General features: G+C 36.5%; 3 protein-coding genes across 3 annotated transcripts; all 3 read right to left on the bottom strand.

Annotated features, from left to right (window-relative positions):
- Positions 1–21,699: 21,699 nt before the first annotated feature.
- CABS1 (calcium binding protein, spermatid associated 1) lies at positions 21,700–22,869 on the bottom strand (the record flags this gene model as incomplete). Its single annotated transcript, XM_081148786.1, has 1 exon — positions 21,700–22,869. One exon carries the CDS (start codon positions 22,867–22,869, stop codon positions 21,700–21,702), a length of 1,170 nt encoding a protein of 389 aa, XP_081004912.1.
- Positions 22,870–64,737: 41,868 nt separating this feature from the next.
- CSN3 (casein kappa) lies at positions 64,738–92,233 on the bottom strand (the record flags this gene model as incomplete). The annotated part of the gene is made up of 3 exons (XM_081151199.1): positions 64,738–65,196; positions 69,344–69,405; positions 92,104–92,233. 3 exons carry the CDS (start codon positions 92,231–92,233, stop codon positions 64,738–64,740), a joined length of 651 nt encoding a protein of 216 aa, XP_081007325.1.
- Positions 92,234–103,003: 10,770 nt separating this feature from the next.
- ODAM (odontogenic, ameloblast associated) lies at positions 103,004–109,515 on the bottom strand (the record flags this gene model as incomplete). The annotated part of the gene is made up of 10 exons (XM_081149726.1): positions 103,004–103,033; positions 103,265–103,423; positions 103,836–103,907; positions 104,685–104,732; positions 105,545–105,649; positions 107,515–107,559; positions 107,976–108,206; positions 108,760–108,807; positions 109,334–109,375; positions 109,465–109,515. 10 exons carry the CDS (start codon positions 109,513–109,515, stop codon positions 103,004–103,006), a joined length of 831 nt encoding a protein of 276 aa, XP_081005852.1.
- Between the last annotated feature and the right edge of the window lie 34,664 nt (positions 109,516–144,179).

The following is a 144,179-nucleotide window of genomic DNA, read 5'->3' as shown; positions in this document are numbered from 1 at the left end:
TGTGTTGGCAGCCAGGGGCAGTCTGTTTCTGCAGTTTTTGCAGTTTGTTGTGTGTGTTTCTCATTCCAGGCCCTGGCTGAAGAAACAGGCTCTCTGGGACCTGCAGCTCTTGTAGTACTGAGGGCAGGAGTGACGGGGTTCCCGCCTGGAGTTGCCTATGGTGACTTCAGCTCACATTTGAAGGCCAAAGCAAGTCAGGCTCCACACTGTCAACAAGACAGGGCGGGATAATCTAGAGAGGGCGGGGTGCCCTGCAGGCTATGGCAACAAGTGAAAACCTAAAATCCTCTTTTTATAGGGGCCATAGAGGTGAACAAATGGGAGCATGAGCACCATCTACCACAGGTGGGAAGCGGCAGCCAAGAGGGTGACAAATCCGCCTCATTCTCTGAAAGTGCTGAGAAAGAATCAACAGCTTCCACCTCAGAGGGTCCATTTATTTCTTGTAAAGAAGCGATCTTCTTCTTTGAAAGTCTAATTCCCTCTGCTTTCTCTGGGGTGCCCTTTTATTAATCAACCGCTTTTAAAAACTAAATATTCAATTCTCATTTTCAACTGAATGTGATTCCTAAGTCACGTTTCCTGAAACAAAGTCGTGCTCGGTTGCACCACCTTGCGAGCCAGCAGCCTGTCTGGTTTGGTCTCTGGCCTAGACCCCTTCTGTTGCTCTCTCACTTTCCACCCTTAGCTTTTTATAATGTGGACAATTATTGAGCTGCTTGTTTCAGAACATTGTGTCATTCATGTGCTCCTTGTTTTTCTTATTTTCTTCTTTTCTCTCTTTTTAAAAGTGTTGAAACATTTTAAAATCTTTTTCTATTCTTGAATTTTGGGGAAAGTTTCTTGGCTCTCTCACCTCTGCTTGTTCCTTTTCTACCTGCTTTTCTGTTCTTCTGGCCTAAGAATGGGCACAGCTCTGTTTGGGGGGCCTTGGGGGCTGGATTGAGAAAAAGATAAAAGAGGAAACTCACAGCGCTGGACAGCAGAGAGGTGGCTGCAGGGGGAAGGGGGCGGGTGGGGGTGGAAGGGAGCCCAGAGCCAGTGGGGATGGAAGAAAGGAGAGGGTTCCCCTCATGACCCCACCTTTCTCACTCTCCTCCCCCTGCGCCTCCCTCCAGTTCTGCTCCGAGCCCCAGTTCTCTCCCCCCTTTCCCCCTTTTCTCTCTTCACTCTACACAGTAAACATACAGGAGAACTTGTGTTTCTAGGAGAAATGTGCTCCTGACGGCACCTAATGATAAAGACCATGTGAATTCCATTAACGTGCAGTTCGTGGTGTCCTAGCTGAGCCAAAGCTTTCCCTAGGACACTCCGGGGCAAGCAGAACACAGGCTGACGGGGCCAGCACAATTCCCAGTTTGTCCTTAGAGGCTAGATGTCCTAGGCACTTTTGGAGGGAAAAGTCAGTGAGTAAGTAGCATGGGCTACACCAGCCAGGCTAAATGCCTGCTCTTCCTTTATCTCCTTGGGTAGCTGATTAAGCTCACGGGCCTCAGGTTTCCTGTGATCTCGAGAGTGTGAATAATGATGGGAATTACCTTACAGGGGATGGTGAGTGCTGAATAGTTATATGTGAAGCTCTTAGAACAGAGTTTGGCACATGTAAGAAATCAAATGTTTTTATTATTTTGAAGGTATAGTTTCTATAATAACCTCGTGTGGTAAGACCTTTATTGATTTTCCCTTCCTATAGAAGTGATCCAAACTCTTAATCCTGGTCCTTGTTAATATGATTCGAACCTCCTGTTCTCATATCCAGTTTTCTAGGTATGTCTGATATTCATGGACAACTTCTGTTTCATGGGATTAAGAGCAACTTGAAAGTGAGGTGTGTAGTTTATGCACTTTATATTCCCAGAATTGCAGTCCTGGCCTGTTGTGTACTCTTCATGCAACATAGGGGGTGTGGGTATGAGTGCCAAGTGCTCTCCTCGCTCCGTGCATTTGCTGTGCTTTTATCCGGTAGTGGGCTTCCTACCAATTTGCTGCCTGTTGACATCACTCCCTTCTTTGTTTTTTTATCTCCTCTTTGAAGTTGCATAGTGAAAGTCACATACTGGGGATCATTTTTTTATGGCCCTCATCATGGTTATGTGCATCCTTGACCTTTAATTCTTATTTTTTCTGGACTAGGTTGTGTCTCTTTAGGTAGTGAGTTCACTGTCAACCCACCTGCACCAAGATGTGATGATCTCTGTCTCCTACACTAGTTTATCCCTTACAGTTTTCTGTGTTTGCTCCCCCTAAAGTGGAATAAATATCTTTCTCCCTTGTTTGCTTATTATTGTTTGTGCCTTGCATGTGATATTTACTATGTGTTCCTTAGTTGTTTAGTTAATTGTCTTGTTTTTATCTTTGCTACTTGAATCTTTGAGGAATAGCATTTGAGTTTCTTATATTTGTATTGTTCTGTTCCCTGTTCTAGATCTAGGTAATTTTTTTTTCTGAATCACTTGGATGAATTTATCAACTAGAAATTGATCTAATATATATTTGGATACAGTGATTCATGAAAATGGTACAAAGTTTCAGTGGAATAATTTCTAGAGAATGTACTTCTTCATTTAAAAGCATAGCGTTTGAGGTTCAGGAAGTAAATATATGTAGATGTGTAGAAACTAAACTTTTTAATTCTTTCTATGTTTTTTGAAAATGTGTCCTACTTGACTATGATCTCTTTGAAGATAGGAGTGTATTGGTACCTCTTCTTTGTAACTTTTATCATGTTGGCAATTTTATTTATACATATATGTATATATAGATTTACACTTTATAAAAATCATATATATGTAATTATTTGGTTATGACTAAATGTACTTTATATTAAAACAAAAAATTCATTTCCAATATTTGTAATATTTTAATATCATGTTATATGGGGTGACTTCAAACAATTTTGGTGTTTTTGCTTTGGAAGCACTTACTCCCCCCCCAAGTACTTTGTGTGTTACAGAGTCATCTGAAAGAGTAAAGGTGCTGGTAATATTGCCATCAGTCTACAGAGAAATCAAGAGACCAGTATACATGTGATCAAATGCATAAATTATCTTTTAAATTCTTTACAGTATAGCAAAGCTAAAGAAGAATCAGCAAGAACCCGCATCCCTTTATTTTTGTATCTTTTTAAATATTTTTGTTAAAACTAAAATGCTGAGGGAAGGTGATCACAAACACATCAATATTGTTTTTCATGAACAAAACAAAACACCACAAAGCATTAATTAAGAATACATGGTCTCTTCCTTCTCAATTGTTTAAAAATGGCAAAATGCTGGGTAGGACATGAGGAGCTGGAACCTTGAAGTTAATAGATGTGAGTATGAAGACTGGCCTGCCGTTTATACTTTGTGGTCTTTTGGAATGCCAAACAAATTCTCATAACCTCAGTTTCCTCATCTTTAGAAAGGAGGCAATGATATCTGCTTTACAGGGTTGCTGTGGATATTAAGTGAGATTCAGTACAGGATGAGATTTAGCACAATATCAGCATCAGAACCTTCCTAAGGATTCCACTGTGATCTTTATATTATATATAATTAGAGTAACTGTTCTCATTTAGTCATAATTAGGAATAACTGAAAAGGTGAGAGAATATTCAGAAATAGGAACAAATATTTGATATTCTTCTGTTTCTTCAATATTGTTTCTTAAGGATCATGTGATAATCATGATGTGTGTGCTTCAGTTAGTGTTTACAGCAAGAGAGCTCCTCTATGGGTTGCGATTTAGCTTATATCTCTATTCTCAAGTCTCATTGTAACATTTGCAAAAAAATTTTCCTTTTCTGCCTTTTTAGAGGTGATAAGTCCTGAAAGAGTGAGGGGAGCATTTTTCTATTTCAAATGCACACTTTCTGGGATTTAATAAACTTTTAAGTATAAACTAACTTTTATTTACTAAGACCTTAATTAAGAGTGATTATTTCAGGAAAATAAAACACATTTCAGCATTGGGAACTTAAGGTCAAAATACACACACATTTGGTGAACCTTTCAACTGTTTCTTTCTTTTGTAAGAATCTGTCAACATTGGCTTTATAGGTAGAACCTGTCCACTCAAGGAGACCAAATTTAGTTCTTGAAATAAAAGAGAAGTGAGGCCTATCATTCCTTTGGCAGAGTTAGAAACTATTAGCTTATCTTTCTCTTTGGTGAGGCAAAAAACCACCACCTGGCCTTGCAGTGCTTAGACACTTCTCCTAGTCACTCACTCAGTCAGAAAGTGTTTTGGAAAATATTGTTTACCTTGCTTTGCCTTTGTCCCTTGTGGCTGGGACACGTGCAGCCACAGAGCCGTGGGTTTACTGCAGCGCTGGCTGCGGTCAGCAGCAGTCGGTGCCCCCGGGGGCGGTGCCGGGCGCGCAGGCTGGGGGTGCCGGGGCCGGGGTGCTGGGAATGACCGCTGGAGAAGCACTGCAGGCGGCTGGGGTGCCCAGAGCTGAGGGCTACCGCAGCGAGCGGGGCCGGCGGCTGTCAGGCCCCTGTGGGATTCGGGACAGCCACGGTGACCGGCTGGAGTCCCAGGAGATGGTCCAAATTTTTCAAAGTAGCTTCGTAATTTCTTAGAAAGTTTTTCTTTAAATAAATTAAAATGCTCTTTGAAACTTTCACTAAGCTTAAGAGAGAGAAAATAAAACAATTGTTTGTATACAGATGAGAGGCATAAACTAGCCTGCAGTCAGTCTTTAAATATATGTCTATATTATCACTTAAATTTGTGCAAATATTCCAACTTCATCCGTAAGTAATTTAAAGGCTGTACCCACCAAGTAGAGGGTTTTGAATTATGACATTTAGGGAAATATGAAGTAAGCTTTATCTCTGCTATTCTCAAAGCCTAATTATTTTATTATAGATTTTCCCAAAATGTGTTCTATAAATAAATGCACAATATTGAAAAAAATTTGGTACTCAAACAACTATGGAAAATATTTGGATAAAATAAACATTTTTTTTACTCCAGCACTTACTAGAGTTGTTAATATGCCAGTGAATATTTTAGCATATCCAAAGGATATGTAATATTTCCCAAACTTCACCAAGGAAATGTTGTGTGTGTGTGAGTGTGTGCATGCGTGTGTGTTTGTGTAGCATTTCTTCATACTAGTGTTTCACTGTATCACGAAGAACTTTTTGGGACATACTGTCCTAATTTCCATCCTGGAAAAGAGCATAATGCACTTTACTTCTCTCAATAAAGAGAATTAACGGAGAGTATAGAAGTTTTGCATTGCTCTCTTTCATAGACCCCCTAAATATGAGATTGGCAGCGCATTCCATAAATCCACGTGGCTGACTCTTTTGCACAAAATCTTAGCGCTAAAAGCTAGAAATACCCCGTATCAGTCATTGCATATCTGCCCCTTGAAAGACATTTCAGCAACGCCACGGGCAACTTTAATTTGCTTTAGTTACTTAGATTTTCAACATGACATCCCATTAGAATTTCCATTTGGGCCCTGACCTCTCATTTTATCTTTCCTGGCAGAAGTTAATCCTGGGATTTTAAATAGGATACTCTTCCCACCTTTTTATGAAACATTAGTTCTCAAAGTGAAAAAGTCTAGAAACAGTCAGATACCTGACTTTAAAATGAAGCAGAAATAAGTTGCTGAAATTTTCATAAACTTTCAAGGTACGTTTGGAATTATTCTTTTTCCCCCTAAATATCAGCACAATTTGGGTCACTACACCTACACAATGTCTATTCCCCTGTATTAGAAGCAGGATAATGGTAGAACAACAACAACAACAAGAAGCAGGGTACGTTTTTTTTTGTTCTTCAGGATTCATTTTTAGTACGTGGATGGGGAAAAGAGAGAGCAGGGGATATAACAGGATGGTACGCAAGCATTTCAGGCAGCACCTCCTACTGTGCGCCCCGCCTCCACTGTGACATGGCGATTGGAAATGGCAGAGTGGAAATAGAGATTTGTAATTTTGAAAAGTCCAGATGATTCTGAAATTTTCCTTTTCTATTAAAAGGCATTCATTTTGAGAAAAGAAACTAATTTTTACATCTTGTGAGATCATAGGAAACAATCCTTATTAAAAAGCCATTAACATTTATAAAACAAAAGACATTTACATTGAACAAATGTAGATAGTTTTGAAGACTGGGCAAACTTTGCTTTTCATGTGCTAAGCTCTCCTATTCCCATTGTGGATTAATACATATCTAAGAGGCAGGCAACGGAAGGCAAGGTTTTGGTGCTAACAGAGCTATTCCCATTGGGTGACCCTGGCTCCCTCAACATTTTCTTAGGTTGGGAATAAAAACAAATAAAATACAGATATTGTACCTTATCAACTCTTCAGAAATAAATAACTTTTGATTATGAATGAAAATGTAAAAAGATCACCAGAAATATAGATAAAACTTACTTCTCCGAGGAATTTTCTCTTACATGGAACAGCTGACTAAAATGAGATGAAGAATACATATATGTTAAAAAATTAGACTCAGAGCATATTTGGCATTTTAAGGACACTGTTTATAAATTACTTATGAGAATAAAATGTGGTTGGGTTGGGATGAGTGGAATTGAACACAGTTTTAGAATTGTGAGTGTCACCATTAAATGGGAGTGAACTTCTGTCAGTTTACAGTGTACATAGTGCAAGGGGTGATGGTGATCAGTTTTTACTGGAGATCTTTCAGCAGAAGGGTTTCTCTCCCTCATCCTCATGGGTATGCTGAGCTAGTCTCCAGTTTCCAGGTAGTGCTAGATTTGGCTTCTTGTATCATAATAACTACTGTTCCCTCAGGTGCCAAGCCTGGAGACCACTTGGAACCAACATCTTTATAAATTGGTGTAAGGAGAAACCAGACTGCCTTTTGTGGGAGAGAAAAATCGGCGATCCAAAGAGCTCTAGAACAGGGATTTTCAATGGATAAAAACCCTCCTTGCTATATTTTAGCATGGGAGAACAGGGGAAGAGGCAATTTCCATAGTTAGCAGAGCCTGTAAGACATTGCCAGTTCACAAAATGATACCGGATTATGTTTGTAGCAATAAACCTTAGTCAACGTAATTTACCCCTTAGATAATGTAATTTAGGTGCAAGTGTTAGGTAAACAAGTAAAAAAATGTTAGAGGATGCCAAGCACATGCTCTTGACTGGAAGTTATAGATCAGATTCATAATTTCTTAATTAATTTTATCTATGTTAAATCCTTTATATGGTTTCAAATGTATTTTATAGTGTTCCTTATAATCTATTTTCTTCACATATCTTTCTTTAGGGAGAGCCTAATAAAGACTAAATACTAAACAGAAATACTACTGCACAGGTAGAATCAGAACATACAATTTAAAATCATGACATTACAGTGTCCCATTTACAAATGTTGCGAATTCTAGAGACTTTCAATATGTGGGGGGGAAATTATTGCTTGAATCCCAAGGTCAAAACAAGATCTCGGAGAAAGTTAAATTAAGGTCTTTGGCAAAAATCAAATTAAAATAACACGTGTGCAGTATAAACCTTTGTTTACATAAAACAATGAAATAGTTGTACATTTTATGATTAAGAACTAAATGCGAAAATAAATATTTGTAAGATATATGATATTTACCAAGAAGCAGGTAGTGAAAGTCAAAATGATCGCAAGTACAATCAGAGCCTTCATCTTGTCTTAGGGTCTTACCTTAGAAGTAGGCAACAGGAGGTGCTTCACTGGTGTGGGAAAATAAAAGAAATACCATTTTGTATTTGCTGAATTTTAACCAAAGGAAAAACATTTAAAATGAAAAATGTGGATACTGATAATTTGAAAAATGCTTGTGTTATAATAAGAAAGTTTAATACCACACTGTATCTAAATGACCCAAATAGATAAGAACAGAAAAACATAAGCAAAAGTTAAAACGTGTGGTACGATGTTTTAATTTACGTGTGGATTTTCTGTTACTAAAATTTCTGTGGCTTTTCCTGTGGGAACCACCGGGCTGAGAGGAGCGTGCCTTTCTCTCCAAGCCGTGGCTGCGCTCATCCACTGACATAGTGTACTCCAGAAGGGGGATCACCTGGCAAAAATGTCACTTTGTCTGCTGTGTTCAATGCTCCCATGTGAGCAGATACTGTGAACTTTGTTCACACCAACGTGCTCAAAAACAGTAAATAATCCTACCCTGTCAATGAACCGGCAGGTCATCCAACCCGCGCTGGGTGCTTGCAGAGCTGCGGCCCCGACGGCCAGAGTCTGAGGCCGTGGGGCTCACGGTTCCGGCCCAGGCGCCTTTGGGAACATGCTGTGGGGGCCGCGTGTTCGCACCAGCCGAAACCTGGTCCCATGGGCGCCGCAGACTGAGCATAACACAGAGGTGACGCGCCATCGGCGCTGCCCTGGCTGCACCGTCACGTCTAAGGTCATCGTGCTGAGGAAGTCCCTGAGCTCCCCTTAGAGGCTGAAGCTAAAGCTGAAGGGTATGAGAAAGCCAAGGAGGCTCTTCTGCTCCTCAAGAAACGTGAGGCCTGGAATGGCCTCGGTATGGTCATGCCTCTCAGCGGATGAGAGCTGGCAGGGGCAAAATGAGAGACCGTCCTGTATCCAGCGCAGGGACCTGGCATCACTACAATGAGGACACTGGTATCATCAAAGCCTTCGAGCCATCCCCGGAGTTACTCTGCTTAATGCGAGCAAACTGGACGTTTCGGAGCTAGCTCCCGGTGGGCACGGGGGCCGCGCCGCATTTGGACTGAAGGTTTTCTGCAAGTTGGAGGAGCTGTGTGGCACTTGGCCTGAAGCTGCCTCCCTCAAGAGTAACCACAACCTCCCCATGCACAAGATGCTCAGTACAGACCTTCGCAGAATCTTGAAAGGCCCAGAGATCCAGAGACTTCCAAGCACCACACGAGACAGTTCATCGCAGAGTCCTGAAGAAGGGTCCACTGGAGAACCTGAGAACCATGGTGAAGCTAAACCGGAGGCCGAGACCAAGAACTGGAGCGCTGTTCCCAGCCGAGGGCCACCGGCTCCGGGCTGGAGCAGCAGCAGGCCAGAGGCCACATCAGATGAGGGGGGCTCGGGGCTGAAGCAGCAGCGGGCCAGAAGCCACATCAGATGGGGGGGGCTCCGGGCTGGAGCAGCAGCGGGCCAGAGGCCACATCAGATGGGGGGGGCTCCGGGCTGGAGCAGCAGCGGGCCAGAAGCCACATCAGATGGGGGGGGCTCCGGGCTGGAGCAGCAGCGGGCCAGAGGCCACATCAGATGGGGGGGGCTCCGGGCTGGAGCAGCAGCGGGCCAGAGGCCACATCAGATGGGGGGGGCTCCGGGCTGGAGCAGCAGCGGGCCAGAGGCCACATCAGATGGGGGGGGGCTCGGGGCTGAAGCAGCAGCGGGCCAGAGGCCACATCAGATGGGGGGGGGGCTCGGGGCTGAAGCAGCAGCGGGCCAGAGGCCACATCAGATGGGGGGGGCTCCGGGCTGAAGCAGCAGCGGGCCAGAGGCCACATCAGATGGGGGGGGCTCCGGGCTGAAGCAGCAGCGGGCCAGAAGCCACATCAGATGGGGGGGCTCGGGGCTGAAGCAGCAGCGGGCCAGAAGCCACATCAGATGGGGGGGCCTCCGGGCTGAAGCAGCAGCGGGCCAGAAGCCACATCAGATGGGGGGGGCTCGGGGCTGAAGCAGCAGCGGGCCAGAGGCCACATCAGATGGGGGGGCCTCCGGGCTGAAGCAGCAGCGGGCCAGAAGCCACATCAGATGGGGGGGGCTCGGGGCTGAAGCAGCAGCGGGCCAGAGGCCACATCAGATGGGGGGGCCTCCGGGCTGAAGCAGCAGCGGGCCAGAAGCCACATCAGATGGGGGGGGCTCCGGGCCGGGAGCCCGGGGCAGGGAAAGAGGCTGCTACTTTGTGAGGCAGGCGCCCCTGGGGGACAAAGGGCTGCAGCTGCCAGGAAGCCGGCAGCTGAGGAGCCCGAGGAAAAGAAGCCACAGAGGAAAAGAAGCCTGTGGCATGAACTTAAATTCGTTTATTCGTAAGGGCCAAATCACTTTGGACTTTAATTTTGAATAAAAACCTGATCAAAGGCAGTGAGAAACATGAAAAAAAGCATACCTTTTAATGATGTTTTGTTGATTTTATAATTTCAACACATAAAGGAAATACGCTAGACAGGAAATTTAAATATTAACATAACTTAAAATGAGTATAGTTAGAAAGACGAAATATTAATCTTGTCATCAGTATTATTTTTATTATTTATGAGTAACTTTTAGAAATTTGAAATTGCTGCTAAACATTTTTGATATGATCATTATTGCTGAATTCTCTTACCCAAAGGAAATGAGAAAAAACCCAACCAAACCAAACCTAAATCTCTTCAATTGCAGTTATTATACAATTATTTTTTATTCATAATTTTGCATTTATATATCACACTTCAGTAATGAATCCATATTTTTGGCCACTATTCACTTAACTAATTTCTCTCTCTAACAAGAAAACTAGCTAAGTAGAGGAATTAATAGCTAGTTATTTATACTTATAAAATATCAACTTCAAATGTGTCCGCTTTTCCAATCGTTGTGTTACAATATTAAAAACGTGATAACCACATCATAATTGATGGGGAATTACTATGTTTTAACAATTCCTTTATTGAATAGGACACCTTTTGATTTTAAGAGAAAAAAAGACTGTATCAATAGTCATAAAGTTGACCCTCATTCAGTTGTCAAACTCTGATCACATTACTTAACCTATCTGAGGTCCATTTTTCTAATTTTAAAATTAAGTGATTAATTTATTTGATGAAATTGTCACACCCCAATGCTTGAAGAATATTTCTTTCATCATGTGAAACAGTCATAATCTCAAGGAAAATATAAGACACAGTTATATATTTATATGCCTTTCCCTTTGTAATAAAAGAGATACATTAAATGGAAACATTGATTAATTAAAATATTAGGCCCTATTTCTTGTATAATTTAGTACAACAGATGTTTCTACTGCTGAAAAATTTTCATTTTTATAATCACAAAACTAAAATACTGATTTATATTTAAAAGGTTCACTTTAAAGCTATTTGGTATTCCAGAGTACAAGCTATTTTTATTATTATTATGATTACTGAAATTATTAACATTTTACTAACAAAAGTGGATAAAGCTCAAAGACTGATGACTTTGTTAAAGCATTTCCATTTTTTTAAGTGTATATTTCCTTTCAAATGCATTGTCTGAGAACTCTGTGGAAAACAGAGATTGAGATGTCATAGTAATTACACTGATTAGAAACTGGATTTAATCAAAGTCTAAAGAAAATTGGTTTAAGTCTTTGAAATTTAAAAAATGATACCATAACTGGGATCCTCTCTCTGCTTGTCCAGGAATGTCTGCTTTGCCTCAGCTTCTGAAACCTGGACGAGTACAGGTGATTCACGCCTTATAAAAGGATTTCCCCCCTCTCCTTTATCCTAGGTTGTTCCTGTTGTTAAACAAAATATTATTATTATTTTAGCATTTGCGTCTGAGCTAATTCATCTCTTTCCTGAAACAAACAAGGTGTGGTATAATCTTCAAGAATTGACATTTGTTCATTCATTTTTCTCAGAAACATCAAGGCTAATTATCTGTGCATCAGAAAAAGAGAAGGCTTATTACTTAACATTTGGCTAACTTGACATTTTACTAACAAAGTAATAATTAGTGAAACTTGACTACAAACTCTAGGTCTATTGAACATTTTCATAATTAAGACTGCTGTTTATATTTGCCTTGCTGGTATGTATGAACGTTGTAGACTATGCTGGCAGAAACTATTTGAAGATGGTAGCTTCTTTTGTGTTCACTTTTAGCTTTTTAAGGTGAAGTACTTTACTTCATTCCTGAATATTAGATTTTAGAGATTATAAAATCAGCTCAACTTAAACATTAGTAGTTGGAAGGCAGCTGCAAAAGTTGCATTCTTTCTTGACTTTTCGAGACAAAAACGGGAAAAAGATGACTAATGAACCATTTTGACCCCTTTCATATGCTTGTTACCATTAGACCAATAATAACTCTTTAAATAAATTGTAAGAGAAGGTATGTTATGCACCACAGTAATTATCTTGCTCAGGAGAAGTGTTTTAGTTATTGAACAATACAAAATGTGAGCATTGTAGTAGTTTGACACTTACTTTGATGTTAATTAAGTTTTACTTTTCATGAAAATGTTGTTATCACCAGCAAGATGGGAAAGCATTGTGTATTTACATATGGAAGGTCTACAGGTGGGTAATCGGGATTTGTGATGCTTTTCTTTCAGTTAGCTGTTAACTGTGATGTATGTTGGCATTAATTTACTTGGTGATGAATTGAAGATCAGATGAGGATCTCTAGATTTTTTATCCTGAAGGTGAATTTGAGGGCACTGGACACAGTGTCTCCTTGGTTATTGTTTTTCAATTTGTTCATATTCTTTTTAAAACATTTTTTAAGAGAACAACCTAAAATCTAGATTAAGTTGCAGACCTAGATCTGTGTGCTTTCACATACAAAGAAATTTTGTACATGAAGAGAATGAGACTTGAGAAAATAAGTAATTAGCTCACAGTTTCAAGAGCCAGCATTTTAACCAAAATTTATCTCCAGTTTTTCCTTTCCATTGGACCAAGATATTTTAAAGGATGTTTAACTTATGTTAAGAGAATTTTTTATTATTATAGTGAAGAAGACAGACTCTGTCTTAGGTAGTTTTGTGTCCCTATCAACTAGATTTCCTGGCATAAATTTAGGCGAAAAATAATGCTTTTGACCAAGTGAATATATATGAGCTTCCTTTCCTTTTCTGACTTTGTTGTAAATTAAATCTAATCCAAAATTCTATAGAATGAGAGAAAATGTGAGAATTCCTAATCACAAGATGCTCCCTCTCATTAAAGAAAGGCAGCCAACTTGGCTAGGAACAATGACGAATTGGGTTGATATGTGAACTTTCAAATTTCTACATAAATTTTCCTGTTAAGGAGGCTATGTAGCTGAGCTTGTGCCTATTTTATTTTCATTCTAGTTAATAGTATAAATATAATACACTGATAAGTATTGGAATCTATTGATAATTATTCTTATTGGTTCCTACTAGTTTCTTGTTTCTCTGCCCCTTACTTTCTCTACCTTCCCAATTCAACTTTTACTTTTTTTAATCAAAATAATCTTTCTAAGCCACAATTAATATATTTACCCCTTGCCTAAAACTTTTGTTACCCAGAGCATTAGTACCTAGAGTTCCCGGAACTCCATGAACACTTTATATGTATATTGTCATTCGAAGATTCCAGAAAATTTATCCCAACATTTTATCAAAGCATTTTTCCCTCACATTCTTTTTAGTTTCTGCAAACAACTACAACAACAAATAACAACAAACCAACCAAACAAACAAAAAAGTGTGAAACTAGCTGAGGAAATATGAGCTGTTAGGCAAAATTTTAACCCAAATTACTACACATGGATGATGGCTAATTTTTTGCGTTAACTTGGCCAGGTTATGGTACCTAGCTGTTTGGTCAGACACTAGTTTAGATATTGCTGTAGATGTGATTAACATTATTTTTATTTTTTTTAAAAAAAGGTTTTTATAGATTTTTATTGAGAGGAAGGGAGAGGGACAGAGAAACATTGATGTCACATCAATGGGCTGCCTCCTGCACACCCCTGACTGGGGATTGCGCCTGCAGCCTGGGCATGTGCCCTCAGGGAATTGAACCAGTGACTCTTGGTGCATGGGACGATGCTCAGTCCACTGAGCCATACCATCCGGGCAAAGGAATAACTATTTTTGTTTTGTTTTTGTTTTTAATTTATCTTTATTGTTGAAAGCACTACAGGTGTCCTATTCCCCCCCCCCCTCAAGTTGACCCCCTCCACTTTGCTCCCACCTCTTCCCCAGACTTTCACCCCATCATTGTCCATGTCCATGGGTTATGCACATATGCATATAACTTCTTTGGTCAATCTCCTCCCACCCTCTACCCCCTTCTCTCTTCCTTCTGAAATATGACCATCTGGACCAGCCGGGCGTGGCTCAACAGTTGAGCATCAACCTAGGATCCAGGCGATTGGGATTCGATTCCCGGTCAGGGCACATGCCTGGGTTGTGGGCTCAATCAATGACTCTCTCATCATTGATGTTTCTATCTCTCTCTCTCCCTCTCCTTTCCTCTCTCTGAAATCAATAAAGATATATTAAAAAAAAAAAAAAATGACCGTCTGTTGCATGCATCAATGTCTCTGGATCCACTTAAGTTTGTCAGATTCTTTTGTTCATTAGCTTCTTCTTAAAGAAGACCCTTCAACATTTCACATAGTACTGGTCTGGTGGTGATGAACTCCTTTAGCTTTTCCTTGTCTGAGAAGCTCTTTATTTGACCTTCAGTTCTAAATGATAGCTTTGTGGGGTAGAGTAATCTTGGTTGTACGTTCTTGTTTTTCATCACTTTGAATATTCCTTGCCACTCCCTTCTGGCCTGCAAAGTTTCTGTTGAGAAATCAGCTGACAGTCGTATGGGTGCTCCCTTGCAGGTGACTAATTACTTTTCTCTTGCTGCTTTTAAGATTCTCTCTTTGTCTTTAACCTTTGGCATTTTAATTATGATGTGTCTTGCTGTGGGCCTCTTTGGGTTCCTCTTGGTTGGGACTCTCTGTGCTTCCTGGACTTGTAAGTCTATTTCTTCCCCCAGGTAGGGGAAGTTTTCTGTCATTATTTTTTCTTGCTTTCTTGCCCTTCTGGTACCCCAATAATACAAATGTTGGGCCGCTTGAGGTTGTCCCAGAGACTCCTTATACTATCTTCATATTTCTGGATTCTTTTTTTTTTATTTTGCTCTTCTGGTTGGGTGTTTTTTGTTTCCTCATGTTCAAATTGATTTGATTCTCAGCATCCTCTCCTCTACTGTTGATTCCCTGTAAATTATTCTTCATTTCAGTTCGTGTAGCCTTCGTTTCTGATAGGTATCTTATTAGGTCATCCACGGTCTCACTTGTTTTCATAATAGTCTTATTAAGATCCTTGAGCATCCTTATAAACAAAATTCTGAACTCTGTATCAGTTAGCTTGCTTGGTTCTATTTCATTTAGTTCCTCTTCTAGAGATTTCTTCTGTTCTTTCCTTTGTGACATCTTTCTTTACCTCCACATTTTGGCTGCTTCCAGGTGTTTGTTTCTATGTATTAGGTAGAGCTGCTATGTCTCCTGGAATTTGTAGAGTGGCTTTGTGTAGTAGGTGTCCTGTAGGGTACAGTGGCTCAGCCTCCCCAGTCCCCTGAGCTGGGCCTTCCAGGTGCTCCCCTGTGTGGGCTGTGGGCACTGTCCTGTTGTAGTTGAGCCTTGGTTGCTGTTGGCATCACTGGGAGGAATTGACCCCCAGGCCAATGACCTACGAGGACCAGCTGCAGCTACAGCCAGAGAGCTACTGTGCTGGAGACACCCCTATGGAGCAGGATTTACTTCAGTGGGGCTTTGGTGTTCACCAAGTGCGCCCCTTGAGTGTGTCCCTCGTGGATGTGGTAGGGTTGTGACCCAGCGTTGTCGAGTCTGACCACCAGGTGCACTGTCTCTGGGGCCTCCCGGGAGGTGCAAAGTCAGCCTGTGCCAGTGCCTTGCCCAGGGCCCCCCAGCATGAGCTACTCAGCAAACCGTAGTTGGCTGCTACTTGTGCTGGGCTTAGAGGTGCCCAGGAGAGGCCCAGCTATGAGCCAATGCAGCTGCCGCTAGTGCCAGGCCTGGGCCCCTTATCAAGCCGTATGGGGCCTGCTGCTGCTTGTTTGAGAGATTTTAGGAAAGTCCTAAGCTTGAGGCTCGAGAGGCCACTTGCACAGAAAAGCCCCTGGAAATGGCCTGGATGAGCTGCAGGTGGGGGGGGCGGGGCCTCCGGGAGTCACGGGGCGGGGCCAAAGGTGCGAGTCAGGTGCTGGCGACTCAAACATGGCGCCTGCCTGCGGGCTGTGTGCGGGGAGGACTCGCCAAGGGAGCCATGGCCTCCGCCAGCCCTTCTGCCTGGGAGGAAGCCGCCCTCCGCCTCTCGCCCGGATCTCAGGCAGGTTAGTTCCCCCCGAGTGTCCCGGGTCCTTTCAGGCTGCTGCTCGGCGCTGGGCTCAGAGGGAGCGTCCGAGTGAGTCCGCGCCGGGCCCTTTAGAGGAGCTGCTGGGGCTCCCGCGGCCTCCGTGACCCTCAGGGACAGTGCCTGTTGGTTTCACAGCCCGAAGGTGTGGGGACTTCTCTTCTCGGCCCTGGAGCCCTGGGATGGGGGCCGATGTGGGGCTGGGACCCCCCCCTCCGGGAAACCCCCACCGCTGCCGAGATTCCCTCCGGGGTTTAACCCGTGGCACTGGGTGTGGGCCCCAGGCCACATCTCCGGGATTCAGCCCTGAACTGCCCGCTTCCCACTGGTCTCGGTGCTTCCTCAGCTCCCTGGCTGTGGGGCTTCTGTACAGCCAGATCTCAGGAGGCTCTGAGTGACGGTGGTTCTGTATTTAGTTGTGATTTGGATGTGGTTGCGGGAGGTGGTGGGTGCAGCTGCTACCTACGGCCGCCAGCTTATTCCTCCCCGTGATTACATTTACAATCAGTTGATTTTACATAAAGCAGATTACTTTTCATTATGTGGATGATGGCCAGTTGAAGGCCTTAAGAACAAAGACTGAAGTTTTCTATAAAAGAGGATAGAAACCCTGTCTAAGTTTCAAGCCTACTGATTTTCCCTGTGGATTTTGGATTTAAGGCTGCAATATTGACTCTTACCTGAATTTCTAGCCTAACCAACCTGGAATATGGATTTTGAGCTTGCCAGTCTGTCCAAGTACATGAGCCCATTTCTTAAGAAAACCTCTCTATATCTATATCTATCTATCTATCTATCTATCTATCTATCTATCTATCTATCATCTATCTATCTATCTATCTATCATCTATCTATCATCTATCTATCTATCATCTATCATCTATCTATCTAATCTATATCTATATCTATTTTTCTATCTATCATCTATCTATATCATCTATGTATCATCTATCTATATCATCTATCTATCTATATCTATCTATCTATCTATCATCTATCTATCTATCTATCTATCTATCATCTATCTATCTATCTATCTATCTATCTATCATCATCTATCATCTATCTATCTATCATCTATCTATCTATCATCTATCTATCTATCTATCTATCTATCTATCTATCTATCTATCTATCATCTATCTATCTATCTATCTATTATCTATCTATCTATCTATCTATCTATCATCTATCTATCTATCATCTATCATCTATCTAATCTATATCTATTTTTCTACCTATCATCTATCTATATCATCTATGTATCATCTATCTATCTATATCATCTATCATCTATCTATCTATCTATCTATCTATCTATCATCATCTATCTATCTATCATCTATCTATCTATCTATCATCTATCTATCATCTATCTATCTATCATCTATCTATCATCTATCATCTATCTATCTATCTATCTATCTATCTATCTATCTATCTATCTATCATCTATCTATCATCTATCTATCTATCTATCTATCTATCTATCTATCTATCTATCATCTATCTATCTATCTATCTATCTATCTATCTATCTATCTATCTATCTATCTATCTATCTAATCTATCTATCATCTATCTATCTAATCTATCTATCTATCTATCTATCTATCTATCTATCTATCTATCTATCATCTATCATCTATCTATCTATCTATCATCATCTATCTATCTATCAATCATCTATCTATCTATATCTATATCATCTATCTATATCTATCTATCATCTATCTATCATCCATCTATCTATGTATCATCTATATCATTGACCCCCCTTTCTCCCCTCCCCCCAGAGAATCCTGACTAATACACATGGTCGGACACAATTGGGTTTTTGCTTTTGTAAGGTTATAGTGTCAGTCACAATTTGATATATCTGTTGCTACTGTCTCTCAGACCCATTGTACTCCAACCTTATGGCAATACTGAGCACACCAAGTACTTTTATGTTCTGGGTCTTTGCCCCTTCTCTTCCCTCTGCTTGAAACCAGTTATCCCCTTCTTGTCCTGGTAAACTCATATTTATCTTTACGTATCCAGTTTATACAATCCTTCCTCTGAGAGCATTTGTAGCCTAATAAATAAAATCATTATTCAGTTTCATTTATTCATTCATTTAACATGCTTATTGAATATCTGCTGTGTTCAAAGCTCTCAGGGTTGAGCAGTGGACAAGGGGGATATGATCCCTTCCCTTGGAATGGAATGATTAGCTATGTTTACTCAGGCCATCCTATTTTATTCCTGTTGTTTTAGAGTTGTTATTAATAGTGCCTCTTTTTAGTCTGAAAAGTGTTCTGCTTTTGATGATAAATTATGGGATCTTCTTAACTATCCAAACATAAAATATAGTAGGGAAGATAAGTATTCAACAGATGTTATGGGTTGAGTTATATCTTTTCCATCACCCCCAAAACATATTAGAGTCCCAACTCCCAGAACCTGTGAATGTGACCTTATTCAGATATGGGTCTTTGCCAATATACCCAAGTTAAAAAGAAATCATACTGGATTAAGAGGCCATGTACCATAACTGGTGTCCTTATAAATTGAGAGCAATTTGCACACAGAGACACACAAAGAGAACATCATGTGATGAGGGAGGCAGAGATTATGGTGATGAGTCTATAAACCAAAGAATGTCAAGGATTGTCAGCAACCACTAGAAGGTAGAGCGAAGCCAGGAAAGACTTCTCCTCAAAACTTCAAAGAGCACAAGGCCCTACTGACACTGTAATTTCAGACTTACATCTTTCAGAACTATAAAGAGAATCAATTTATATTGTTTTAAGCCATCTAGTTTGTAGTAATTGTTAACTTAGTCCTAGGAAATTAATATAAGAGACAAATTAAAAAAAAATTTAATTTAATTTAATTTTTTCCATCACCTTTTATCCCCTCTATGCCCTCTACTGCCTCCACCCGCACCCCTGCAATCACCACACTGTTGTCCATGTGTATGAGTTCACTCTCTTTTTTGCTCAATCCCTCCATACCCCCCACAACAGACAATTTTGAAAAAAAACACAAGATATTGTGTTCCCCGGGGCATTGTGATGGGACAGACAATACAGGGGACTACATGGTTGGAGGAAGTGACATTTAGGGGGATGACTCAGGGAGAGTATAGCACGTTTAATGATCCTGAGAGAAGACAGCTTGATACTTTAAAAACACACACACAAAGATCTATATAGTTGGGATTTAAGAGTGAAAAATGACCAGAAGCAGCATATCCTAAGACTTTATAGGTAAGCAGTGTCCCCACTGTGGAGAATCTGACAAATATGAAGATTTTGTACTTTATCCTAAAGTTGGTACAGTCACTGAGAATTTTGAGTATGGAGATGGGAGTGGCATGGTTAGTTTTTGCTATAAAATGTGACTCTTGCTTGATAAAAGTTGGGATAAAGAAGGGGCAGTGGGAATGGAGGCAAGTGGATTCCTGAGGGCCCATAGGTGAAAACTTTGTTTTCATTGGGTGTAGGGAATGAGAGAAAAGTGTAAAGGAAGAATCCCAGTTTCTGCTTGAACAACTGTGCAGATGGTATCTTTTGCTAAGATGGAAAATACTAGAAAAGAAGAAAGTTTAGTGAAGGGGGTGCCAATTTCATTTAAGACTTCTGTTATCTTTGGGGTATATGTGAGAAATCCAAAAGAACATACCAGTAGTGTTGTGGAAATGGACTGCAGACTCAAATTTTAATTCATGTATCATTTATTTCAATGTGCAATAGGTAGAAGAATTAAGCAATGCCCATATACCACACACTGTCTTTGTGTTCTTGAGTCCTTTTGTCTTGAAACTTCACTCAGTCTCTCTCCTCTCTCCTCTCTCCTCTCTCTCTCGCTCTCTTGCTCCCTTTCCCTCTCCCTCTCTTTCATATTGACATCAGGTATTCCTTAAGTTAGGAAGAGAGTTTTATGTGTCAACATAGGAGTAGTTGTGGGTAAGGGATACAGTGTGGGCTGAGAGCATTACACTAGGTTACATTAGGACAGAGGGGAACTTTGGACAGAGGTATCTTGTATTAGAGGGAACTATGGGTAGAGTTATCTTGTGACTCAGGAGCCATTTTTAACCTTGGGGCTTTGGATATGTTGTGTTCCCAGCTCTGCATTTTCCAATCTTGAGCTCAAATCTCACTTTCTCAGAGACAACTTCCCTGCCCTGTATAATGAAATTATTTCCCCGTAGTTATCATTTAATTTTTAATTTTATATAAATTTTCTTTTGTATAGAATTTTAACTGTGATGTCAAATCTATTAATATTTTTGGTCATTTCTTATGTGCTTAGATTTCTCAACTCCACTTGGATAAGTATACACATAGGTTTCCTTCTAACTTTTTGTATGCTTTATTTTTAAGCTTTTGATTCATATAAAATTTATTTTAGAGTATGGTTTTAAATAGCACTCTAGCTTGATGCCCCCCCTCCCCAATACTCAATTGTCAAAGCAAGATTAATTAACTACATTATCCCATGAAGTCCACTTTACCATATAACTAAATTTTTGTTAAAATGTTTCTGCATTGTAACATACTATTATAATTATTCTAGTTTATAGTCTTCCTAATGGTGTAAATCCTTGCCTCTCCCAACTACCCCATATGTACCATTTACTATTTACCAAGCATTTTTTATTTTGCTTTTTTAATATATAATAAAATTATGAATCTGTATAGAATAATTCTATTCTTGGTGTCCCAAGCTAGGATATTTTTTCAACAAACAGGAGATTTTCATTTTACTTACATCCCTCCTAACTTGAGAATCCTGTATTAGAATATCAAACACACCTACACACAGTAAATCAGTTGCTGTCAAGATTTATTGAAGAATTAGCAAAGTGAAAACAGACTTTCAGAAGTCTATGTCAGAAAAGGGTGAAGATATGTGTCCTTGAATTGCTAACCAAAGCATGAGAAGAATGTGCTATCAGTGCGTAAGACCTGAAAAAAATTGACAAAATTCAGGGAAGACATTTTAAAGAAAGAAAATTAAATTGATTCCTACATTTATATACAATAGTATTTTTGACAAGTGTACGTATTTGCAAAATATCATTTTTCTGTAATTTGCATACAGCAAGACTCTAGAAACCTTCAATAGTTATGTTTCTTACACGTGGGTACAAAACAGTTACTGAAGAGCCTCAGTTCTTAGATGAGTGAGGATTTTTGTTATTATTTTTAATAAACAGCAATCATTGGTTGCATACTAATGAAAAAATCTGTTTAGAATAGGCATTTTTGATCTTTTAATACTACTCTCTTCATCTCTAAGTCACAGTAAATTATGCAATTGAGGAGTAACTAAAATGACATAAATCATTAAATGAAGCAGAAAGTGAGCTTTCTTCATTGCTCTTTCTTCATACCCCTGAAGGCCAGGATTAAAGATTTTATATTAAAATAATTAATTATTGGATAACTCAATTAAATTTTGTGATACTAGGGGAACTCTTGTACTGCCGAGTTTTGCAAGTTTCCAAAAACATATTTTGCTGCATCACCTCTATTCCTAAGCATCTGCACTTTCTAAGTCCAATACTTGCCTTAAATGCCCACATTCTTGTTTTCATTAAGATTTTAGCTTGCTGGACAAACTTCTTAAATTTAAACTGGCTGTCTAGGCTATTGCTTTCAAATCAGGAACTCATCTGGTTCTTCTTTCAGTAGTTTAAAGACACCCATATCAGTTGTAAAAGTGTTTTCTTTTTGGCTTGGGTCATCTGGATCAGGGGTGGTTTTGGAAGATTCCTCAGTAGCCTTAGTTACAGATTCCATTCTATTATTTTCAGTCAAATCTTCTTTTGCTGTAGGAGATGAATCTTCCATGAGGTTCATAGCTACTGGTTTAGAAACAACGAAGTCATATCTGGATTCAATAGCAGTAAGCAAAACAGGAGGGTTCTCTACCTCATTGGTAAAACCTCTCTCCACCCAAATATCAACTCCACCCACAGACTCTTCATCAGTTAGCAGAATATCTTCTGGATTATCTTTGCCTCTTTTGGCAGTGGTAGTAAGTTCAAACACAGTGATGAACTTTTCCTCATCAGAGTCAGTCAGTTTAGACACAGCACTGGGGTCATTTTCTGGAAGAACTAAGTCAATTTTAGCTATTTGCTCTTCTGTAAGGGCAGTTATGTCTGGAACAGTGGTGAAGGTTTTTTCAGCAGGGGGAGAGATTTCAGTCTCAGGAATAGAGGAGTCAGTGATCTGGAAAGCCTCATCAGGACTGATGTTGGATTTAACTGCGGAGCTATAATTGTTATCAGGTTCTTCCTTCTTATCTGGAAGGGCTGGAGTGCCAGTAACACTGGCAGTGCTTTTCTTTAGTGAGCCAGAGACATCTTTATCTCCTGGGTCGATGGTATCCAAGAGAATATCTTCTTTTGCCAAATCAGTGGAAAAATCTATTAAAGAAACAGAAGTGACTGGTGATGAGAGATTACTAATTTTCACTGGAAGGAAATCTTCAGTAATAGAGTCATAAACCATGGAGTTTGTAGCATCGGTCAGAGTGGTAATTTCTTTTTCCAGTTGGTCTGATGACTTAATAATATGGGGCTTTGTATCATCTTCTGAATTTAGTCTTTCCTTTGGAGATGGAAGGTTGTTGTCTATCGTTGAAAAATCACATTCAAGCAGATAGTCACTTACTGAAGTAATGTGGTCTCCTTCTGAAGTAATAGTTGTTTCTGATTTAGATATAGTGTTGTCAGTCCCAAAGAGAATGGTTGCTTCAGCTGTTTTACTGCTTTCTGTTGGAGGGTGAGAATAAATTTTTGGCAAACCATCTTCAGCCATGGGACAAAGTGACATGCACACTCACAGGTCTTTCTCTGGGCCCAGAGGTATCCCTAGGCAGGATAGTGGTATTCACTATAGTGACTGAAGCATTGGTCATCACAGGGATTGTTGCATCAACCACAGGGCCAATGGCACTGGCTTCCCTTGGAGGTTGTTTTTGTGCTCTGATTGGGCACCTAGTATTGATATTAGATAAAAAGACAGAGTCCTCTCTGATTATGGAATCCTCGTTCACAGCCCAGTATTTCAATAGCAAGGAACTCACAGTTCCCCTTAGAAAGGGTGTGCCTTCCAATGCGGAGTTAATGTCACTTGAAACAGACATCGCAGTGTCTGCCAGGTATTTTGTGGGTTTAGCATCAAATGGGGGCAACTCTGGGAGTCCCAAGATTGTCAGCATGAGCTTCAAGTTGCCTTTCTTTCAAGTAAGTAAAAGGGTCTTTTGAGGTGAAGCATCTTCTCTTGCGATTTATGTATTTAAATGTCTAAAAAATTAATGGCAGTTTAGCAGTGAGTGAAGTGCAGAGGTAATTAGGTAGTGAAATTTCAGTTCTCTTCTTCAGAGAGGGAATTCTCACTTTTACAGTAGGGATAATAAAAAATAAGATTTTTCTTCATTGTAATTCTTACTTTTTCTTGAATAACAGAGAGAATGTCAGGGTTTGTAGTTTTAATTTCTTTAGGAATGTTTCTCTTTAGAGTGTTATTTCAACCCCAAAAGAATTTTCTGGCAGAGAGTTGGCATTGTATGTAAAAAATCACCCAGAAACAGATCAGTATTTGGAATGAGTGTATTGGCCTTGGGAGTTATATCCTCAATTTCAGAGGGAGGGTTTTCTCTAATGATGTTAGTTATATCAGTCATTATCATTTTGTTTCACTATCATCCTTACTGTTTAGCTAATTAGATGAAAGGAGATTGTAGTCTAGTGTTATTTTCCCCCCAGTGTCATTAGAATAGAGAGTTTTTAGACTTGGACACAACTAAATCTGAAAAAGGACAGCAACATCAGCTGAGAGTAGTGGATTTTGCATCTCAAAGGCAAATGCTTTTTCTTCTTAGATATGAACTCAGCCTCAAAATGTACAGTGTCTTCTCTTAGTTATTGGTCACCTATAGCTATATTACCAGTCTCTGTAGTAATATCAGATAGATTTTAATATAGATATTTTTCATTTTAAAGATATGGGCAACTTCTCCAGAAATATTTTTGCTTCAAGGGGATGTCACTATTGAGGGCTCCAATATCTTTATTGATATAGGAAATGATGTCAGCATCAGGATAGGGAGGTCTCCAGTTAATGATAGGCACAGATTCTTTATTGCTAAATAGAAATACTGTTAGTTCTGGCTGTAGTAAAGAAAATCTCAAAATAAAGGCATTATCTGGGTCGACTAACTTAATGGCAGGTTCTTTAACTTCTATTTTTTTTTCTCATCTCATGTTTATAAATCTTACTTCAGGATAAGGCATGATGTGAAAAGAAGACTTGTTGTCCTATAGAGGGAATATTTTTCTCTGTACAAAAGAGAAAAAGATGGAGGTGTTAGCTGTATGTATAGCTGCCAGAAGTTACCTTGGAATACTTGATATTTATGTTGAATAGAACTAGAATAAGGAATGAAACATTCATCTTTTGAGCACTTAATCCCAGCTTACAAGTGTCAGTTGAAATGATAATATCATCTTCTCCTATGGACACTGGAATTCTTATTTTAGAAAGAGTCTATATAGCTTTGGATTTTGCAAATTTATTGAAGAAAAACAGTTATTAACATTCATTGAAGTGATTGTGATTGCTAGTGGAATGCAGTTGCTGAGGAAGTTTCAGGTTTGGTATCTTCATTCACAAAAGAATTCCCACCTTCAGAAACAGCCAAGGAAGTAAGAGGAGCAATTGCAGTTTGAGAAATGGTTCTACCAACATCCCCATTTTTGTCTTCTTCCCCTTCGGTGATTGGGATACTGGGTACATGAGTAAGGAGATTGTCATTGAAGAATGTGTTGGCCTTTGGGGTCAGGACTTCTTTGTTTTCAGGGAAGATGGCATTTATGGCCAGGTCTGTCATGACCTTCATGCCTGCTTTGTGGTTGGTAAGCTCCTCAGGGATATCCTTTGGTGTAACTGTTTCTATCTGTGACTGAGGAATACCGGCCTAAAGAATGGGCTGACTTCAGCCTCCTTGCTAGCTTATGGTACGAAAGAAATTTATTGAAACCTTCGTAATTTTTTTTTTATCTGAACAATGGACTCATGTGGAGCATTTGTGCTTTCTGAAGTTTGAAATTCGGTATCTATTGCTCTGAGATTGGCTACATTAAATTTCAAAGAATTTCCTTCTACTACAGAAATGAGCTCCATGTAAGATAAAGTCTTTTTCATCAGTAGGAATAATGGTGATTACTTCTTTAAGCAAGTTTGAGTTTCCAGCCATAAAGTGGCTGAACAGATCCATCTGGGAGGGAATCCTTGTGTATGTGAAAGGTTGAATAAACTGTTACAAGACACTGTTATAATTTTTATTGATTGATTTATTATCAGCAATGACATTTCTCTTTACAAGATATGGCTTTAGGACAACATCTTTTGGAGAGTTTGTTTCTACCTGGATAACATTATTATTACATTTACATCTGTAAGGTGATTCATTTCGAATTCAGTAGCTATGTTTTTGACTGTAGAGGCTTTGGTCATTTCCTTTGTGTAATACAAATTTGGTTTACTATATTCATTAGGAAAAAGTGTAGAGAACTTCATGGTTCTTTCCTTGGGTTCTAAATTTTGATTACCAGAGGCATCAATATAAAAAAAAATTGTTCTTGGTGACAACAGTAGCCGATGTTTTAAGTTTGACATTGGCCACATTGTCTGAAGAACAAATGGAATCAGCTTGGGAAACAGTATAGACTAAGGCAGAGAGCCTTTGACCCTTTTGACTTTTAGTACTTTGCCCTTCTGAGACAATTCCTTCACTGAAGTAAGGTGAGTCTGTAGGCACAGGCTTTGATGCTGCTAATATTAATACTGTTGGGTAATATAGGTTTGTACCTTTTACAAGTCTGGGGCTGCAGTTTCTTTACTAGGGGCACTAGAAGTTAGGACAAGAGTTTGAAGTAGTTCCATAGATATGTCTTAGAGGCATGGCACTCTCTAATGATGGAAGACTATAATGGCCAACGTTATTTTTGTTCTTAGTGGAGATGACAGGAGCATTTGACATATTGGCAGACATCTTTTTCAAAGGATAAAAGAAAGAGTTGTGTTGATTGCACTTTCTGTGTTTTCACTCACATTGAGATGTCATCACTGGAAAGCTGAGCTAAACAAAAATTTACTGCAGCTATACATGTTTTATCTTTAGTAAAATCAGATATACTAGATATGGTAGTGTTTACTCTCCTGGGTATAAATGTCTTATAAATGGTATGTGATATATTTTTCCTGGGGATATTATCACTGTTTTTTAAAAGTATAATTAATATCCTGCTATCAACTATGGGTTTTGTGTCTTCAAAAAGGGAATACTCAATTACTTTATTTCCTAAGTCAAGGACTTCAGAGAGAATTGTGTTGTCATCATCACCATTTATGGTGCTTTTCCCCCCACAGATATTTTGTCAGAAAAACTAGAAGGAAAATCATTACTGGCATCAACTAGGAAGTGAGTTGGGATCTGTGTTCGGGCATTGGCATTAGCATCAAAAAAATTGAGAGCAATAGCATTGGTGTCAGAATTCTTGTTTTCCTGCCTAGGAATCACAGCTTGGCAATTTTCTTTAACTTTAAAGTTTGGGGGTGCCTTTTTAGATAGATTGTCTGAAGCAGAAACTGTGGCATATTGTGCATGAGACACACATGTTCTTAGAGGCATATAAAAATACATTCATTTTAAAAAGGAATGATTTGATCTGTTCTCTAATTCAAAGGCTTGCTTATCTGAGATCTATTCAGAACCACTGTTGTCAGACATAATAATTATATAGTCTGCATATACTGGGGTGATTTCACCTGCAGAATAATTGTCATCTACCCTTTCTGAAATGTCTTCTGTAAAATAAATGATTTCCTATTCAGCAACTGTCTTTCTTTCTCTTAGATATTTGTGGTCACATATACTCCTTTTAAAAGTACTTGGCATGTCTTTTTCAGAGAAAATGATAATAGCTGAAAGGATAACTTTATCAGATAGAATAATTATTTTCTCAAGTGGAATATTATAATCAATCTTTTTTGTGGTATCTTTTCCCATAATAGAAACAGGAAAAAGTACAGAATGTTTTGAAGTTCCCATGGATGTATTGAAATCAGAAGGAATAAAAATTAACCTCCCTTGTAGGCCATTAAAACCAGTTGGAGTGTTTGTGATGGACCCTCCTGTATTAGTGACTTCATCGTGAGAGGCAGGCTTAGATGTTTTTGGAAGAGTTAATGTGGAATCAGCTAAAAAGATCCTTTTTAAATTGGAAGGTATTTGAGGTCTGAAGGAACTAGTATCAAATTTAACAGTGAAATAATTGTTCATATTGTTGTCACCCTCGGAGAGAGGATTAGACTCAGATGTTGATGAAAGGATTTTCCCTGTAGGTGGGATGAAAACTAATGTATTTGTAAAATGACTTAGTTCCAGTTTAGTAACTGGATCTTCTTGATTGAAAACAGCTATTTTTCTTCTCTTGTAGACACTATTTTGAGAATCTTCTCTAGGGGAAAAGGCTTTCATCATCGCTTTTTCAGATTTGGAATACATTTTGTCAGTCTTAGCCTTATAATTGTCAGGAGTATCTCTACTCATAGAGAAAAATGAATCAACTTCACCATCTTTGGTACTACCTGAAAAAGTTGATCCAGTTGGAGGAACATTCCAGGCCAATGGATAGGAATTAATGTCAGCTTGGTTCATTATGATTTGTCCCTCTAGGACATCACCCACATTAATGGCATCAGCATATTCAGTTGCCCTCTCTAACACTTCTGACCTGGTTATGAAAGATTCAGACATAGAGTTATCTGTAATTAGGCCAGAGGTTTCAGGATTTTCAGTTAAGGAGTTAGGAATAAGCATGGCAGATGTTAGTAGAGATGGGAATCTTCTAGATTTAACATTATCTTCTCCAGGTAACACAGAATCACCACCTTCATAACTACCTTCAGTGGAAAGGATGATGGGATCACTCATAGTGCTGGCTGCCTTATTCATAGATGAAAAGATTGAAGCTATGTTGTTTTCTTCTTTAGTATTTTTACCAATGAAGGGAAGATCATCAGTAATAACATTGAACTCAGCCAAAGGAATACTGTTCTGTGAATGGGGCATATCTGCCAAGTTTGGTTTATGTTTCATTGCATCAAATCTGGCTGATACAGTGATTTTTGCTTCATCTGGGACAGCATTATTATAAAAAGCAAATGAGACATCTTTCCTGTTGAATTGGTCTTCAAATTTGATAGGACTGCTGATCACAGCAGGATCAATGGGATCAGTTATGAATATCCTACTCTTTCCCATTCCTGTTATTAATTCTGGGTCTGGAATATATGAGTACTTAATTCTTTTGTCTTTAGGGAGAATAGTGACTGTGTTGTCTCCAATTGGAGAACTATGTTCCATAATTTTTTCATCTAGAAACTCAGGTAAAAAAATCCAACTTGAATCAGTTAGAGAATAAATCATGGATCTGGGAGCCTCAGTATTAAAATTGATAGCAGAACCTTTTAGAAGAGTAGCATCAGTGTCAGAATTAGGATTTTCTTCTTTGGGGACTAAGCTTTGGTGTTTTTTGGTAGTTTTGATATCAATTGGTGACCCTTGTGATGAATGTCCTAAGATTGCAGCACTGGCATAGGGTGCATGAGACTCAAATACATTAGAGTCATTAGTGAATGTGATCTTTTCTATAAGGGAACCATTTTCTTCCTTCACTACTTCAAAAACATAGTTATTTTCAACATATTCAAGTGCATTGTCAATGGGCATAATAGTTATTATATCCTCATTGTTTGGAATACTTTCACCTGCTAAAAAGATGTTATGTACATCTTCTGAAATAGTTTTTATAAAAGGAATTTCTTCAGGGGATATATCTTTCTTTATGAAAGTCTTATCTCCAAATTTATTGTTATTAATCATATTAATAATGTTTTTCATATTTTTTGTTGAAATAATGATAGTAGGTAAAATAATGGCTTTGTCAGATGGAATATTTCTTTCTCCAGATGGAATAATATTATTAGTCTTTGTTGTGGTGTCTTTTTCCATTTTGATAACTGGATCAAGTTCAGAAGACTCAGATGAACTGAATGTTGTGAAATCAGAAGAAAGAAGAGTTGATTTCCATGGTGGCAGGCCATAAGTCCCAGTGGGAGCACTTGCAATGGTCCCTTCTCCAGTAGTGACTTCAAGAGAAGAGCTTTGATCATTTGACCTAGCTGCTTCTGGAAGACTTAATGTGAAATCAATTGAAAATATTCCTTTTAAATTGAGGGGTGCTTGAGATTTAGTAAAAGTAGTACCAAATTTAAGAGTCAAAGAATTATCTTTCAATGAGCTTGCATCTTTTGGAAAAAAATTGCCTGCTTCAGAAATATGAACTTCTTCCACACTGTTGTCACTTTGGGACAAAGTATTAGGTTTGGTTACTGAGGGAAATATTTTCTCCATAGCTGGACTAAGAACAGTTGCATTTATTTTGTGCCTTAAGTCAAATTTAGTAGCTAGATCTTGATCAGAAAAATTAGCTATTTTTCTTTCTTCATAAACCCTATGTTGAGAGACTTTTGTAGGAGAAAAAATTTTCATGATTGTTCTCTGAGGTTCAGAATATGTTTGATCTGTATCAATTTTAGAAAGATCAGTAGTTTCTCTGTTTACGAAGGACAATGAATGAAACTCACTGTTTGTGGAACTGTCTGAAAAAGTAGTGGAACCAATGGGAAGTTCAGTTGAGGTCAAGGAATAAGGCTTGAGGTCAGTCTTATTTTTGATGGGACTATCATCATCATGAATAGAATTAGGGTCTTCAATTGTTGATTCAAACTTGTTTGACCATACAATTGAAGAATTAGCCAGGAAGTTACTTGTTACTGGGTCAGAGATTTCAAGATCTTTAGTTAAGGCATAAGGAATGAATATGGGCTTTTCTGGGATTTGTAGAGCTAGAAATCCTCTCAATTTACTATTTTCATCTAACAGCATAGAATCACCCCCTTCATAGCTACTATCAGTGGAGAGAGTAGTGATATCATATACAGTGTGGACTGTATTCATTGGTGAGAAAGAAATTGAAGCCCTGTTGTTTAAAATTTTAGTATCTTCATTGATAAAAGGAAATTTACCATCAGGGATGACACTGAAGCCAACCAAAGGAATAATGCTATTCCATGTGTGTTGTGTCTCTGCCATATTAGTTTTACCTTTAACATTCTCTACTCTTGATGATGAGATGTTTTCTGCTTTACCTTGGGCATCAGTGTTATAAATAGAAGATGAAATGTCTTTCCTGTAAAATTGATTCTTATTTTTCAATGGAGAGGTAATTACAATAGGATCAATGGGTTCATCTGGGAACATCCTTCCCTCTACCATGGTTACTGTTATTTCTGAGTCTGTCTTTCTGTCTTCAGGGAGAATGATGATGGTGTCATTTTCTCCTAGAATGTCAGTTTTCAGAGTTGTTTTACCTAAAAATTTGTGAAAATTCTCACTTGTATGAGTTAAAGGGTAACTCATGGATTTGGGATCTCTAGAATTCAAATTGTCAGTGGAACTTTTGGAAACAACAGCATCAAGTTCAGAACTGGTGAGGTCCTCTCTAGTTATTAAATTTTGCAGTCTTTCTTTAGTTTTTATCTCAGTTGGGGTACCTTGGGATACATATTCAGAAGAATCAACACTGGAGTAGAATGGATGTGACCCAACTTTTTGGGGGCCATAATTGGCAGTAGTTCTTTTAATAACAGGATTATTTTTTCCCTTCTGTGGTTCAAGGACATATTCATTTGCAACATACTCAGGAACTCTGTCATCAAGAACAGTGCTTATTACATATTCATTATTTGGAATATTTTCACCATCTAAAGTAATGTCTGAAATGTTTTCTGTAATAGAAATCACTTCATATTCAGAGATTATATCTTTCCCTACAAAATATCTGTGCACAAATCTTTTATTAAGAATAGTGTTCAACATGTCTTTTGTTAAAGTATTGGTACTTGGTGAAATAATGGCTCTCTGAGATGGAGTCTGTCTTTCCTTATTAGTCTTTGTTGTAGTATATTTTTTCATTTGGACAACTGGATCAAGTTCAGAATATTTAGATGAACTCACAGAAGTTGTGAAATCAGGAGAAAGAGTTGATTTCCATTTTAGTTCATATGTTCCAGTGGGAACATTATGAAGCAAGCCTGCTGTGCCTGCATCTTCATCAGAAGAAGCAGAGTTTTTACCCTTAAACTTTACAGTCTTTTCCAGAATCATGGTGGAATCAGCTGAATATATTCTTTTTATATTGGGAGGAGCTTGAAGTCTAGCAGAAATATTAAATTTATCAATTAAAAAATTATTTTTCAATGTCCTTGAATCTCCTAAAACAAAATTGCCTGCTCCAGAAATACTGAGGTCCTCTTCCTGGTTGTTATTACTCTTGTAGAGAGCAGTAGGATCAGGGTCTGAGAGAAGTGTTTTTTCCAAAGTTGGAATGAGTACTGTTGCATTTGTAATGGGATCTGAATTGAGTTTAGCAGCTGTATCTTCCTCAGCAGAGAGTTTAACCACTTTCCTTATTTCAGAAGGGAAAGGGCTTCTTTGACTATGTGAAAGGACTCTCATTATTGTGCTCAGAGGTTGAGCATCTGCCTTAAATTTAAAATTAACAGTGTCTCTCTCCACAGTAGATGCTGAATCAGCCTCATCATCTGTGGAACTACTGGTAAAAGTTACTGAATCAATAGGAGAAATAATGTAGTCCACGGAGTGGGGCTGAAGGTTTGTTTGAATTTCAATGTCCTGATTTTCTGAAATATCAGCTCCATGAATAAGATCAAGGTATTCAGTCACTGTCTCTGATACTCCTGATACTGACTTTGAGGAGTCAGTTAAGGAGTTATCACTCATTAGTACAGAATCATTTAAGACGTTAGGCATGAGAATGACACTTTCAGCTGGTGGTAGAAATGTGAATTCTCTAGACCTAGCATTATTTTCACGAGGTTGCATAGAATCATCCCCTTCATAACTGTTCTGAAGGGAAGGGACAGGGATATCAGCCATAGTATGAGCTGTCTTCGCAATAGCAGAAGAAATTGAAGGCCTGTTTTTTGTATTCTCAGAATCTTCAAAAACAAAGGGAAGTTCATTATCAAGGTTGACATTGAATGTAACTAAAGGGGCAGTGGCATCTTGTGAATGGTAATTTTCTGCCTTGAAAGTTTTGTCTTGATTATATTCTGACTTGGGTGAAATAGTGGATTTCCTTTGGTCATAAAAAGCAGTATATGGGACATATATCCTATAGAGCTGGCCTTTCCATATTACTGGAGTTGTACTTATGGTGAGATCAGTGATTTCATTTGAGAATGACCTGCTTTCTCCTACAGTTTCCACTGATTCTATCTCTGGAGCATTGATTTTCTCAATCCATTTGCCTTTTGAAAGAATGTTGGCAATGTCATTTCCATGTACAGTACTACTTCCCAGAGTTAAATCATTTGGAAACTTGGGAAAGATTTTTTTATTTGCATCTGTTGGGGAGTGAGTCATGGTTCTAGGTGACTTACTTTTGAACTTGGCAGTATAATCTTTGAGAAAGTGGCCGTCTTTGTCAGAATCAGAGTTTTCTTTTCTGGAGATAAGAGTTCGGTATTTTTGTTTAGTTTTGAGTTCAGCAGGATTTCCATTCGATAGACTCTCAGTGACATGTGCAGTGGGGAAGGGAACATGAGATTCAAATATATGAAGCTCTTGAATAAAAGTAGGTGTTGTGGGGCTTTTTCCTTCTTCTTCAGCATAAAAGGTATTTTCCTCTGACACATACTTAAAAATACTGTCATCAAGGCCAACAGTCAATGGATTCATATTATTTGGATTCTTTCCCCCTGCTAGAAAAACCACATCTGACTCTGCTGAAGAGCCTTCGTATTGAGTTACATTATCTTTTTCTGTAGATTCTACATATGTTTTTTCATTTATAATATTTCTTATGTCATCCATAAAGATAATATTGTCAGGTGAAATGATTTCTTTATCAGGTAGGACAATTACATCATTAGATATAATAGACTCGTCAGTCATTTTTATGTTGCTCTCTCTCATATTGAGTGCTGGATTAAGTTCAGAATGATTGATTTTAATAAAATCAGCAACAAAATCAGTAGGAGGAAGAGTTGACTTCAAAGGTATGTGATATAAGTTATTGTAAGAGTTTGTAATAGACATCTCTAAGTTATCATTATCAAGAGAAGATGAACTCCTAGCCCTGGCCTTTCTCAGCTTTGTTGTGCTCATTGTGGAATCAGGGAAAAATATTTCTTTTAAAGTTCCAGGTGCTTTCTGTTCTGCAGCAGCAACATCAGGCTTAAGAATGAAAGGATTGATGTTCACTGAATTTATGTTTTCCAAGTTCACAGGAATTTTGGCTTCAGAAATATGAGATTCATTCTCTAAAATATCTGTATCATTCCTGAGGAACACATTGACTTCAGTTTCTGAGGTAGTGATTTCTTCTGCAGATGGATTGATAACTGCTTTTTCTAGATGGTGACTTACAACATGGTCAGAAATTTTATTTATCTGCCCTTTTTTGTGGATTATAGGTTGAAGGGCTATATTAGGTGCAAAGTCCATAGTCTCAGTTTTATCATTAATGCCCACATTTTCATTGGTAGGTATGCCAGTCACTTCATTTGTAGGATTCTCTGAAAAAGTAGTAGGATCTTCCAGAGGAACAAAGGAGACCATAGAGAAGGGCTGAGTGTCACTTTGCCACCTGGTAACTTCCCTATCTTGGTCAATAATAGTAGAGTCTTCACCCAATGGCTGTGATACCTTGAGTGCCACTAATTTATCAGATAAAAAATCATCATTTTCACTAAAAGCAATTGCAATTCTAGGTCTTTTCTGATTGGGAATTAATAAAGATTTTAATTTTATGGACAGGATACCATCTACTTCAGGCATTATGAATTCACCATTTTTATTGGTCTCCTTTGAGTCAGAGGCAGAAGAACTATGTGAAATAGTGGTGGCATTTGTTGTCATTTTATTAGCATTAACAGGATTTAGAGAAAGTATTGAAGCTGTTTTTATCATACCTTTAGTATCTTCACCAACATAGAAGATATTCTCAGCTTGGGAGTCAATGTCCTGAGCCAAGGGATTAATGTAATCCTCAGAAGGCATTACTTCAGAGAAGTCCATTTTATTTTCATTGACTTTTGATTTTTCTGATGTGATGGAGCCTGCCAATTCTGGGCCAGCTGTGTTATGAATATCAGATGAAATGCCTTTCCTGTAGAAATGGCCTTGCCTTTTTATGGGAATGGAGATCACAGCATGGTCAAGGGGAACACCGTTAAATGTTCTGCTCTTTCGCATGGTACTTGTTTCTGTGTGTGGTACAAAGAAATACTTCATTTTTTTATTTTCCAAATCAGAAACTTCAGGGAGAATGATGACATCATTTTCACTTAGCATGCCCTTTTCTGCAGATGATTTATCTTGAAGCTCAGGGGAAAATGTCTCATCTGCATCAGTTAGAGAAAGCGCCATAATTTTCAGATGCTGAGTGTTGATGTTTTTGGTGTAATCTTTGAAATAATTTGCAAGGATATCAAAGTCAGAATTTTCTTCTTGGAGAATAGTTTGATATTTTTCTTCACTTTTAAACTCAGGGTGAGTTATTCTATACAAAAAACTCTTTGAGGTCTCACCTTTAGAAAAGGGTATATGAGATACAAATCTATTGGGTTCATTGGTAAATTGAATAGATTTTTTAATAGAATCATTTTCTTTCCTCTCTGGGTCAGTGGTGTGCTTATTTAAAATATATTCAGAATCACTTTTATCAGGTTCAATGGTGATCAAATCCATAGCATCTCCCTTGTTTTCCTTTGCCAGAGTGGTGACTGGCCTATGAATAAAGAAATCATCCCTCAGTGTATTTGCATATCTCAGTGATAGAGGAGTACCTGTTTCAGATATCTGGTAATAACTTTCCATATTTATGTCTTTAGAGGAGACAGGTGTGGAGAAGGTATGAAAATTTGTTATGCTACCTGTAGCAATTTGGTCTTTTTCTGCTCCTGGATCAGTTTGCTCATCAGTATAGAATGCATAATTTTTGCTAAAAGTTCCTTTACCTAATAACAGAGTGTTCTCCAGAGTAGGGTTTATATTATCTTTCATAGGAATCTTAAAATCTGATGTTGTAAAGGTAGATCTTCTTTTAGGGGAAAAGCTATATCCTTTTGGGACATTTTCTTTCATCACTGGATCAAGAATATCAACACCAAAGAATGCATCATGTTCAGCACCACTATCACTGTTTCTTATAACCACATTTTCCTGAAATTTAGGAGTAAATTTCCCAAGTAGAGGTTTTAAGGTTTCAGCCATATAAGATGATGCAGGATTCTCAAATTTGAGTTTGTCAGCTGTGGTTTTGGTTGTTCTTTTGAATCTGATAGAGTTATATACATCAGAGTTAAGAGAATAATCTTTAGCTGCCAAGTTGTTGCCTTTAGGGACATTACCACCTGCAATAGGTATAACATAAATATGATCCCTCACATTTTCTTCTTTAAGTATATCTTCTTCCTCTGCCCTAATATCTATGTCATTTGGAAGATCTGCTTCATAGTTCAATGTCATATCTTCCTTGAAAGAATTTTCAGGTTCATATATTGGGATATAAAACATGGTGTTAACATCTCCTTGAGAAGCAGTGGTGTCAGCTACACTCAAAGCTGCTTGGGTAGACGTACTATCAAAAGTTTTTGGTATTGTAATATCTGCCAAAGAGGTCTTTTTTACAGGGTTTGTTGCTTGAGGAGGGGCCACAGATGTGATAAAGGTAGAGGAATAAGCTGTTAATAGAGTGCCATCATCTCTAGGCACATTGAAATCTTCTCTGGAAATGGTAAATTCATCTCTTAGTTTATTAGGTTTATTGTTAAATGTATTAACTTTATTCATGGTCAGAATGCTTTTCTTTATTGGTGAGATGGCAGCTATTGAAGCCACATCTGTTATAGCTTCAGTGTTTTTATCTACATAGGGAATATCATCAGGTACAATGGCAATGCCAAGAGGGCTATTTGTAATTTCAGTCTGAGACATTTTGTCTTTGTTGGCCAGTTTCTTACCATTGCTTGAAGTGATAGCAGCAGGGCTTTGATAGCCATCCCTGTAATCAATAAGGTGGGCATTGTCCATTGTGGAGACTGATAGTTTATGATTCATGATGCTCTGAGCAAGATTTCGGTTCTCTTTGGTGATAGTAAGTGGATTACCCATGATTACATTGTAGTATAAATTAGGGAGTACATGGCGATCCTTTCTCCCAGTTTGGAGGACAGAATTACTGGGTGCAAGGAATTCAGTGCCCTCTGCTGCTTTCACATTCTGTCTTGCAGTTGTACTTTCACCCCAACCATTAACTATTGTTTTGGTAGCCATTGTCTTAAAACGTATTTTGTCATTTGCAGGTTTAGTTACATCATAAAGAACATCAACATTTTCTTCCCCAGAAGTGGTAAAGTCTCTCTCACGTGTTACTTCAGCAATAGGTATAATGCTATTTAATTGGGAAAGAGAGTTTATGGTATCAACAGCCACAGATCCACTCCTTTCAAAGCCACTGTCTCCTGATTCAAAGTACTTGAAATTATGTGCAGGTGGAAGGTCTTCTTTTACCTGAAAAACAGCATCATCTTCCACTACTGGTTTTACTTCCACATAGGGAATTGACTCTTCTTCATCAGCCATTTCTCTGTCTATCAGATATCCAAATCTTTCTCTTGGTGTAAGAATACCAGCTGTCCTTGCAGACAGAGAGGTAGTGGTTGCAGTGGGCCTTCCTTCTGGCATGGTGGCCTTATTAATCATCACATTAGAGCTGTCAATTGTATTTGTGGTTTGCTTACTTGCCCTGGAAATGACATTGTATAAATCGCTGGGAGAAGTGAAATCAGCTGTAATGAAAGTAGACTCCAATGGAAGGTTCAAAGGATTTACTGATAATTTATTGATTTTCCATTTTTGTATAATGGCATCATTAATGAGATGGAGATTTTTAGTCACAGGATCCGAAATCCAAGCACCAGTCAAGGAATCATCTTTAATTAGCATGGAATTTTGAGCTAGATCATTTCTAGCATTAGGCATTAGGACAGGTGATTCTGCTAGTGACAGAAGAGTGTGTCCTTTGTGCATAGGAAAGTCTGTTTTAGGGTTAGGACCAGGACTACCATCAGCGTGGTTGTTATTAGTAGAGAGACTAATGGTTTCATCCACAGAGTCAGTAGATTTATTTGAAGGGGTGATACTGAACTTTGAAGCTGAGACCATGTCAGCTACATTGTCTTCTCGAAAGTCAACAGAGTCAGCAGTTCCAGGGTGATTGATGGAAACCATAGGGATGATATTGCTCTGGGAATTGGCTGTTTTAAACACAGTAGTTCCTTCAACATCCATTTCGGCTTTGGCTTCATTGGTAATAATTGTGGTAGATGTTCTGCGGTCATCTCTGTTGTCCATGAGGTTTGTACTACTCATTGCAAAGGGCTTTACTTCATATTTGAATAAGGGATTGGACATACCAAGGATGTCAGAAAGGATGAACATTTTGTTTCCTGCTATTTGGGTATAATCTGCATCAGGGTTAGGAGAGTAAACTTTTCTTTGAATTTCTGTTGTGGAAGTTTCTGGGTGAATGAAGATGACTTCCTCTATAACTTCATCAGCTTGGTCTGTATTTGCAATTTTTTGGGCCACAGGAATAACAATCTCAGTTTCATCAGTGTTCATAGACTTAAAATTGTTCCTATTAGTTTTGAGATATGCATTGGCAGGAATATTAGAATGGTACTTAGTTATTGAATCATCTAGTTTAAATCCAGTTGCTTCAGCAATATTGTTATTGTTTGGTGTTGTGATGTTTTCTATCTGAACAGTGTCTCTGCCCTCTATTATTGTACCATTCTTTGAAGGCCAAGTTATTTTGAAGTTAATATTGGTGTTTGCCAATGGCTTTGTGGGGTCGGAGTTAGCATGATGCTTTGTAGAAGTGATGTCATTTCTTTTGAAAATAATTAAGTCCCCCACATGCATCATATTTTTAGCTATATCTAACATTGTTTTGGTATCATCAGGATTACTAATAAAATTATTGCTTTTCTTATACATTCTATAATTAAGAACTGGATTTATGCGATTGATATTAGAAATAGTATTAATAAGGTTGATACTGGAAATATCTTCATCAATGTCAGTGGCAATCATGATAGATTTGGTATCAGCCTTGTTGTAAGTACTCAGAATAGGAATAGATTCAAAGTCATTACTAATTTTTGCAGAGGAAATGCTAGGTGTTTCAGTACCTGTAGTTCTTTCATCATTCTTCATGTCTGTAGCATCAACTACAGTAGAATTGCCTTTCTGTGGAAGATCAGGAATATTGCTTTCAGTTCTTCCATATCTTTCCAGATAAGTAGTATAAATTTTAACTATGCCCTTGTCCTTCATGTCGGGAACATCAAGCAGAGTTGTGTCATTTTCTAGAATATCTGTGGCATCAGTTTTTTCTGTATTGCCTTCTTTTGTAAGGGTTATGGTACCCATAAAGGATAGCTCTTCTGGCTCTGCTTCTTCCTCATGGGTAGTAGTGTAAGTTTCAAGGACATTGTTTGCATTTGACATGGCAATGGTACTGTCATCTGCAGAAGCAGGGATGTATGCAGCAGGATTAGAGGCAAAAAATGGTTTAGATCTTCCAGAGGATAGAAAGAATGGTTCAAGGCTCTGAGCTGCTTTGGAGTCTCTCTGTAAAGGGGGAATTGCAGTGGAATCAGACTTACACTGGTGGGTGGTCGTGGATACAGGAGCTGAGATGCTATTGTCTCCAGAAACAGTTATTCTGCTCTGTGTTATTCTGGAGTTGGGTGCAAATATGGAAATTGGGGTACTGACAGCAGAAGTATCCTGTGTGGGAGCAGATGAAGGGAAGCATTGCTCTTTGGAGCCTTTTATACCCTCAGCAGAAGCAACGCTGGCTGAAATATGGTTAGCTGTAAGGTTACTTGGTGCATAATCCCAAACTGGGGAAAGTTATATATGCTAGCTTGAAGAGTCTCTGAGCAGATTGTCTTTGAAAAAGATCCAGAGAACCTCAGTACTCTATCAGTAGACTCAGAGTAGCTATTTAAATCATCTATGAGTGTAGAGATTTCTTCCAACACTGATTTGTCTGTGTATTTCCTGACTCCCATTATACTAAAGGGAAAGAAGTACAACATTTTTGTGATGTTCCCCTTGCAAATTATATTTCATTAAAAATGTAAAATTAATAGTTACTGTATTAAATTGATCCAATAAAGCATTCGGAAGGTCTCTGCTTTCTTCTTTATCCATTGGTTGTTAAGTTAGCCAAGTTGGAAATACCCAATACCAATGTAAAAAGGAACAGCTAGTATGTTAGGGTTTAGTGCTCTCTTTAAATATAAATCCAGGCATCCCATGGCAAACATTCAGTAAGAAATTTCTTACAGTATAAAAAATATAGAGAAGGCCCCACTCAAATCCTATACTATAGTGCATTATCTTTACTTCTCTCCTATACTATGGTGCATTTATCTTCTGTTATCTTTACTTCATTATGTATGTGATTAATCTTAAAGAAGGAAATTTATAAATAGAAAATAGAATTTTAAATATATAATTAACATTTTGTTTAGCAAAATATTCTTTCTTGCATTCTTTCCCTCCATCTGATTTTTAGTTCCACAAGGATACTGTTATCCAAAATACTGAAACTTACCGGGAAGCAAGCCACAAAATTCACGGTGGTCACAGTCAGAATTAGGATCTTCATCTTGTCTTGCTACTCCCTGCAACTAAGGTGCAAGATTGCCCTATGTTACATTAACACATTGACATAAATGACAATTTTAAAAACATCAAAATTAATCTCTGTTTTATTTTAATATTACTGACATTAACTAAAATGCTGGCTTACTTAATAAGATAAACACAGTGCCCAAGTAATTCTAATGCTTTATTACAAATGATAACATGTGGGATAGAATATTCTAATTGCGAAGGCCAATACTATTGAAACCAATCAGTGTGAATTAGAAGAATTTTGGCTATTTTCTATAACTTATAGAGAATCAAGGAGTAAACAAGCTAACTAGTAAATTTAGTTAGAGTACTTCAGGGAGGACTTCATCATATAAATTCACCCTTGTTCTCATGTTAGTAATTATCTATTTGTTGCATTTTTAGGACCATTTAGACAAAAGTTAATTTATTGAATCTATACTCAGCCAGAGTTTTAAATCCATCTAAGTACATACATTCCTTAAACAAAAGGTTATAAGGAAGAATAGGAGTTTGAGGAAAGAATGGCTCCAAACCTGATTTATTAAAACATTTACCTTGCACACGAGTCCTTTCAGCTGCCTTCTAGCTTTAATGCTTGACCAAATCAGCCTGGTTCAGCAATACATGGAGATGAAATCCTTGCTCAGAAAGTCTAAATCTAAGCAATACAAGCTGCTCATTCTTCCACCTTTTTTATTTCAATGGGGAGAGAAAAAGCTTCACATATAAGGGATTGCTTCTGACCTAATCCCAAAACAAAAGAAAGGTGAGGATGTGGTTGTTGGCTTTTGTACAAGCATCTCTCAGGCACAGTGACCCTATTAGCTTATCTACTTAAAGGGGAAAGGCTCGTGTTTTAAATATTATGAAGCTGCCTTTTATAAATTAACTCTCTAGCTTCTAGTACCATGTCCTCCCTATTTCCCTGTTGTTTTTTAAATTGCTCCTTCCTTTGCTTCCACCACAAAAATTTGATTAATTATATCATTTAACATGTATTGCCATTTATTAGTTTATAAAGGTTGTGGTTTTTGTAAGGACAGTATTATATTTGGTTGAGTGTCTGAAAATTATGTTTATAATACAGAAGAATACATTTTAAAAAGCAACAGGCTTATACTCAATGTCACTAATCATCAGAAGATGCAAATTAAAACAAAAATGAGATATGACCTCACACTTGCCAGAATGGCTACCATCAATAAGTCAACAAAGACTAAGTGCTGGCAGGGATGTGGAGAAAAGGGACCCTACTGTACTGTTGGTGGGAATGTAGACTATTGTATCCACTGTGGGAAACAGTGTGGCATTTCCTCAAAAAATTAAAAATGGAGCTGCCTTTTGACCCAGTAATCCTACTTCTGGGAATATATCCTAAGAATCCCGAAACGCCAATTAGAATATATGCACCCCAAAATTCATGGCAGCGTTATTTACAATAGCCAAGATTTGGAAACAGCCCAACTGCCCATCAGTAGATGAGTGGATAAAAAACTGTGGGACATTTACACCATGGAATACTACTCTGCCATAAAAAATAAGGAAATTTTACCCTTTGCAACAGCATGGATGGACCTGGAGAATATTATGCTAAGTGAAAGAAGCCAGTCAGAGAAAGACAAATATGATCTCACTTATATGTGGAATCTAATGGACAAAATAAACTGATGAACTAAACAGAAACAGAGACATGGATAGATGAAACAGACTGACAACTGTCAGAGGTAGAGGGAGAGGGAGGGACTGAATGAAAGAAGGTGAAGGGTTTAGCTAATGACCATATGTGCATAACCCACGGACACAAACAGTGTGGAGATGGTCAGATGGGATTGTGGCAGGAGCTGAGTGGAGGTGAGAAAAGGAGGGGTGGGGACATCTGTAATAGTGTCAACAATAAAAATAAAGTAAAAAAATAAAACACTTAAAAATAACAGGTTTATAACAACCTTTTTTTCCATCTTTCCTGCATGATTTATATAGATCCCTGACCTCTCAGGCCTCTGCTTCCTTTGGTAAACTCAACACTGGTTAATAGAGCTGTTAATTCCAGTTTCTGAGGCTAATTTTCTATTTATGTGGAATCCACAAAAATACATTATCCTTACTGTATCACTTGCTAAGGTAATGTAGTGGTATACAGTGTATTCAAAACCCATAAAAAATCTGAACTTAAATTGTTATTGACTTCCAGTTTATGTTATGCAAGGCATGGTGCAATAATACCTCTATAAAACAATATAGAGTCCTTCTGAACTTAATTGGCTTGCTATCACTTTTCACAGAAGACACCTAAAAATTTACTTACTGACAATTACAACTTTTTTTCACCTGCTTGTTTTTTTCATATCATGTAACCTTAAAATTCAATAGTGGTTGTGATATATGGGTTTTAATAGGTCTTACTAGATAGAAAGACAAAGTCACAGTTCTTACAGTTTTTAGTTCTTCAGGTTTCCTTAATTTCCCAATTATCTGGCCTCATCCTAATACTTTTCTGTAGTTGACATTCTTTTATTATGCATTGGAACAAACACTGAATTTCCAAAGTTATGTCCAAGACTGTCACTGAATTGTTCTTTTGATAGGCAGAGTATTGATGTACAAAGCATCTACGTACATTATAAATTACCTTCAGATCAAAAGCAATGTACCATGAGTTGAACAATTATAATGTTATCACGTTAGTAGCTTGGAAATACCATTCCCATGACACTGAATATCTCTCTTTAAGTGAAATGAAGTACGTAATTGTTGGAAAGATTGTGCAATACTACAGACTTAAGGATGGACTCCTTAGTTAAAGTTGATATTTGAAGGTCTTTTCATTTCAAGTAAGCCTCCAGACTCAGATTCAGAATCCCTGGTTGGCACTAATTCCTCTTCATAAGATCTAAGATAGCTGTCTGCCTCATAGTTTTGAAGGCTGAACCTGGAGCAATGGGATCAAAGCTTTGTTTGTTAAGAAAATTCATCTTTGAAATTCTTTTTCTGTATTCCAAGAAGTCCTAATCCATTGTCCCTCTTCTTCCAGGTGAATAGTTCATTTATTTTTTCACACGCTTTCCAGTTAGTGACCTACTCATTATTTCTGGAATTCATTCTCTATAATGAGTAAGTAGGCTAACACCAGTGCTTTTCTGTATACTAAAATAATCACATTGAAGCAGGAGCTACAGATTAGAAAACAGGTTATTCGTTTCCACATGCAGCTGTGATTCTCACATGGCAGAAGTGAAGCCTAAAGGCGTAGCCCTAATTTATTTTTACAGAATGCTTGTTTTGTTTTGTGGAATCTCCAAGTTTATTAGTACCGTATATTTAATGGGTGAGGATATGTTGGTTCAACAAGTACTTATGGAGTGTCTGTGAAAGGCACTGGTGGAAAAACAGAAGCAGAAGAGAGATATAACACTTATTCTCAGAGAATCTATAATCTATTTCAGGAAGAAAGGAATGTACAGGTAACCATGTCCATTTGTTTATTTCTTCATCCTAGTATTAATTGAGTGCCTGTTAACTTTAAGGTAGTAATTCAACATTTATAAGATACTTCACAGAGTGATCAACATAATAAGTCTAGTAACCTTCTGTCACCGTACATAGTTATTTTGATGTCATTGATTCCTTATGCTGTATATAATATTACCATTAAATTTTCTTTCATCTTTCAGACTCAAGTGAGTACAGCACATTGTTTTTCACCTCCCTTTATGGGTGATCAAAATTTTTTGTATCCATTTCAAGGATGTGGCTTTCTGCGAGTCCTAGGTTTATGCGGAGAGGCTCAGTCAAAATTATTTTTCTGCAATAAGTTCAATGCCCATTGTTTTTTCCTCACCTGGGTTTTAAAATTCAAGCTCCTGATTTACCAAGAGCAACCGCGTCCTTCAGGGAAGCCTTAGAGTCCATCCACATCTTCTCCCTCAATTTCACTTCCATTTTGTATTGTGTGGTTTTCCCTTAGTATTAGTTCCTTCCAAAGTCAGCTATAGATTTAAAAGTATATTTATTATACTTCAAAATTTCTCAGTATCAAAAATTTAATATATTTTTTCCATGATCTTAACAGTAGGTAAAATGGGAAGGACATTTTAGATTATGTTAGTGGGCATGACCCTCTGTTTTCATTCCTTTAATGTTTTCTTGTGGAGCTTGGCTGATGGGAGTTTTCACCCAAACTTTATTCATTTATAGTTTCTGCATTCCATACATTTACCTTGTCAAAGCAAAAATTGCAGGACCAAATTAAACACGCGAGAAATACTTCATTCAAGACTATTGCAATAGTCAAGTCTGTTGAAACAAAAGATGAGAGGTTTTTAAGTCCTGGGATGAGCTAATAGAAAGTACTAGAGGATGTTATCAGAATGTTGATAAATGGGATGTGTCGGACACATTGTGTAATTCTTGAATTTGCAAATGTTTTTCTCTGTGATTAGACCGTTTGTGTTTGCTAATTGGTGCTTATGTAACCTAGGCTCCTACCCTCCCACAGAGATTGACAGATGGGGGCACTGTCTTTCTTGGCTCCCAGGTCCTTAAGAAAGGCATTCCTGGGTTGTATAGTTGGAAAGAGGATTTTAGAAAGATGACAGTATCTCAATGTGACAGAGAAAGAGTTTATAACTGCCAGTTTTCTTAAGAAATGTTCTAAGCCGCCAGGGCCTAGAGTCAGGAAGAAACCTGCCTTAAGTTTAGTTAAGCTTGGTCAATCTTATATTAAAGTATTGCTCACATTGGGATCTTTTTAGAGGGACAATCATATTAATTTTTAATGCATTTCCAAATATGTGAAAGTGATACAAATGCATACAGGTACAAATGATTTTCAAAATGATTTATTGAAGAAAAACTAAAGAAGTAAAATTGACCGCGTTTAAGAAGTGAGAGTGAAAAGCAGAATTTTTAGAATGGTCTCATTTCTGAAATGCAATTGCAGTCAATTCTTGAGGCAATATTGAGAAAAGCGAAGGTCAGAAGTTTAATATTTAGGTAAATCAAAACCTATAAAGGAATGCTGAGAAATATCAAGTTAATTCGTACAATCCTACAAACATCACCTAGATGTTTTAAAATTGCTACTTTCTATTTCTTAGATGAAATTAATTCCATTCTACTTGCCCTCCCCTGTCCCCAGCACCACTTTCTTGTTTTCCTGACAGCTCACAATTCTACATGCCTAGTTACATGGTTTATGTTAAGAGTAAAGCGTAGCTAGCTAGCTGTGTTTAAGGCCTAGTCCCTCATTACTATGGCCTAGAATGTTTTCATCTACCTTAAAACAAAAACAGAACCTTATACAGAAATTTGATAGATCATATGTTCCAGCAATCTTATCTCTGAAATAGTCTCAAATCTGCTCCTTCTATCTTAGAGTTTTAGATTGTGGTTCCATAACCTAGGCTAGTTCTTTATTGTATTGTATCTTGATGACTATAAAAATTTCTAAATTTTATTTTCTTCTCCATGGCTGTTCTTTATTAATGGTAACATTTTGCCCTTATTTCCAGCTGAACTTAAATAAGGTGTCACTTTTGCTAGGTAGTCATGAGCTTCATAATGATATTTTGGTCAATGATGAATCATATATATGATGGAAGTCCTATAAGATTATAATGAAGCTGAAAAATTCCTATCAACTAGTGATGTTGTCCCATAATAACATCATAGCACAATGCATTACTCACCTGTTTGTGGTGATGCTGGTGTAAACAAACCTACTGTGCTGCCAGTTGTATAAGAGTATAGCACATACAATTAAGTACAGTACATAGTGCTTGATAATCATAATAAACAACTATGTTACTGGTTCATGTATTTAGTGTACTATACTTTTATCTTTATCATTATTTAAGTGTACTCTTTTTACTTATAAAAACAAATTTGCTCTAAAACTACATGCTGTGTTATTCTGGCAGTAGCCTCACCTCATGTCTGTCAAGTCTTTTGATCCCATCATTTTCTCTTGTACTTGATTTAATCTCATGTTGTTTCATAAATTTAGCATAACCTGAGTATACATTGTTTATAAAGTCTATAGTAGTGTCTTAGGCTTTCACATTTACTTACCACTCACTCACTGACTCACCTAGAACAACTTCCAGTCCTGTAAGCCCCACTCATGATGTTTAGGTATGTTTAGACACACAAATACTTACCATTGTGTTACAATTGCATATAGTATTCAGAACAGCAACATGATGTACAGGTTTGTAGCCTGGGAGCAATAGGCTATCCTGTCTAGCCTAGGTTTGTAGTAAGCTACACCATCTAGGTTTGTGTAAGAGCACTCTCTGATGCTTGCGCAATGATAGAATCATCTAAGGATGCATATCTCAAAACATTATTAAGTGGTGCATGATACAGTCCAGTCAAAAACAACTGCTTACAATTTATTGATTATGATACTTATATGGTATTTGAGCTTGTATACCTACCTGCTAGTTTTCCTTTCTGAATTACCATCTGGGTGTTTTCACACTTGTAACATCATCAGACTCTTCCATCTGCCCCCCTGTCCCCCCGCCCAAATATTTTGTCAAAAAATATATCATTTCTAGAGTGGTAAAGCTCAATAATCTTTATTTTGAAAAAGGAAGCCAAGTGATTGTGATTCAAGTGTCTATTAAGCTCTCTGTTGGGATTACTATTCTAGAATTCTAGGCTTTCTGACTTGTAGAAATACTAAGACATTTGATTTCTAGTCCTGGCTCTGCCACTATGTGTTCTGAATTTGAGCAAATCTCAAACCTCTGTCTCCTATATGTAAAATGGGAGAATAGCTGCTCTATTTCACAGAATTGCAAAAAGTCATAATTTAGGCACATCAGGAGTAATGGGCTATTATGTTTGGAGATATATAGAGCATTATTGAATTTCTGCATCCAGTTCTTTGCAAGCCATAATTTGCCTGCTACTGAGATGCTTGAGATGTGCCTTTGCATTGCATTTACTGAGGAATTATTAATGCCAGTCGTAGGTATGCTGGCTGTGGTTGCAGTAGCAGGTGGTGGTTTTGTGTTGCTATTGGCAGCAGCGGTAGTTTCAACTGCATTTGTGGTGACTATAGTTGTGGGACTGGTGACTGTCACTGGGCCACTGGTGGTGGCTTTAACTTAAGGTGTGGTAGTTGCCACTACTGTTGTGGTGGCTGGAGCAGTGGAGGCTCCTTCAGGAGGTGCAGTCGTAGAATCTGCTTCAGATGAGGAAACCACAGTGGGTTCTCTGGATTCTGCAGGAGTCTTGGTAGCTGCAGTGCTTGTTGTAGGGAGAATGGTAATATTTGCCGAGGCACTGTTGACATCACTAGGAGAGACAGGTGTTTTAGATTCTGGGGTGGCAGAGCTCAATTCAGTGCTTAAAGGCTCATGCCCAGTGCTAGAGATGGAACCCGATACAGTTGCAATGGAAGCTGTAGGAGTAATGACACCATTTGCTGGAGTGGTGTCTTCAGTGGCTGAAGAGCCAGGCTTAGTGGAGTCAGAAGTAACTGGGATGGTGGTGGCAGTACCTGGTACACTCACACTGGCAATAGTTGTGGCACCCGAGGCTGATGGTGTGGTCTCAAGACTTGCGGAAGATGCAGCCATTCCTGCGGCAATCGGAATTGTGGTTGCAGATGCAGCAGCTGTTACAACAGTGGTCACAGACGTGGTGCCTTTCTCTAAAGTTGTGGAGTCAGCTGAAGGGACTGTGGCATCAGTGGATGCAGTTGTGGCACCTTCACCTGGAGTGGTGGCAGCTTCAGTGGTTGTGTCACTGGCTGTTTCAGTGGTAGTCTCTTTCCTGGGAATTGTAGTTCCAGAAGCCTGGGTGGTGGCTTCACTCAGACTAGTCAACACTCCGGGTTCAGTAATAGAGCCTGAAGTCCAAGGGGTCGAAGCGGCAACTCTGGCTACAGTTGTGCCAGCAGCAGCAGTTGTGTTACTGGTGGCTGAGGCTGTGACCGTACCACTGGTGGTTGTATCCAGCTGTGGGGTTGAAGAGGCTGCTACTGTGGTGGTGATTGTTCCCACGGGTGTTGGGGTTGAGGGTCCAGCAGTTGTAGTAGCAGTGGATGTGAAGTCTGTTTCTAAGGTTGTGAAGTCTGTTGCACCAGTTGTGACCCCATCAAATGAAGCTGTGGTGGCAGCTCCAGTGGTTGCATCATCGCCTGACTCGGTGGCCTCCTTATTTGTTGGGGTAGCTGTCTCAGTGATTGTGTCAACTGCTGCCTCAGTGGTAGTCTTATCCACTGGGGTGATGGTAGAACTGAGTGCAGCTCTGGTGGTGGTACCAGGCACAGTGGTGGTTACAGAACTTGTTGCAACTGTGGTTCCAAGACCTGAAGCAGCTATGATTGTGGTGGCAGGAGCAAGACTTGTGGCAGCACTGGCTGATAAAGAGGTAACCCCAGCGCTGGTGGCACCAATCTCCAGGTTCGTGGAAGGTGTTACAGCTGTGGCTCCAACACTTGTGGAGGGTGTGGCTGTAACAGAGGTGGCAGCCATAGCAGCAGGGGATGTGGCACCTGTGTTTGCTGAAGTTGTGATGGCAGCTTGAGCAGTGGAATCATCTGGAAGAGTGGCATCATCTGCTGTGTTTGCTTCAGCTTCTGAGGCCTCTGTGCTAAAATCAGGTGTAATGGTGGAGGCAGAGGTTAAAAGAGTTGTGGAACTGGCCTCTGGGTTTATGGAGGTTGCAGCAGTAGAAGCAGCAGACTCTTGGGATGTGGGTTCCACTGAAGGTGTCACGAAGGCCACCTGAGATGTTGAGGCAGTTTTAGTGGAGGCAGTGCCTATTGCTGAGTTAGTAGTTGATGTCGCTTGGACTGAGGTGGCAGCCATTGGAGTTAGAGTTTCAGGTGTTCTGGTGGCTGCGTCTGATTCCTTAGTAACAGTGGTTGGGCCTTTAGTTGTGTTTTCAACACCCGTTGGCCTTTTTGGAGGTTTTGGTTCATGACAGGGTGGCCTATGAGGCAAATGAGGTTGGTGCTGCTGCTGCTGTGGCTGGAAATATAGGGCATTTGGCCATGGTCTTGGTGGAGGTGGGAAGAATTGATGAGTCTTCAATGGGCACTTATGTGGTTGATTTGGTTGTGGAAAAGGAAATTTCATCTGATGATATAAAGATGGCACATGCGCTGGAAGTGGTATTAGGACTTTTTGCAGACGCCTTTCCCATGCAGCTTGAACAGATAGTTTTGGTTTAGATAATTTCAACCTCTTTTTCCGAGGTGTAGATTTTCTTGTTTTAGAGTGTTTTACAGTTTTGTCTGCTAGGCGGGATGGTCTTTTTATTACTTGAATGGATTTAAGCTGATTTACATCTTTCTTAAGAGGTTTAGGCAGTCTCTTTTTTAATTTACTTGGCCTTTTCTGTACTCTTAGAGATGTAGGCTGCCCGTTTTTAGGTTTTATAGATTTACTCTTTGCAAGAGCTGTTTTTGCAGTCTTTTCACCTGTGGTGGGCTGTTTCTGTGTAGGTTTCTTTTGAATTTTCTTCTTGGCTAGAGATCTTTTTGGTCCTGCTTCTGCAGATTTAGACAGATTGAGTAGGTTTTTGGCAGCTGGTTTAGATTTTTTTAGGTGTTGCTTTTTGGCTGGAGTTTCTTTGAGGGCTGGAGGTTTGCCTTCTTTGACTTGATTTGACTGATTCCTGGCAGGTTTAGACAAGGAGCTTTTAGAGTGATTGGGCCTCTTCAAAGCTGGCTGTGTTTTTAGTACTGATTTAAGTGCTTTAGGCCGATTCATTTGTGTCTTGGCAGGTGCAGTGATGTTTTTGGATTTCTTTGATACTTTACTTTTGGCTATAGATGTTTTCTTTCTTGTTGCAGCTTCTCTTGGCTGAATGAGTTTTTTCTTGGCAGATGTAAACACTGTCTTTTTAGATTTAGTTAGATTTTTCTTTTTAGCTTTGGAATTACCTCCTGTTGCTGTTGCCTTAGTTGGCTCTTTTTTGATTGGAGTTAACAGTTTATTTTTTTGTTTCTTTAAAGTTTTCTTTTTGGTTAAATTTTTTTGGGGGGCTTCTTTGACTGCTTTTTCCTGATTCTGATTTTTCTTGGCAGGTGAAGATGGAGTTTTGTGAGATGGTCTTTTCTTTGGGGTTGAAGAAGTTTTGGGAGAAGCTTTTATTGCTGTGGACTTTGGTGATTGTTTTTTGGGTAATACAGACAAGGCTCTTTTAAAAGTCTTTGGAAGTCTTTCTTTAGGTAGAGATGTTTTTGAAATTGTCCCAGTTGTGGGTTGTTTTATCTGTTTCTTAGCAGGTATAGACAGGATATTCTTGGATATTTGTGAACTTTTCCTAGTACCTGAAATTCTTTTTAATGGTGTTTTAGCAGTTCTTGACAAATTCAAATTCTTCTTGCCAGAGGTGGACAAGGGCTTTTCCAATTTTTGACTTTTCTTTATAGCTGAAGATGGTTTTGGTGCTGCTGCAGTCCATTTTGACTGTTTCTTAACAGTTGTCTTTTGACTTTTTTTGGGCTGTTTTAGAGTTTTGCTTGCCCATAATGGAGTATTTCGTCTTGTTAGACCAGATGAACGGGGGGTCAATTCTTTCTTGGTAGAAGTAAGTGTATTTTTCTTGGGCCTGAACTGTATACTTTGTCTTTTTGATCCCTGGACAGGATTTTTCTTTTTATTTGCTGTCCTAGAATTTGAAGATAATCGGCTGGCTGCTTTGTTAGTCGGTACAAGAGGGGCAGAGGCATGAGAATGGACTTGAGGTTTCCTAATGACCTGGGTGGATGGAGATCTCCTTTGTGATGTCCTGGCTGGGGAGCTTTGCACGGGTCGATTGTTGATCGCCTTTCCCGTTGCCTGACGCCGTGATTGCTGACTTTCACTGAACTGCAGGGGGACAGATTAGGAGATATTACCAAGTGAAACAGTCAATCCATTATTATTTTCTATATCCATTTCAGTTACAGAAACTGGTCTGCTCTTTAGGTTGGGAGGTGCATTGGTTTTGAGTGTAATATAAATTTAGAATTCATTGTACTATAAATTTAAAATATCAAGGCACAATAGTGGATGATTAGAGAAAGTACCTGAGCATTACTTTCAATGCTAGAGTGTTTACTAAGAAAATCCAACCAAATACAGAAATGTGATTTGATGAAATCCAATTAGTTGGTTTCCTAAAATACCACCAGTAAATCTAAGAAAACTTATTTTTTCCCTTAAAGACTACAGAGTGAAAATCATTGTCATGTCTTTTAGGAATTAACCAAAGAATCATATAGGCAACCATGTTACATGAGTTGCAATAAAAGTATTACAGTGAAAGTACAGTTTATAAATTTATATAAAAGAGGAATATTTGAATGCAGAAAGTTAGATATTAAAAAATTTCAAAAAACAACAACAGTGAATTTCTCTTGTCTATAAAAGCTTTGTCTGAGGCATTGGGTGCTGTGGGAAGACTTCTTCAAGAAAATAATAGTGATGGCAGGAAAGGAAAGGATCCTTGGAGTGAAGCATGGCTAGTTAAATAGAATTGAACAGACACTTGAAGCTCACCTTTAATTCCAAAAATACTGGATGCAATGCTCTCTGATCAAACAGAGATATAAAGAACTAGTGAATAGTATATAATTAAATCAGAAGAGCAGAAGATGGTATTTTTTTAAAACTCTGCAAGAGCTATAAAATGGAAAAGCAGAGACAACCAGGCTCCCTCAGAAGAGTATGTAAAACCTATTTGAACATGTCATGTTTCAGATAAATCAATCAAACATGTGAAATATTAACATTTTATTTTAGATAACAATAAAAGAGATTATCTTGCTTTTCACTGTGCTTATATCTTAAGTGGGAGAACATATTACACCTTTTGACTGTGAGAACATAATAATCAGGCTCAGAGTCTAAGTGAAAAACAAACTTGAAAGATGCATAAACTCACCCTCATTTTTCTCCCTTCAGAGGGAATGTCCTTAAAATAGAGGTGGTCAGTGGACATGGATATTAAGGAAAGGTCAGGTTGAGTTCTATTCTGTCAAATTTATTTGGAGATTTTGTCATGCCTTGCCCTCCTCCACTGATAGTCATTCTTTCTGCTTCTCTTTACTTCTTTGCCACATCTCCCTTTGCTTTGTGCCTTTCAAATTCCTGATGATTTTGAACAGACAAATTTCCATGGGTACTAGAAGCAGAAGGTAATTATTCCTGCTTTTTTCCGTCTCATGTGACTCTTTTGATTTCAGAAATGCAATGCCATAATCTTACTCTGAACCCCATCTCAGTGTTATGTAGCTCTCATTTTTAGGTAGTTTTTCTAGTTTTCAAGTGTGTAGAATCTTACCGGAAAACAAATAGCGAAGACCAGAATAAGTCCAGTCAGGATTAAAGTCTTCATCCTGTCCTTTTAACCCCTGTAAGTAAAGAAACAAGGGAAAATATTTGTTATGTGCTTAATGATGAGACAATGAGTTTTACCAAGTACTCGGTGATACAAAATTAAAATTTCAGTAGCAATTTTAAGAATAAAGGAAGATTCTTGTTAGCCCTGGCTGAGTAGCTCAGTTGGTTAGTGTCATCCTGATATGCAAGGTTGTAGGTTTGATCCCTGGTCAGGGCACACAGAAGAAGCAACCAATGAATGCATAAATAAGTGGAACAAGAAATCGATGTCTGTCTGTCTCTTTCTTCCCCACCTTTCCTCTCTTTTTAAAATCATTAAAAAAATAAAGAAGAAAAATTATTTTCCTAAAATTAAAATTAAAATGTGGATGTGAAATTAAAAGATACATATATATTTTTGAAGACACCATCATTGTTTAAAAACACTAAAAATTAAGGTTTTTATTTGGTTTGCTAATAAGACTTCTTTAAATTCTCACCTATAAGGAGAGCATCATCTTCTATTGGAAATTATAATAATTAAGAAATTCCTCACCTACCCATTTTGCACTCACTGTGTGTGCATGTGCGTGCATGTGCGCGCACACACACAAATCCTGCTTGCCTTACCCTCCCACCATTTAGGAAAATTATAGTAGTTGTGACATAAAGGTATATGGTATGTTATTAAGTTGAGTGGTCAACTTAAGGAACTGTGCTCCTATATGTATGATGGGTGACATGTATTACTGTGTTGGAAGGCCAGGCCCCACGAAGTTCTGAGATGATACTATTTGTCTTTTGCTCTTCTCCCTCCAATTTATATTTTTAGTCTATAGGACTCTATACTTTTTCTTCTGAAAACATTTCATGAAATATTCTGTACTTTGCCTGTTGGTAATTCATTTTTAGATGAGGTGCACATCACGATTAAAGTTATTGCATCGTCAAATCTATTTCTAACCTGTATTAGTCTACTTTTAAAGAACCCTCTGCTTTTAGTTCTGATCTAAGATAGTTATATGGGTATAAAGCATATGATGTTTCCATGAAGCCAATTTATTAGGATGAGTATTTAGAAAAAAAGACTGTTGATACCAGAATTTTGTGAAAGAAAAATGAAAAATAAATGCAGCCTGTACCTATGTTAGGAACTGCCTTAGTGAAGCTCAGTATAAATGAGCTAGTTCTAGTAGTATGTGGCTTGTGAGAATGGTGTGGACCTCCAGCTTTGATTGCATTCAGTGCCAACAGATCAACGTTTAGGTCATCTTCAGAAAACTTCTGAAACCACATGGTGTTTCAGTCTGAGTCTAAACTGAATTAGTTTATATAGTCACCTTTTCTCATAAGACAGTCTCTTCCAAGGGGTTCCCACTGCAGTGAGTGGCAGCAGCTAGTGTGAGGTGGAGTCAGCCTTGACTCCTCCCCCATCTCCCATATCCATCAGTCACTAAGTCCTCTCTGTACTTGACTTCCTAGACAGGGTTTTGGATTAGTTCATTTCTCTTCACCAACAGCATCTTCTCCAAGTTCGCATCATATCTAACTTGGGCCACATTTTAACTCAGCAAGTATTATTATGTTGTTGGCACTGTTCTGGAAGATGAAGATATAGTGACCCTGACCTCTTTGGGTTTTCATTTTCATGATTACCAAAATAGCCTCTTAACTGACCCACACCCCTGCTTTTAGTTAAATACAGTCATTGTGATATTTCTAAAATACAAATCTGATTATTCTAGTTCTCTGGTTAAAACTTTCGCTGGTTTCCCATTGTTCTTTATTCTACTCCCCCCTGCCCCCCCCCCAATTCTTTAAGTGGCTTACAAGACCATTTGCAGTCCTACCTCACTGATCTTCAGTAACAGTTCTCTTAGTCTCACCCACATTATGTGTGTGTGTGCTTGTGATACTCCTTTTTTTCCTCAAAGATCTTTACATACATTTTCTATTACACAGTTCACTGAAATAAGGGCTTTTGTTCCATTTACATGTTGAAACAACTCCAATCAAGTTAGCTAATGATATATTTATTGTCAATCTAATTCTTATCTTATAGGAGGGAATTCTTTCTAGTGTATGAGTCCATCTTTCTCTCTCTCTCTGCATTTAATTTTATTTTTGAATTTATTGTGGTGACACTGGTTAACAAAATTATACAGGTTTCAGGTGCACAATTCTACAACATATCATCTGTACAATGTATTGTGTGTTCACCACCCCAAGTCAAATCTTTTTCTGTTACCATTTATCCCCCCATCCCCTCCTTCCACTCCTCTTACTCCCAGTAATCACTGCACTGTTGTCCATGTCCATAAGTTTTTTTCCTCTCTCTTTTTAAAAAAATATATCTTTATTGATTTCAGAGAGAGGAAGGGAAAGGGAGAGAGAGAGAGATAGAAACATCAATGATGAGAGAGCCATTGATCGGCTGCCTCCTGCATGCCCCCGACTAGAGATCCAGCCCACAACCCAGGCATGTGCCCTGACCGGGAATCAAACTACGATCTCCTGGATCCTAGGTCAATGCTCAACCACTGAGCCATGCTTGGCCAGGCTTTTCTCTTTTTTTTGTTCAGTCATTCCACTTTCCCCCAAGCCCCCACCAACAGCTGTCAGCCTGCTCTCTATCTATTTTGCTTAGTTCATTTTGTTCATTAGATTCCACATATGAGTCCATCTCTCTTCTCTTGGTTTTTGTGAAACGACTTTATCCTGGCTTTAAAATTTTGTTTATGAATTCTTTCTTCCTTTAGGGTTCTGATGTCAGTCCTATTTTTTCCTTCCTCTATAGCAATGTCCTTGTTCAACCTGTTGCCTCTACTTAGAAACAGCATCCATCTATATGCTGATTTGGAAGTTTATTGATCAAGACTTGTAAATCCATCTTTCACGAACATCTCCATTTGGTTGTACTATTACACTGTTAACCCAGCCTGTCCAAAATTGAAGCTCTAGACTCTTCTTGACTAAGAAACCAGGTGTTAATAGAGAAAAGAAGATTCTGGAGTAAGAGTGCCCTAGAAGTATTGTCATTATCTACACAATTACCTTGAGAGGGGTGTCTTTCAGATCTTGGTCAGGACTTGCTTCTTCTTGATCCATCCAGTGCCTGTAAGACTTGATGCTTGCAGATGTAAAGAGAACTAACTTCATGGTTCTTCCATCTAATAAGGCAACGGTGCCTTCCCTTAGTACCTCCTACTTTTTTCCTATTGGTTGTGGTAGGGACGGGGGGAGCTAGGAAAAAAAAATTTATATGTGGGATTATTTCAGTTTAATCTTTTAAAATTGGCCCTTTGGATTTTCTGTCCCAAGAACATTGAGCACTCTATTTTATCTTTTACTTGCAAGGGGTAATGATAAAATCTGATAGTTAACAAAATATATAGCTTCTATGTATATCACTCATTTTAAGAAAACTATGATTAAGTTTTTTAATTGCAGTTATGGAATAATTTATGTATTGTCAAACATTCCCAAATATTTGGAATTTGATCAATTTCATTTTTTGCCATTTGCTTCAGTGTTCCAAAGTTTAAGAGAAATGAAGAGATAAATGTCTGAAAGAATGTAGTAAGAGGGTGTAATCTTTCCTCCACTAAGTTAAAATACATATAAACACATAAATTTAAAGTGCCCCTGTTAGTGAAATATGTCTACCCCACTGCACCCCCACCCTGCTCCCTTGACCCTTTTGACTTAGAATTCCCTAAATTTTGAAAAGCATACATTTGATTATCTTGGCATATACTTTCTGAATAATTTTCCAATTGTGATCATGCAACTTAGATAATTTTCATTTGGTATACTTGTTTTTATTAATTTTATACTGATTTACCATTTTTACTTATTCACCTCTGTTAAACTACATGCCAGAAAAAATGTCAAATTCCCTAATACTGAACCAAATAACTGTGAGAAATCACCCATGTATTTGAGGAAAAAAAAGCAAAAGTGTTTTAAGGGCAATTCTAAGAATGGTAAAAAGAATACTGAACTTGGAATCAGAAGACCTAGGCTTAACTCCTAGTTCTGTCATTTTATTGCTATGTGATCTTGATAAACTACTTGTAAATGCCCTTTTCTTATCTATCAATGAGAATCACCCCTGTTCTATTTACCTGAAAGAGTTAATGTTAGAATTAAATTAGAATATTCATTTACTTTGTAAGCTCTAGAGCACTATGTGACAATATTGTTTACAATTTAACTTTTGTGTTGAGTTTTCCTAATAATTTATTTTTATATCTATTTAATATAACTTTTAATTTTAACATTAGTGGATTTGAACTGACAACTTTGATTCGTTTACTCATTTAACAGATGTTTTTTGGACATCCACTCTGTAGAAGGTATTGTGAATTCAGTAGGAAAAACACAGAGCCATTTCCTAGCTTGATGGTCTAGGGACTTTTTGAAAAGCAGTGTAACACAAACAGGAAGAGTGGCTTTAATCCATTGATATCTGATTAACTTAGTAGGTACACTTCCACTCCACATTCCTTTTGGACAAATTTTCTTCATTCACCTTTTCTTCCAAGAACCTCATGATGATCAAAAGTCAGAGTTTGGCTGCCCTTGAATGACTGGATGCCTGTGTGATAATCAGTTTCATAATGAAGGCTGTGCAATACCAATACACAATGTTGTCTTTTCAGAGAATTGAGGTAATCACTTTAAAGTTAATACAGTTATATATATGCATGACTGATTTGATTCATACACTGATTTGATTCATAATGAGGTGTGACTCCTTTCTCTTTTATGTTTGTCATTACTTTGGATCACTAATCATAACACTCTTTTTTATGAAGTCAATATTATTTTAGGTGTTCCCAGTTATGGTTTTCATTTTGATTAAACACTGGATTATAGTAGAAATGACTTTGGAGGCTAAAGACTTTTGTCTGCATATTACTTAATGCAGTTTATATTTAACAGTTTACATAAACTCTATGTTTATGTAAAAATTATTCATGCCTTCTCCAGTGTGAATTCAAGGATATTCAAGAAATTTCAGAAAACCTTTTTGTGGTCATCAATAAAATGCATTACGTAGTTATTTTTAAATTTTTTTTTAATCCTCACCTGAGAGTAATTTTTTCCATTGCTTTTCAGAGAGAGCAGAAGGAGGAAAGAGAGAAACATTGATATGAAAGAAATGCAACAATTGGCCACCTCCTGCACGCACCCCAACCTGGACTGGGGATTGAGCGTGCAACAAAGGTACGTGCCCTTGTCCAGAACCGAACCTGGACGCTCCAGTATGTGGGCCAATGCTCTAACCACTAAGCAAAACAGGCTACGAAATGCATTACATAGTTATTAATGTATTATTAATATGAAGGAAATAGATTGTTTCCTAATTTCACATTTAAACACCAATCAAGATTAAACAAATATTAAATACCTGGACATATTTCTGTCAAATTTTTGGATATTGACATGACCTTAGACATATTTCTAACAGGTTGTTTTGAAAAAAATAGCAGATTAATTGCTGGGAGGTGGTTCATATCCAATAATTAGAGAAGGGAGTTTCAGGCTAACTTACCCATCTGTCCTAAAATACAATGTTTAGAAAAATCAAGGCAATGTAAAATTAGTGCCTAGTAGAAAATATGAAAGGAAAATAAATACATTTATATATATCTCTCTATCTACTTATCTATGTATCTATCTACCTATCATCTATCTATATCTGAAACAAGGAAAAGAGTGGTTGGAGAAGTAGAAACCATAGTCTTAGCTAATTCCAAATAGTGAGCAGCAATTCAGAATTAGGTGAGAATTTGCAGGTATAGTGTCACTTGAGGAATAATAAAATGTATTAAGTGGGCATATCTTCATTCTGATATTTATGTGCAAATACAAATTCTAGTAAAAAATTTTTATTTCAATTAATTTCAGTGTGAAATGTTTTTTATCTTTTGCATTTGTAATTTTCTGATGTTTATTTTTCTTTTCTCACAGTCATCATCTTCAACTCAGTATTTTCAAGAATAGTCAAACATTATTTCCCCAAAGAGCTTACAATTTAAGCTAGTAAATGCGTAAATAAGTCAGATTTCAAACATGTATACTTTAACACTCAGTATGGTGCTTTTCCTAAAGTATTGACACAATATTTCAGTTACAGATTTATGGAACTATTTGGGCTCTTTATTTCAACAGTGTTAAAGTAAATACACTTGTAGTAAAGTAAAATTTGCTTGTAGCAAAGTAAAAAAGAAAATCTATTATTTCCCCCCAATTTTGTGACTTTATAATATATAATGACTTTATAATAGTATATAGATCTCTTTTAAGGGAAAATTATAGTTCATTTTTTGTGTTAATTCCTATGTGCTCATATTTCCCTTGGCAGAAGAATTGTATAGCTGCCATTGGTTCTATATTAACCTGTTTTTCTAATACATACTCTTTTCTTCTGTCCTCTACACCTAGCTATTCATCCATATATCCATTCTTATTTTATCCTGAAACTGGTGAGATAATTAGGAAGCGAGTTTCTCTTTTCATTCCATGTTAGTGCTCAATAATTAGCTGAATCTAACAAGAAATAAATACCATTTATTTATTACTACATATGAATAGATACCTGATCACTAGGTCTACACTATACTATACTGGAGGTCCTAGCAAGGGCAATAAGGAATGAAAAAAAACAAATAAAAGACTGGAAGGAAAGAAGAAAATTCTCACTATTTGTAGACATGTTTTGCATGTAAAAAATTCAGACAAATGTACAGGAAAATGGTCAGAATACTAAGAGAATATAGCAATGTCATTATATCAATGGTTAATAAAATCAATCGTATTTATATATTAGCAACAAAGAAAATATAAAATTTAAAAATAATTATCATTTACAATAACATAAAACTAAATTTAATGATATGTTCAAACTCTGAGCTGAAAACCATAAATATTATTGCATTAGTTTGTTATTCTGCCATAACAAATTACCATAATATTACAGTTCTTAAAGTCAGAAATCTGATATGGGTCTCACCAGACTTAAACCAAAGTGTAAGCAGACTTCAGTTACTTATTTATTTTTTGGGCTGTCTCTTTTTTTATTAAAAATTTTTAATGTTGAAATTATTGCAGATATTCATAGGTTCTGGGGATTAGGCTATAAACATTTTTGGGGGCCATTATTCTGCCTTTCCAAGTTATTAAACTGAATTTAAAATTACCTAATGAAACAGAGGATTGTGCCATGTTTATGGATTGAAAGACAATAGTCTAAATATTTGAATTCATTTTTATTGTGAGTCAATGCCTTGTGTGAATCCTAAAATGTGATGGAAATAATTCTCTAAGAAATGAAAGAAAGCCCTGGCCTGTGTGGGTCAGTTGGTTGAGCATTATTCCATCCACCAGAAGGTCACCAGTATGATTCCTTGTCAGGGCACATGCCTGGGTTGTGGGCTTGATCCCTAGTAGGGAGCGTTCAGGAGGCAGCCGAAAGATGGTTTCTTATCAATGTCTCTATTTCACATCAATGCTTCTCTCTCTCTCTCTTTCTCCCTCCCTCCCTTTCCATTCCTCTCTCTCTAAAATCAATAAGAACATATTATTGAACTCTCTTTGTATTTCATTCAGGGGAAGAAGGCATGCTCAGGTCCCACATTCTCTGAATATTATCTTTGCCTTCAGTTTTATGGCATCCTAGAAACCTCATACACTGCATAAGAGATTCCTGTTATCCTATAGGTAACACCTTTAAGTGTTTCTTTTCATTCAGAAGAATGAAATTCATTAAATTAATAAATTATCCTTTTAAACTATGAGACCAATTTTTGTTAGGTAATCTAATGTCAGCGAATGAGAGATTTTAGTGCTTAAGAGATGGGAATTAAGAGGATTTAGGAAATTTTGCCCTTAAGACATGAAGAATATTTTAGAGTAAAAATAAAAGAAAAAAATCTACTTCTATGTCAAGTATATTGAGGCCTGTGAAATGAACTCAGTCATCAAAATAAAATATAATGACAATTTTTATGATACTTTAAATATGTGATGTGATATGTTTGCAACAGCTGAAGAAAAGCTAAAAGCTGCAGTACCGTGTGCTTGCAGAATCGATAGATTTGCATTGCTAAACACTGTCAGTGTTTCACCTCATGTTTTTGATTATTGGTTGGGATACTCAGTTGACATTAAAGGGCTATGTGTAGTAGCTATTACCTGTAGTTTCTGAATACCATTGCCAATTGTAGGTTATGAGTCACTTTGTACAGGAGTCGTGGCCCCTGGAGTTGAAGGAGTAACTGTGGCATTAGATCCTGGAATTGCAGCGGACTCCTCAGCAAGCTCTGGGTCATATTCATATTCATATTCACAGGCAGAATGATAACCTTCAGTGCCATAGGTATACGCTTCAGGATCTGTGGCCTTTTTCAGGCACAGAGTCAAGCGTTGGGTGGCTAGCAGAGGCTGCATTAGGGGGGTGGAAGCGATATTGATCATGAGCAGAGCAGTGCGAAGGGTGTTCACTCCTGGAGCAGCTGCAGTGGTCGTCGGAGCCTGTTGTGGTTGCAGGGTCAGTCAGGGCCTTAGTGCTCACTACAGTGCCTGTGGGGCTACTCGCAGAAGCAGTCACAGCTATGTCTTCATAGTTGTGCCAGTGTGAGCAGTAGGGATTTCAATTGCAGAAGTGGTTTCACCTCCTGCCGCAGCAGTAGTAGCAGTTAGTTGAGTGTAGTCGCAGGTACCAAGAGGCCCCTGGTTCAGTTCCTCATCGGGGCACATGCCCGGGCTGCGGGCTTGCTCCCCAGCAGGGGGCGTGCAGGAGGCAGCCGATCAACGACTCTCATCATTGATGTTTCTCTCTCTCCCTTCCTCTCTCTGAAATCAATAAAAACTTTTTTTTTTTTTTTAAAAGAATACACTTGCCTTTCAAGTCTATTTTTGTTCTTCAGTCTTGATTGTAGGTTTATAGCCTTTAGACTAATGCTATGGGCATCTAGCCACTCCGACAGCGTCTCACATTAAGAAGATTAGGAAGAGGACATGCCATGGCCATCATCTTCTAAACAGTGTGCCAGAGTTAAGATAACACATAATATTGATCTGGCAATTCGCTTATTATTCTGTTGACATTTAGCTTTCTTTCCTTGAAAACTGAGATAAATTTATAAAAACATTCTCCCTTTAAACTTTTAAATTGCTGTGATTGATAATATGATTTGCAGTAATTTTCTTTTGAGTTTAAAATTGGCCTAACTATATTACTAACTTTGGTAGTTTGATTCATGATCACTAAGAAACTGCTAAGGTCAACATTGTTATTCTGGATTTTTGTAAGAAAAGCCTAGGTTTAATTCTATTAAATGGGTATTTCAACTTCAGTCATTAATAATCCATTTGTTCCTTTACTTGTTTGTTTAACAAATATTTATTTAGCTTCTACACTGTATTAGGCCTTATCTTGGAGAGAGTATGAGAAGAGCATAGTTTATAAGGATAAAGGCTTAAGCCCAGCAGGAGAGGTGGGCAGGCAAGTATAAGAGTTTGATGAGTACTCAGGGAAAAACTGGCAGGGGCAGGATCTGGGAATTTCAGCAAAGTTTCTTAAGAATGTGTTATCTAAACTGAGGAGTGAAATTTTGATTATGTGATATGAATCATAACAAGGACTTTAGCAGCTTCAGAAAAATGCTGGGGATGGTGATGATGCAGCGAAAGTCACCATATGAGGTTTTGAATCGCTGGAGTGTAACCTCTGAAGGTCTGATAGGGAGAAATGAGGTGGGAAGGTAATGATAACAAGATCATGAAAATTGACTTTATCTTGCAGGCAATGAATGTCCTTGGAAATGTCACTTAGGGAATTTAGGGATAAAGGGATGAACATTTAGTGAACACTCGGTTTATATAGGGACTCCAATTACTGTCTCAGATGAAAAGTTGTATGTTCTAGTAGTGGGATAATAAAGCCTGGTGGATTGAATTGCTAGAGTTCAAAGGTAAATTATACCATTTAGTAACTTTTTGATGTTGGAAGAATTACTTAGTTTTTTTGAGCTTCAGTTTTCTCATTTACATGTGAGCACAACAATGGTACTTCTCTAAGAGAGTACTATATGGAATAAATAAAGCAATACCTGTAAAATCCTTGTTACAGAGCCTGCCGCATTATATATATGTATTAGTTTCCATTCTATTTATTATCCAAGGTCACAAAGTTAGGTAATGTTGAGTTAAAACTTTAATCCAGTTCTATTCAAATCTAAAGCCCATAAAATTTCACTATCTTATGTTTAACTATTTTAAAGTTGTTTTCACATAGACAAAATGAGACTCAATAACAAGTTATTTCAAAAGGTTATAGGTGAAGACTAAGAGGTTGATGTATGTGAAAGTGTTTTATACATTTTAAAGTGCTATGTAAATGCTTATTATATCACTTATCACTGCATTCTAGAAGACTTGAGAACTTTCAGATAAGGTTGTTTTGTACAACCTAATAATAAAGTGTTTTTCTAAATCTTATTAGACTTGCAGATCCCAGAGGTGGGGAGAAAAGTTGCTATATTTACACAGTGGGCATTGGGCAAATAAGAGACCCAGTTGCATTCATTTGGCTTTATTGTGCAAGAACCAAAAAATTAAATGTCCCATGAAAGTAGAATGTAAGGGGAGAAAGAGCCAAATCTGAGAAAATCACATTCTTCTCTTGACTGAAGACAGACAAGTGGCCAAAGGAGAATTTGAATTGGTTTCAACAAGACCTATAAAAAAATGATGACAGTTTAGGAATTTAGTTGATAATCTGTTAATAGTTATCATGATATGTAGATTTCAATTAGCTTTCATACAAGTTTATCCAATTAAATTTAAATATTTAAACATGGCATATAGTGAACTGAAAACAATTTTCACCTAATATTTACAGATGGAAACTGTCCTTTACATACTTATTTTATAAGTGAAATTATATAATGGTTTTAACTTAGAAATCTAGATTTGCTGGTTTTGAATGAATATAACCATAGAAATAATGATTATTAAAACCATAATCATGTAATAACATATTTTTAGATCAATAAAATACGTAATTACATGCTAAATTACTTGCTTTCATTTGGTCTCCACTAATTTTCTCATTTTGTTTTCTAAATTTTAACACGTCAAAAACTTAACCAGCTTATCTTCTTTTTTCTACTAGATGTGCTATTAAATATCAATTAAATAATATAGTTTACACATATGCTGATCTAAGTAAAAAATAGTTTTTTCTTCTTCAAATTAATCCATATGGAAATAGATGGCATAGTAAATAAACCTCACTATCTGAAATCAGTAAGGACATGAGGTATTGGCTATAAGTAAATTTTAATATTTATTAATTTTACTTTATCTTTTCTAATGCATTACATTTTACAGTTTGATAAATTTTTACAGTTCTTGTACAATATACAGTCTCACTTAAATTTCATAGTAACCAGATTCTGAGAAAATGAAAGTTTAGAGGGATTGATGACTTGCCTAAAGTCACACAGGTTGCAGAAGCAGCCTTCTCTGATCTAACGCTATTACCACTGTATCACAGATCACTGTTGTATTTTAGATCATAAAACACATAGATTATGATGCACCGAAGATATTTGTTGCAAAGACTCAAAATTTTTTAGCTTTCTCCCCAAATTATTTCACACTCTTTTGTCCTTTCGTATTTTATTAATCTTTTTCTTTATTTTAACTTCTTCCCGTAAGTTTCAAATTATTTTAGACTCTTCCATTATCCATTGATTTAAGTAACAAATAGAAACATTTTGCATCATATTTAAGTTTATGAAAGTATCCTTTTAATATGTATATGCTTTTCAAGTTAAGAATTAGGTTTCTTTCATAATTTTATCTTAAGAGAAATTTGGGCTGCCTAACAGCATGGATTCTTTCACAAATGATATCTGAAACAAAGGAATACATGGGAAGCATATTTCCTTTTACTTTATTCATACAAAACTTAGAGTGTGCAAGAATACTGTTAAACAATTAAAATGTATTTAAACTCAGATCCTGTATAAATGTTCTAAGAAAATTTGTTTTTGAAATAAGAAAAGTCACGAGTTTAAGATAGCATTTTACTCTACTATGTGTGAATAGTAATGAAATAAAACTAATAGATTCTAGGAATGTTCCAACTATCAAAAAAATGTTTGATAATAAAATCCCCAAATTTTCTTCATTTTGTAAAATAAAATTATTTTTCATTTCTTATTGGAACAGAACGTAGTGCATCAATGCTATGACCACCACCAAATTAAAGTGATAATCAGCCCATTTTGCCTGTTTTCATAACAGACTTAATTTATCCGTTTCTATTTAGATTTTATGACTATATTGATAAATCCATAAATCATGCCTTTATTTTTTTCTTTTGCTCATTTACCTGTGTTGTCTTTGATGCTTCCTTAGCTTTTAGGCGATGGGTGTAGTAAGTGTGACTGTGATAGACTCAGGCGTGCTTGTGATGAATTCTGAGGAAGCTTCTTCACTAAGCACAGTGCTCGCTATTGGCTCACTGGTAGGAATGCGAGTAGGCTCAACAGCGGCAATGTTATTGATGGTAGGGATGTCTGTTTTATCCTGAATTTTCTTTGGGGGACTGGCAATAAGTGATGGATGTAGGCATGAGTGATGTACCACAGTGAGTGGGTAGAGATTTGGCAGGACTTGCAATTGAGGAATTTGGGCATGTGGCCTAACTGAAACTGGTTTTGCATGATATGGGTAAGGCACATATTGGTTATTAATTGGTACAGCTGGTCTATATTGGTAGTAACTGGGTTTAGTGTGAGGATAGCTCTTCCACACATAATGACTTGGAATATATTTGACTGTGTTGGGATTGAAGCCTCTTTCATCAGTCTCACAGCACTGCAAAGAATAAATTATGCAGAATGGTATTATTGTAGGATAGAATGTAGAGATATCTTAATCAGAATTTTTAAAAAATGTTATAGTACTTAACATTGAATAAGTACAATATTAAAAGTTGTGAACCCAGCAACCATATTTATTATTTCACAAGGTATGATTTGTATACTTTCCTTCTACTTCTTAATTTCCAACAAATGTTAAAAATAATATTAATTTCAAACAAGTTAGATGAGGTAATCCATAATGTAAATCACATTGCCGAGAACTTCACATATATGAAAAGTGCTCAGTAAATGTTAAGCAATGATAAGTATAACAGCTTGAAAAACCTCTTAGAGAGCTTCGACATACTATACGCAAATATACCACACACAGAGAAATATATATTTTCATATATATGTGTGTATGTATATATGTAGTATCACTATATATTCATCATTTTAAAAAATTTTATTTATCTAGAGTTTAGGCTGAGGGTTCATCTGTCTTTTTCCTAAACTAATTATAGAGAATAGTAAAATAATATGATGTAGAAGGATTCCTGGATTTATACTTTAACATTTTTTCAGGTTAATTTTATCCATTAAACATCATTTAGGCAATTTTCTATTTTTATTTGCCTCTGTTCTACTGATTATGTGTAGTTATCAAAATATATCTTTAGGTTTTTCCATATAAATAGAAACAAATCAACAAGATTACACTGCAAGCAAGCATTTCTCATGAAGGGGAACATTTAAATACATTCATTTAAACATACATGGGAAACAGAAGGAGGAAGTAAATACGAGTGCATGAAAAATATTCAAAGGTGCTCAAAGCTGGATCTTTCCCAAAGCCTTAAAAAGTAAGCAGGAAATACATTAAATTCTGCTTTTGTTTTCATTTTTTCTCAATGTTAAATTCTGAGAGAGTTTTCTTATGTTGCTAAATATACATGAAAATAAAAAAATACATGACTTAGTCTATAAAATGAAACCAAGATTTACAAATGAACATTGAGGTCGATTCATATCATTGTTTGCTGAAGATTTTTACAATGATTATTAGACTATTTATGGAATTTAAATATTTATTTAGTTTTTAGACAGGCATTTTAATATCATTGAACTTTGCAAAATATTATATTTGGAAGTTCATGTCTCTACCAGAAATAATTAAGTAAACTTACTCTTTGTTCCTGGTTTTCCACCTCTGCACCCTGGTGAGGTTCATAGAAATAATAAGAAATAAGAAGTATTTAAAAAACAAGGCAGGGTTGAGATTTCTTATGCTTTTAACAATAACTTTTATATTAAAGACAAAACATGGTTTCTTTTTTATTGTAGTATTGTAAAATATTGTAAAGCATTTTCCATGGTTATTTAATCTATAAGGTCTGTGAACCACGCAAAAAGTGACAGCAATTTACTAATTAAAATAAGAATAATGAACCTCATGATTAAGCTGTCTTAAAAATCATCACCTAGGGAGACATATTCAACGTTGAAAATAATATGATCATCGGACTCTGTGCCAACAAATATACTTGATAATTGTTTAAATGAAAAATATGAATAATATATTACATGTATGTTGTTAAAAACAAGAGGAGCTTTGAGTTTATTTTCTGTTTCTGTTCTCCTAAGATGATTGATGAGTTTTATATAGATTAAAAACAATTGCCTCTAGCATAAAATCAATATATAACTGTTATAGACATACTATTATTTTAAATCAACTTCCATTTGTTTTAATAGTACTTTTCTTAATCTGGTTTGCAACGTGTACAATAAATCAGGAATGAGAAAACCATTTCCATAGATGTGTATATATAAGGCTTTAAAAACTCACAAAGGTTTTATAAACCTTTGAGATGAAGTAATAATACAAAATATTTTTTAAATGGCAGTTCTAGCTTAGGACTTGTCACACATATCCCTTGGATAAAAAAAAGTGTAGAAACCTTTTGAAAGTTGTAGGTTTAGAAAATCAGAAATTTGATAAAAATAACAAAATTCAGATTGTGTTGAAACAGAGACTTGTTTTCCTTTAAATGTATTAAATTACTAGTTTAAAGTTTAAATAGCAATATAAATATTATAGAAACTTTGCCTATGCTTAGAAATTCTGATCATCTAAACATTTTAATATAATGTCAATCTATATTATGTATTTCTGGTATATGTTTTATTATCTTTTTTTTTTGAAGAAGTATAATTTTTCAATATTTTTCCGTATTTCTCATAGTTTCCATACTTGCATATTTATGGTTAAAAAATTGATGACCAATGATTATGTCATGCAATGTTTATTTTTTACTCTGTTGTTAATCATTAGGCTTCTTTCAAAACATATTTTACTATAACTAGAGAGATTAATACCATCTGTCTACCAGTGGCCTTTTTAATACTTTTTATTGATTCCTTAATAGAGTTTCTAAAAAATGTGACTTTAGAGGGGGTGGGGGTGGGAATGGGAACAAAAATTCCTTCATTGAAATTATCAAATTGTTGTACAGAAAAGTTGTACCAACTTCTAACGCCAACCAATAGGACATACAGTTGTGAAGTTCATGACATAATTGCTAGTATAAATATTAAACTTTTTATTTTGGAGAGCAGGAATAAATGAGCATGTAAAAGATGCTATCTTGCTGCTCTTTTAATTTGTATGATCTTGACTACTCATAAGACTGAGTAATAAAATCTATACATTTTTCATTCTTTGAGTCTGTAGGGCTTGAAACTTCTGTGAAAATGGAAGGAGTGTTTGGGGGCTAGAGTGGGCTCTAGTAGATCAAGAAGAGGTTGCTATAGGGCAGATAGTTGTGGAGCATTTTCTATTTAAACTTTAATTCCTATCACTTAAGGAGAAAAACAAAATTCTAAATGTGTAAGTGGCCACAGAAAAATGGAGTTTCAAGAATAAGTGAAAGAAAATAGATGTGAAAGTCATCATAATTCAAATTTTTAAAAGTTTGACTCCTATGACTTATCTAATACAATTGTTTGAGATATTGATTTAAAAGCAAGTCTAAATTTAATAATAAATGAATTATGAAACAAGGACTAGTGCCCTCCCAAATTTTATGATGTAAGAGACGAGCATATTACATCATTTCATGTTTGCCTTTCTGTTCTTGCTGTTGGCAAATAAGTACCTGGAATCACCAAATAAGCATGAAAATAAAACAGAGCAATAGTCAAAACAACAATGAAAACAGGACAAAAAATTAAACCCCCCCCAAACCTTTCTCTTGGTCTAATAGCCTTAATACACAACATGTAATTCAAGAAAATACCTAGCCTGTGGGTGTGACTCAGCAGTTGAGCATGGACCTAGGATCCAGGAGATCAGGTTTGATTCCTGGTCAGTGCACATGCCTGGGTTGCAGGCTTGCAGCCGATCAGTGACGACTCTCTCATCATCTATCTCCTTTCCTCTCTCTGAAATCAATAAAGATATATTAAAAAAAGAGAGGCTTGAACAAACTTTAATCTCCTAAGGATTTAGTGCCTGAAAACATTGGAGTCCAATCCTGGACTGTGATTTCTGTCCTCCTCCTCCTCCTCCTCCTCCTCTTCTTCTTCTTCTTCTTCTTCCTTCTTCTTTCTTCTTTTAAATTTTTATTGATTTCAGAGAGAGGAAAGGAGAGGGAGAGAGAGCTAGAAACATCAATGATGAGAGAGTCATTGATCGGCTGCCTCCTGCAAGCCCTAGACTGGGGATGGAGCCCGCAACACGGGCATGTGCCGTGAATGGGAATCGACCGCAATCTCCTGGATCCCAGGTGGATGCTCAACTGCTGAGCCATGCCTGGATGGACTGTATTCTTCTTTATAAATTATTTTTAGAGCATTTTATAATTTAAAAAGATTTTTAGTATTATTTTTCCTCTTAGAATGTATTTTCTCTATTGTATTGGAATTTTAAAGATTTTCTATACATGATAAAGTGTGATTTCTTAAAGGTCATTCAGAAGAACATGACTAATTTTATAATAAAAATAAATATAAAAATAAATTACTTTTAAGAAAATATATCTACTATGCAGTTATTTTGTTCTATAAAGTATACCTGTATTTAGAAATTTACATAATTAAAGCCTTTAAATAAAATTTCTTAAAGTATTAATATAAATTGATTAGATGAATTAACTTACCAAGAAAGGCAGGGTTAATGCCAGGATATTCACAACTAGGAAAAAACTTTTCATAATTACACCTAAAAATAGAAATTAAAAGTATTAAATTAAAAGGATCTGTTACTAATAATTTAGGAATGATTTTGAACAATTTTACATAAGGAAATAAAAGCAGATTGATGGGTAGATTTAGCCAATGTGGAAAATCTATTTTATCAAAAGCTTTAGAACAAACAAACTTGGAGCATAACATTTATAACTTTAACTTTAATTTTTGGCTGTATTACTGAAAGTATCATTACAAGTTTAATCATCTATTTATTTACCATGTACAAAGAACCTACTAGAAAAAAGGCAGCATGTCAAGTGTTGAGTTTATCAGGGTGACTTGGTCTTGTCAACAGGTAGCATCAATTTTAGGGGGAGAGTCGGACCATACACAAATCAGTGTAAGAGGAAAGAAAATGAAAATGCCACAAAAGTGGTTTTCTACAGGCATGCTTTCCATCAAGAAATCAACAAATTATTTGTGTAGGAGATAGCATATAGGTGGGACTTGTCCATGCAGAGATTAATATAATAGGGGGGGAAATTTATCAAGTAGAGGAGAAAGCCTTGGGAATATCCATGGGTATTTTGAATGAAGTGTTTTATGAGAAGAAAAAGATAAAGTTAGGAAGAAAGTTTAGGGCAGAAAAGGGACAGACCTTATATGTCAGGTTAAAGAGTTAGGCGTGGCTTTTTAAACAGCAAAAACCAGTTGGGTGGTTTTGAATTAAAGACTGTGACTATACATTCCTTTAGAGGACCGAGTCCTCTCTCAGGCTCTCTGTCTACTTGTGTAACTTTGGCTAAGTAATTTCCCTTGCCTGGGCCTTACCTTTCTTACCTACAAAATGAAGGTTTAAACTAAGTGATTTCTAAAATTCTATAATTTAATGATCGATCTAACAAGATTATGTAAAATGGAGGGGAGAGAGGGTATTCTGAAATTGCTTATTTTATAACCTGCTTTTTCAGTAATCGTAAATGACCTGATTAGCTTTATCATTTTGATGAGAAATATAGATATGACAATTATAGTGGCTTTGACTGAAATGTTGAAAGAAATAAATTAGCCTTCTCTTTCTAAAGGAGTATAGGGGTTGTCACACCTTCCTATATAATTCTTTTTAAATAAATTATTTTCAGAAAGATACATGCAACACTTTCAACTTTTAATGTTTAAGTACATATTGTATTTGTGAAATAAACACTATCTATATATTTTTGCAGCTATTGATATCGTCATAGTAAAATTGACTTGAGTCCTACAAACTGAGTTTTACAAAGCAAGGTCACAGAGTTAAACTCCAGGCTAGGGAAAGGGAAGCATATCAGACTCCATTTGCCTCAGTTTCTTAGTTAGTAATGATTAGGAAGGCTGTTTACTAAACTGACTTCAAAACTGCTGATAGGATATCATTGGGTGGAAAAGAACTCTTGCGAAATCAAATTTGAACAACTGTATCAAACTCAAGTTTCATTGAGATTGATGGAGTTTCTTATTAAATCCTCACTTGCCAATTAACTTTTTTCCAATTAATATACATTTGAGCCCTGGCTGGTTTTGCTCAGTGGTTAGAACATCGGCCCTGGGACTGAAGGGTCCCAGGTTTGATTCTGGCCAAGGGCACGTACCTCAGTTGAAGGCTCCATCTATGGCCCCAGTCGGGGTGTGTGCAGGAGGCAACCAGTTGATGTGTCTCTCTCACATCAATGTTCCCCTCCCTCCCTCCCTCCCTCCCTCCCTCCCTCCCTCCCTCCCTCCCTCCCTCCCTCCCTCCCTCCCTCCTTCCCTCCCTCCTATTCTCTCTGAAAAGAAATGGAAAAATATCCTTGGGTAAGGATTAAATATATATATATATATATATATATATATGTAAATATATATTTGACATATAACATTGTGTAAATTTAAGGTGTACAACACCTTGATATGATATATGATTGACATTTTAGTAGTAATTAGCACCCTTAGAAATCCCATAATTATCATTTTTTATGCTTAGAATAATTAAGATCTAGTCACTTACCAAGTTTGATGATTGTAAGAGGATAGTAAATATAGACAATACTGTAATATAATCACCAGTTAACTTTTAAGATTATAGAATAAACAATATTTCCATGATGAATTACAGACTCTTTTTCAATTCACACAAAATTATAACACACACACAAACATTCTGTAAAATGACAGTAATTCTTCCCTTTTTAGCATAAACAGAAATCAGAGCAATAAGATCATATGTAAGTTATCACCTACTTAAACTTATGAGTACTTAAATTTGCCTTATTGTGAAAGAGTAGACTTATTAAGCTTTCATTAGGATATGAAAGGCATGTTTTAAAACAATAGTTATAACAAGCTTATGATGACACTTGGATAGAAATAAAATTAGAAATTAATTAAAGGACCCATGTGAATTATTATAACACACCCATCTTCCTGAGAAGTTAGTCCTCTATATTTGTGTGTAGAGATAGGTTCATTGTCTTGAGCACCTTTTTTTTTTTTTAGAATTTACATCATGTTCAGTAGTTTAGCCAGTATCAAACCTTGACTTTAACCCAAAGTAAAATTCAAAATAAATTTGATTATAACATCATACAAAATCTAAGGTTTAGGTTAGATACCAATCTCAAAATGATGTCAATATGTATTCAAGTTTAACAATTTAAAGCTCAAAGGAAGAAAATGTATACTTTTAAAATAACTTTGGTAGTGTTATTACTACCTAGTATGAAAAGGAATCATCTCTACTGATGTTTCAATATAGTTACCTTTCCTTGTGCTTGTTGGGTCTTGCTTGGCAGTAGGTTGAACTGGCTTCTCAACTGTAGAGAAGACTCAAGGTAAATAATGGGAAGGCTAATTAAAGGGTGTTATAGTGCCTTATATCATGTGATTTATTTTCCTCCTATGTTTTACCCAATAGGAAGAAGACAAAAAGGAAAGATTTGATGACAGCTGGGTTATCTTTGGGTCAATCTTACTTAATGAAATGGAAAGGGGGAAATAAAGTTGCCATTCATAAAGCTTGAAAAGAGACTATTCACACTTTTTAAAGAATTACTTTTTTTGTTTTACGAAGATATATAGAAGCATTTTAAAAAATATTAATTGCATTCTTAACCAACTAATCCCATGTATTTGAATTTAAAACGATTGTTAAAATGCAAAATAGCTAGCCACAACACTTTCATATTTTAAATACTTCTTTTTAGCTTAAGGACCTGGATATCAGGAAACCTGACATATATTATGAGCTGTGGTTGGACTTTTTCCTCCTACAATTACAACTATTAATTTTTTAAAATTAGAAAAGTTACCATCTCTTACACACCCAAGTGCAATTTCTTACAAGTTAAATCCAAATATAAAATATTTTAATCAATATAAAGTAGGAAGTCATTAGCATTTGAGCTGTAACATGTATTCTTAAGTAAGTTCATGGTATAAGTATTTAATATATAAGCAATCAACTTGCTGATTTTTAACGTTTTATGAATCAGAGTTGTTTTCAGATTTTTAAATTTCAATAATATAGGTGAACCATTCTGGATGTACAAAATTAAATTATTAAATTGGGGGTAATTGTTCTGTTTAAATGACAGCTATTTCTGAAATACTACCAATATAGGGGCTATTTTGGTAAAATACAGTTAACCAAATAATTTGCCTAATAACTCAGGAAAGAATATTTTCTTTTGCTTGCATTTCTCTGGGAAAAATGTTGACTGTGGCTTCAATTTAGCTGTGAAGTCCTGGTGTGATTGAGGTATTTACAGGAATCCATATAGGACTGCCAGAATACAAACAAGAAATAACATCAGCATTATGGTTATTTTTACATTCCTCTCTTTTTCTTAGAAGAATTTCATGTCTTAGAAAGTTAGGAACAATGTTCAGAACCCTAGAATGTTTATCCAGTTTGTACAGAGTAAGCTAAGATTTTCTGTTTCTCAGAATAGTTGGCTTTTGCTGTTCAGAGAAAAATGTCAGAGTTTCAAAACTGCTAAAATGAGAACTGTTCAAGTAACAAGACCGTCATTCTATTTGGATTGTTTAGTCACACCATTTTCCTTTGGTTGTGGTGATTAAGTGATAGTTGGAAGATTATGATTTTGTCAATTTCTTAACTATGAAGGTGTTTTATTCTACATGGTACTGTCATTGATGTAAAGTCATAGAATGATATTGATTTTCAGTTGAGTCTTTTTTAAAAAAAATGTGTTTTTATTGTTTGTAGAGAGAGAGGAAAGGAAAGGGAGAGAGATAGACATATCCACATCCACATTGATTGGTTGCCTCCTGCACGCCTCCTGCCGGGGATTGAACCTGGGTATGTACCCTGACCAGGAATAGAACCTGGACCTCCTGGTGCATAGGTCAACGCTCAACTACTGAGTCATACCAGCTGGGCAAGTCTTTATTTAATTCACAAGTACCAGAGACTCAGAACAACTTGAAAACATTGTTTTATCGGGAAGATATATTTTACCTGGGAATGCTGGGAATCTTCCCCCTACTGAAAGAAAAACTTTTCTATAGTGGTGTCGCCCATCCACTTCAAACAGGAACCTGGCTCTCTTGGGGGCTTTGTAAGACTGAATATTATTCTTTGAGTACTTATATTATCTCACGTACTGTTCCAGGCATTAAGGATAAAGTAATAACCAAAGAAGGCAAAGATACTTGCTCTGTGGAGCTCATAGTCTAATTTACTGGAATACTAGTGCCAGTGAACATTCCCTATATATATTAACCTAAGCAATCTAAGAGAGCTAAAGAGTTTTGAGTGACTGTTGTAGATGAACTAGATGAACTCTATAATTGAGCTATTCAGATATCCTGCTGTTTCCCAAAGAAAAGCAACAGGGAAATCACAAGTCCTATGGTAGGAAATCCTAGGATGTTGGGATGGTGCTGAACAGTCTCAAAACTTAGAGTGTTTGTAGACGGGAACTGATTCACCAACCTTGATCTAGTCACATCCTCATCTTAAGTGCCATGGCCTACTCCTGAAACACCCCTGGGGTCTGGGAAGAAGAGCAGCAGGGCATCTCTGTCAAACTACTGATTCTTTTTGTTTAGGTCCTGATATTCAGTGTCTATTTGTATAACTAAGTACTCACACAGTGAAGCTGGGTAAGAGGCTATTGTGGGCTCATAAATTCACATTTTAAGCACTTTGAAGTAGATATTTTGTAATAAGTGAAATGATGATTATTAATTTATACACATTCTTTTACCTGTAACAATTTCTTATTGCCCTGTTGGCATTTCTTACATCTGATATGTACTTTATCTCTGTTTTCTCTCCTTTTGGTACTACTATTTTGCATGTGGTTTTATTTGTTTCTGTCTTTTATTTCTCAACTACTTCATTAGTTGCAATGTAAACGACTAACATAACTTTCTATATAATTAATTCTCAAGGCATCATGAAATTAATATTTTACTGCAGAAATTTATATTATTAGGAAACCATTGCTATATGTAAAAATTTGTGGGAAAATAGCATAAAATGCTCTTACTTTATTTTTTAACACTAGTAAAGTGGAATACCACAATTTTTCTCTCCTGTTAACAATTCAGTTAAATAAAGAATGCATGCACTCATACGGTTTTTATTAAACTCAAGGCACTGTGAAGAATATTGTAGAGAGAGTCAAAATTTCTGCTTGCAGAGAATTTGTAAAGAGATAATGCTTTCTTCTTGACATTGATAGGGAGACTCTTTTAAGGCTGAGAAGACATTTCGTGTCATCTGGAACCCAGAATGAGTGTCATTATGAATTTAGCATTACCCCCCAGGTAAATTCATGCTTTAGTAACTTTTAGGATCCCATCGTAAGAACACAGATTTAAAAATACAAGTAATCAAGAAGACTTTTCAATTATATAAAGCATTATTTGTTATTATCCTAGGACCATTGGTAACTATCTTATATTTACTCCAATAGATCTTTTATTTATCTCACACCATTCAAAATAGATGGCCAGGTCAACTATGACCTTCATGTGGCCAAATTCCATGCTTCCATTTACTTCTTAGTTAGTCTTGGCAGGCTTTGGCATGGTGATTGTTCTTTCTCACTTGTAATGATTTCTTTTATTTTTTCCTCTCAAATTATTGGCTACTATTAATTTTTCTTTTGTTCCTCTTATGCTCCTTAAACTTTCAATTTGGGAAAACTTCAAAGAGTCTTTCTATGACCCTTTCTACCTTTTCCCCCCTCTCTATTTTGAGTATCATTGTAGTTGACCTACTCCATTCCTATAGCCTTAAATATCTACATTCAGTAACTTCACTAATCTACAGATTCAGGTATCCAAAAGTTATTTTAACATGTTCATTTGCATGTGAAATGGACACAACAAATGGACCATGAACAAGGTAGAATATTTGATCTCCAAACACATTTCCTTTTCTCAACCAACTTCTCCTCTAGTCTTTTCCTTTATAGTAAATGACACCGTGATACACCCAATGACTCAAGAGAAAATCATATGGTTTTCTTTTGTCATTTTTTTGTCTCCCCCCCAACAATCCATTATAAAAATTATAAGCCCTATCTTAACAACATACCCTAAATCTGCCATCACTTTTATCTTATCTTTATTGCCTTAGTCCCATCTAGTGACACCTCATACCTGACCATCCAGATAGTTCCCATTTTGGTATCACTAATTCCTCTCTTTTTCACCTTACAATTACCTCTCACACAGTTATAAAAATGTTCTTCTTTTGGACATATTACTGATGTGATTATTTTCCTGCTTAAAGTCTTCTAAAAGCACTTAAAATAAATTCCAAATATTTTATCAGGGCTTATTAGTTTCTGTATAATTTAGTTTCTCCCCATCCCTCTTACCTTGTCTTCTGCATTTTCTCTATGTGCAAGGTTCAATAACCTTTCTGTTCCTTTCCCAAATTAAGAACTTTTCACTTTTGTTCATAGTCTTTGAAATATTCTTACCCTAATTATTCTCATTAGTGTCTCATTTATGTTATTGAAGTCTCAGCTTGAATATTTTCTTCTTAGAGTCACTTTCTCTGACAGTTTTCCTAAATAGTCATTTCCTTTCCTCCAGCACTTTTTATTTTTAATAGCATATCACAATATGAAATGATTTTTAAAATTTATATACGTTCATTTGCTATTTTTTATCTTCTTCCACTGGAAGATAAGTTTCTCAGTGCATACACCTAAATCTGACACATATTAGAAATACATGTTTTTGCACAAATGATTATCTGAACTATTTGTTTAAGTTGAAAATTATTGCCTTACCCCATACTAAGTCTGAATTTTTAGGGAAGGATTGTTCCAAGAAATATACATAGTTAATAAGCACCTAAATAATTTTTTACATGAATAAAAAATTGGAAATCATTATTTTCTTCTAGATAAAGTCATAACCTGATCATGAAGAACTAAGTTGGGCAGGCATATTATCTATTCTCCTAGAATTCTTTTTTCTCTTTTTAAAAAAATTATCTTTATTGATTTCAGAGAGGAAGGGAGAGGAAGAGAGAGAGAGAGAAACATCAATGATGAGAGAGCCATTGATCGGCTACCTCCTTCATCCCCCCCCCCCCAACTGGATATTGAGCCTGCAACCTGGGCATATGCCCTGATTGGGAATCGAACCACGATCTCCCAGATCATAGGTAGATGCTCAGCCACTGAGACACACCAGCTGGGCTAGAATTCTTATTTCACTGAAAGCTAATATATGTGGATAAGAGATGGGTTTTCTGGCCTGGAGATTATTATGCTAAGTGAAATAAGCCAGTCAGAGAAAGACAAATACCATATGATCTCACTTATATGTGAAATCTAATGAACAAAATAGAAACAGATGTGTGGATACATGGAGCAGACTCACAGCTGTCAGAGGGGATGGGGGTTGGGGGGCCTGGATGAAAAAAGGTGAAAGGATTAGCCAAAGAACATATATGCATAGCCCATGGATTCAGACACCATTGTGGTGATAGCCAGAGGGAAGGGGCAGAGCTGGGCGGAGGTGGGCAAAGGAGGGGGGAATGGGAACATCTGTAATATGTTTCAACAATAAAAATAAAATTTAAAAAAAGAGCTGGGTTTTATGGGATTGATTTTCCTGTGAGAGCATTAGACCGAACTTACCCTCAACTGTCAGGGAAGCTGAGCTCTCTTTTGAGTGATTGCAGCTAGGTTGTAGTGTGGCCCTTGGGTTTTATTTTATGCCCCTATGAAAGTCTTGGAAAGTTGAGGGAAGCTAGAAGCTTTTTTAAGCTATTGAAGGGAGGGGCACTTCAGTTGTCAATGCCTCCCATTGTTCTGTTGCCATTAACCACCTACAGCTACATTGGTTTGACCTAACTTTGGCCAGAAGTTTCAACTCTGCCGGAATACTATTGAATTGACAAGGAATTTTGGGAAAATCCTCTCTCAGATATCTTAGCCATTTACAAATAGCAGCTCATCAGATGGTATTTGTTCTTTGCATCAGTATAAAAAATTAACAGAAATGTATGTACTGAGCAAGAATATTACTCTGATACTTTTCACCTTCCCTTTGTTTCTAAGGTCAGCGGTTACTCAAGTTAAAATAACTTTATATATTCATTAAAAATAGATTTTAAATTATTTTGTTCCTGCCTGGCCAGGCGTGGCTCAGCTGTTGAGCATCGATCGACCAATGATCCAGGAAATCAGTTCTATTCCCTGTCAGGGTGCATGCCTTAGTTGTGGGCTCAATCCCCAGTCAGGGCATGCAGGAGGCAGCTGATCCATGACGACTCTCTCATCACTGATGTTTCTTTCTCTCTCTCTCCCTCTCCCTTCCTCTCTCTGAAATCAATAAAGATATATTTAAAAATTTTTTATTTTACTCCTATATTTTGCTCTCTTTTATTTTGCCCAATGAAGTTAAATGTTATTAAAAATACCAATTTGAGTATAGAATTTCCCATCCAGTAAACAGCCGTTGAACATCTAGTTTGTACTTATGTTAATTGTCAATAACCTATTTATCCATTAAGATTCAGCTCTAAGTCATCTGTGGGACCTTTCCTAATTTATGTGGGCAGAGCTAGTTTCCCCTCTGGTTAAAAACAAGCAAACAACTCTGTAAATGCTTTATTAGAGCACTTATTTATTGAAATTGTATATATATTTATCTCCCCTCACTGGGTTGAAAGCTTTTTAAAGGTAAAAGTAAAATCCTTTATCCGAATTCCTAGGTTTTACCACAATAATTGGCACTAAATAAGTATTTATTTTTTTAGAGGATGAATAAAATCTGAAAGATTATATGCAAGACATGCAAGTCCTCTCCCCCAAGGAACTAACAGAATAGTAGGGATGAATTTAGCTGTTTACCTCTCCATAAAACCCTTTTCAGTAATTAGTGGCATCTAGTGTTTCTATAGCTAATTACATTTTAAAATAACAGTGTGTTATATTAAACTAATTTTACCAACAATTTTAGACAGAGATCATTCTGTTGTCAAGTTAGTTTGGGAAATATAGTTAAGCAAAATGATTTGTTAAACAGGCATTCTCAAGAGTTTTATTATAGGTATGTACACTGTAAATTTTGAATGACTGTTTTGAGGATAAATATTTATTTTGGGGGGCCATCTGGTGAAAACAACGCTTCAAGAAACACTTTGGGAAACAGGGCTTTTGTGGATTCTATCCCTGTAAACCATTAGATTATGAAAGAAAAGGGAAGTTTGGTTGACTAGCTTATTGAGAAACTGCTCCACCAGTCACAATAACTAAAGGTGTCAGAATGAGGAATAATGTTGCCCAAATCCAATGGGGGAATAACTGATTAATTTTAAGAGGATATATTTGTTTCACAAATCTAGCAGTTAAAAGTTAACGAGAGTGTTTTCTTTCTTCCCCCTAGAAAGTTACAATGACATAATTTGCAGCGAATAAAAGTTCTAACCTGAGATTTAAAGACATATCAATGACAAACACGCACACACACACACACACACACACACACACACACACACACACACACACACAAGAAAGACAGTATATGACAGAGGCGGCCTTCCCAAATTTCAGAGTTGCCGAGGTTTCCCTTTTGCCTCTCTTCACGCTCTGATTTCCTACCTTCTTTATGCCCCATTCATCTTGGTTTCCCGTCACTGCCTTCCCCCAGTCATGCAATGGCCTCTAATCTGTCAGCCATAAGGTTGGGAAACACTCCCTGTAAAATCAATTTACCAGATTATATTGGGGACAGTTTGATCCGCTTGCTGTTCCTTCCATAGTTTTTACTGGGATCACTGACTTTAATACCAAACAGTGAATATTTATTGTTTGAGGAACCTCTAATACCCGAAAATGGCCTCTGGAGACAGCCGTTTCCCTGCTAAAGTCATGCCAAAAGGCTCATTAGGCTGGCCTCGATTCATCTCCTTCATGATGCTAAGGGTCTCCGCTATGAACAATTTAAACTTGGGCGGAGAAATGTAATCTTGGTTCAAAGACAATTCTTATAATTTCCTGATAATTTACCTGTAGGGACAAAGGCTGCCATTGTGACACAGTGAAAAGCTCGTTGTGCAATCTTGGATGACATCTGTCATATACCGAAAGAAAGTTTATTTCATCACCACCTGCTACCATTTCCTCCTTCAGAGTTCTGTTTCTCGAGTGCTTATTGTGGGATTTATGGGAACTGATGATCGAGACAAATTGTCCCTCAATGAAGTTCACCAAGCTTTGACTATGTGCATTTACTTCACATGAGAGAGAAAAGCCTCTAAACTTGTCTTTTCCCAAAGCTGATGCAAATGTTAAATCCTTCAGACGTAGACATATATGTGTATAATACATATGTATACATATATATCTATATAAATAAATATGTATTAATATATACATATATATGTATATATATTTGTGACACTGGCATTGTCTTGGGACAAATAATTTTATTCACAATTGGACATTTTATGGGCCCTACAATTTCTATAGCAGAGGATGGGTGCTAATGTTGTAACTGAGTAAGAAAGAACTGTTACCATTTAAATATTGATTTTAAGAAGTTTTGTTTTCTCTCACAAAAAGAGGTCTTTTGCTAACTTATATGTTGGTCTAGTTCAGAGAGATGAAAAATATATTTTCTGAAAATTGTGAATTTGAAGATTTTATTAATATATTCTATTTATCAAACATTCACTAAGTACCTTCTATTCTGCTAAGTACTGGGGTATGGTTTTATTATTGTGATACTTTAGGAACTTACAAACTCCTTGAGAAGGATATAGAAATATAAGTGAATTTTTTATTGGGAGGTAAAGCACAATAAGAGTCATGAAAAAGTGAAAATAAAATGCAGTGGAAAAGGGTGAGAGTGGTGAGTGATTCATTCTGTTTGGAGAGATAGGAGAAAATTTCTAATGAAAGTCATAATATTGGATTTGGGTCTTAAAAGACAAATTGGATTTACACACCAAAACACAGGAATAGAATGGACATTCCATGAGGAGAGGGCAGAATAAGCAAAGGCACAGCTGTGTGAGTGAAGGCCAGTTGTGGGGAATGGCCGTGGCCTGGGGCGATGGCAGGGGTTGTAAGAGAGCCTGGATTGGTGGCAGGGGGATTCGCAAAGAAGCTCGAGATTAGTATGTAAAAGGTCTTGGATGCCATGCAGAGGAAAATGGATTTTGTATTGTAGGCAGTTAGAAGGCTTCCAAGGCATTGGAGCAAGTCAGAAATATAAGTCAGCACATGTCTTGAAAGATAACACTGGTGGCAGTGTGGCAGACAGATTAACAGAGGAGATGGGTGGCAGTTTGCTGTTTTAGCATGGGTTTGATTTTTCCATCTGACATAAAGTGAAACAGATGGAGCCCTGGAATCAGAATTTGTTTTAGTAGATATGCCGCTGAAACAAAGGCGTAAACATTGGAATGGCCTGGTTTTGTATTTCTTTTCTGCCCCATACTAGATCTATGACTGTGTAGGTCCACAAGACTTTCATGATCTTCAGGTTCCCCACATTAGAAATGTGATTACTGTACAGAGATTATGTAAAGATTGGATGATATAATGATACAAAGAAAGGACTTTGTAACCCACAAGCATGATAAAAATGCTGTTTTTAGGATCTCACCCATTATCCGTTTTTTCAGAGTTAGGGACAATACTTGGTTGCTTTTGACATCAAGCTTAAAATACCCTACTGTAAATAAATTACAAATTTAATTGAGTAATTGAGACTCAACTGCTCATACTTTTTTCAATTAAATTAAATCAATCTCTGGCTCTATTAATACAATCAGTGCAGCTATAGAGCATAAGCTGCTGAACAGACTTTCATTTAAAGTATTTCCAGGGCTGGTTGACTTTGGTTACCTCGTCTTATTTCCTCTAGAATGTTTAGTCATCAAGAAGTGTACACTAAAACTTGTTAAAAATTATTTTGCATTACTATTGATAATGCACATTTAGAAAATAGGAAACCATTATCTCTTTTTTATGTTAACAACAGAGGACCACTAAAGAAATTGGTGAGAGAATACTGTATGTTACTTCAATTATATTTATTTTTCTTTCATTAACAGGATTATTGATTCTTCAGAGAAGTGGCTCACATTCAGTTTTAGTGACCTGAAATAAATGATAGGCATACAGTTATTAATCCTAATGGGTCATTTGCTTGTGAACTTGTAAAGTTTTTGCTTTTTTCCTCATAATATATTTTTAATATTTTCTGTTTATGCCGAGGTAATTATTTTCCCCCAGCTTTATTGAGATATAATTGACATATGACATTGTACTAGTTTAAGAGATATCAGATAATATATGTATTTATTGTAAATGATTACCACAATCCAGTAGTTAGCACCCATCACCTAACATTGCTAAGATTTTTTTTCTTATGAAAGCTTTTAAGATTACTCTTTTAGCAATTTTAAAATATACAATACAGTATTGTTAACTGTGGTCACCACACTGCACGTTAGATCCCAGACCTAACATATTTTATAATTGGGACCTTGTACCTTTTGACTACCTTCACCTCTTTTCCCTACCCCAAGCCCTTTTTGCTTTTTAATTACAAATATTGTTCAAGAACTAGGAAACTTTCTTCTCAGGAAGATTGAGCAAATGTAAGAAAGAAGACAGAGGCCTTTAGTGGTAGGTATTAGCTGATTTTTCCCGCTAGAAATTAGAAAACCAAATAGTTCTCTGGGTCCTAATGCAATCTTTCATATATCTTTCATATAGTCTACTTTCCCTCAATTCATTTGGTAATTGACAGACCATCAACTTTGTTTTTAATATGATAAGATGATAGAGGCCACTATTATAACTGGAAGAGTCAACCTTTCCGATTTTTATAATAATGTGACAATCATAGACTAGGTTTGGCGTTTTAATATTATTTAGAAAAATACATGATTTCCTAAGAAGTAGGCAGAAGTCTACTTAGATTCTAGATCCACAAGTTCATTTATTATTATCTCTACTTTGGTTAAAGTTTGCCTTCTTTAGCTTCTGATTCAGCCTCGAAATACACAGATGTTATGGTAGAAAAATGTTAAAAAACATTTTGTATAAATATTTTAAAGAGAAAGCATTTAATTCTATTATATCACAGAAAATGAGGGATTTGAAGTGCCATGTTGATTGGATCATGGAAGGACACATGTACATACCTCTGAGTAGAGACCCTAACAATCTCTATCAAAGAAAAAGATTGAAACATTGTAATTTAGTGTGGCTAAGTGAAAAAACTGTAATACTTTTCTTTCATGGAATGATGCATTCCAATCCACAGAGAACAAACTTAAAAAACACATGCTTTGTACTTTGTATACTTACCACCTATTTCATCTTAAATTGCACTGGGACTCTTTTTTTCTTGTTTACTTTCCACTAATAGGGGTAGGCTGAGGTATTGGAATAGGACAGTAATATCTTAACCATGAGTATAGTTGATATAAGAATGGTGGATATAGGCCAAATGGATATTGGTAAGGAGGCCCATAATACTGTGAGGGTGATTCATTGCTCCCACTGACCTGTTGGAAAAAAAGAAATTAAAAAGGCTTGTTTTACTCTTTAAAAGGAGAGATATAAAATGGTCTTTTAACATGTGGATCTTGGGATTTCGATGCTCTAAAATCAATTACTATAAATAGGGATTCAGTTAATTTGCATCATTTTAGATAATTTTAGGAAATTAGAAGTAACTGTGTTCTTACACCTTTCTACTCATAGCCAAATTTTTCTGATCATTGCTTCTATAATTATGAGGCCAAGGGGTAGGGGGTTGGTAAGAGAACATCAAATTTCTCCCTTTGCCTTTATACAAAGTCTTTACCCAGACCATGTGTTAGGCACAGTCTCCTCTTTATCTCTTCTTTCTCCCCTATTTCCCTCCCCATCTTCTATCCATATCCTTATCAAGTTCTGTATCCTTAACACTGTACAATTTTAGACTAAAAACCATGCTTCTTTTAAGGCAATATTTTTACAAGTATAAACAAATTCCTAGACAAAACTTCCCCTTTTCAAATATTCTTTCCTTTTTAAAAAACCTTTTGGTTACCTGTTTAGCCCCAAATGGCCCTTTAGTGAATTTACCAGTGTGGGGCTATCAATGCTGGCCCACATTTCCTAATTCTCAAGTTTTAATTATTATTATTGTTACCTTTAACTTTCCCTGGGATTGACTTTGTAGAGTTAAAACATAATGGAGGCATGAGCAATTATGAGCCTTTATTAGGCTTGATAATTTTAGAAGCATAACAATTCATTACAGAATGATTCATGTTTCAATTTGGATCTCACTGTTACATGAGATGCTCTGATAATTCCCTTCTTATAAGCAGAGATCAAATCCCTGAAGTCTACACAGTTGAGTGCTAATATTTAAACTCTTTAAGGATTTCTCTTAGACTTTGAGCAGCTTGGATAAAGGAGTGGTATCTTTAACCACAGTTGCAGATATTTTTCATGGAAATCTTACATGTTAAAGAGAAGAAATGTAACTTACACTTCGTGGTTCTCTTTCCTGGTCTGGGGAGACCTAAAACTCAAACAGTGAAATTAATTTAACTCATGCTGATGAAGCATACACACTGAGAGACATATACATATGTATGAAGGAAAAAATTTGACTACCCACTACCTAATATTGTCTCATAGTATTCATTTTTAAAAAAATCTAGGATTTGCATGCCCAGAAAATATTGTAGGAACTATTTTTCTGAAAAGTCTTAATATAGGGTGTCCCCCCAAAAATGTATATACACACACTGAATAATTATAAAGGCAGTGCTTATTAAAATACATTTCATTTTCAAAATTGAAGTCAGCTGTTAAAGTGTGTATACATTTTATGGGGACACCCTGTATGTATTTTAAATGACTCAAATTCACCACTGTAGCAAGGCTATGTGGAATCAAACTGTGCAGTGAACAGTACATGATTTATAATATTTTCTAGAATATAATGTTAATGGTAAAAAAAGAAGTAAATGGGTTATAGAATAAAAAGTGCAGGTGTTGAGCATGTTTATAAAGTAGAATACAGTGTGTGGAGTGAAAAAAAATCTTAGGATTCATGATTAGAACAATAAAAAAATACTAAGTACTTGAGTGTAGAATGGATACTTACCGGGAAACCAACAGTGACTGCCAAGATGGCTGTGATCAGAAGAAGAACTTTCATCTTATGCAGAAATAGCCTAGAAGTCAGCAGAAAGACCAAATGTTTGCATAAAATCAAAAGATCTGGTTATAGTGTATCATTATTAATAGCTCTCTGATGTTGGGCAAGTCACTTAATCTTGGGGCCTCAATCTATTAATGCAGAATATTGTTTTCTAGGTAAAATCAAAGGTACTTTGTAATTTTACAGCTATGTTACATCGATTCTTTTAAAAACAAATATTCACTTATCACTGAAGAATAATATTTCTCCGAACAGGCTACTAAAAGTTGTTTCTGGAATGAAATATTGCCTTGGTTTATACAGAGAATGTCAATGTGGGGGTAAGCAGTTATTTAGAGACCTCAGGAAGTTTATACAACATTCCATATAATAATAACCATGAAATTAATTTAGGTGACAGAATTATTTGCGCTGGTTCCTAGGCAACCCAAAATACCCCATGCTGTTTAAAGGGACCTATTATTGACATTTGGGAAAGGATATTTCCAAAGCATTTTGTTTTATTTTAATTTTCATTGTAGACTTCTTATTTCATGATACTTTGTTATAATTAATATATTATAATTAATTAATTAATATAGTTATGATTGCTAATAAGTGAGAAAATGAAGCTCAATTAAACATTTAATCAATCACTTATTTAATAGAGATTTGGACAATAAAACAGAACCTTTTGCATTTAAAATTTTTTTGTCACTAATACAATAAACATGTATATTACTTGATTTCAAATATGAATGGGTAATTTTTTCTAATTGATGGTGTCAATAGTCATTATAATCTCCTATTATTTTTTAATTCACCATTTTATTTATTTATTTATTATTTATTTATTTATTTATTTATTTATTTATTTATTTATTTATTTAAAATAATTCCAGAGAAGGAAGGGAGAAAGAGACATTGACATGAGAGAGAAACATAGATTGTGCATGCACCCCAACCAGGGAGCCAGCCCTCAGCCTGAGTATGTGCCCTGCCGGAAACTGAACCTGCCACCCTTTGGAAAATGCTCCAGCCAAGTGAGCCACACTGGCCAGGGCCCTAATCCCCTTCTTTGTCACAGTGTAGCTGCAGGAGACTAGAGAATATATTGTGGGGGCTGGAGGGGGGAGGCAATCAAGTTGGAAAGAGGAGTTGACCAGGGGACTTTTCTTGAATTTGTCCTCATATTTATTCATTTATTTGTTCACGAAGTATTTCTTGATCACTGGTTAAGCGTCAAACACTGTCCTAATGTCAGGCATATGTAGTATTGGGGAAAGTTCCTGCTTTCATGGACCTTAGTAAGCACACTGTTATAGGTCCATACATTACAAAGCTTTCTAAAGATTATTTAATTTAAAGTTTTGCATTGAGGAACATGTCAATTATCCAAGTCACTCTTATTATTTTGGGGTGGCTTTGAGGTGATTAAGGGAGATTCTAGGGGGATTTCATTACCTCTTAATGCTTCCTAAATATCTATGAGACAGAAGAATGAAATGTGAAAGAAAAAATGTACTCAGAATTTGATAATGTCTTTACTTGATGATCATATTGTTTTTATTGTTTATCATATTGATCAAAACTCAAATTGGGATTAAAAAAATACCAGATGATGTTATGGGTGTGACAAAACAATCAAGTTCAGAATTCTATAGGAAGTCTGGCAGTAAGGGCAATTAACAGTATAATTTTTATATGTACACAAACATGTATGCTCCTCACAGACACACATATACTCACATGCAGTACAACTTCTATGTGCAAAGTATTTTGCCAGGTGCTGTATGGAAGCTAATGATCAAGCATTATTTCTGCCATCTGGCAGCCAGTAAGGAAAGACAGATACAGATATTTTTATAATGTAAGGTAATGTGTGATAAACACTATACACAGAAATCACAAAATATTGAGAGCATAGAGAAGATAAAAGAGACAAATTCAGGAGACAATTTTAGAGAAGGTAGAATTCAAACTGAGCATTTACAATAGGAAGATGTTTAAGTTTTCAAGAATTATTCAAAACCACATTAACCAAAGAGTAAATGAAACACACCACAGACTTCCAGATTGTGTCTGATAGTCAAGACATAGCCTAATGACCAACTACCACATTTTATTTTTCCACTTCTCAAGCTGCAGCACCCACAGCAGTACATGGATGCTTGTCTCTGCCAAAATTAGATGCATCTTCCTGGAGCATCAATTTTATTAAAGAATTTATAAGAAAACACTGAAGTAATTTTTATATTAAAATCAACATGCTATGTTATTGAGTGGAATGTAAATACAGCAACTTTTAAAGGTAAAGCGCTACAAATAAAGCAGCGATTGTTCACACTTTAGAGAATACCTGGTACTGCATATTCCCTTAGTTTGCTGATTTGAGACCTATAAAGTTCAAAATGATGAGCCTCACCCTGTAACCACCTCAGTGTGCCGCCCAGCCAGCCCTCCACCCTGACAAAGATTTATTTGTGGTCATTCTAAAATATGTACATACTATGGCTGGGTGAAGATTTTAAGAAAAAGTTTTACTCCAAATGATTGTCCAATTACTTAGCTTACAAATTCCCAAGCAACCATTGCATGACAATATCAGTAATTTTACTTTTGACAGTTAACAGGATATGTGCACCTATCTCTGTCTTTTTCTATATAAATTATATATCTTAGTTTACAAAGATAGTTAAGAATTTTCTTACCTCAGACTTTCCAGTCAGTTTCTTCTCTAGATGCTGCTGTAGGGAATGGGAGATGACTGGCCCTGGAATATTGCAGCTATTTTATACACTCAGAAGTCAGTGGAATGAAGTCTGTGGCTTGAAGTCCGCTCCCTGGGATCAGCTGTGACTCAGTTGAATCACCAGCCATCACAATGTGTTGAAATTGCGGAATAACTGACATTTACAGTTTCACTGAAACTTTGGCTGACTACCAAATACATCTATTTGTGGTTTTTTTGAAATTGGGTGTATCTCGTATATTCAAAGCTTATCACTTCACATAATATTGCCCTCGCTCTTATTTAAATATTTTCTTTAATTTTTCTAATTAAAAATCAATTTTCTAACTATCCTATTGGTAAAATATGGTACCTAGGTATCCTCTATAATAGGTATAATAGGTATAATCTATTAATTGATTATAATCTATTAGAAAACATTTTTTTGTTTGTTTAAGGAAACAAAGAATCTTGAAAAATATTAAAGTTGGGATGAAAAACTTTTGCATGATTCTGCTTTCCGCTCTTAGGTTTTAGCGAGCAAGGCTAGAGCTTCTCAGAGCAATGGACCACATTTGGGAGCAGGAAGCATTGTGGTTACACTGTAGTCTATTTTTCAATTAAAGGTTTAGTTAAGAGAAAGGGTATAACCATCAACCGTAGGACTAAAAACTTAGAGCCCTCAAAAAAGTCAAGAATCACCTTAAGTATGTGTGTAATTCTGTAAGTACTACAGTCAAGTCAGAAAACTTGGATTTTTTGCTCTATGTGAGAGCCTTCATGAATATTGGATCTTTGGGGTCAATTTCTATTTTAGCAGAGTTTATATGATCCAAATCACAGTCATGCACCAATGTCCCTTCTTGTGGGGTCCAGCCCCAGGGGTTCAGGGGTCCCCAAAGGTGTAGACTGCTTCGGCGAAGAATGAAGGACACGGAGACAGCGTTCAGAGCATGAGGACAATCAGCTTCCTTTTTATTGCTTGTTACAACTGTATTTATACCATTTGATTTTATTGCTGGTTAGACAACATGACACCACGCTTTGTTCTGGTTTCTGCTTTGGCCTTTCACAGTTAATGAATATACCTTCTTATCTGACCTTTGCTAAAGAATTTACACCTGTTTAGGTGTGTTAATTTTAGTCTTACCTATTGTTTATATTTCTATAGGCTATTCTACATGTCAATCTCTAGTTTATTTATATTCTGAAGTTGCTATTTTATTGCTCTACCTCAGAGCTAAAAGGAGAATAACTAAGCCAGCTTTTCTTATGCAAAGGTTTTGCAAGTCCTAAGGGTCTGTAGCTGCGCGTGATGGTTCGTAGCTGTGGTGAGTGACCGCCTGTCTGGCACCTGCCTCAGTCTCTCCCCTTACGATCCCTGCAGCTGTCCATCCTCAGTGTAATAGTCTGTGTATGATTGTTCTGTGTATGATTGTTCTGTGTATGATTGTTCTGTGTATGATTGTCCTGTGTATGATTGTTCTGTGTATGGTTATTCTGTGTATGATTGTTCTGTGTATGATTGTCCTGTGTATGATTGTCCTGTGTATGATTATTCTGTGTATGATTGTCCTGTGTATGATTGTCCTGTGTATGATTGTCCTGTGTATGATTATTCTGTGTATGATTGTCCTGTGTATGATTATTCTGTGTATGATTGTTCTGTGTATGATTGTCCTGTGTATGATTGTTCTGTGTATGGTTGTTCTGTGTATGATTGTCCTGTGTATGATTATTCTGTGTATGATTGTCCTGTGTATGATTGTCCTGTGTATGATTGTCCTGTGTATGATTGTCCTGTGTATGATTATTCTGTGTATGATTGTCCTGTGTATGATTGTCCTGTGTATGATTATTCTGTGTATGATTGTCCTGTGTATGATTGTTCTGTGTATGATTATTCTGTGTATGATTGTTCTGTGTATGATTATCCTGTGTATGGTTATTCTGTGTATGGTTATTCTGTGTATGATTGTCCTGTGTATGATTATTCTGTGTATGATTGTTCTGTGTATGATTGTTCTGTGTATGATTATTCTGTGTATGGTTATTCTGTGTATGATTGTTCTGTGTATGATTGTCCTGTGTATGATTATTCTGTGTATGGTTATTCTGTGTATGATTGTTCTGTGTATGATTGTCCTGTGTATGATTGTCCTGTGTATGATTATTCTGTGTATGATTGTCCTGTGTATGATTGTCCTGTGTATGATTGTCCTGTGTATGATTATTCTGTGTATGATTGTCCTGTGTATGATTATTCTGTGTATGATTGTTCTGTGTATGATTGTCCTGTGTATGATTGTTCTGTGTATGGTTGTTCTGTGTATGATTGTCCTGTGTATGATTATTCTGTGTATGATTGTCCTGTGTATGATTGTCCTGTGTATGATTGTCCTGTGTATGATTGTTCTGTGTATGATTATTCTGTGTATGATTGTCCTGTGTATGATTGTCCTGTGTATGATTATTCTGTGTATGATTGTCCTGTGTATGATTGTTCTGTGTATGATTATTCTGTGTATGATTGTTCTGTGTATGATTATCCTGTGTATGGTTATTCTGTGTATGGTTATTCTGTGTATGATTGTCCTGTGTATGATTATTCTGTGTATGATTGTTCTGTGTATGATTGTTCTGTGTATGATTATTCTGTGTATGATTGTTCTGTGTATGATTGTTCTGTGTATGATTATTCTGTGTATGATTGTTCTGTGTATGATTATTCTGTGTATGATTGTTCTGTGTATGATAAGGGTCCAGGTGTAGATTGAAATCATCTCTTTCCTAGACTGCTCTTTCCTTGTGGGGATTCCCAGAGTTTTCCATGAATATAAACATCCCCCAGCAATACATTTCTCAGTGGGAACTCCCTGGTGGCTCCCTGTGGGTGGCCCTGTGCCCTGAGTCAGCAGGGCCCTGACCCAGGCCTCTTCCCCTGTGGGGAACTCCCTGCGGTAACGGGCCTACCGAGTCCTACACTTTCTGCTGACAGTCTGAGTTCCTCATCAGCCGCACATGATTTTCCCGCACTCCTTGGGGCTTTTACTGAATCACTGTCTTTCCCAGTCCCATCCGGCTCCCCTGCTAGGGAAAAGTTTCAATGCCTTTTTCTGGTGCAGTGTCTCGGGGAAGGACGCAGAGCGTCAGGAAGGGGAACCAGCATGGGAAGAGGGATCTGCCACACGCCAAGTCCCCTGGAGCACTGGCTGTGCGGATGTCTCCTCCTGGAAGGACTGTGTCAAGCCGCAAGGATGGAACAGCTTCGGGCCCCTTCTTTTCCCTTTTTCCTTTCTAGGAAATAGTTCTCAAGAGATCTCCAAAAAATAGTAACAGCTTACAATTCCTGAGGACTTGAAGTGCTCAAGCACAAACCTAAGCACTCTATATGTATTATATTATTTAATCCTTAAAACAACCAACCCTAAGAGCAAAGTGCTATTATCAGCATCACCCCATTTTACAGATAATGAGACTGAGAAGTAGAGAATCCTAGTAACAGGTCTAATAGGACTCTTGCAGAACGCCATACCTGCAAAAGTTTGGTTCTAAAACCCACATTATTGTTCAGTTCTTTATTTTGCCACTGTAGCAGATTAGAAAAAATCAGTGCAAACCCAGAGGCACAAACTTTCTTTACGTGTAACTGAAAATTAAATCTTATCTCACTAATTTGAAGAAAACTGCTTCAATCAGAAACCTAATTTATTAAACCTAGTATTATGTTGAATCAGTTTTCATTTTGGCCAGTCTAGGGTTAGAGTAGATTTCTCTAGGACTAGGGATAATAAGTGTGTGTGTATGTGTGTGTATAACATACAATTGACTTCCATATCTTACAACCTGTGTTTCAATTCCTTCTACTTATCTGAAATTATTCTAACAAAAGCTTCCCATTACCACTTAATTGTGAAAACCATAAATGCTTTTCTGTCTTCATGTAATTGATATTTTGTGGCATTTAATAGTGGTGACTGCTCCCACCCAGAAGGTTTTCTTTTCCTTGGCTTCCTAAACTCAGTCTCTTTTTTTCTTTCAACTTTTCTCATAGCCATCTTGACTTTGCTGATCCTTTTTTTCTTAAGCTGTTGTATATAGCCTCTTAACTTTTCAGTTTATACTTGTTCTGAATCACACTGTCTACCTCTGATGACCGAACCTATGTCTTCAGGTTGAAGTCTTTACGCAACTGCATAATCTATTTAGATAGCTGATGGGTATAATTGAACATTGAGCTTTTTATTTTTCACTCCAATCTGCTCCTCACTTTTATTTAGTCCTATAGCTGATGATCATCAATTCCTCACTCACCCAAGTCAGAAACTTGAGGCTCAGCCTGTGCCTTCGTTGTCCCTTCCCTTCGGCATCTAATGGAGACGAAGCTTTCCCTTCCTGCATGATCTGGAACCAGCCTCTCCGTCCTCACTGCCGTGTCATTCATTTAGCGCCTCATTCTTTTCTGGACCATGAGAATAGCCTCTTAATTAGATTCTCTGTCTCCAATATTTTTCCTCTCCAAGTCATCTTCCTCATAGTCTTCTAAAGCGATTTTCAAACCTTTTAAAATGCAACTTGCAGTTAAAAAAAATGCATTATATGTCGTAACTGAGTATAAATGCACATACACACACAACTGAAACAGGGTTTTTAAAAATAATAATAGTTTTATATTTTAAACTTTTTAAAACATAACATTTTTCCAGCTTTATTGAGATTTACTTGACATATAACATTAGGTAAGTTTAAGTGTACAATGCAATGGTTTGTTATATGTATATATTGTGAAATGATTAGCACAATAAAGTTGGTAGCCCATCTGCTACCTCAGAGAGTTACCTTTTTGTGTATGTGTAATGAGAACACTTAAGATCTAACTCTCAGCAACTTTCAAGTACACAATACAGTATTGTTGACTATCATCACAGTGCTGTACATTAGGTCCCCAGAACTCACTCATTTTGTAACTGGAAGTTTGTATCCTTTGACCACAGTCACCCCTTACCCCCACTCCCTAGCCCCTGGCAATCACCAGTCTACTCTCCATTTCTATGAGTTCGTTTTTTCAGATTTCACATATAAGCAAGATGATATCATATTAGTACTTGTCTTTTGAATGAGAACTTTTCGCTTTCCTCTTCTTTGGTTTCTGTTTGTGTTGACCCACAGGTAGTCCTGATTAAGCCAGCAGGTTGCATAAAGCTGTGGTTATCCTGTTACTGAAGTCTGCCTATTATGAAGCAGTAGGGGTAATGAAGATGTCAGCCTCGGATACCTCCAAGCTAACTGAAAGGAAGAGCTCTAGATTTGATAAATCCGTATTTAGATTTTTAGATCTTCTTTATTAGCTGTAAGTAGGCAAGTTGGACTCTGAGTTCCAGTTTTCTTATCTTTAAAGTGAAGATAAAGATAATTATCTCTGGAATTGGGAATTAAGTGAAAGGAAATGTATAAAAACACACATCATAGCGTCTGACTTCATAAATGATGGTCTTATCAGCATCAGTGCTGAAGCTTTGAGTAAATCAGACCTCTTCCTGCCACATATGCTCAGGGTTCCTGAGATAATTAGGTTCCTCAACTAATATAAAGGTATATGAAAGCACCTTGCATAGTAATTGGAACCATATAGTTGACTTAATATGTTAGTTAAATCGAAATATACAGAGGGGAATTTTGAAACCAAGCAGTATCAGGAAAGAGGAATCATTCTTTCTGGTTAGTGTTTAACTTCACCCTCCACACAGCCCACCACCAGTCTCTTACCAAACTGCAATTCTGACTGAACTCAGCTGGTGTTACTTTCCTGTGTTAATCTTACTTCATGTGGCTAGAATCTAATACACAGAAATCCCTTCTGTGAAGGCTTCAGCTCATGGTTATCCTTCAGAGTGCAAGGGTAGAGCCAAGGAAGAGGATGTTTGGCCCTGAAAGAGGTTGTGAGTGGCCTTCAGAAGCCAGACAGACTATCATGTGAAAGAGGGCTTGGGTTTACATTTGGGGGTGCAGGAGTAAAAATTAGTATATCAAGATATTAAAAATTTTTAAGGAAAAACTTTTTAAAAGTTAAAAATACCTATCTCTGCAGATATTTAAGGGAAGGTTGAGTGACCACAGGCTGAAGTATAGTTGAGGAAATTTTTGTGCAGCCAGTGGATTTTGTTAGATGACCTCTCTGTACCCTTTTTATAAGACTCTCAGACTAGGTGGTAAGTAGGGATGAGACTACCTACCAGAACAGGTTTAACAATTAGTGGGAAAAAACCCCCACCCGCATGCCTATTCTCACAAAAGGATTAGAATTAGTGGTAGGAAAAAACACATTTTAAACCACATATGGGAAGCCTTAGCAGTGGATTAACAGACATTACTTCAATAAGTGAGCAGAAATACCTTGTTTCACACTTTGTGGCTGACGAAGTTTGTAAAAATTCAGTACATACACATTCTTTAGGCATTCTGTGTGTGTGTGTGTGTGTGTGTGAGAGAGAGAGAGAGAGAATTGAAAACCATGAAATATAATCTAAACTGTAATAGATTTGCATATATGTCAATACTAAAGAGGAATTTTTATTTAAAAAAGTCTGTGACATTTTTCCTCTAGGAGAATGGATACAGGCAAGTCTCAGAATTCTCTTTAAAGCCTGTGTCAATGTTATATACTCAACTAGAAGTGACCTTAGTGACCGGATTCCTGTGAAAGAATTGGAATCTATGCAGCCACATTGTAGAATCTGAGTGGTTGTCAATTCTCCAGTCTCCACGGCACAGGCCCACTTGACCGCCTGCTGTTAAAAGGAAAAGTGGTCAAAGAGTTCTCATGCCAAGAGTCAGCGCCAGCAAGTGCCTGAGTCATGGGCAGATAGCCCCATGTCCACTGTAGTGTTTCCTAGAATGGGACTGGCTTACACTGACACCAAGTATGTGTTTAATAAATACCTATTGAGTTAAAAAACTTCAAAATTTCTTTGGGTATTTCCTGGTTCCTGTATCAGCTATACTATATCTTAAAGCCCAAAGGCCAACAGTTGAGAAACCCTGTTTAACAACTGTTCCCACACTCATGAGACATAATTTTTTTATAATTTAAATTTTATAGCAAATTCTATTAATAATTTGATACTTTTTATATGACTCAACTGATGGAAATTGTCATATTTCATATATATTACAAATAGCTTATGTAGCCCATTTCAAAACTCCCCTTTCCCTCTGCAAAATATATTTTTTCTTTTTTCAAATTTCAACTAAAAATGGTAAATACAAAAACCTTAAAATATTCATGACCTCCTCCTATGCATTTCACATTTTTTTCTAGTATGTTTGAATAGAACCTAGTATTTTGATATAAAACATTGTTTGCAGAGCTGCTACCCAGTCTGTGTTACCCAGAGCTTTTTCGACACTTGCTGTAGTTCCTCCTGAGTAGATGGTTTCCCCTGATGTCGGCTCCTCAGGCCGAGGCTAAGACAGTGGCCTGAAAAGTCATGTATCCAGGATCTGAATCATACCCCTCCACTTACTTAACTTGGGTGAATCTCTAAACTTTTTATAAATGCCCACTGAGCATTAAGATAACAATAACAACATTGTTCCTTGTTTGCCTCATAGCGTTAATAATTGTATAAAAATGTTTTCTACATGACAGTGTGTGACAATCAAAGGCCTTAAACTTGAATTGTGGGTCTTCTTCATTTATACATCTGATCTTCATGTTCTTGGTCTCCTTCGAAGTATTTAATAAAGATTCCAATTGTACTAAATCCTAAAGGATCCACATAATTAGAAAATGTTCTTTTTCTTTTATTATTTTTTATTGACTTTATCTTTATTGTTGAGACCATTACAGATGTCCTCCTTTTAACCCCACTGATCCCCTCCACCCCACATCCATCCCACCCCCAGGCCCTCCCCACACCAATGTCCATGTCCATGGTTCATGCCCAAAAACATACAAGTTCCCTGATTAATTTCTCCCCACCCACACCCCCTCCCTGCTTTCCCTCTGAGATCCCTCAGTTTGTTCCAAGTTTCTATGTCTCTGGATCCACTTTGAAAATGTTCTATTAGCTTTACATTATTTCAAGTAACATTGTCAAAATGCTTATGGGCTAGAAGCTGACAAATGCTTTACATGAAATACATTATATGTACTCACAATAGCCCTATGGGATAAGCTATGTAGCTGTCTCTATTTTACAGATGATCAAAATTTGGCTTAGAAAGTTATCTAAGATCATAAATCTAGTAAACTATGTAACTGGAATGCAGAATTAGTTAGTTTCTAACCACAGCACAATAACATAAAATGAATTAGGGAAAGATCCACTTAGTGAATCATAAAGGGGCTGTAGAGATTTAAAATAGTTATGCTATCTGTTATTTTGAAAACTTTGTATTTTAAAAAAGGTTACATACCAACCCATTTGGACAAAAGGCTACACTACATTAAACAAAGATAGTCTTTGAATTTTATATACTTGAAATAATGAGTATATATTTAAAAAGATAATACATTTTGATTTGGATAAGGGAAGTTTTGGACCAGCCACAAAAATATTTTTATAATAATTGGACATCTTAGAAATCAAATATTTAAAATTGTTTGTTTTTAAGATATATAAAATGTATACAATTTTAAATAGAGTTTGCTTTGACATTCAAAGCCTATTGGTAGCATTTTTATGAATTATGATTTGGGGAGAACTAATAAACAGAGTTGCTCTGCTGTTGGACCTTGCTATTTAAGTTATGAAATTACTGATGGATAGAATCAGGTTGTATTTGAAGCAGGTTTTACTCATTAATTATTATTATATTAAGCATTTATTGTGCTTTCATTAGAAATAAAGTACTATGCAAGTCACTGTATAATACTGATCAGAGAAGACATTATCCATGATTTTCTAGAGTTTACAGCTTATTAGATGAAATAAACAAAAGTAATAATAGAATTTGTAAGTGAAATGATAAGGGAGCATGGGTACTGTAGAAATACAGAACAACTACCCCAGCCTAATATAAATGGGCTATGAGAAAGTGTACTAGAAAAAGAAAGACCTAAGAAGTGATATGATATTAGTCAAACGGAGAGCAGAACAGTAATGTTCTAGGCAGAGGGAACAGAGTGTGAAATTTGAGGTATCAGGAGCTCATGGCATATTCTATGAAGGATAAAGGAGTTTACCTTGACTGGAATGTAATGATCAAGGGGTTTATGACAAATGTATCAGCAGGACCAAGTAATAGGGACCTTGTAAGTCCTATAAAGGAGTTTGGAGTTTAAGCAGAAACCAGTGGGAAAGTGTTACATGGTTTTAAGCAGGGGATTAACACTCTTTCAGGGGGAACAAATAGGGAGGTGGTTATATATTAATCCTCATAAGAGATGAGCATGGTCTTCAGGAGAGAGAGTGAAGATAAAGGTAAAATGATTCAAAGGACACTTATGAGAAAATCTTCAGAATATAGACATCAGCTTCTGTTAGGGGTAGAAAAGTTTATATGGAACTCAACCTGCTATTAACAGTTAAGCTCTGGATGTAATGTAGAAGAATAATCCACAGTTGAGAGACACTAGAGAATGACCAAAAGCAGGTAGAAACCTAAGGGAATTAGACTCTTGCAATAAAGGTGAAATCTACATTCATATAACATTAAAAAAAAATCCTCAGCCAAGGATATTTCTTCCATTGCTTTTCAGAGTAGAAGGGAGGGAGGGACAGGAGGAGGGAGAAAGTGAGAGAGAGACAGAGGGGAACATTGATGTGAGAGACACATTGATTGGTTGCCTCTCTCAGGCACCCTGACTGGGGCCGGATATGGAGCTTGCAGCTGAGGTCCGTGGCCTTGACCGGAATCAAACCCATGACCCTTCAGTCCATGGGCTGTCGCTCTGACCACTGAGCCAAACTGGCCAGGGCTATAGCACTTTTCTAGGCCCTCCCCATCTGCAGGGTGTGGGGGCAACTAGACTTCAATAAGAAAGTAACAGTTCCTGAGACATCAGAGGAGGGGTTTTGGGGATGCCAGAGGTGGAATGTCCATTAATGTAGGGTAACTCTGAGGTGAGAGCCTCAAAATCTGTGCATAAACTCTTCCCAAATCCTTGGCTGATCCCTGAAATATGCATATGCAAAGCAAAATATCAGGAATCCCAAGGAAAACAATAGCTGGAAAGTTGAAATAGCAGAGTAGATATTTCAGCAACCTCCTATTGCTGTGGAGACTGAGTAGGAATTAGAGTCCCACCAACTTAGAAAAGTTTGATAAACACCACAGGCTAGAAGGCAACCTCATAGGTAAAGACCATGTTGTTAGGACTGAGTTTTGCCTTAGCACCAAGGACAAAAGTGAAATAAATATAGGAATATAGGAATAAGTAAAAGCAAAAACCTTCACAAGATCAATGTGATCCTCCAGCATATTAAATATATAGGTATACACACACACACACACACATCAAATTGCACACAAAGTCTATGCACTTAAAAGTACTACTAGACTATGGTAATAGATGGCATATGGATGTAATGTTGGAGGTGAAGTCATACACGGATTCTATATTTCAGTCTTGAACTAATGCTCTTAGAATCCGTTTAGATAGGAAGCATCCCATGGAGAAGGTTGGGAGGAAAAGTTTTGATGCTATACAAGGGTGGGCAAAAGTAGGTTAATATAATAATAGATAATACAATAATTAATTAATAAATAATAATACAAGAATAAACTCTCTGTTTTGTGTTCTCACAACTTTTGCCCACCCCTGTATTGTGGATTGCCAGATCTAAGCAAAACTGATTTCAGAGAAATTATTCTACATAAAATTTTTCTGGTTAAACCGGTTCAAAATGAAACTCCTTTTTTTCCCTCTCTCTTTCTCTTTATTTTTATTTTTTATTGTTCAAAATCTTACAGATGTCCTTTTTTCTCCCCCTTGACCTATTTTACCCCCCCTCCTCCCCAGTCCCTCACCACACCATTGTCTGTGTCCATGGGTTATGCACATATGCATATAAATTCTTTGGTTAATCTCTCCCCCTCCACCCACCCCCCTTTCCCTCTGAGATTTGACAGTCTGATCTATGCTTCCATGTCATTGAATCTATTCTGTCAATCTATTTATTAAGTTCTTTAGATTCCACATATAAGTGAGATCATATGATGTTTGTCTTTCTCTGCCTGGCTTATTTCACTTAGCATAATTTTCTCCAGGTCCATCCACACTGTCCCAAAGGGTACGAGATCCTTCTTCTTTACAGCTGTGTAGTATTCCATGGTGTGAATGTCCCACAGCTTTTATATCTGCTCACCTACTGCTGGGCACTTGGGCTGTTTCCAGATCTTAGCTATTGTAAACTGCACTGCTATGAATATAGGGGTGCATATATTCTTTGTGATTAGTGTTTCAGGATTCTTAGGGTATATTCCTAGAAGTGGAATCACTAGATCATAAGGCAGTTCCATCTTTAATGTTTTGAGGAACCTCCATACTGTTTTCCATAGTGGCTGCCCCAGTCTGCATCCCCACCAGCAGTGCACTAGGGTCCCCTTTCCCCACACCCTCGCCAGCACAAGTCGTTTGTTGATTTGTTGATGGAGCCATTCTGACAGGTGTGAAGTGATTCCTCATTGTGGGTTTAATTTGCATCTCTGATGATTAGCGACATTGAGCATTTTCTCATATGTCTCTTGGCCATCTGAATGTCCTCTTTGGAGAAGTGTCTATTCAGGTCCTTTGCCCATTTCTTAACTGGGTTGTTTGTCTGCCTCTTGCTGAGTAATATGAGTTCTTTGTACACTTTGGAAATTAGCCCCTGATCAGATACATCCTTGGCAAATATGTTTTCCCAGACCGTGGGGTTCCTTTGTATTTTCAGGCTGATTAAAGCTTCACCTTTCTTTCATGGGCCTGGGATGGGAAGATTGGGATGCCAGGGTTAAAACTAACAAAACTTAGTTCTTTGTAGGTACTCTGGTGGGATTTTCACAAACTGTACACTCTTGCCTTCTTAACCTTAGTAACAAAAAATAATTTAAAGCTCTTTTATAAAATATTTTGAAAATATAGGTTATTTCATTGATAGTAATTATAGCATTCAGTTTTCAAACACAGCTTTTGCTCAAGAATATCTTAAGACTTAACATCTTCCTGAAATAAATTGGATCCTGAACAGAGACTAGGGGATTTATTTTGAAGCTGTCACTAAATTAAAGCTGTTAAAACTATCCAGAATCATAAGGTCCTGTTAGTATTGCCTGGAATAAAGAAATACATGTAGCATGCTTAGTTAAATATTAATATTTTATCAGAATATTTATTTTTGAAGTAACTTTTTAATGTTTAATGGTATTTTTAGGTTGTACTTATCCATTTTATGGTTTTATATGTTAATATTATGTTTATATAATCCCTATGCTTTTGAAAGTATTTATTATTACCCCTAATATTGCCAAACTTTCTTGACTTGCTTATAGCTGATGCTTAGAGTTTTGCAGTTTTCCCTGAGTTCTGCTTCTCTTCACTGTGGCCCGGAACAGAATGGCTGGCTCTGCTGTCTCTTCTCTCATCCTTAGTCTCTGACCACCCACTGTCTCCTTCTCCTTAACAAGAAAAGTTGGACACTTGTGTTCTACAATGTATTCTAAACACTCAGTATTGGTTACTTCCTGTAATTTTTTTTCAATGACTTGTGAACTCTTGTCATTTTTAGACATAATGGTCCTAAACACTGAACACTTGTGATTTATCAGATTTCTTGGTGTTTAACTGCCTATGTCATGTCCAATATTAAGAAGTCAGTTAATTACCCAGAATTATATTCATTCAACTCACCAATTTAGGGGCAAAAGATCGAGCATAAGGTAAAGGTAGAATAGGTGATTAGTAAGTTACTCTTTCACTGGTAAGTAGCAAATTCCACTGTTGGAAAAGGTATGATTCTATGAATTAAGATAAACTTTAAAGCCTAGTATACTAAGCAAATTTATTTTAAGCCACCTAATACCTACTTGTTCATTTATTCATGCACTCATTTTTCTTTTCTTATACATACACTCACATCAATATACATCTATATACAATTGTGTAAAGTATATTGAAAGTCAATTTTTCTGTTTTTTCAGAATTTCAGCTAAAGGTCCAGAGCTGAGAGAATAAGTAAAAAGTGCTTCCATAGTTATAACTGAAAAGAGAAAATTTAACATTTTCTGTGTATTTTGTATGTGTCAGGTTCTTACAGGTGTTTTTTCATGCAGTCCTAGAAATTCTAAATGGTAGGTATGGTTTCTCTGTTTTGCACCCGAGAAAACTGAGACTCAGACAAGATAAGTGACTTGCTGAAGGTTCAAAAGCAGATTGAAGGCCAGAGCTAGTGAATCTAAAATCTGTGCTCTATTATGTAAAGATACTGCCTCCCCAAACCAGCATCAATCCTCCTGGGGAATCTGTCCTTTTGGGTGAGGACAGCCATCTCTCCCTCTGTAGCTGTGACATACTGGGAGCATGTACTTCATGATATTGCCACACAAAAAAATTTATTTTACTGGAGAGTACATCCAAAGGAGTCTAGAGAATGGGCCTGGGGGAAATAATGAGATATGCCAAAATTAGGCATATACTTTCGTTCATCGTCCCACTCACCGCATTCAGAAATCTAATGACAGTATATTTTTATTCTCATCCGTTACACCATTTTCCAGAGCCATCCTTTATTAATTCAATTATTCAGTTGGTTCAGTGATATTCACTTTATTCTCATTGCTACTTTACAGATTATGCAATGATAGGATATTTGAAAAGAAATATAATTTTGTAAAGACAGGACTTATTAAATAATGGTATTATTTTTCTACAACTTATTTAAACAGTGAAAAACTAGAACTAAAAAGAAATTCAGAAGGAAAGCAAAGATATGCTGTATATTTCAAAGAACAAATATTAGCAGTAAGGAAGCAAATAGCCTAAAATCAGATCCGAGGCATTGCCATGTCTTTTTCTCTGAAAAATAAGATAGAAAAACAATTTAGTATCATTAGACTGTTCTGTGTAAAATTTCCTAAATATTTTCTAAATTGCTTAATAAAGAAATGGAAAACTTTACTTTTTCTGGCATTAATGCCATGTAGAGTGAAGGTCATACTATGCTAAAATCCCTTTAATATTTCTGATTAAATAAATTAACTTGCATTGTACAAAATGTTACATTACAAAAGAGATTCTTCTAAAAAAGTGCTAACATTATTCATTCCTGGTTGTATTTTTGTACTTTTTTTTCATGTGAAGAATGCTGAGTATTCATTTTTATAGAAGGAGGAATCAGAAGAGACTTATAGGCAGCAGGGAGGAGATTTAAAAAAAAAAAAAATCTTTATTGATCTCAGAGAGAGGAAAGGAGAGGGAGAGAGAGAGAGAAACATCAATGATGAGAGTCATTGATCAGCTGCCTCCTGCACGCCCCCGACTGGGGATGGAGCCCTCAACCCGGGCATGTGCTCTGACCAGGAATCGAACCGCGATCTCCTGGATCCTAGGTCGACGCTCAATTGCTGAGCCACACCCGGCTGGGTGCAGGGAGGAGATTTCAAAAAACCTTGCCTTTTAGTTTTCCCTTTAGGCCTAAGTGTTTGCTTTTTAGTGCCTATTTTTTACTTCTTGGTACCATGCCAGGCTGTCTTTCTATCAAACACCTACTAGCCTCACAGCCAACCAAGTTCATTAGGACCAGTAGTTAATTAAGGTTATATTTGATATAAAAACCATAGTATTTAAAATTTCCAGGTGATTGTGCAATTTATTTTTATCACTTTGAGACTTTATTTCATTCCAACCTAATATAGATCGGTTGATATTACCACTTGTAGCTTGCAAAGTGAAGTGCTGATTTAGGAGAATTGAATTTATAAATAGTGCCTAGAATAATTTTTCTATGGACCTGGTATATTTACTCTTTGTGTTTTCAGAGCTTATACCAAGTTTATGGTATAGACAGACATAATTCTCAAAAACTGATTTTGATTTATAAATTTTGCTAAAGTCCCACAGCTATTTTTAGCTTTGTAGGAATATATAAGCACTAACTTTGTGTGTGGAGAGACCTCTTCATCTGTCCTCCTGACAGATATTTTTTCCCCTTTTAATTGAGGATATGTCATGGCACTTATGCAGGCCCCTTGGCAAATACCTACCTAAAACTCTGCATGACAGAACAATGTCTTATGGTTCCTTTAGGCTACCAGTCTTGGCCTAGTGAAAAAAGAGACATTCATAAAAAGTTCTTATAAATCTAAATTAGATTATATTCTGATTAGTTATCAGTAAGTAATTATAGATGTCCTCATTCAAGGTCAAGACCATATATGCTACTGTATTATTAACCCATTTTTTTCATAACAAAGTCCTATAAATTAAGCACTAACTTTATGTTTTCTGCTAGACAACGATTTCTTACATAAAGTGAATCTTTGATGACTCTACCTTCTCTTCCATGAGCTCCGGGGTAATAGTTGGGTCTATAGCAGAAGCAAAAGCGTTTGTTGTGCTGGGTTTTTGTGAAGTTGGATTGAAAACTCCTCCACTGGCGTGCCTAAAGTTTATCATTTTTTTGGGTAAATGTGGTATCGCTCCTCCTGCTGGCTATAGAGAATGAGAAAGAAAACAAGGTGGTTTCAGGTTCAAGTACAAAGTCAAATTGGGAAGAATGCAAAGCAACAGAATTGAGATGCAAGGCAAGGAATTCATTTAAGAAGTAAATGCCTTTAATATTTTCTAGGTGATAATCTGTCTTTTAGAAAGACTATGCAAACCTGGATGCCTTTTAATACTGAATTTTAAATGAGTGTACCTAGGAGAGTATTTGACATGTAGTGTCCCTCTGTAGATATTGGATGAACTGAGTAAATTGAATCTTGACTGGCCAAAGATGTAATAATTGCTGATGGAATAATAATAATAATAAAGTTTTCATTGACATGAACAATATGCAGGAATGTGTAGGTTGTCAGCTGCTGACTCCTGGTAGCCAGGGAAGAATGGGAAGGGATCGTACCATGGCCGCAGTTTCAGGAGCTGTGCCTACGAAGGCGTCAAAGGCTAGCTGCTGCTGTCCTCCTGGGAGCACCTGAAAAATTGGAAAGTTTATAAGAGTCTACATTATTAATCTCTAAAATATGTTGCTTTTCATTCAAGGCAGTTAAACACTTCCCAACTTCTTAAATTAGTTTCTTATAAACAAAAATAATCGGAATAAAAGCAGCTCCTGGCCCAGGGAAAATGGCCCGACAGTAGCTCTGCGTACGTTCTCAGGAGCTCCTTGCCTGCCGTTCTCTGCTCGGCCGTGGTGTTCTGTTGAATATTGACGATCTTACAGAGCACCAGCATCAGATAAGTTCGCCTCTGAACGCCATGAAGTGTGGCAAGAACGAGACCACTTTGTAACCTTGTCTAAAGCAAGATCGCAGTGTGAGCCGTGAAGCCACCGGGCGTCCTCACATCCTGGCTAATCTGAGTAACTTGCTTCTTTACCAGTTATGCACCTTTGCCTCCCTCCATTGTTCCTGCCTTTGAGGTAAGAGTCATTGTTACCTAGTTATAGAATTGGGGTGAACCATCACTCTTTGAACTCTACCCAAAATCACCTGACACAACCCCAAATCCTATATGAAGTCATTTCAATACCTTTTTGTTAAAGACACCCCACAGTTCCCCATTGTGTGTCCGCCCTTATTGTAATGAGTAGATAAATCCAACCTTGTTCAACTAGGGATGCGTTCCCACTGGTTTTTGGTTGAAGGGCACTGATAGATTTAATAAGTTCTGAAGCAAGTCGTTTCAAAAGTTAGGATTTTTTTGTTTGTTTGTTTTGTTTTTTGACATGGAATGGTATGCATTTACTTACAGGTTCGACTTGTTGTGGGATATATCCAAATTGAGTATAGAATGGCATCTGTCAGATTTTGAAAAAAGACATTAGATTCTGATGATTTTTGTCATAATTTTGTGATAAGTGATTACATAAAATTATATATATTTTCATTTTGTACTAAATGCTGTTTTGAATGTTCATATGTTGTAGGTGGTAAAAATTGTTGATAAATTACTAAGCATCCTTTTAACATCTTATGATTTCTAGGTGAAAACTTTTTCTTCTAGTTTACCATGATAATTGGAATTATTATTGTCAGTCATTTAAAGCATAATTTTCAGTTTTCTCTAATTTGGTTTGGCAAGTTTTAGAGTGGTGATAAACTATTATTTTTTTTTTCCAGTCTAACTAAAATAAATCTAGTTATTAAGGGCCACCTGAATTTACATTAGAATTCTAAAAATTTATTAGAGGCCCACAGAACTTAATGTAATGTTATCTCATTGTATCTAAAGATCTGGTGATCATAGGTAGCTTTTATTATACTAGCTATTTTTATTTTTATTTTAAATGATAACCATATATATATAAGACAAGAGGGATGCTGGCAGATTTTTTTAAAGTTAGAAAACTTTATTTTCCAAGATGATTTAGCTTTTGGCCTCAGATTTTATTAAGTCCACTCACTGATTTCGTTCTTTTAAAATCCAGCCTTAGAACATTTTGAAATTAGTGACACATTAGGAGAAGCACTATATTCTTTCATGATCACCATTTCAAGTTGTTGAGTGTTTGCACTAAATATACTTAGATATTATTTTACTTGAAAATTTACCTTATCCTGTCTTTTCTTGGATGGAACTAGTCAGATTAAAATCAAACACTTTCCATACCTGCTCCTCAAATTGCTGCTGTCCTGTTTGAGGAGGTGACTCTGTGACTGTTTGCTGAGGTTGTTCCCAAGGTAGGAGCATATAAACTGGATAGTATTGAAGCATCTATTTGTAAACAGAAATGCATTTAAGAGCTTCCTTTGAATTAGCATAGGTCTTTAAAAAAAATCTTCTAATATCAATATTGTTTTAAAGCTGATTTATATCTAGCAATTTTATGAACAAAAGAACACAAAAGTATCCCATCCAAAACTTTAGGAACAACTTGTATTGCACCTTGTATTGATACTGGATTGGACTTTGTTTCAAGGTTGCTTGGTCAAACACATTTAGCAAGTAGTGTTTTCAACTAAATAGCAGGCTTTTATAAAAGCATACCTTGGATTTTATATACAAATTTTAGACTTCATAATCAAATTACTTTGCAAGGATCTAAGAAGAGGATAGCCTATGTAGCTTTTCCCTTATTTTTTGGAGAATCATCATTCTGCAGGACATGGTATGAGCAGTTCTACCACAGTGAATATAATGTCAAGATCATATTCCCTTAATGATTGACATTTTATTAAAACAATCCATGTGCATTTTAGGATATTTTGAGAATCCAGAGACAAGGAACAAATAAAATCCCCTGCAACTTCACCATCCACATGATCATGTACAGGCTTCCACTTATGCCTGTGTGTCTATACATGCATATGTTTATCAAAAATGGGGATCATAGTACATACAAAGAGTTATATGCTGTTCTGTTTCCTTATATAATTAAATAAGACTAGATTAGACATAAGAGTTAAAAATAACAACAACTGTGGTTTGAGAAATATATTTTGTGCAGTGGCTCTTAATCCTGTCTAAGAATCAAAATCACCTGTGGAGCATTTTAGCGATTAATCATAGTTGTGATCTACTCATGGGGTTTTGATTCATTAGGTATGGGTAGGGTCTAGGTATTTGTAATTTTCAAAATTACTACCAGAGATTCTAATTCAAAGCCAGGGCAGAGAACCACTGCTTTAGTGGTTAAAGGAAGGGTGAAGAATTCCATTTCAACTCAACTGTTCAGATTCATTAGGATTGGAACTTTAATCTCATTAAGACTATTTTCCTGATCTTTAAAATGAATTAATTCTACCTCATGTATCTAACTCTCTAAATGCTATGGCATACAATGAGATAATGTCTAGAAGTAACTTTTGGTTTGTTATGGGGTGGGACAAAATTATATAATTATGATTACAGTATAGTCAAATGGTGTAAACTTTCATGAATGCTCAGTACTCTGCTGTGAATAATATAACTTATCTATATCCCTATTTCTTTGAACCCAGGATATTATAAAAATAGCCTACCCTTGAGAGAGTTTTCCATATTACTCTAATGACCCTACTACTTCTCCTTCATCTTTTTAAGATTCTCCTATTTCATGGAAATCGCCACCATTTGATTGTAATATGGAGTTAAAATTAAAATATACAAGAACCTGGAAACATTTTGACCAGAACTTTGTAATTGTCATATAATGTGGGCAAGTGTCTTATCTCTACAACATATCATTATATCATATTTTATCAATTTAATACATCTTCCTCTGAAACAAAATTTAGGGTTGGGCAAAGTCGGCCCATGGTTTTTCTGCTGAGTTGTCCCCAAATGCCAGCACTTTAGATGCAGAAAGGAATAACCTAGCGCTTAGGGGCTCCTTTATTCCCAACATGGTGATGCCCTGGGAACTCAGGAGTCCTGAGGACCCTCCTTAGCTCATCTCTCTTCAGGAGTTATTGAGTGAGCCCCACATTAAGAAACAGATGCCAGCCCAGCAATAGCGGTATCCAGACAGTGATATCGTTGCATGGGTTTTTATAGCCCTACTATAGGAGTCAAGCTACAAATGTAAAAGAAAGCATTCATTCAATGGCAAGTGTTAGTAGCCATCTCTCTATAGGAGTGATGATATTCTATTTATTTACCTGTGCTTGCTCTTGAGGCATTTTAAAGAACACAGAGGGCATCACCTGCCAAAAAAAGAACCATAAAAAAAAAGTTTTATTCGACTTTTTAAAATTCCAGAGCTGATTTTCTTAGACCTAGTCATATAAATTTATATATTAGCAGACTTCTGTGACAACAAAAGGTCATCTATTATATGCATTATCATTAATGCAAATTGCCTTTTTTATCCCTAATTATGTTTTCCAAAACATGTTTTAACCCTTTTGATTTGTGGCTATTATCCCACAACAGCTGGTTTAAATGGTGTTTTTCATGTTAGAAATCAGCAAACATCAGGAACTTCTAATGATGGTAGACACATGTTGTGGGGAAGAATTCTTGCTCAGTAACTCCTGTCTTACTTTAAAGCTGATTCATGTTTATTTTCACACTCACACATTATCTCTCCCCAGAATAAGATGGAAGAGGCCCGACTTACATGATTAGGGCCCTGTTGGGTCTGCACTGGTGTTTGAGGCTGTGAGGGGTCCAGTTGTCCCATCTGGTTTCCCTGGGCAAAGCTGACCTGTCCTGGGAAAGTGATCTGATTTGGGAACAGCCTAGCAACCTGGTCTAGAGTTGATAAAGAGAATGGGGAGAGTCCCGGAATCTGAGCTTGCTGCTGTTGTAGAATCCCAGAGAAAGGAGGAATCCATGAATTAAATGGGCCCTGAAAGGACACAAAGGGGAAAAAATGAGGCTTTTCATTTCAGAACCAGTTGAAAATCAGTCCTGAGCAAGTAAACAATTTCTATATTTTCATTGTTGCACTATAAAAAAAGATAGCCTCTTGGCACATCATGAGCCATGCAAATAGTATGAACAGTGCTAAATTCCCAATGATCAAGAGAAATATGGGGCAGAATGAGGTCAATAAAGAGTATAGTTTCTGCAGTTGCCAGACTGAGTTTGAATCTCTCTCTCTTATTTTAACCAGTTAGCTGAGTATGACTTTCTGTAAAATAGATAATATAATTATCTCATAGCTGTGAGAATCTATGTCTGGCATGTACCAAGTTCTCAATAAATAAATGCTAATCAGATTATAGTTTTTACTTTAGCATTCAAACAAATGTTATTAGAATATATGGGACTAATTCATAACTTTAAAAAACTGAGATTTCAGAAATGGAATCAGAAAACATTTGTTCTCATAAAAAGTGCCATACTAAGAAATGAGCAGTAGAAAAATATTCTTAAAATAATTGTTGAGATAGAGGTACCTGAAGCTGTAGTGGCTGAAGTTGACCATTATTAAGATTCAGCAGTAACTAGAAAAGAAAAATAATATGAAAATAATTATTAAGAACAATGTTTACTACAAACAGTACAAGTCAGAGTTGACTAATCTTAGTTTCCTGTTAGAGGTGATATGTTTTCTCACTAAGCTTATACTAAATTGCAATGATTAGGGGTTAGGATTTAACTACCTCTTCCCTGCTGTCTATGAGATTGTGCAACTTTAGCCCATTCTAGTGGTTTCATTAGTCATTTTCTGCTCTTAACCGCCTATATACGCCTGTCTTAGGTGCTATTAAAACAAAAAGATACACAAGGTATTTTCATTGCTCTTAAAGAATTTATAGTCAAACAAGGCAAAATAATATTCTAGAAATAACCTGGTATAAAAAACAAACATGAACATTGAAAATGCATTTAGATATAAGAGCACTGAAGAACCAAAGAATCATTACTGCCCCTAACTAGGTTTTGAATTTTTTGGCTTTTATCTCTTCCTCACCGGGTTTTTGAAAAACAAACAAAAAGGAGGAGTTTATTTTAAGTATCTGAACTAACCTCATTGCTGTTGCTTGCAGACAAAAGGCGTTGTGGGATAATCTAAAAAAAAAAAAAAAAAAATGGTATAAGAAGTAACTGTTAAAGGTTTTACACAGTGGTTTCAGTTGTACCATGAAATCACCACTTACCGGGGCTGATAATGTGGCTCCTAGTAGCCCCAAAAGAATTATAGTTTTCATTGTTAGATGAAATACCTGGAAAATAAATTGTGAAATTTAGCTTTAAAAAGACTACATAAAAATCATGATAATTAATTGGTATTATTCAATCAGGAGAGTAGTTGTGTGAATTTGACAGTATTTACTTATATATTAAGATTTAAAGTAAAATAGTTATAAATATCTATAATATAAATTATTATTTTCTCTCAAAGTAGAGACAAACCAAAATTGTTTGCTCATCCATCCAGCTTGACCAAATGACTCATTTGGTGGCATATGATGAAGTTGAATCAGTTACAAACAAGATGGCCTGATGCTTTGTGCTGTTCTACATAGAAAGGAGTGAGTACTTTCCACCATGGGAGTGCTCATAACTGGGTCCCTGTTATGAAAACAATTTTAATATCTATTTAATGTAGTAGTAAAAATACTACCATAAAGATCTGACAAAAGCAGTTTAGTACCAAATAATTTTCATTGAAAAGTCTAATAACATTAAATATATATTAAAAATAAGGAATTGAGTCAATATTTTTCTAACTCAGGAAAAAAGTTTATAAAATTAAACTGCAATATTGATTTATAGGGCAACCCATGGAAGTATATTGTGCCTTGTCCTCTAGGTGTGAAAACTTTGCCCCACTTCAAATCAGTGACCTACACAAGCACTTAGGGTGACCTTGGTAGGCTATCCTGTAGGGTTAATTCAGCTTGGTTCTTAATATTATGAAAGTGAAGATTTGATATCTTACCTCACTCCTTTGCCCATGAAGAGATATCTAGACCGATGCAAGGTCTGTGTTCTATTTATCTTTCAGCTCTGCTGCTTGAGGCATCTCTTATATTTTAAAACCCATCTTTAGAAAAAAAGACCAGTCATTTTTCAAAAGGACCAGTGATTCAGTGGGTTTCAGACAATGGCTCAGCTAATAACCCCTTTCCTAATCATCTAGGTGGTAAATGGATTCCCACACTTTTAGTAATGCCATTAAATTAGCCTCTGAGAAATGTTTCCTTGTGATCATCTCTGGTTTCTGCTTTGGTTATGACTAAGTCTTCTGGAATAATTTCATTCTCCTTTTTATTGTCATGCTTAAAATGGATACTCAAACAGAATAACTTTAAAAACCTTTATTAAGGTCAAAGATTAATGGCTGATTATTTTTATTTTAAGAGTAAAATATAGAATTATTAGACATAAGGCATAGGTTTAAAAGGCAAAAATTCAAAACCTAGTTAAGGAACAGTAAATATTCTTTGGTCTTGAATGCTGGACTGAGCAAATATGAGCTAGGTTTCATTTAGGTTCAACCTTACAAAACATCAGTAAATCTTTCCACTAAAGGAATGAAATCCTAAAAAAAATTGCCAAATCTCTATGTGGCTATGACATGTATGTCCCCATGTGATCGGATGCTTGGGATAAATAATTTAATAAATAGAAAACATGATGGCCTATATATTTTTCAAAAATAGTGTCAAGTGTTTTGCACTTTAAAAATACTTTTTTGCTAAGTATGATTTTAATGTTCAAAATACAACTAAGTATTATTATCTGTACATCATTGTTATTTAAATTTTCTTCATAAAGTGAGGCTTGTGCTTATTTGTCATTTCTTCATTGTTAATATTGACCTCATTCTGATAGTCCAGGATTATAAGTGTTGTGATAATGTATTATCAATTAATTTCTATTGTGGAAGAGTTATTTAGCTAATTTAATCTTGAACAACTAATGGTGGCCTTATCATGGAGGAAAACAAAGTTACTGCCTTTAAATAAATTTGTTTTTCTCAGTGGGATGATACATGTCTTAGAACTTGCTTGGCTCTTTAGTACTGCAATGATGATAGCATTTGTTATCTAGCCTAAAAAACCAGAAGGACAAAAGAAAATTAGTTAAAATAACAAAATCTTTTTTTACTAAAGAAGAAAAGCTACTACTATGATTGCATATCTGTTAGAAAGGAACTTTCCCAAGATTTATAAATGTTATCTTTCTGAATTTTTAAAAATTCCTACCTGAGAATACTTTTTCCCATTGATTTTTAGAGAGAGTGGAAGGGAAGGAGGGAGGGGGAGAGAGAAACATCGGTGTGAGAGAGACACATCAATTGGTTGCCTCCTGCACCCACCTGAAATCTGCAACCCAGGTGCGTACCCTTGACTGGGAATCGAATCCACAACCCTTTGGTGCACTGGCCAGCACTCTAACCACTGAACAACACCAGCCAGGACTGAACATTATTTTTTAAATTAGCTAAATAGACCACACTAAATGTTGATGGCTGATTTAACTAGAGCTTGGTGGTTAGTGAAACCAACTGGTGCCTGGAAAATCCAGTAGATTGGTTGACTGGGTGGACAAGGTAGATGTTGCTATATTGCCTAATGATACATACTTATAATTAATGACCTTGGTTCTATTCTGAATATTATCAAATTAAATTTAGTACACCATAAACTCTGTCTCCTGAGGTTTTCTGCATTGTGCAGAGTCTTTAGCTAATCTTACTCTGAGCCAGAAAGTTGTCAGAACTAAGCACAGGAACATTTAGGAATTATATTACAGAGCCAAAATACAGTGAATGTAAAAATTATCCTGATGATGAATAGTTTGACCTGGATATATTCCTCAAATCTGAAGGTAGTTGGAAGAAAATTTCTTTCATTTCCCCCCATTATTTGAACATTCTAAAGAAAGGCAGGTGAAACTGCTTTCTATAAGTTAACATGGTAAAGGACAGTCTGTGCCTTCCTACCTGATAGCTCGTAACTCCCTGTGCCATTGGAGGCAAAGCTATCTCTGGGTAGGGGAGGGAGAAGCAGTGCCACACCGTAGTGTCTGGACTGTCTGTTTCTCCCATTCAGCTGTGCTGAACTTATTTTCCTATCCCATGTCCATCACCCGGTAGGTGTTCCCACTGGGCAACTAAATAAATGAGCTCCGTCATTCAGGGGAGAAAAAAGGTGATGCAGATCCAGAGCACTGTCAGGCTGCATGGATTAAGGTGCGTGAAACTTAAATTGAGGAACCTTAAGATGAGAAAATCCTGAACCAGATATTGTCACTGTACCTTTATTATTTTGTTTTAGTTCAATTATCAGAACACCAGACACCCTTCATTCAACTGAAAGTACAAAAACACATATCAATGCCAAGTGCCTATGACTGTTGGATTGTGTACTATTGAAATAATCCGGATCTTTGCTCTGTTCCAATAACAGGAATGACGAAGAAGCAACAATGGCTAATAAGTTAGTCCTTTCAAAATGTTATCTCTGCATTTTTTTTCCTTCAACTAACCTGAAAAAACCAATCCGGAGGCATACAGAGAACCATTGTGAAGTAGATCAGTATTCTGTGAATCAAGAAAATAAAATTTGAGTTTTAGCATTGCTTATAATGAAAATAATTTTCTTATATGTGAGTTTTAATTTTCTAGGAACTTCTAATTATATTAAGGTAGGCAGAATATATATATCACTTCCACATTTCAGTGAGAAAGCTGAAGTACAGAAGGCTCAGTGACTTCATTCATTCATTCATTCATTCATTCATTCGTACAACTAATAGTTATTGTGCGGCTTCTATAGTCCACGTCTTTGCTAAGCATTGAGAACTTAGTGTCAATAAAACGGACATGGTCTCTGAATTCATGGAAATTACTCTGTGTTTTTTCCCTACTATTCAAAAAGTACCAGTATTGTGGCTAGTATGAAGGTCTTTTGATTCTTAATCAAGTAGTTTTTCTAAAGCACCAAGCTGCCTAACCAGAGAGGAGAGAGACACAGCACAACTTCAAAGATAGTTAACAGATAAAAATAATAAATGATAAAAATGAGTGTTTTCATAAATTGCCAGAGTTGAATAATGAATCTCAACTCAATGAAAGTAATAGGTTTTCTGACTTTAACAATTACTTTATTAGTAACTTGTGCAGTAAATAAAGAGAATATGCAAGCTCTCAATAAAATATCTTTCGGCACATAGAGTATTTACTTTTTTTTTTAATATATCTTTATTGATTTCAGAGAGAGGGAGAGGGAGAGAGAGAGATAGAAACATCAATGATGAGAGAGTCATTGATCGAGCCCGCAACCCGGGCATGTGCCCTGACCGGGAATCGAACCCTGATCGCCTGGATCCTAGGTCGACGCTCAACCGCTGAGCCACGCCCGGCAAGGCTAGAGTTTTTACTTTTAACTTCAATGAAACTCTGCTAAAGTGCCCCCTATGTTAAATAGTGAACATTACTGTACATTAATCATTACATGTCCACTGTGACAATATATCCAAGCTTAATGGCTCTAGCTTGATTATATGAATCTAACTTTATTATGTTAAGATTTGTATGTGAATGTGAATTATGGTTATAAAGTATAATTTCCAGGAATAATTTGTTCAGGAATAGAGAGTTTTAAGAAAACTAAAGCAATACATACCTCTTCCTTGCACAAAAGGACCCCTGATTTTCAGAGTAATTGAGGGAGGCCAGGCCACAAAACTAGGCTTGGGCTACAAACCATCAACTGCCTGTATCTCCCTGAAGGGTGGCCTCCAGAGCATTCAGTGAGAGGCACATCCTCTCAAATACAACACATGCTGGTCTGGGCCTGATCAGTGTTCACCTTCTCTGAAAATCACTTATTTTGTCCCCTAACCTGAAATGTATTTTTTTTCCTACTGAAACTTTATAGTATTTGTTTTCCCTTTGCTCTTTGTGAATTTCAAACCCACCACTTTCATGATCCTTGTATCTGTTTATTCTTGAGCCTGTAATCAGAATTTGTCCCCAACCAGGTTTCTGAACTATAACTTCCCAGAAACAACTCCATTTTAATCAAAATCTCATGGTTCTAGTAACTTGATTTAGGATTAGTGTTTTGGGCTGATTTCTGGCTTTCTCCTTCTCACACCTCCAGCCAAGCTCATGCTGTGGTCATGGGACTGTCTTGTGTATGTCGCAGTCAAGGGGAGGAGTGCCCCAGGCCAGTCTGCCTTAGTTCTCAGGATTCTGTTGATTAGCTTTTGTTTTTCAATGTGTTACATTAACAGTTCATTTTCTTAACAAGATTTTATGTTTTCTAATAGCAATGGCATTTTATTGCTCAAAAATTTTTTCTATCTTGTTTTCCTTTCTCCTTCCACTCCTTCTTCTCCTTGCCTTCTTCCATGTATTTATTTACTATTTTCCCCCTTTTATCTGCTACTGTGTTTCTTTTCCTTTTCTTCTACCTGGTTTACAGGTAGCCCTTGATGATCTAGCTCTTGCTCTGTTCTCTCACTTCAGGTCCTTGTTTACTAAGCTCTGTGCCTGGAATGCTCTCTCTCTGATCACTGAGGGACTGGTGCTTTCTTGTCATTCATTTTAGAAATCACCCCTCAAAAGGATAGTCCCAGACGACCCAATCTAGAACATCAACTTCTATATGTATAACCCTGTTTAGATATTCTGCAAAGTTTGTGTTACTGTCTCATAATTACTTATTGTTTACTTATTTGGTTAGTATTATTTATAATGATTTGTTTTCATTTTTTACCTTCTACCACTAGAATATAAGACTATAACTTTATTAGTGCACACTTTTTGTTTTGTTCACTTTTTATCCCCAGTTCCTGGCCCATAATTGGCACTTAAATATTTGTTGAGCAATTATATGATACCTGTTCTTACTTGGTAATCCCAAAGACACTTTTACATGAGACTAAATGTTACTTACAGCACTGACAAATACTCAGTCATTAAAGTGTTTGAGATAAGATATTATGTTGTTTATTACTCTTCTTTCTAGAAATTCACTCTGTCATGTAGACATATTGTCAATGCAATGTCTTTTATATTCCAAAAAAATTAAACATCTGTCTTTATTTAAATACTTCTCTATGACAGAATCTGTTACCTCATTTCTGGTAAAATTATGTGATGAATTCAGTAGGAAGGAGTGGTCATTTGTAATTATGTGTTTCTGTATTTGTAACTTCTTAATCTACACCTTAGCAATTTTAGAAATGTCTACTTTTTCCCAATGCTCTTTGAACAGTGAAAGGGGAACTGATATTTGTTGCTGGAAAACAGGCTGAATGTTAAATCTGATTGTGTCAAGGATAGAAATGGAAGCTAGCCTGGCAGACAAAGGATCAGAATTAGGAAAAAATCCACTTGAAGTTTATAAAAAATGATGCTATAAAAGAGAACTTTATAAAAAATGATGCTATAAAAGGTTATTCAATATAATAAGGTCAGATTATAGAAACAAATATAGGTAAAAGGGGTGCTAAACATTACTCTGTCATCCTGCTCAACTTTGGGAACAAGTGTCTAAATTACCAGTGTTGGTCACCCATATTCATGTCACCCTGACCTCTGGAGTCAGTGATGGAACAAAAGTCATCTTCAGTTTCTGGCTTCCCTTTATCAGAATTCTGTCTCGGTCTCTGTAGCAGAGGCTGTGATTCTCCAACCAGAGCCCCTTTCAGGAATGGAGGGCTCAACACCTCAGCTGCTGGGAGTGCTGCCAGCAGACAGCCTCCTCAGGATTTGCCACCCTTACCTCCCCTAAGGGCACTCTCCCTTTGCAGGCCAAGGAACACCCTCTACCTCACTGAAGGTTAGACTTCTTACCACCGCAGCTCCAGAACCTCCATGGGATTGACTGAAGCCTTTGTTGACTACCCAGCAACAACCTTTGCCTGTCCCTGCTTCCTCCCCTCCATTCCATGGTGTTAATTCCAAAGGCCCTTGACAAATTTTCTGCATGATAATCCCCACCTCAGTTGGCTTCTTGGGAATCTCAGCCTGAGATAGTCACCAAGATTTCAGTCATGAAAATATCATCTCTGGGTGATATGCTATACAGATTTGATCATAGTCTATCAAATGTTAATTTCTCACCAGTTAGGTAGCTGTGAATCACTCTAGAGAATGGATTGTTTCTGAGAAAGAACCTGTAACTTGCTAGTCTCATTTATGAAATTGTGAATGCTATCCCTGTGTCTAATACCCAAGTTGAAGCTTCTCATTAGACTTATTATATATTCTAGGAACTAGATGTATATTGAATGAGATCTAGTGGGATAAAATGCTTAGGCAGGAAAGCCCTAAGGCCCTGCATACAGAATGCATGGTAGGAGATTTTTGCTGGTCATTCATTTTATAGAGTGGTTTATAAAACTTGTGTTTTTGACTGAGAGAGAGAGAGAGAGAACAGACTCATCAGAGTAAGACGCCCCTGGCATTTTGCAGAGCTTGCACCAGGAAGTTTAGCTCTGCCAGGATCACAATAAACCAGGCCTATGGAAATTTAATTTTCAAAATCATCATAAAACTTCCCAGTTTATTGCATTCATTTGTTACCTTTTATTTTTTATTTTTTTTTACCCATCTTCATCTCAAAGAAAGAGGGGCTGCATAAGGTCGACTGTAGTCATTTTGCCTGACTCTCACCCTGACTGCCAGCTGCATGCTCTTGAATTGTGGCACATGTTAAACTTCTCTGATGCCCAATTTACCTTTGTGTAATGGTGATAATGTCATAAGGTTGTTGATATAGTTAAAGCTCTGGGCATATAAAAAGCACCCAATGTTAGTTACATTAGACTATAGGCACCTTGTGCATCTCAGGGTCTGGCACAAGATTGGTACTGAATATTTATTTGTTGAATGAATGAAATAATAAAGCACAATACACAGAAACGTCCATTCTTATAAAGACCAACATGGTAGCTTGAATGGCATTTGGTGCAGAGCAACAGTGAAAAGTAAAGAGCCAGTGTGATATTATAAATAGGTCCACAGAGCACTTGGGTAGAGGTAGGCCCTTGAACCCAAACTCAAGATATAGATTATCAAGCAATTAGTTCTTTAATTAAAAATATTCTTGATGCCTGGCTGGGCGTGGCTCAGCGGTTGAGCATCGACCTAGGATCCAGGAGATCACAGTTCGATTCCCGGTCGGGGCACATGCCCAGGTTGCAGGCTGAGCCCCAGTCGGGGGCGTGCAGGAGGCAGCTGATCAGTGGCTCTCTCTCATCATTGATGTTTCTAGCTCTCTCTCTCCCTCTCCCTTCCTCTCTCTGAAATCAATAGAGATATATTTAAAATATATATATATACTTGAAAATTTTCAAAATATTAATTTCAATGTTTTATTAAGGAGAATTCACTTGATTCCACCAATCTCTCTTTTCGTCAAATTTTATCCTATCTTCTAGTCAATAGTGTGCTGGTAAATAAGACCTCTGACAAACAAACAAACAAACAAACAAAACACCCTTATTTATAGTATCTCCCAATTTCTATAGTGTAAAAACTCCCACCAAGGTCCATGTCCAATCACCAACTGCTTAACAACTGACTTTTAAAATTTCTAAATATTTAAAAATGGAATCTCAAGGTGCAGCTCCACAAATTGATGCCTCCACGTAATGGGTAATGGTTGAATCACATAGTTTTGTTGCCCTGGTCAAAATATTTTATCTGATACAAATATAATGTAACAAGTCTAACTGTCGATTCAAGCTGAGAATGCAGGTATTCTGCAATATGGGAAACTGACCTTTGTTTAGTGCCATAAACCCGGTTCTCCACTATGTTCTCTAAATATGCTTTTTCAATTAATTCTCATAAGGATCTTCAAAGTATTCGTATAATCATTATACTTATAAGGAAACTAAGACTCAAAGAGGTTAAGTATTTTGCCCACAGTGGCATAGTTCTTTAGTGATAGAGCTCAGATTTGAACACAGGCTTTTTTCCAAAGTGAATAAATATTTCAACAGGAACAGATATTAGATAATTCCTTTCCATGTACTTTTGAGATATATTAAATAAATGTAATAATTTTCTTGATTAAAATTTCTTTCTCATTATTTGAGTCCCAGGTGTCTTGAATTATATAATCTCTGACATATATTCTATTACCATCAATATCTCCTTAATTCTGAATTTTGAGAGATTGTTTGGGAGTTTCCTAAGATAAGAGATGCTAAGCCAGACAATTTATTTCTGCTTCTTTAATGGCCTTAAAAACCTCATTCTGATATGAGGAAATATATCCAGGATTGTTGTTCCAGTCTACAGCTTAAGTGCCCTCAGCTGAGATTACCAGGCATTAAGGTCACCCAATAACAGTGCCTATTGTTCTGGTCACATTTCAGTGAAGGAAGTTTGATGTTCTCTCTTCCTTTTCCAAGAAGGTCTTCCGCCTGCAAAAACAGTCACAGCATCAGAAGCCAAGAACTAATAAATCAGGGCCACAGACAACTTTCTTCATTAGGCTGCTTTCAGAAATGTAGAAACTATGTAAATACCAATATTCTGTCTTTGTAAAGTATCTGCCTCACTGAATATTTTAGATTCAGCAGCCAAAAACATTTATAAGTTGTCAATTTCTGTTTTATCAAATAAGAATTCATGTGGTTTTAGATAAATGGTAATACTACTTACAAAGGGTTCTTCTTTCCTTCAGAAATGAAATTCATGACTACATTAGATGCCTCATAAAATTTCTAAATGTATGTGTTATTATTTTCCAAAACATATTCTTGCTCTTGCATTCTCTCTTTTTCCATGTATGAATGTGTATACCAAACATGTAAACATTTATTTGCAAACTTCTGTAAAACATCACATTTGACATTTCTGAATGGTAATGTTAATAGGAACAAAAATATTGTTTACTAACATGTAGATTATACAAGATATTATAGTAAGTGCTTTATTTACATAAATCAATTCAATCATATTAATCTTTTTGTAACCTTGAGATTTTAGGTATTGATATTCCCATGTTATAGGTCAATAACAGATGAATCACTGGTTCAGAAATCTCCCCAAGGGTGTGTGGTTAATGAGTTCTAGAGCAAATCTGAACCAAGGTTTGTACAACTCCAAAATCTCCCTTTTAACAACCATACTATACTGAAACACATAATTTATTACTGACCTATTTCACAACCTAATGTTTGCATTTTCATGTACGTGCACATTTTTTAAACTCCCACTTAGTGAATTGAATGGTGTTTTGATATGAGTCTAATGAGTATGAACCTATACTTCTACAAAGGTATTTTTCTTTTTTTGTATCGTTATAACATTCATATATAGGAGTTGAAGAAATTTAATGTTTATTGATAATTTATTGTTAAAATATTCCTTTCTGTTGTCATACCTAGTTTATATTATTGAGAAAAAGATCAATTTCTCATGCTGTCATTTACTGGGCAAAGATTTTTAAAAAATAGTAACTTAGAGTAAATTCATTGAAAATGCTACAAAGTAAGTTCTAACCCTGAATATATGAATGAATGAAGAAGTATTACTGAGAATGATCCATGGAATTGGCAATTAATCTCTATAAAGGAGACAAAAGTAGCCCATGAGTAAACATTATGCAATGATTTGCCAAATGTCTGAGGTTGGGTTGTCTGTCTAAGCCCAGACACTGAATAAGTGGTAGGTTGGGTTGAAATGACTCTCTTAAAAACCAGCAGGAATAAAACAGTTTGTGGGAAATAATTTTGAAACAGCATGACCTGTGTGGTTGCAAGAGCAGCAGAACTAACCTCTCGGGCGCTCCTCCTTTAGGCATTAACCATCCTGGTTTCTCTGGAAGGTGACATTTACTGAGCAGTCATGTTAATTATTTGCTCCAGGGAAGCGTGTTCATGGGTTTTCTTGTTGAAAATAGCAATTTGCCTCTGCTTGGGGCTTCACACAAATTCTAAGCCTGGGATATCACTGAAAGCTGAAATAAGTAAAATCTCTATTCTAAGTAGAACTTTTGAAGACACTTTTAATACTTTTTTATAAAAATATGTCTGTAAAAGAATACAGAACCATTTTATGTTGGATGATAGAATGAAGTTCCCAGTTCTGTATTTCATAGGTACTTCATAGAACTAACTTAGATTCGATGATTAGATGAGCCTTCAGATAAAAATTCTTTTGGCACAAATGGATACAATTTGAGTCCAGAAAGGAATAATTGTGAAAACTTGACCTGGGGCTAAATGTGGGCATTTAACAAAATGTGTTTTTGAAATCTCTGGCAGTTCCATCGTGCTATTAGGAAATTCTTGGTAGAAGTTCCTAGAAAACAAATGCATTGTGTTTTTCCTTTAATTGTCAAAATACCAAAGAATTCAAAAACATGTTCTACCCAGAGATGTGTCAATTGGGGTAGGTGAGATGGTAATATGATTTCTGGATGTGTTACCACCGTACAGTACCAGGTCCAAAGTAGGCCCTAAACTTTGGCCAAAACAGTAGCTGTTTGTGAAGTACAATTTCAGTGAAATGTATGAGTCCCAAACTATCACTTATAGAAGTGAGAGAGCCTGAAGTTTATGTTATCAATGTTCTTTGGATAAAAACTTTGTAAAGAGAAGACCCCTAATAAAACACAGAGTAGGGTGATTTATTAGGATATCAACTTCCATAATTGTATCAATATGATAAATGTATTCACTATGACATTTATTGCATAAGTGGTGTTGTTGATAGCATGGCTTCATCATCAAAAAGTCTTGAGTTTGAATCCCATTTCAAGCATTCATCAGCCATGTAACTTCTCTGAACCCCTTCCCTTCTCTGTAAAATGGGAGAAATTATATACTCATCTCCAGGGTGGCTACAGAAAGTAAGCACTACTACACAAGAAAAGGCATTGCTCACCACAGTAATGATTCTTAAGAACCCATTTTAAGGGAAACAGATTTTCCAGGGAGAAGTCTCTAAGAGATAAAGGTTGTTTTAAAAAGCCTCCCAAACTGACTTACGCATATGTGACCTTCCATTTGAATTTAAAATAACCAGGTTGCTTAAAGAAGAGTTACTTAGAAGAAATATTAGACTTATCAGTGAAGAATAAAAAGCATATGCCTATTCCTGCTTTCCCATTTTTTTTCAAACGTTCCTTGGTTTGTTGATGAGTTTAATACTCACAATGTTTTTTTTTTTTTTTTTTTTTTTTTTGCTAATCATGGTATCCCCTATTAAAATGCAGATAATTTGTCCTTCAGCCAAACATTGAGTAGTAGCAATGATCCAGAGGTATTGCATTCCATGCACTTACAGTCTGATAGATGAGACTTACATATAAACAAATATGACACTGTTTGGTGAGGAGACAATAGAGGGAGGCCCATGGTGTGTGTGGATCAGGAATGGAATGGGCCGGTAAAACCTCAGAGGGCAGAGAAACCCTGCGCGGGGCCCTGAAAGAAGAGTAAGAATTCACCGGGCAGACACAGGTGGGAGGAGAATTCTAAGCAAAGTGTACATCACGTACAAATGCCTGGGCATGACATAGCTTCATAGCTTGATACTTCGAGGGTATAATTATTGATTCCTTTGGGAGATGGCGGGAGATGAGGTATCGCAGGTACTCAGAGGCCACAGAATAGAGGGTTTCCTCAGACAATGAAATGTGCTTGGATTTTATTCTGTTGGCAGCTGGCATGTGTCAGTTAAGCAAGGGGTACATGTGTCAGTCTGCAGTAATGTCTGGCATATGTTTCCATTCCTCCTCCTGGTCATATAGAAAGTTCTGCAATCCAGGCCTTTAATTTAGTAACTTGCTTTGGCCAATTAAATATGAGTAAGAAATAGCATGTGTCACCTCCGGCTGGAAGCTTTCAGATAATTCACCCACCACTCTCTCTGTGGTGGCCACTGGCAATGTTCCAGATGTTACCTTTTCCGTCAACATGAGTTCCTTCAGTTTGGATCCCTCAGTAAGAATAAGAGGGACCATAACTTCAGATTGACCCACAGTGAGTATGTAGTGTAAGTAGAAATAAATCTTATAGTTTCAAGCTACTGAGGTTTGGAAGTTGTTAGTTATTGCAGGGTATTTTAGCTTGTCCTTATCACCCTGTCACATATTACCTTGCCACAACACTTTTTTATTAAAATGTAGGTGACTTAAATATATTTTTCCCGTAATACTACTAAACTTTTTCCTAGGATTTTTCCATCCATCTTATTGTCCAGTGTGGGCAATAAACTGCATTGGCATCAGACCATTCTAGTTCTGTGACTTCAAGTGAGCTACGTAAACTTTACACTCTAGGTTTCTGGTCTGTAAAATAAGACAAATATCTGTTTTGTGGGATTATTATGAGAATTAAAATGCATTCTTAGAAGTACTTTATCATTGTTTGACATTATAATGGATGCTTAGTAAACAGAAACTGTAACCATCATTATTATTAATATTGCTAATATTCCCACTTTAGGCATCTCAACCTCTCAACTCCTGGTGCTCAATTTCCATAATCAACTCAGTGACGGATCACAGCCTTCCTTTGAATTTCAAGTCCTATAACTACTTCTTGATGTCTCAGCACTGTTGTGAACTCTACTGATCTAATGATAGTCTTGATGCTATCAGTTCTTTATGATTTCTAATTACAAATTCACTCTTGAAACACTGCCAGCTACCTGATGGTTCACATTCATAAATATATACTTACATATTTTGTCAATTTTACTTTAGGATGCAAAATCCTCAATATCGATGAACTATGCATAGAGCCAGTCAATGCTACAAATTGCATGACTCTGTACATAGATGGAGTGATGACAGAATAAATGAGCTACAAGTAACAGGCCAAGAGATCCCTAAATTAAATGATGCTTAAGCATGTGTGTGTGTGTGAGGGGAGGAGGGGGGGAGAGAGAGAGGGAGAGAGAATATGGTTGATGATGTGATATTGTAGCAGGATTAAGTTTTCTTCCTGTCTTGCTTGTTTTTGGACAAACTGTTAACATATACTTAGTAAAATGTAAAGAAAATTAATGTAACATGAAATCAGAGAGTTGCACACATGAGTCTTACTAGTTCCCGGTGAATCTGAATCTCATTATCTTTGGGTGTTTTACAGAAATGAATCTGTGGCTAACTAAAGGAACTAAAATTTTATCCTAAGTACCAGACACAACTGATTGTATGTAGCTTCTTAGAATGTTGTTCAGAGATAGATTTTAGAGCTAAATCAATTAGTAATGGCTTCAATGGGCACAGGATAAGGCCCCATGACAGGATAAAACAGTCCTTCATAAATCAGGTTAGGTAGTTACCGAGCATGCAGGATCTGCTCGATTTCACCACATGGGGGCACTCTCTTCACTAGACATACAGATATTTAGTGTTTTGTTTTTTTCCTTCAGTGTAATTCTTTTTTTCCCTAATAGAAATATAAATTGCAATTTATCATGCTACATTTTAAAATTTCCAGATATGCTGGATCTATAATATATAAAATACATTCCACATAACTAGGTAACAAATTTAATTTCAGCCACCTGGATATGTTGAAGAATCTTAAAGGCTACAGATACTAACTAGGGCTAAAGGATTTGTGGTTATGGTGCTCATTGATAATCATAAATGTGGATGCATATCTGGTACTTTTTTTGTAAGTAAAATATGGAGGTGTAAAAATAAAAAGAGATTCAAACTTCATCTGTCAGAAGAGCTCTATAACTGTTGAAAATCTAAGTATGAGATCTAATATGTGATGAACAGGTTCCATTTGTTTGGTGAAGGTGTGGGGTAGGGGCAGGAGTGGGGTGGAGGAGATTAATGGGGGGAAAAAAGGGGACATCTGTAATACTTTCAACAATATAGATATATTTTTTTAAAAAGTAAAATGAATAGACACATACTTCTTTTACATTTGCGGGTATAGGATAGTTAACAGTTAACAGTGAACAGAACAACAATAACAAGAAGGGGTTTGTAATCTCTGCTCTGGTGTAGCGAAGGGTCCAGAAAAAACGAAATTACCCTGATATTCCAAAGGTATGTGATCATAGATGCAAAAAGACAACAGACAGGCTCAGTTAAGGTAAAGACTGACTTTTGTCAGGGAGGATACCGACGTAGGACATGGCTACTCACCATGACTAAATTTTAGTTAGGAAGTTTTAGTATCAGACCATCCTAGGTGGTTACCTTAGGTCTGAGTTTGAAGGGCTGCCATGCAGGCCTCCCCGCAGCTCGCCAGGTTTAGTGGGTGGCCACTTCTTCATCCACATACGTAACAGCGATATTCAGGGGTGGGCAAATGTAGGTCAACAGTAGCTTGTATGGAAAATAATACAATAATTAATAAACAGTAATACAAGAATAAACTCTGTTTTGCGTACTAACAACTGTAAACCTTACTGTTTCCCACCCCTGACTAGGACCATTTGAAAGGCAACATGGGTATTCCTTGCACTGAGAATCAGTTAAAATCTAGAGATGATTGGTGTTTTTTGAATGTGGCAGGCTTTCAGAATGTCAAATGCCAGAAGAAATTCAGTGCCAGCTCAGAAGCTTACAAAATGACCCCTTAAGCCCTGTGACAACATTAGGAAGTATATCCAGCTTCCGTACAAATACCACTTAGAAGGGATAGACTAAGGTCATTTATGACAACAAAGGACAATTTCACCCAAAGCGTATACCAGGAATTAAAGTGTCGTACAAGGAAAATAAAGTGAAGGCAGAAATCAATAAAGACATTCACAAACAAGAACAGAGATATGTTGTTTGCCGACCAGAGAAAAGCCAATGGAAACAAAGACACAAGGAAATGTCAATAGAACGGAATTCATCCCAAATAAAGCCAGCGGCTTATTCAAAGTGTCTTGCAGACAATGCTGATATTTGGTACACTCAAGTTTAAATGGAAAGACCAGAGGCCAGTCCCCTGTGTGCATACCCAGAGGCATGATTAAACAGCATTGTTTTCAGCTGTTTATGTGGCTTGGCCATTTCAAGGGGCAGATTTTTTTTTTTTAAATCCATAAATTCTGCTTATCACCTGCTCACTGATGCCAGATTTTTCTCCCAAAGAGTATAATTCGATTTTAGCCAGGGCTCTTGCACTCTATTCTGTGAGGGCTAAAAAAAAAATATTAATACTTTTTCTTCCACCTTCGAAGCTCTTCTAGCTGGGCTAAAAAGAAAATTAACAGAGACAGATTAACAGGAGAAAATCAAGAATTAATACATGCATGTGGGGAATCCACATGAGTATGAAAAATTCCCAAAACAGTGAGGCTTTGGGCATATAAGACATTTTTGGACAGGGAAGGATGCAGTATTAGAGTTCAGAAGTGTGAATGGGCGATACAGGTAGTTGAGGGAGAGCAGAACATACATGGCAGAAAAATTCTTAGTAGGCAACTCAGAAACAATGGGACGTGGAGTATATTGTTAACAGGCTTGGAGTCTTCTTGCTGGGGTGAAGATTCTCAGCGTGATTAAGCCAAGGCTCCCTTCTCAAAGCAGGCTTCTCTGCTTGAATCTCTTGGGCAGGAAAGGGGGGAGGGGTCAAAGGCTCTTTCTGAGTCTTTTATTTCTTATGCAGCTTAAAATCAATATCCCACAAAGGCAGCTTCAGGGTGGCAAAACTTTGGCTTCCTTCAGTTCAGATGTAGTCTTTTTTAGAGTTCTGAGCTCTGTTTAAATGCTTCCTCTTGTAACCACTGCTAAACCATTTCCCTAAATGAGTAAGTACTAAAGATTTAGAATTTCAGAAGGTGAGAAATGGAAGTGCAAGCTGCCCCCCAAAAGGGGAAGCAGTTGGAAATGGTCACATATTGTTAAACTATCTTTGAGGGATCAGGTTTAGATAGGAATAGAACAGCATATATTGAGGCAAAAAGGAACAGGTTTATGAGACTGGGGGCACTAAAATTATTGGCTCAGTGTAACAAAATGCTTATCAGCAGGTAGTTTGAGAAGTACTGACCTAGACCCTAGACCTAAGATACAGTTTCACTTGAGCAGCAGTTGGCGCTGGTTTTCCCTAAGAACCACACAGATGACCAGCTGTATATTTCACATCTCTGCTTGGATGCCTCTTAGCATCACATATTTCACAGGATCAAAATAGACTCTGATCTCTTTTCCTCCCACCTCAGACCCAATCGATTAGCTAACCTTTGCTCTGCCCTCTCCTTTTCACCATCTCCAGCTTTCACCCTGCCATTGCTGCCATCCTAGACCAAGCCATCATTATCTTTTACGCGACTATTGCAGCAACCTTAAACTTTGTTCTACTCTAGTTAAGGATCTAAGGTCCTGTCAGCAGCCAGAGTCATTTTTAAAGTGAAAATCAAATCCTAATACTATTCTGCTGATAATTCTCTGTCTTCTGCTTCTACATCAGAGTAAAACGGGAAAGTCTTTACCAATGTGTAGGGCCTGCGTACCTCTTCGTCTTCATCTTTCACTCCTCTTGCTCACCAGTACTCTAGCCACACTAGTGTCCTGGCATTTTTTTTTTTTTGAGTGTGGCTGGCTCTTTCCTGCATCAGAGCATTTACACCTCTGTTCCCTCTTCCTGGAGTATTCTTATTCTAGAGCACAGTATGGTTTACTTCTCTCCATTCAGCTCTCTCCAACACCCACTTGCTCAAGGAAACCTTCTTTGACCCTCCAAATTATACACAGCCTCTCTCACTCTGTCAGCTTAACCTGTGTGATGTTTTTTCTTCATAAGATTTAAAAAAAAATTATAGATTTTATTGCAAATCACTTGTTGATATCCTGAGTATACCTTTATAATATAAGATGAATGAAGAGTTGAAATTTTTCTTATCATAGATGATTATCTCCAAAAATCTCTACCTAGGCATGAATTGTAATAGATACTCAAAAATATTTATTGAATGAATGAATAAATATGGAATGAAGTAAAGGTAACTTCCTGGCCATTGGATAAAAATTATTGAGATTTACTGCATACTGAATGAGCCACATGACTTTAGCAATTTTTAAAATTTATTTTATTTTATGTTTCCCATCACCATTTACCCCCTCTATGCCCTTGTCCAGCTCCACCCCCCTACCCGCCCCCCCCATCACCACACTGTTGTCCATGTTCATGAATTTTTTCCCCTTTTTCTATCCATCATATAGCAGGAGAGTCAACAGAGGTATCTATTTAAAACCTCTATGGTCCATTGAGCAGAGCCAGAAAATGTACTCCTACACTAATACATATATTGTTAGAGGATGCTGAAATTTTGTTTGTGTCAAATTCTTTTGAAATCCCCTGAACTCCCTGTCACAGCACCATGGTTAGTTTCTAGTGCTTGTTTTAGCCTCATCTTGAAATTTTGTTTATTTATTTTCTTCTTAGCTCCACTGTAATGTATTTTCACTGAAAGTAGGCTCCTTGCTATTTTCATTCGCCTCTATGTTCCCAGAACAGCACCATGCACAAAGGAGAGTGAAAAGCTCTGTGTTGAATATCTTTTGAACAAAGCTCAAAGAATAGCAAGTGAGGTCTTATTCCTTTAGAGATGTTACTTAGTCAGTGATGTGCTATTGTTGGCTTTTAAAATGTTGCATAATAAATTAGCTGTGTTTAGATGAGGGACAAAGGGTGTGGTACCATACATGACACACGTATACTAAAAACAAAAGGAGATATAACAGGCCAGTCAAGCCAAGCCATGCCCAAAAAAAAAAAGGCCTTGACTGATAGGGAAATTAAAACATAATAAATTACATGCTTGCAAGAGAGATTTATTAGTAAAAGTAAAGAAATTCAAATTCCAAAGCTATCACAGTTGTTATCCATTAGAGTACATGTTATAATCCACAGATGTGATCATAGTATAACCAAAGTCGTGAGCAAAGAACATAGAGTAAGATCTTCATTTGTTAGAAGTGTACAAATCAACGTTCCAGGAGCGAGATATATCAGTGGTCCACATCTGAAAAAAAATTATTTGGTATTAGTGACTAAAATTTTAATATTTTTATTGATTCTATTTGATTGCTCTCCAAATTAATTATCTCTCCCCACACACATACCCACACTACATTATTATTAGATGCAGTATTATTGTTGCAGAGAGAAAAAATGCTCTGTTTTCTCCCATTTGTCTCCCAGATTTCCTTGCAGGAAGTATGGAGCCACGTATCTAGTTCTGACCAATGGACTGTGAGAAGTTATGTGTGTAATTTCCCGGTTATGGCAATTAACAATTTACACGCCCCCCTCACTCTCTTCTACCTTGATTTTGTGACTTGGAGGCCATGTGTTATAGAGGTAGCACACGAAAGTCATATGTCACACCTGCCTCAGATTGTGATGTGATGTGTGGAAGAAATAACCTGTTATATGAGATAGTAATATTCTTGAGATTATTTATTGCCATAGCATAATAAGCATAGTACAGTCAGTGATACAGTCAATACACATACACTCATGCAAGTACTCACACTTACATAGTTATTAAAATATAAAACCCAAACTAATAATGCTATCCCTTTTGTACTCCTTTCTAGTACCAGAGCACTTTTATGAAATAGAACTTTATTTATTGCAAATATATTCTTATTTTCACCCCACAGTTTTAGCGACACAAGGGAGAAATTCCAAAAAATATAAAGGACTTATACAGCTCAACAAAAATAAGACAAACAATCCAATGAAAGAATGGGCAAAGGAACTGAATAGGCACTTCTTGAAAGAAGACATACAGACATGAAAATGTGCTCAACATCACCAGTCATCAGAGATACAAATTAAAAGTACAATGAGGTATCACCTCATAGCTGCCAGAATGGCTCCATCAATAATTCAACAAGCAAGTGCTGGCGAGGGTGTGGAGAAACGGGAACCTTAGTGCACTGTTGGTAGGAATGCAGACTGGGGCAGCCACTATGGAAAACAGCATAGAGGTCCCTCAAAAAATTAAAAATGGAGCTGCCTTATGGCCCAGTGATTCCACTTCTAGGAATATATCCTAAGAATCCTGAAACACTAATCAGAAAGAATATATGCACCCCTATGTTCGTAGCAGTGTTATTTACAATAGCGAAGATCTGGAAACAGGCCAAGTGCCCATCAGTAGATGAGTGGATAAAAAAGCTGTAGCCCAGCTGGTGTGGCTAAGTGGTTGAGCATTGACCCCTGAACCTGGAGGTCACCGTTTGATTCCTGGTCAGGGCATATGCCTGTGTTGCAGGCTTGATCCCCATTAGGGGGTGTACAGGAGGCAGCCGATCGATTATTCTCTCATCGTTGATGTTTCTATGTCTCTCTCCTTCTCCCTTCCTCTCTCTGAAATCAATTAAGGAAAAAAAAGCTGTAATACATTTACACAATGGAATACTACACAGCTATAAAAAAGAGGGAATTCTAACCTTTGGGACAGCATGGATGGACCTGGGGATTATTATGCTAAACAAACTATACCAGTCAGTGAAAGACAAATACCATATGATCTCATACGTGGAATCTAATGAACAAAATAAACTGACAAAATAGAACCAAAGGCATAGAGATGCATGGAACGGTATCTGAGACTGACAGATCTCAGAGAAGAGGGTTGTGGGGAGGGGCTGGATAAAAGAAGGGAAGAGATTAGCCAAAGAATATATCTGCATAGCCAGTGGGCACAGACAAGAGTGTGGTGAAGGCAGGGGCTGGGAGAGGGGCTGAGTGGGGCGGGCAGAGTGGGGGGGGGAGGATGGGGGACACCTGTAATAGTGTCAACAATTAAAAAAAAGAACAAGCAGAGACTAAAAGCAGTTTGTGTGGGTTCTCTGTTTCCCAATAACAGTGTGTTCTCAGTTAAATTAATTATCCGGGCCTTAGTTTCCTCATCAGTAAAATGAGACAGACAATGCTAATAATTGCTGTAGGAATTATATCTCAAGTGATAGTTCTAAGAAGAATGCCTGGGAAATAGGAAATTAATAACTTGTTCTTGAGAGTTTATATCTCCTGAAAGGGAGAATGGCAATTTGGTGTTAAGATGTATTTGGAATTATGCTGAATCTGTAATTTGGTCTCTATTTTTGGGTTAAAGAGCTAGGATAAAATCAATATTCTTTCAGACTTACTGATCTTTCTTAGGGTTTTAGTTATGTAGCAAAAAGATTTATTGTGGGAGAAAATGTTCATTGTTTTTTGGTAGTCTTGAAACAATAATATTTATATTTACTACTTGCTTATTATGTATTACTGCATCTCATATAATAGTCGTAACTCTGTTCAATACTAGTAAGATTCTCATTTTACAGATGAGAACACCAAGGCCCAGAGTAAGTCAATAACTTGCTTGCCCTGCCCTCTTACTAAATTTTGATCCTGGAACGTGGATCATGTCCAGACTCTAGCATCCTAGCATCCATCTGTTGTATCCAACAAATTCTATTCTCTATCACATATATTTTGTTTGAGTCTAATTATTTTGTTTAATCAGAAAATCATTTCAGAGGAGATCGTTATATTTACAGATGAGTTTAAAGTTACCTTGTGTTCTTTAAAGGGATCAAGACAATGGAAATTCATTATATTCCTGAGGACCAAGAAAAGTTTCTTGAGGTTGGTAGTTGAGATTGCCATCATAATAATCAAGATCATTCTAAGGATAAAATAAACACGTGAGAAATAAAATGCCTGTGTTGATAATGAGAACAGCATTCTCATTCAAGACTTGCTTATTTCAGTTCCAAGACAGTTTGAATATATTCTTTCAGTGTTTATCTGAAGTGTTGGCAACCAGTCCTTTCTGACATGAAGACATGCTAACATTCTTTATATAACTGTCCCTGCCATACTCAGATGCCTCTCCATAGCCTATGGGGCAGTGGGTAAGCAAAATAAAGATTCCCATCCTGTGCTATCCCAGAAGTAGGCAGATGATGGAAACTATAGGTGAAGGACTCTATGGGGAGAAAAATCCCCACCCCCAGAAATTATTTGGACCCCTCAGGTATCTTTACAGAATATTGCTTGGCACCAAATAATCATATTATATCATAATGGTATAATTACAGAAATATTCTTGGAATAGAGTTATCATTTTTAAATAGGTAATTCACTAATAATCCCTTTAAGTAAAATGCAGAGTGTTTATCCACTTGCTTTGGTAGGCATGTCTATACCCTTTTATATCTCATTACTTTTTATAATAATGTCATAGTTTTATTTTAGGCTAAATAATTATTTTTATAGATGAATACATTTCCTTGTCCAGATTTGAATAAAGATGACATGACAGAAGATGGCTCTTTGCTCATCTCAACAGCAGGAGTAGAGAAGTTCAGCACTTTATAATATAATTAGCATATTTCCAAACAAAATGTACCATTGGTCCATTACCCAGTTATAAAAACAGGTGGATTAATATTTTAATCAAGGAAAAGCATCAAAACATGCAGATAAGATTTAGCATTCATGTTGCCAGATTATATTTACATTTATAAATATATTTATATTTATAGTATAAGGAATAAACAAGATGAATTTATACATTGTGTTCTGTCTTAGAGGTCAATCAAAAGTGAAGATCTTTGTTTCCTAAATTTATATTAAAAATTTAAGTTTATGAAGATAGCATTAATGTTATATTAACTAAATTTTTGACTGATTATAATTACAACAGTTTTCATAAAATGACTTTTTGAGTTAAAAATGGGTTGCTGCAAATCTGGCATTAGAAAACATAAAACATTGGGTTATATTTAAATGTAAGGACATTAAAGTGCTACCTCTTCACTGAATGACTCATAGTTGCTTTGAATATTTCCCCACTAAAAACAAAGAAAAAGGTGAATTACTTCATTTAGTTATTTTAATAATGTTTTTCTATATTCAAAATGGTAACAGAATAAATTCTTTTTGGCATAATAGTCCCATCTGAATTTCATAATTTATCTAATTGTTCAGTCATTTAAAAAAGATTATTAATTGTGATACCAATTAACAGTATTTTCTCTTACAATTTCTAACTTCTATTTTGGGTTAAGATTTTTAGTAAACACACACACACTACACACATTTATACATGTACATGCATAGATGCACACACACACTATTGTAATTTATTGAGCACTCAACTTTTCAGCTGATAGCATACATAATAAAAAAATGTTTTTAGGCTTCGTGCAAAGGCCTTGCATAAGAATAATTATCTCAATAGGATCATATAGGAAATACAGTTTACTTTTTACTCAGAAATAATGCATTATATATTTGGTCTAGCATGTAAAAGATCAATTAAAGTGGAAGTATGATCCATTTATCAATGTGGATAAATCTCAAAAACATACCTGCTGAGTGAAAAAAGCAAGTTTCAGAATGCTATACGATATATTATACATCTTGTTTATGTAAATGTTTAAAACCTCACAAAACCCTTTTAGATATATTGAGAGCCATATACATGCATACTCCAGCTATATAAACAAGCCGGGAGGCGAACGCGCAGACTTCAGGAGGGTTCACATCTGGGAGGCGCAGAGAAGACGCAGAACCCTAGGGGAGGCTTCACAGGGCTGATAACATTTCTTACACAAAGAACTAAGGCCACAATAGCGAGTTGTTTACAGTTGTAAAATGTAAATAGTGGGTAAATGGATTTTAAAAATGCTTTAAATAACCAGGTCAAAACAATGTGTTTCTACTTTTGATGACTGAATTTATAACTTAATTCATAATGTAATTGTATGAATATTTTCTACTTAAATTTTTTTTTTGAAAAGCAATTGTAAAGGTCTCCTTCAGATTCTTCTTTTACTTACTGTCGTTTCCACAAGCACGCTCAAAATACACATCAAAACCAGGAATTTCATTGTAGGAAATTTCTGTGGGAAAAAATGTTAACAGATTTACTTCAGTAACGGAACTGATACTTGCAGGAAATCATGTCATCGTAAGGAGCATGAGTGGAAGGTAAAATAAGAAAGGAAAATGCAATTGTCTCATTTGTATAAGATGTTTTGCACAGATTTCCTCACTGCTTCCCAGTGTACCTGGCTTGTGAACCTCCCAAGTGAAAGGAGGCTAAGTAAGCGAGAGAAAACGAAATATCCCTTGGGGAAGGTATGTCACTGTAAAGTGACGTTCCAGACCTAAACTCGCCTCTCTCCAACTGCCATCGCTTGATGCGAGGCTTACTTTTCAGTATTTAAAGAGTAACTTTGTATCCCTATGAAAATGCCATTCTAGCCTGTCCTCCCCATGTGGTCAGGCCAGCTGGGGCCAGGGAGCCTCTTCAGGGCCTGCCTGCTTCGGGTGCCGCTGCCACTAATTTCTGTCTACCCTTATTTCATATATACACACATCGTGACCACACGCGCGCACACACACACACACTAACAATTTCATATATACACACATCGTGACCACACACGCGCGCACACACACACACACTAACAATTTCATATATACACACCGTGACCACACACGCACACACACACACACACACTAACAATTTCATATATACACACCGTGACCACACACGCACACACACACACACACACTAACAATTTCATATATACACACCGTGACCACACACGCACACACACACACACTAACAGTTTCATATATACACACACCGTGACCACACACGCACACACACACACTAACAATTTCATATATACACACATCGTGACCACACGCGCGCACACACACACACTAACAATTTCATATATACACACCGTGACCACACACGCACACACACACACACACACACACACTAACAATTTCATATATACACACCGTGACCACACACGCATGCACACACACACTAACAATTTCATATATACACACATCGTGACCACACACGCGCGCGCGCACACACACACACACACACTAACAATTTCATATATACACACATCGTGACCACACACACACACACACACTAACAATTTCATATATACACACATCATGACCACACACACACACACACACACTAACAATTTCATATATACACACATCGTGACCACACACACACACACAATTTCATATATACACACATCGTGACCACACACACACACACACACATACACACACACACAAACAATTTCATATATACACACATCGTGAGCACACACACACACAAACACACACACATGTCACGTTGGCCTCTCTCTATAAAGGGTAAATTCTCCCTGTTGATGATTAGGCATCAATCTTATACCCAAGGCAAAAAGATCAGATTTTACTTTATTTATTATGATTCCTTCCAAAGATTCTCAATATATTCTCTCATTGAGTAAAAATCATTACTGACTTTTACTCTAAGACTTTTCAAAGAGAAAGTTATTTCAACAACTTACCCAGTGAAGCAAAATAAACAACTTAGCCTTTCTTTTAAATTTTAACATTTTTCTGTCTGTTACCCACATATGTTAGGTTTCTTAAGTCCTGTGACCTAAATGATTGTTTAAGGAATCGTTAAACCCCAGACATTTTATACAATTTTGTAGTTACAAGGATCTCCCTAAGCATATTTGGGGCTACTTTTATATTGATTATGTAGTTCTGAACATGGGCTCAACACTATATCACCAATAAATGCTTCAGGAACATAGAAATTATCCTGCTCTGGACACAGTGAGAACATATATCTTCATCAAATAAATTTGGAAAATTCCAAAGGATAAAAATACGAAACCTCCAGTGGTTTTACTTTATCTAAAATTTTCTATTTATATAATACCCCTCCTGTTTGGAATAATACTGTTTGAAAGCTATGTCCCTAGAATCCTATATATCTGAAAATTAGACTATATGAGACTCTTTTTTCATGAAAATTATTAAATAACACCTCTATAATTTATGCTGTAAATAAAATTAAAATTTTTTAATATTTGCTCAGACACCTCCTTGCCTCATTTTCTTTACCTTTTTTCCTTACAGAATTAGTTTAGTGATTTTCAACTTCATCAATTCTTTGATGCACACTTTCCCCCACATGTTAGTATCTCTGAAATTCCATTTTAAATGCCTTCACTTTATAATTTGGTGTTCTAAAAGTAATATATTTTACACTAAGAGTCAAAATATTTCATGGTACAGGACTATTAAGACATAACTTTATTATCTATCTATTATCTATCATCTATCTATCTATCTAATCTATCATCTATCTATCATCTATCTATCTATCTATCTATCTATCTATCTATCTATCTATCTATCATCTATCTATCTATCTATCATCTATCATCTATCTATCTATCTATCTATCTATCTATCTATCTATCTATCTATTTATCTATATCTATCTATCTATCATCATCTATCATCTATCTATCTATCTATCTATCTATCTATCTATCTATCTATCTATCTATCTATCTATCTATCATCTATCATCTATCTATCTATCTATCTATCTATCTATCTATCTATCTATCTATCATCTATCTATCTATCATCTATCTATCTATCTATCTATATCTATCTATCTATCTATCTATCATCTATCTATCTATATCTATCATCTATCTATCATCTATCTATCATCTATCTATCATCTATCTATCTATCATCTATCTATCTATCTATCTATCTATCTATCTATCTATCTATCTATCTATCATCTATCTATCTATCTATCTATCTATCTATCTATCTATCTATCTATCATCTATCATCTATCTATCTATCATCTATCTATCTCTATCTATCTATATCTATCTATCTATCTATCTATCTATCTATCTATCTATCTATCTATCATCTATCTAATCTATCTCTATCATCTATCATCTAGTCATCTACTTATTTAGTGGTACTTAAAGTGTGTCTTAGTTGACATATGAATTATTTATAATGATTTTCCTTATTTAGCCAGAAGTATCTAAACTCTCAACTATAAAATTTGATAAGATGAATGAAGGGTTCTTTTTCTTGAACAAGTAATGTACAGCTGTCAATAACAACCGCTCTGGCCCCACTAGGAACTGGAAGAATGTCTGAAAACAAATTTTGCTTATATGTAGATGAGATAAATTCTATTGGTAATAATTAAAGCAATTTAAGAGGGAAAAATTAAGCTCTGGGTTGCACAACTATTAGAATTTATCTTTACATTTAGCAATAAGAGCATAAGAAGCTCCTGTAAAGTGATTTTATGAGTACATACATATAGTCATTAATTAGAACATTTTGAAACAAAGAAACAGAAAAACATCGTTGTCAGGCCAATCATTAAATAGTTTTAGGCTACTATTTTATACAAAATAAAATGTGATGCACTGTGATAAATATGAATAATAGTAAAATGTTATTAATGTAATGTTCATATTCTTTTTAGATGTTTGAATTCCAAATTGTGCCTCAAAATTAAATAACTATGATGATCATTACCATTTAAAAATACTTTCTAAGATCCCACAGAGAGCCTACCTTCAGATTTCAGCATTTCCTCACCTACTTCCCAGTTTATCAAATAATTGCATATTAATTAATTCATGATTTATTTAGAGTGCAATAAATATAATGTCTTATAAGGATCTTAATGTTTATTCCCGGCATAATCAATAAATTTTTCCTCCTGCAGAAAATACCTGAAAGAGAATAGCTGTAGTTAAATCATTTTAAATTACCTGATTTCCAAGCTAGTGATAGGCAAAGAGTCTGTCTAATGAGATCTGAGATTCAGTCTCACAGCTATTTAAACTCTTTTTGTACTTAAGTTCTCCCTGTTATCTTTATTCATGTCAATCTTTTCATTCAAGCATCACCAGAACTTTATATGGCCAGTCAAATAATTAATCACTTCCATGACCTTTATTCTTTCCCAGAAAATTTTAATATTTTCTGTTGTAATGAGGAATCACAGCAAGTCTAGGTTGAAGTGTTCATTTATGCTATTTTAAATAAATACCTCAGAGGCTAAGTAAATGTTTTCTCTATACAAATAAAGTGAAACATGTCCTCAGCAGACTAGTTGAGTAGTTTTTTCTCACTGGGATAGGCTTTATTAATATCTAGCTCATATATGGAATTTCTTTGTCATAATTTGGGTGACGTTTGTATGGTAACCTGGAGTATCTTATAAAATAATGAGAACTGATGAACATTTTGATGTGATCGTTTTAATTCTTTCATAAAAATATATTAGATGGGGAAGAGAGGTATACAAATAGAGGCAGGGAGGCTAGTGAGGAGGTTATTGCAAAACTTCAGGAGAGAGATGTCAAACATCAGCACTTCTCATGTATCGATAGATTCTTGATCTGGATTCTTGATACTCTGAAGTTTCAGCTTCCTGGGTTTATTGAAAGATCAGGTGTATAATTTTAGAGAAAAAGAGGAATCAAGGACTATACTAAGTGTTTAGTCTTTAGCAAATGGAAAAATGATGTTAGGATTTACTGGAAAAAATATATGGAAAGAAGTTGGGTAGGTGTAAGGTCAGGAGATTAGCATTCAACCAATATAATATTTGAGATGCTTGTTGAACGCCTATGTGGAAAAGTGAAGTAGGCAGTTGGATAAATTAAGGGGATAAATAAATAAAAACTTGGGAACTATCAACATGATGATATTTAGATAATATTTAAACCATATGGTGAGACAAGACCAATAGGGGAACATGTGTAAAGAGAGGAAGAAAAAGTCCAAAGTCTGATCCATGGGACATTGAAGTATTAAGAAATTGGGGAGATGAAAGGAAATCAGCAAATGTGACTGAGACTGAAATCTTAAATAGATAGGAGAAAATTCATGAGAGTGTGTTAGCCTGTAAGCTTGCTGAACAATATATTTTAAGGAGGTGGGAATGAACAAATGAGTCAAATGCTGTAAACTGGTCAAGCAAGTTGAGAACTAAGACCTGACCACTGACTTAGGAACATGAATGACAGTAACTTTGGCCACAAAGTTTCAGTGAGGTTGTGTAGAAAGCCTAACTGGAGGATACTTAAGAGAGGAAAATATTTTAACAGGATGACTGTAAATATTTATCAAGCAAGGTCCGGTCAGAAGAGAAAACACAATTATATGAACAAAGGGAACATAACGTAACTAATTGTGTAAATTAATTGAAATGTTTTCGGTCTTTATGGATGCATTCTTCCCAGAGGACACAAGATCTCCAAATCAGCAAAGTTCAAAACTGTGGAGATGAAAAGTATAACTCCTATGACTGGGTTATTTAGTATCAAAGTAAGCGAAGCTGCTCACACTTGCACCCCTTTATCCCAGAAACTATGTGTTATGAACATGGTGGAAAGAGCAACATATTTGAAGCCAATACAGCAACTCAGAAGCTCATCTCAGGAATCTTGGCTTCAAACTGGCATCATAATTGCATTGTTAATAGACCATTCTGCCATTCTATCAGGCCAGCTACTTCTGATGACAGATTACGTAGTAAGACCTATGAATCCTTTGGCCATGGATGCATATCTGCTCTCTTTTCCTGTGAAATAAGTTCCTAGAAGAGAGGCATTATTATGCAGAATATTATTGTGGCAAATAAGGTATTTTGTAGGTCAATGGCAGAGTATTATGGGAAGGGAAAGTTCATCTATATCTAGGATACAAACCTAGCTCTGTGAGAACAAAATATTGCTCCTTTCATAATAAAAGCAGTACCATATAATCATTCTGTTACCGGTTAAGCTGGTAGTTCCCTTGGGGGATGTTGCCATGTTGAGGGTTCTGCTGATGGCAGGTTAGGCTGAACTATGTTAGCCTACCTAAAAGAAAGCCCATATTTTTAAGTTCATGCCTGGCCTTCCATCTTTGCCACCAGGCCACTTTATACATGGCCTGTTAAGTAAGCTTGTGGTGGCTGGGACATTCACAGGACCTGTCATCATGTATACTTGTTTATTGAGCGCTCTAAGGTAGAAACTGTTGATAAGCATTCACATTAAATACAAATACAAATATTTTAACACTTGGTGCTCATTCCCAAAAGTCAATCCACGTACTTCTTTAAAGCTCTGACCATCTGGGCACAGAAAAGATATATGGCAGGAAAGGATATGTAGTAGGCCATCTGGCAATTATTGGAGGAAGATGTCATCCTTGTAGTTGCTACTAGTACAGAGGTGCAACTATGCTGAAGAACAAATTAAATAATTCCATATTTGTAGAAGGCAATGCTGGTTAAGAATCAGGCACCTTCCCTCAAGCAATGGCATTATATAATTTTCCAGTAGCTAAATAGAACACTATGCAGCAAAGAAAATTATAAAATGGAGATAAACACACATAAAGAAACCTGAAAATGTATTTTAATATTGCTCAAAAGAAGCAAGACTCAAAACAATGTATATAATAGTATTTCTTTTATTTAAAATTTCAAATATAGGCAAAACTGAACAATATTATTTTAGGGAATGCAGCAGAGGTGATAAAATGAAAAATAATTACCTTAACCTACTAGTTCTTAACTCGAGAGATAAGGAAGGGGTAGATTGATAAAGGGACACACAAATAGTATCTGAGGTGATGGAAACGTTTTATAACTTGATGTAAAATTTCCAGTTGGTCTTGGTTACATGTGTGTGTGCTTTAGGATTATTTATTAAAATGTATATGCAGTGGAAGTTTGTGAATATGTCATAGATCTCACCAAAAAAAGAAAAAAAAGAAAAAAAGAAGAACCTTAAAAATGTATAATTACAAGACACAAGATTTTTGGCAAATTGAAATTTCCAAGCTTCTTGTTTGGATGAATTTCCTGTATCTCAAACCTGGTGCCTGTCTTCTGACACTCAGCAGTTTGTTTTTCACAAAGGACATGACCTCAGTTCAAAGCATTAGCATTTCCCTTTCATTCAGTCTAACCCCTCTCAATGAGAGAATGAATAATAAAGTACCAAAATATTATTATAATGATAGATGTAACTCAAATTTCATACCCTCACATCTGATGGACTGGAACATTTTACGGCACTTGGTAATGGAATAAAAAAGGTAAATCTGCCATGTTTATTAAAAAAAAAGTCAAATTTTTCTGGATTAAATCCTTCCCCCCATGAAAAGCTCAATAAAAGACCATGTTCCAAATATGATACTATTACACCACGTAATGTTCCATTAACAAGTATGATTTAATGAGGCTTTATAGCCTTTTGATATTTACATTTTAGTTCATCTCCTTCATCTTCTTGTTGTTTTTTATCCACCCACATTCATAAATTTTTTATAAGCTTCAATTTGTACCAAAGAAAAAAGTCTAAGTATTGACAATACAATCATTAAAATTGAGAATATTGTGCTAAGCTAAATAAGCCAGGCAGAGAAAGACAAATATCACATGATCTCACTTATATGTGGAATCTAAAGAACAAAATAAACTGATGAACAAAATGGATCCAGTGATATAGAAGCATAGATTAGACTGACCAATCTCAGAGGGAAGGTGGGAGTGGGTGGGTCGGTGGGGAGAGATTAACCAAAGAATTTATATGCATATATGCATAACCCATGGACACAGACAGTAGTGTGGTGAGGCAGGGGAAGGGGGGTGTGGGGTAGAAGGGGTCAACAGGGAAGAAAAGGGGGACATCTGTAATACTTATAGCAATAAAGATAAACAAAATTGACTACAATGTGTGATCACAAATTTATCATAAAATATTTAGAAGTGAATATTAAATATATTTGATTAGTCTTAGTTTCAGATTATTGGATAAGTTAAATAAAAATATACCACTATTTGCCCAGCTGACCTAGCTCAGTGGTTGAGCATCAGCCTATGATCCAGGAGCTTGCAGTTCCATTCCTGGTTAGGGCACAGGCCCAGGTTGCAGGCTTGATCCCCAACAGGGGGCATGCAAGGGGCATGTAGAAGGCAGCTCATCAGTGACCCTCTCATCATTGATGCCTCTGTCTCTCTCTCCCTCTCCCTTCCTCTCTCAAAAATCATTAAAAAGTACATATATATTTTTAAAAATTGTTCCTCTTTGACACTAGAAGATGGGAACAAATGTATCTTAAATTAACAATTTTACTAAGATAGTACCTCATTTTTTTTGGAAATCTATGTCCTCATATTTACACACATAATATTCTCGTGCAATGTAAGATAGGATGGAAAATTGCATACATAAGAAATGTTCCCAAGAAATTATTTCAGACTAAAATATGCTGCAGGTGTGTAAGAATCTCTTTTTCTTCATACCTTAATTAATTAATTAATTTATTCCTCCTTTTCTCCAAAGCATTTATTGATCACCCGATATGTCCAGGCATTGTTGGAGACCATGGAAACAAAGCGGTGAATAAGGCACAGAAATTTCCATCTCTATGGAGCTTATATTTCTGTGGGGGTTGGATGAGGGCAATCATAAAGGCAAATACAAGAATAACCAAACAGCTAGAAGTCATCAAAATAACTGCTCTGAAGAAAAGAAGCCAGTGACATAAAAAAATTGGGTTGGTGGTGGAGGTCTTATTTAGAGAGAGTGTTCTGACACAGCTGCTTTGAAACAGACTCTATATGTGAGATCCAGAAGTGACAAAGCACGCAGTCATTTATAAATCTCTGCAAAGGTTGTTGGATAAGATCAAACACAACATAGTTGAAGGAAAGAAGAAAGCTCTTGCATCTTGAGCGTGAAACAAGATGGAGAATGTGGTAGGAGATGGGGTCAGAAAAGTCATTAGAGCAAGTTAGTCTTATGTCTATGGTGAGGGATTTAGAGTTTGTTCTAGGTGACTAGGGAAGCAATTGGAGGCCTTCAAGAAGAGAAGTGATATGATGTGAATCAAGTGAACATGTGATTGTGACTGTTGTGTAGATAATGTAGGTGTGGGCAGAATTATGCTGGGATAAAAGTAGAAACAGGTAGACCAGCGAAATGGCTTTCCCATTATTCCTATGAGGACAACAGCATGAACTAGACTCAAAACAAAACAACAAACCAAAACAATAAAAACACAAACCAAAAAAACAACCAACAAAACAATGGAGAAGGTTAGAACTGCTTGAATTTAGGGATATTTTTGGAGGTAAATCAAACTGAATTTGCTTATTGACTGACTATGGGAAGGGTAAAAGATAGATGAAAACTATGGATTGCACTTGAACCGCCCAGTAAGTCAAGGATAGCATAGTTAATATGCTGTTCTTTATAAATTAAATGCAGTCAGAAGTTATACTGCATTGTGACAAAAAGATCCTTGGCTAAAAATTATGCTTATTTAATAAAAATCTGTTACATTCAAAACCAATGCTAAAATCATCCTAGAGTAGTTATGTAATCAGACTCTAGACTAGACTGATAATTGCTATTTTGATCCATCCTATGATAGTGTTCATTCAGGCTTATTATCACTTGTCCAAATTATTCTGATGTTTTAAATTTACTTATAAAGAATGAGCCCATGAAACCCTAGTACCCCAATAAAAGCAGAACCTTAGGCTCTCGCCCTCTCTCTCTCTCTCTCTCTCTCTCTCTCTCTCTCTCTCTCTCTCTCCCCCCCTCCCCCCAGCTGCGTGGCCCCCAGTGTGCCATGTAATTTCCAGGACTTTTTAAAGTCTCCTGATGGTTATTGCTGAGGGCATCTTGGCATCGTACTAAGAAACACAAGGGCAAGTATAGCCACGACGTTGGTCGTCAATAGGTTGAGGCCAGCACACAACAAATGTCTTACTCGAATGAGTTTCTAAAAATGAAACTTTGCATGTCATAGCAAGTGTCAGTGTGAGAAATTGGGATGTGGAATGGATCCTCTCAACTATTGTTGTAAATATTGGTCCCAATCAACAGGCCAGGTCTTGCAAGTTACATCTCTTTCTTTAACTGGAATCCCCAACAGCTCCCCCCCCAACCGTTATCATAGTCCTTCTAAGAAATAAAAAGTGTTAAAAGTCATTATACAATTCAACTAATCTCCAAAATTTCATCCTATTCTTATTAAGAGTGGTATGGGTATGATTAAAGATATGGATAATTTGAATGATGTGCCAGGACATTAGGATATTATGGATCTATTTGAATATACAAAAGAGAAGAGAAAAATTACAGAGGCAGTTATCAAGCTCTTTCATAACATTATAATTATCTTAAAAATAGTGATGATATCTGAAAGTTGGTAGGTATCAATGTTATCTATATAGGTATTTTTCAAAACTTTTACATTGCTATTCCTTTTCTTTTCAGTGAACTATTGACAAGAACCATGATGTATAAAATAGAGTATGAAGCACTGGTGTCTACTGGATACTGGCAAGTACCTTCTGTTAACAATCCATCTGGTTATCACTAATTTACTCCAGCTGTTCAATCAGAGCCTGACTCTTCTCTCAACATTACGTGTGTCTGTAATTGAGCAATGCCAGGGATAAAGGAACTACTTCCTCCAAGCTAGGCCATTTAATCTTAAGACTGTCCTAGTTGTTAAACTTTTCCCATACTGAGTCAATATTTCCTGGTAGATTTGTTACATAACAAATATAATGCATCTTCCCATGAAGATGTATAAATCTTTCAGATATTTGAAGCTAGCTATCATGTTCCCTTAGAAATACTTTTTTTCCCCCCCAGAGTAAGTCTTCTACTTCCTGCATCTACGTTTCACATGGTGTAATTTTTAATTCCTTCAAGTTCCAGGTTTTCCCCCCCATAACTCTTGCTTAGCTCTTTTAGAGCTCAGTAAATTTTAACCTCTCATAATCATTTCATGCTTTTTTAAATTTCATTTCCCAATGGAAATGTCTCCCAACAAATGTTTGGAAATAAAGCGAGGATTCTCATTTCCTGCTTTATCTACGTGCAGCGTGAGGGTCTAGAGTTCCATTAACCATAGAATAAAGGAGAGGGCTAATTGTTAAGAGTTATGTAGCTCCCTTCTCTCCCCACCCCTCTCTGTTTGAGGGTGTGTGCGTGTGTGTCTCTGGGTGTGTGTTTTAAAGCAACCAAATAGGAATCAATAGGATGTGTTCAGTCATCAT

Source organism: Miniopterus schreibersii, assembly GCF_964146895.1.
Source record: "Miniopterus schreibersii genome assembly, chromosome: 1".
NCBI lineage: Eukaryota > Metazoa > Chordata > Mammalia > Chiroptera > Miniopteridae > Miniopterus > Miniopterus schreibersii.
Note: the sequence above shows the minus strand (reverse complement) of the source record. Positions and strands in the feature narration are given on the sequence as shown.